At 32.1% G+C, this 123836-nt stretch overlaps 13 protein-coding genes, 1 non-coding gene and 2 pseudogenes across 20 annotated transcripts; 8 read left to right on the top strand and 8 right to left on the bottom strand.

The window, feature by feature from the left end:
* The first annotated feature begins 2360 nt into the window (after positions 1 to 2360).
* LOC107028504 (cellulose synthase-like protein D3) lies at positions 2361 to 8250 on the top strand. Of its 2 annotated transcripts, none has more exons than XM_015229590.2 (4): positions 2361 to 2545; positions 3745 to 4656; positions 5112 to 5919; positions 6252 to 8250. In XM_015229590.2, the coding sequence occupies exons 2-4, from the start codon at positions 3800 to 3802 to the stop codon at positions 8004 to 8006; spliced, it is 3420 nt and encodes a 1139-aa protein (XP_015085076.1). In that variant the 5' UTR covers positions 2361 to 2545; positions 3745 to 3799; the 3' UTR covers positions 8007 to 8250. The 2 variants fall into 2 exon arrangements, with proteins under 2 accessions (XP_015085076.1, XP_015085077.1); XM_015229591.2 differs by lacking the exon at positions 2361 to 2545 and adding an exon at positions 3069 to 3411.
* Positions 8251 to 16115: 7865 nt separating this feature from the next.
* Positions 16116 to 24736, top strand: LOC107027935 (CSC1-like protein At1g32090). Of its 2 annotated transcripts, XM_015228988.2 has the most exons (11): positions 16116 to 16786; positions 17561 to 17713; positions 19198 to 19333; positions 19479 to 19580; positions 19713 to 19832; positions 19998 to 20078; positions 20334 to 20674; positions 21466 to 21711; positions 22655 to 22979; positions 23372 to 23605; positions 23890 to 24736. In XM_015228988.2, exons 1-11 carry the CDS (start codon positions 16473 to 16475, stop codon positions 24283 to 24285), a joined length of 2448 nt encoding a protein of 815 aa, XP_015084474.1. In that variant the 5' UTR covers positions 16116 to 16472; the 3' UTR covers positions 24286 to 24736. The 2 variants fall into 2 exon arrangements, with proteins under 2 accessions (XP_015084474.1, XP_027775216.1); XM_027919415.1 differs by lacking the exons at positions 16116 to 16786; positions 17561 to 17713 and adding an exon at positions 17743 to 19074.
* Positions 24737 to 27170: 2434 nt separating this feature from the next.
* LOC107027934 (4-coumarate--CoA ligase-like 6) lies at positions 27171 to 31746 on the top strand. The gene is made up of 6 exons (XM_015228987.2): positions 27171 to 28482; positions 28953 to 29142; positions 29499 to 29644; positions 29898 to 29965; positions 30829 to 30931; positions 31371 to 31746. Exons 1-6 carry the CDS (start codon positions 27379 to 27381, stop codon positions 31482 to 31484), a joined length of 1725 nt encoding a protein of 574 aa, XP_015084473.1. The 5' UTR covers positions 27171 to 27378; the 3' UTR covers positions 31485 to 31746.
* A 329-nt stretch (positions 31747 to 32075) lies between these two features.
* LOC107027931 (plastidal glycolate/glycerate translocator 1, chloroplastic) lies at positions 32076 to 36392 on the top strand. Its single transcript, XM_015228986.1, has 8 exons — positions 32076 to 32429; positions 32809 to 33124; positions 33777 to 34038; positions 34139 to 34254; positions 34578 to 34687; positions 35082 to 35259; positions 35374 to 35503; positions 35847 to 36392. Exons 1-8 carry the CDS (start codon positions 32151 to 32153, stop codon positions 35995 to 35997), a joined length of 1542 nt encoding a protein of 513 aa, XP_015084472.1. The 5' UTR covers positions 32076 to 32150; the 3' UTR covers positions 35998 to 36392.
* LOC107027933 lies at positions 36264 to 38000 on the bottom strand (annotated as a pseudogene).
* A 150-nt stretch (positions 38001 to 38150) lies between these two features.
* On the bottom strand, positions 38151 to 40469 carry LOC107027930 (premnaspirodiene oxygenase-like). 2 transcript variants are annotated; one of them, XM_027919414.1, is made up of 3 exons: positions 39889 to 39990; positions 39454 to 39793; positions 38151 to 38978 (listed from the first exon to the last, which is right to left on the bottom strand). In XM_027919414.1, exons 1-3 carry the CDS (start codon positions 39891 to 39893, stop codon positions 38358 to 38360), a joined length of 966 nt encoding a protein of 321 aa, XP_027775215.1. In that variant the 5' UTR covers positions 39894 to 39990; the 3' UTR covers positions 38151 to 38357. The 2 variants fall into 2 exon arrangements, with proteins under 2 accessions (XP_027775215.1, XP_015084471.1); XM_015228985.2 differs by having other exon boundaries at positions 39454 to 40469.
* Positions 40470 to 44987: 4518 nt separating this feature from the next.
* Positions 44988 to 46970, bottom strand: LOC107027929 (premnaspirodiene oxygenase-like). Its single transcript, XM_015228984.2, has 2 exons — positions 46054 to 46970; positions 44988 to 45743 (listed from the first exon to the last, which is right to left on the bottom strand). Exons 1-2 carry the CDS (start codon positions 46942 to 46944, stop codon positions 45135 to 45137), a joined length of 1500 nt encoding a protein of 499 aa, XP_015084470.1. The 5' UTR covers positions 46945 to 46970; the 3' UTR covers positions 44988 to 45134.
* A 1136-nt stretch (positions 46971 to 48106) lies between these two features.
* LOC107027841 lies at positions 48107 to 49378 on the bottom strand (annotated as a pseudogene).
* Positions 49379 to 55133: 5755 nt separating this feature from the next.
* Positions 55134 to 58205, top strand: LOC107027372 (protein BASIC PENTACYSTEINE7-like). 2 transcript variants are annotated; one of them, XM_015228548.2, is made up of 2 exons: positions 55134 to 55219; positions 57312 to 58205. In XM_015228548.2, exon 2 carries the CDS (start codon positions 57356 to 57358, stop codon positions 58013 to 58015), a length of 660 nt encoding a protein of 219 aa, XP_015084034.1. In that variant the 5' UTR covers positions 55134 to 55219; positions 57312 to 57355; the 3' UTR covers positions 58016 to 58205. The 2 variants fall into 2 exon arrangements, with proteins under 2 accessions (XP_015084034.1, XP_027775057.1); XM_027919256.1 differs by having other exon boundaries at positions 55164 to 55219; positions 56433 to 58205.
* Positions 58206 to 58334: 129 nt separating this feature from the next.
* On the bottom strand, positions 58335 to 63494 carry LOC107028386 (phosphoribulokinase, chloroplastic). The gene is made up of 5 exons (XM_015229438.2): positions 62821 to 63494; positions 60154 to 60238; positions 59915 to 59999; positions 59446 to 59690; positions 58335 to 58826 (listed from the first exon to the last, which is right to left on the bottom strand). Exons 1-5 carry the CDS (start codon positions 63354 to 63356, stop codon positions 58575 to 58577), a joined length of 1203 nt encoding a protein of 400 aa, XP_015084924.1. The 5' UTR covers positions 63357 to 63494; the 3' UTR covers positions 58335 to 58574.
* A 4059-nt stretch (positions 63495 to 67553) lies between these two features.
* LOC114078486 lies at positions 67554 to 67750 on the top strand. Its single transcript, XR_003580170.1, has one exon. It is a non-coding gene; the product is annotated as a U2 spliceosomal RNA (small nuclear RNA).
* Positions 67751 to 68037: 287 nt separating this feature from the next.
* On the bottom strand, positions 68038 to 75614 carry LOC107029067 (secretory carrier-associated membrane protein 4). Its single transcript, XM_027919219.1, has 13 exons — positions 75549 to 75614; positions 75376 to 75475; positions 73718 to 73831; positions 73572 to 73634; positions 73189 to 73222; positions 72971 to 73093; positions 70966 to 71028; positions 70751 to 70844; positions 70595 to 70640; positions 70433 to 70500; positions 69758 to 69806; positions 69009 to 69074; positions 68038 to 68376 (listed from the first exon to the last, which is right to left on the bottom strand). Exons 2-13 carry the CDS (start codon positions 75433 to 75435, stop codon positions 68344 to 68346), a joined length of 813 nt encoding a protein of 270 aa, XP_027775020.1. The 5' UTR covers positions 75436 to 75475; positions 75549 to 75614; the 3' UTR covers positions 68038 to 68343.
* Positions 75615 to 79938: 4324 nt separating this feature from the next.
* Positions 79939 to 88814, top strand: LOC107028535 (DEAD-box ATP-dependent RNA helicase 5). The gene is made up of 13 exons (XM_015229631.2): positions 79939 to 80537; positions 80626 to 80744; positions 82033 to 82140; positions 82422 to 82502; positions 83370 to 83448; positions 83957 to 84042; positions 84119 to 84175; positions 84374 to 84441; positions 85614 to 85682; positions 86093 to 86186; positions 86764 to 86928; positions 87036 to 87128; positions 88429 to 88814. The coding sequence occupies exons 1-13, from the start codon at positions 79991 to 79993 to the stop codon at positions 88522 to 88524; spliced, it is 1662 nt and encodes a 553-aa protein (XP_015085117.1). The 5' UTR covers positions 79939 to 79990; the 3' UTR covers positions 88525 to 88814.
* Positions 88815 to 89089: 275 nt separating this feature from the next.
* LOC107028533 lies at positions 89090 to 98401 on the bottom strand. 2 transcript variants are annotated; one of them, XM_015229630.2, is made up of 12 exons: positions 98008 to 98401; positions 97818 to 97856; positions 97225 to 97307; positions 95825 to 95928; positions 95387 to 95715; positions 93386 to 93454; positions 92007 to 92089; positions 91203 to 91547; positions 91013 to 91119; positions 90395 to 90552; positions 90014 to 90210; positions 89090 to 89681 (listed from the first exon to the last, which is right to left on the bottom strand). In XM_015229630.2, exons 1-12 carry the CDS (start codon positions 98338 to 98340, stop codon positions 89417 to 89419), a joined length of 2112 nt encoding a protein of 703 aa, XP_015085116.1. In that variant the 5' UTR covers positions 98341 to 98401; the 3' UTR covers positions 89090 to 89416. The 2 variants fall into 2 exon arrangements, with proteins under 2 accessions (XP_015085116.1, XP_027774784.1); XM_027918983.1 differs by lacking the exon at positions 97818 to 97856.
* Positions 98402 to 101786: 3385 nt separating this feature from the next.
* On the top strand, positions 101787 to 104726 carry LOC107026715. The gene is made up of 3 exons (XM_015227789.2): positions 101787 to 102004; positions 102643 to 102828; positions 104331 to 104726. Exons 1-3 carry the CDS (start codon positions 101939 to 101941, stop codon positions 104523 to 104525), a joined length of 447 nt encoding a protein of 148 aa, XP_015083275.1. The 5' UTR covers positions 101787 to 101938; the 3' UTR covers positions 104526 to 104726.
* A 7837-nt stretch (positions 104727 to 112563) lies between these two features.
* Positions 112564 to 120221, bottom strand: LOC107028955 (extra-large guanine nucleotide-binding protein 3). Of its 2 annotated transcripts, XM_015230207.2 has the most exons (9): positions 120028 to 120221; positions 118492 to 119517; positions 118265 to 118402; positions 116496 to 116600; positions 116223 to 116402; positions 114799 to 114949; positions 114172 to 114419; positions 113677 to 113846; positions 112564 to 113411 (listed from the first exon to the last, which is right to left on the bottom strand). In XM_015230207.2, exons 2-9 carry the CDS (start codon positions 119413 to 119415, stop codon positions 112814 to 112816), a joined length of 2514 nt encoding a protein of 837 aa, XP_015085693.1. In that variant the 5' UTR covers positions 119416 to 119517; positions 120028 to 120221; the 3' UTR covers positions 112564 to 112813. The 2 variants fall into 2 exon arrangements, with proteins under 2 accessions (XP_015085693.1, XP_015085692.1); XM_015230206.2 differs by lacking the exon at positions 120028 to 120221 and having other exon boundaries at positions 118492 to 119912.
* Between the last annotated feature and the right edge of the window lie 3615 nt (positions 120222 to 123836).

Genomic DNA, 123836 nt, shown 5'->3' with positions numbered 1-123836 from the left:
TTTTGTATACAAAATTTGGAGTAAGAAGACGATTGATATAGGGAAACTTGGATATGGTAGTTGTTATCATATTAGGTGAATGGTTCACGACACGTATAATATAATATAATATAATATAATATAATATAATATAATATAATATAATATAATATAATATAATATAATATACGCAACAAAGTAAATTTATATTGTTTAATCACTCATTATAGTTATAGTTTGCTATAATTACCATTCGCGATTAACATTATACATTAATTGCGTGAGTTAACTTTAAGTTTGTATAGTTAGTCATGTTTGTATATATATAATTCGTCAGAATATACAAATACATATGTATAACATACAATTATTTAACCTACACAATTCACCTCTCTCCCACTCTCTGCACTTTGTCGCTCGCCTCTCTCCTCCCTTTCCCAATCTCGCTCGCCTCTCTCCTCCCTCTCCCAGTCTCGCTCACCTCTCTCCTCCCTCTCCCACTCTCGCTTGCCATATATCCAAATTACAAATTCGTATGTATAATATACAATTATCTAACCGATATACATATACAATTCACCTTTCTCCCATTCTTTTCCCCTTCTCTCTCGCCTTTCTCCTCTCTCTCTCAGTCTCGCTCGCCTCTCTCCTCCATATAACACGTAGCTACGAATTGTAATTATCAAATTATAATTATGGAGAGTAATTATATTATTTTTAGGTGGTCATAATATGATAGTTTTACAAATATAATATAATATGCTACAATATAGTTGTTATCATTTTTTTGTTAATATTATGAGCTGGAATATACAAAGATGGTGCGCCGGACAATATTTGTTGTTTCCTAAAATAAGGTAAAGCTATGCTTTTGCCCAAACGCGTTATTATTACAATTGTCTTTTTCTTTTTTATTTGAAATTCGAAAATTTGTCGAGCTGAGGAAGGGGTATGTTTTGTAATTATCCCAAACAAGTTGGGATAATGTTGGAAAGAAGATGGACTATAGTTCAACGTTGTCTGCATGAGAACAAGTTTTGCCCGTTACGGTGGGGCCATCACAATAACCATGAACCAGGGATTATCACCTACACCTCAATACCACCACAATAACCTACTCAAACCAATGACAATGAAGAATCGACCTACCAATGTACCCCCCCCACCCTCACCCCACACAGTCCATAAATGTTAAAGAGTACATCCCAAAAACGTTGCGATTCATCGCGTTCCAGTTTCGGATATTATATCAATGTTTTGACATGTCATGTATTAATGTCAAATATATTACTTGTATTTCGATAAATCACCTACATCCTGATTCTTCATGTAAAGTTACATAAGGTGATTTATCCAACCAATATATCGCGTAAAGTAATGTTTTGATATATAAAGTAAAGTGATGTATCCGATTGATACATCTAAAGTAATATCTCGATATGTAAAGTTACGTGATATATACGACTGCTACATCATGTAATGTAACATTCCGGTACATAATGTAAAGTGAAGTATCCAACTGATATTACATAAAGTAATAATATACATGTAGAATGATGTATTCGATCGATACATCGTATAAAATAGAGATTTTTTGTATGTAGGAAATTTTAGAGAATATAAGTAAAATAAGTTATGCATTTTAGGTAATTTTTTCTAAATATATATATTTGCCAATAATTTACACTTTACAGATTGTCTCAGATTTTCAAAATAAATTTTTTCAACCAACTAAACTATTAAGCCAATGTCTAGTTTAAGATTACGATATATAAAGAAAAAGTAACAATATTAAGATAAGATTATGCATGAAATTATTCAGGATAAAATATGAGTGATATTTTTAGCGAATAAGATAAAAGAAACTAGATTGCAATTATTTTTAACGTATGAATTAAATAGAGATAATATACACCCTCAATGAGAAGGTTCAAAACGTTGGATGCAGTAGGCACAAGGAGAGAAAAAGTTAAATAAAAAAATATTATCTTTAACTATTTGCCTACATTTTTTTTAAAAATTATTTATCCATTTTGACAAATTAATAAATGACTTTTGTTATTTATTATATCCTCAGTTAATTATTTTAAGAAGATAAAATTTCTTAAAAATCTATTTTATAATTAATCGGGATAAAATAATAAATTTTTTATATCAATAATTATTTTTTTAATAAATATATCAATTAAAAATAAACAAATAATTAAAAACAAAAAGAAATATGAAAAAGTGATTAGATAAGACATAACACGACTTCAAATTACCTAGGATACGAGATTGTAAAATTATTAAATAGGAAACAAATCACCTGTAGCCGCGTATAAAGCATATTCAGACCGACCCCCTATATTCTCGATTAATTACATTTTAAACCCCTTAAATTCCGTTTTCTTTTTCTCTTTCTCCAAAAAAACAAAATATACACTCTTTCTTCTTCACTTTGTCTTCTTCAGTAAGAAATTCAAACCAGCAAAACAGTAAAAAAGGCAAAAGCTTTCATACCCAAAACTCATCTTCAAATGCACATACTTTCCCTCCTAATAAACTTCATAGTAGAGTTGATAAGGTAAAAAAATTACATAAATCTCACTTTTTTTTTTGGAAATTTTCAACAAACCCCACAAATGGATATTCATTATTCAGATCTCTTACTTTATTTCTAAAAAAATTCATATATACACATTTTATGACCCTTTTGTGTATTTGGGTATCAGGGCTTTTGTGTTTTTTTTAAGCCGGCTGTTGTAAGCTTCAAAAAAAAAAGAGAGCTTTTTTAGGTTAAATTTTGAATCTTTCTTTAGTTGATGTGTATTTTTTTTTTCAAAATTTTGAGGTTAGTAAGTACTAGTAATTAATTATTCATTTTTTTATGTTTTTTTTATGGGGGTGACAGAAGAAAGAGGGAGGAAAATGGGTGTTTGTGTATTCGGTCTTACGTAATAGAGATTTTTAATAGTTTTATTTTACAGCAATTTTGGTTTAATTGGACAATGTAAGACTAAGTCTGAGTTGTAAAAGGGACCCCATGAAAGCTTTGTTAAAGTAGTAATTTGTAGTGTGTATATGTTTGGAAATAGTGTGTGTTTATATTTTATTGATATTATGTTTTGAATATTTCTTTACACGCCTTAAGGAGGCTGATTCTTTTGTTTTTATAAACTTTGTCTTACATATCTATGTTAATTGTCTTATAAGTATTGGGCTACTGGTGAAGGTCTATTGTATCTCTACTTGTGCAAAATTATTAGTATGATTTAGATGTATATAGGGAAGATTTGTATGTGAAGAGAAGGATCTGGTTGTGTTCTTGAACTTGCATTTCTTCCCTTCTGGTTCATTTTCCACCTTGGTTTCTGGGGAGGTGTTTTGGATTTTCCTGTAAATGGTCTAGGAAGGTCTTGATTCTTGGTGGTGTATATCTTCAAGATTTAGGTGATCTTCTCTTCTGTGTTCTTTTTGTTATATTTTGAATTGGTTTGATGCTTTTCACACAAAATCAAGTGTTTTTTGCTGAAAAAGGTGGCTCCTTTAGTGCTTTTTAACTAATAAAGTGAGAGGAGTGGCTTTGGTAAAAGAGAAAGGGTATTTTTTGGTCATGCTTTTGTTTTCTCATTATCAGTATCATTGACATGTTACGAATTTCCAAAGGATATTCATTTCCCTGTTTCAAAAAATATTGTATCTATCCTTTTGCACTATTGTTTTTAGTATTGATCTTTCAACTTAAAGTTAGCTAACTTTCATGTTGCTTTTGTCCTTGTGCAGTTTCAGGTTTTGTTGATCATTAAGTGAACTTTTGTTAGCACAACTTTTATGCAACATGACTTCGAGGTCCTTTAAAGCCTCTGATTCCCAACAGGGCAAGCCTTCTGGTGTTACTTTTGCTAGGAGGACCTCATCGGGTCGGTATGTGAACTTATCGAGGGAATCTCTGGATAGTGAGATTAGCGGCATTGAATTTGCAAACTACACAGTGCATATCCCTCCAACCCCTGATAATCAACCTATGGATCCTTCAATTTCTCAAAAGGTTGAAGAGCAGTATGTGTCAAATTCCTTGTTTACCGGTGGTTATAATAGTGTAACTCGTGCTCACTTGATGGATAAGGTAATTGAATCAGAAACTAACCATCCTCAGATGGCTGGTGCAAAAGGTTCTTCTTGTGCTATACCGGGTTGTGATGGTAAAGTCATGAGTGATGAAAGAGGTGAAGATATTCTTCCTTGTGAGTGTGATTTTAAAATTTGCCGGGATTGTTATGTTGATGCTGTCAAAACTGGTGATGGGATATGTCCTGGTTGTAAAGAGTCTTACAAGAGCACTGATTTGGCTGAGAATGCTGTGGACCCTTCTGGACGACCTCTGACTTTACCTTCAAATGTTAGTATGTCTAAAATGGAAAGGAGGTTGTCGTTGATGCGATCAGGTAATAAATCAGCGATAATAAGAAGTCATTCAGGGTTGATGAGGAGTCAGACAGGGGATTTTGATCACAACAAATGGTTATTTGAGACAAAAGGGACGTATGGCTATGGAAATGCTATATGGCCAAAGGATGGGGGGCTTGGAAATGACAAAGAAGATCATGTTGGTGAGCCTTCTGAACTTATGAACAAGCCTTGGAGGCCGCTTACTCGTAAACTGAAGATACCCGCTGGAGTTATTAGCCCATACCGGTAATTTTTCGTCCCCAACTTCTCTACTTCTTTGAATTCAAAAACAAATTTTGGTGAAATTACACACATCGAAGTGGCTAGTGAAATTACACACATCGAAGTGGCTAGTGAAATTACAAATTAGTTTTAACACAAATGCTTCCTTCTAATCAAAGAAAGATGCTAAAACAGTCATCATAGTTTTTCTTAACTGTAAGTTCTTGTATTATGTAGATGGCTCTCCAAAAACATGTGTAAGTTCTTGCTTAGATATTGTAAGACTACATTACAAGCTTAGCTTCTTGAGTATACCATAGTTAAGAGATGGATTACCAAATCTAACATTTGGTGGATACCATTAAGTAATCATGTCCTTTAGACATTGATCAGTTGCTTAATGCCTACTGCACTTAATTGGTACTATGTTTAATTATATTTGGTTTGAGAACTGTCTTGACGTAACTCCATTTATGCAGGCTCTTGATTCTTATTCGCGTAGTTGTTCTTGGACTATTTCTTCAATGGAGGATTACCAATCCGAACAATGATGCTATATGGTTATGGTATATGTCCATAATCTGTGAGGTTTGGTTTGCAATCTCTTGGCTGCTTGACCAGCTTCCAAAGTTATGCCCCGTTAACCGTGCTACCGATCTTAATGTCTTGAAAGAAAAATTTGAAACACCAACCCCGACCAATCCCACAGGAAAATCTGATCTTCCAGGCATAGACATATTTGTCTCTACTGCAGATCCTGAGAAAGAGCCACCGCTGGTCACTGCAAACACGATTCTATCTATCCTTGCTGCTGATTACCCCGTTGAAAAGCTTTCCTGCTATATTTCTGATGATGGAGGTGCTCTTCTGACATTTGAAGCAATGGCAGAAGCTGCAAGTTTTGCCAACATTTGGGTCCCATTTTGTCGTAAACATAATATTGAACCAAGGAACCCAGAAACCTACTTCAGCTTGAAGAAAGACCCTTACAAGAATAAAGTACGTCAAGATTTTGTTAAGGACCGCAGACGGGTGAAACGTGAATATGATGAATTTAAAGTTCGAATCAATAGCCTCCCTGATTCAATTCGTCGGCGTTCTGATGCCTATAACGCTCGAGAAGAAATCAAGGCTATGAAGCTTCAGCGAGAGGCAGCTGGGGATGATCTTTTGGAACCCATTAAGATAACCAAGGCCACTTGGATGGCAGATGGAACCCACTGGCCTGGTACTTGGATGATTTCTGCTCCCGAGCACTCTAGGGGTGATCACGCAGGAATCATACAGGTACTGATTCTTCAGATTAATCTTGTCTAGTTATTTGTTGCCTTCATCATTATTTATTGATCAGGGCATAAATGTTTGATTCATCAATGATGCATATGATATCATGCTGAATCCACTCCCTTTTTTCTCCTGCCTCCAAGATGAGGAAGAAGAGGAAAGAAACTTATTTTCTTCTCCATTATTAACTCTGTCATTATGGGCTTCTCATTTTGCCAACTGCATGTTTATTTTGCTATTTTATACTCTTGTTCAGCTGATAATAACTTGTATGTTAGATTCTTGAAGTAATAGGATTGGTTTAACATTGTTAGTTTTTCTTATTTTGGTTGCAGGTTATGTTAAAACCCCCAAGTGATGAACCCTTACATGGAACCTCTTCCGATGATGGTCTAATTGATTCAACAGAAGTTGATATTCGTCTCCCCTTGCTGGTGTATGTCTCTCGTGAGAAGCGTCCTGGCTATGATCATAACAAAAAGGCTGGTGCCATGAATGCCTTGGTCAGAGCTTCTGCCATCATGTCTAATGGCCCCTTTATCCTCAACCTTGATTGTGATCACTACATCTACAACTCTGAGGCAATCAGGGAGGGAATGTGCTTTATGATGGACCGCGGTGGAGATAGGATCTGTTATGTTCAGTTTCCTCAACGTTTTGAGGGAATTGATCCTTCTGACCGTTATGCAAACCACAATACTGTCTTCTTTGATGTCAACATGCGTGCCCTTGATGGCCTTCAAGGTCCAATGTATGTTGGGACTGGTTGTCTCTTCCGTAGGACTGCTCTTTATGGTTTCGACCCACCACGAAACAAGGAATACCACCCTGGTTGCTGCAGCTGCTGTTTTGGTCGGCGCAAGAATAATGCCACTGTGTCTTCTGTCTCTGATGACAACAGGGCGCTTAGAATGGGGGATTTTGATGATGAGGAAATGAATCTTGCTTCATTTCCTAAAAGGTTTGGTAACTCAAGTTTCCTCATTGATTCCATTCCAGTTGCAGAATTCCAAGGCAGACCACTTGCCGATCACCCTGCTGTAAAGAATGGACGACCGCCTGGTGCTCTAACTATTCCAAGGGAACTTCTTGATGCCTCCACTGTTGCTGAAGCAATCAGTGTCATTTCGTGCTGGTACGAGGACAAAACTGAATGGGGTAATAGAGTTGGATGGATTTATGGGTCTGTTACTGAAGATGTGGTGACAGGGTATAGGATGCATAATAGAGGTTGGAGATCTATTTACTGTGTGACAAAGAGAGATGCATTCCGTGGCACTGCACCAATCAATCTTACTGACAGGCTTCACCAAGTGCTTCGATGGGCTACTGGTTCTGTTGAAATCTTCTTCTCTCGCAACAATGCTTTTTTGGCTAGTCCTAAGATGAAAATTTTGCAGCGGATTGCCTACCTCAACTGCGGCATCTACCCTTTCACCTCGATTTTCTTAATCGTGTACTGCTTCCTCCCAGCACTTTCACTGTTCTCTGGTCAGTTCATTGTCCAGTCCCTGAATGTCACCTTCCTCACATATCTCCTCGTGATCACATTGACTCTCTGCGCACTCGCAGTTCTTGAGATCAAGTGGTCCGGCATTGCCCTGGAAGAGTGGTGGCGTAATGAGCAGTTTTGGTTAATTGGAGGTACAAGTGCCCATCTTGCTGCTGTGCTTCAGGGGCTTCTAAAAGTGATTGCTGGCATTGAAATTTCATTTACGCTGACATCAAAATCTGCCTCTGATGATGATGATGAATATGCTGATCTCTATATCATCAAATGGACTTCCCTGATGATCCCACCTATTGTTATCATGATGACTAACTTGATCGCGATAGCTGTTGGTGTAAGCCGGACAATATATAGCACAATACCACAATGGAGCCGTTTACTCGGAGGGGTTTTCTTCAGTTTTTGGGTCCTTGCTCATCTCTATCCTTTCGCTAAGGGACTAATGGGAAGACGCGGAAGGACACCAACAATCGTATTTGTCTGGTCAGGACTTATCGCCATCACTATTTCGCTGCTGTGGGTTGCCATTAACCCCCCTGCTGGTGCCAGTGAAATTGGAGGTTCATTCCAGTTCCCTTGATAGTTCCATTATACATTCCATTCAGATTATTCTTTAGTTTTTCTACTTCTTTTTCTTCCCTCTTTGTAACAAAATGTGGACACAAAGGCCTTGAATATTATGTGGATTTTGCCATCACTATTGTCCTTGAATTTTTGTTTTATGGTTCAATGTTCATTAGGAAAATGGCAAAACATACAATTCATTGTTTGTAATCAAAGCCTCAAATAGATATTTAAATAGTAAAATTAGATTCTTTTGATAATGTTTTTATTAACATTCTTGTTTCTTTGTAGCTTTAGTTTTTCTTGCAATTACTTTTTAGTATCTTCACACCAATTTGGTGCATAGTGCATACAATTTGAACAAGTCTATAGTTGCTTTTGCTTATTATATTGTCCTTGAAATGCAGCAAAATGTCAATTCTTTAAGTCATCTGTTGAGTATTTCCAAATTCATAGTCAATTTTTTTGTTTTTCAAACCAACTCCATGACCTCTTCAAAATTTCAAATTAGATTAATAAAGAGGAGTGTCTCATGCACTTTTTGAAGAGCAGAGGCGGAGCTAGGTGGGGGTTCATGGTTCAGACAAATTCAATAGCTTTTCTGTAGACCTTATATTTGTACTAGAAAATTGATTAAATATATATGTATATTAATTTGTGAACCCTTAATGAAATTGATTAACGGTTATTTACGAAATTTAGAATACCAAACTCTTCGCCTCTGTTGAGGAGTACACCATCAATACCGGAGCCATTCTTGTCGAAAGGATGTCAATTCATCGGAAAAATTATAAATGTAGATGGTAAAAAGTAATATTAAATTATACATATACTATATGTTGAATTTCCTTGACTTTTTGTGTGCTTAGTTCTTTGTATTTTGACGCTCTTAATGAAAATCGTGACTCTACAGTCCGCTACTAGATATCATTATTACTCCAAAAAGAAAGAAAAAATTCCAACATGTTAAATATTTTTTACCACTTTGAAATGGATGTAGTAGGTTTAGGTGGTTGAACAAAAAAACTACTAGTCAGCTCAAGACAACCTATAAGCTATATTTACCTTCCATTCTCAAAAGTTGAAAGAATTCACCAAACTTTGAAAGAGTAGACAAACTCACAAACATATATTATGTTTTGGTCAAAAAATATGACCAAGTTTACTGAATTAATTAGGTTTTATAAATATAGTAGATGAATATATGCTCATAGAGACATAGTCCACTTGTCACTAGTTAATTACTATTTGAAATGTAACTATGTTTATAAGCTTGAAAATGACATTTGATCAAAAATACTCCTATAGCTCATTAATGGTATTAAATATTTGTTATTTATGTATAAAAATATTTTATATATCTATATATACAGTATAGTTCACTTTTAGAAAAACTACTTAAATACATAATTTATTTTTACCATATTTTTTAAAATTTTCTATCATTTGAAAAAGTTTCAAAAAGTTTGATCTCTCTTATTCTAGGAAACATCACTCTTAGGTGATGTACCGGGACAAGTATGTCTTGTATCAACAAATGTAATGTATCGGGACAGGTGTGTCTTGTATCGATAAAGGTGATGTATCGGTAAGTGATGTATTCGAAATCCTTAATGTATCGAAACACAATGTATCAGGATGTTAAGTGATGTATCCAAAATCGACGCGGTGTATTGAAACTTGAGTGAAATATTCGAAATCCTTAAATTTTATGGAATTTTTATAATTTAAAAAAGAGTACAAATATAATATAATTAACTCTAAACACTAAAAAATTTATATAATTTTTACCATTTTTTTCTCCTATCTAGATATTCTCCATTTCACTCAAAGTGAACTATGGACCTAGATTATTATATTTTTTTATGAACTTTGCACATTTTTGCTCTTCAAATAGGTTACTTTTAATCTTTTTACTTTGAACAATCGAATTTATGATTAGTGAAGCATAAATTATATAAACACTGAAGTTATGCCTATACATAAACTTATGAAATATTAATTATTATGATACATAAATATAAATTATGTCTTATGAAAAAATTATTTATCATAAAGGCATAAATTAAGGACAAAACACAAAATAGGGAAAAAGTACAAATGGGCTTTTTAAATGAAGTATGTGGGTTGGAATTGGATTAAATTGACCCAACTGAGCCCAAAGTATTAGAAAATGGGAAATTGGTTCAACTTTTTAAATTACTAAAATAGGCCTAATAATATGTTCTTCTTCTTCTTCTTCTTTTTCTTAATTAAAAAATTAACGTACCAAAAACGTGAATCATTTCGAGCATATTATATATCAAAAGACGCAAAACATCGAGAGAATTTCATATCTAGTGATTTTGAGTTGATCAAGATTGAATTTCGTGTATACTTCATGTATAGTCAATGTATATTTCATGTATAGTGAAGATATATTCAGCCTTTTGAATACATATATTATAATGTATAGTTAATGAATAACTCATGTATAAGTATTACTATAATATATAGTTAATGTATACTTTTATGACTTTGGACAAATTATATTATATAGTTCGTATATACTTTTTATAGCTTTTAACTATTTTTAATTTAATAAAAATATGACTTTGTAAACTAATTACTTTATTATATATATTTAAAATTGGCCAGAAAAAAACATTAAATTAACAATAAGGGGTCATTTGGTCGAGTGAACACGTTCCAAGATTAATAGGGATGAGATTATAATAATACTAATTTTAATAATGATTAGACTATTTAGTGAATAATAGTTTTCATAAATATACGACGAGACAATGTTTACATTGCATATTAAATTTATTTCATAAGTTTAGATGTTTAGGAATTATACAACAAATACTATTACTTACATTCTTTTCTATCTTAAAAGTCTAAAAATATTGGACAAATCGATCATAGTTTAAAACATGTAAAAAATTTGGTATAGTAAATTTAAATATGAAACTTTTACGAGTGAAACTTCTATCACACTATATTGATGTTAAAGTATGAAATTCCCTTACAACTAAACCATCTTCATTTTCAATTTTTATGATAAGACTTATTCGAACTTCAGAATATTATAATGGAATTTCAAATGTATAACTCAATGATATTGTCAACAGTAAAATTATACTACTCAATTACAACACAAAACCAATTCCTTGAATGGATTTCCAAACAACCCCTTAAGAAATAGAAGAAAAAAACAGTGCAAAAATTTACTTATCAATACTTCCATTACTAATTCATTATCTTTAAGAAAATTACTGTATTAATCAGCGTCTTGTACAATAAATTTATAAAAAATGTTTTCCAAAAATTGTTTTTAGAAAATAAGTGTTTACTTTGTGTTTTGTTATCAAAAATAGTTTCTATCAATTTTTTTAGATTTAAAATGGATTTATTTCCAATAAAATACAATATTTTCTCTTATTGTAGACCAAACAAACATATCATCCTACCTAGTTGGGGGTGTGAAAGTGGTCCTCTTTTAAAATTTGATGATAGTTGACTTATTACAAAGTATTTTTATCCGTTTTAATTTATTTATTTTAATTTAATCTGATATAAAATATTACGATATATATATAATTCCATAATTTAAATCATAAATATACATAATATATCAAAATATTTTTTGAATCTTGTGATCCGAAGAATGCTACATATGAAATTGATTATAAAATTACTAAATATAAAAACTTATGCCTTTTAAAACAAATTAAAATAAAAAATAAAATAAATAAATTGAAAAAGGAGAATATATTTTTGGCTTTATGCTTTTATGAGAAAGACCCCAACTATCCCCCACCAAAGCAAAAAGTATAATTTTTATATTATTAGAGGAAAGACAAATGTCATAATTGAATCACGCTATGAAATATTAAAGAGATAATATTATCACTTATTATAAGGTCACGAGAGGGCTACTATGAGCTGTTAAATTAAATACTATATATATTGTCATTTTCATTCCCATTCTATGTGGTTTAAATAAAATATTTATTCACATTCAATCTTAAAATAAAAAATAAAATATGTGTAACACTTAATCACAGTTCTAAGTGATAAATATATTTATATCAAACATATATATTTTGCATCCATTTATTTGGCACAAACATTTTTCCGTTCATAATCAATACTTTTCACTCATCAAGAGGTTATTATAAGATTTTCATTGGTAGTGAAAAAGCAAGAACATAGATATGTTTACGAAGCTAAGAGCCACTCATATGATCCAACAAATTCGAATTCTGCTATGATTAAATTTTAGATAACACATACTTATAAAGAGAAAATCGCACTCCAAAATATATAAGCTACTTATTAGGGTTACACTGAATAAATATCTAAGCTACTTATTAGAATTACTTCCAAAATATATAAGCTACTTATTAGGGTTACACTGAATAAATATATAAGCTACTTATTAGGATTACTTTCAAAATATATAAGCTACTTATTAGGGTTACACTGAATAAATACAATCTTACAGTTATAATATATATATATATATATATATATATATATATATATAAATACAATTTTATAGTTATAAAATATATATATATACAAGAATGCACATGATTTTCTTTTGTTTGTGGAATTTGACAATGATAGGAATCATATATTATATTGAAAATATAATAGAAAATGGACCACTAGCATATAGCTTTTAACTAAACTCGTGATTAAAAGTTGTTATTTAGTTGTTAAGGGTTCAGCAGACAAGATTCCCTCAAAAATAAAGTTACTTTCTAATTAGTTGTGATGAAAAATAATTAGGATAGGAAATGTGGGAGAAGATTATCTGATTATGATGTTCATTAACAAGGTGAAATTTAGGCCGTTAATTAATTAAATTATTGATGTACTTTTTGAGAAAAAGGTAAATATATTTTTGAATTATTATAAATGATATGCAGTTACTTTCGTAATATTTTTGGGATATTGACGTCTTTATCATTCAAAAACTTGATCATATATACGTTTTATATGAAAGGAAGACTAAATAGGGACACATTTCATAATTTTTTTAACCAAGCGGCATTTATTAAATATCGAATTAACGGATAATATTACGCCATGTGTTCCTATTTAGTCTTCCGTTAGCTAGCGTTTGACCATATATTTCTAAATATTCTTGACAAGTATTATTTGGGTGAAAATTTGGGTGAAGTTTCACCATGTGTTTGACCATAATATTTGGAAAATATATTTCACTTTTTTAGAAAAATATAATTGTTATTACAAGTCAATTGAATCTTCGTTGCAACAAATAACAAGTAGTGTCCATGACACTAGAACAATGTGGTAGTTTGGAGTGAGTGAATTTAACATAATTCCATACATTATTAAGTAGACAAACCACATGACTTTGTTACCCTGGGCTGATTTTCATCATTTTCATCATCACTTTCATATTCACTGAATATTTCATTACTACTTTGATGTTCACGTGAAAATTATGTAATACAACGCAAACAACTATTATAGAGAGTGTTTTTGTAAAAAATAAAAATTTATTAGTAAAATATTAACTTTTAAAAGATCCCAAATAATGAATTTGGCTCAAATACTAGAAAAAAATAGTAATTAGAAATTTTGAATGTTTGCCAAAATATTTGTCAAATAATCACAAATTGTATGGACAAATGATATTCGCTAAATTTTTCCCTAAATATTATTTGAGAAATCTATGGTCAAATGATCCCTTAGAGTAAAAGACATATATATATGCTATGATTTTGGACAGCACAAAAATTAATGTCCCAAAAATATGACGGATTACCTTTTACAAAGTAGTTTGAGGATACTATTTTACTTTTATCTTTTTGGCATGGCCTATAGGTGGATTAATTATCACTTTCTACAATTCATTTTATTTTTATTTTCCAAAAAAAAAAGTTTTCTACATGTTAATTAAAAACAGGTAGAAACAAAATCGCATGTTCATGAGCTTGTATCCTCTAGATATGACAAATTTATACGTTTTCAGTTTCAAAAAGAATAAATTTTTTTAAATTTATATAACCTATTTCTTTTAGTGGTGATAATTTTTCATGTGGTATGTTTAAGGCCATAAGATTAAATGACAATTTTGTATATTTAACATAACTTTAATTTAATTCTACATGATCAAAAATCTTCTTTATTTTCTTAAACTCCATGTCAAATCAAACTAGATCATTCTTTGTGAAACGAGAAAGTATTTATTATCGAATATTCATATCATTTTGTAATATGAAAATGGCCATAGTAAGATAGCTGCGTTTAATATAACAAGACATTTTTCTTTGATATTTAAAGTCACAAGACTAATAGCTAAAAGTTATAAGAGTACTAGTGTACTACTTTACGAAGAATATTGCCATTCGAAAAAATCACACATTTAAAGTATAGATACGAGACAATTAATTAAATATTAAAACATATTTATTAAAAAAATCTTAAAATATCATTAACTAATTCTTATAATTTGTTTTTATCCTATCACATAAGAGAGATGATCAGGAACTAAAAAAATAAATAAATACCGAAAATCAAACTCACACTTATTGCGTGGAAATTAAGAGTCCCACTGATATTGCTTAGACTATAATATGATGACCAAAACTTTTAGATTTTTATGATTATATTATATCCAAAAAGTATATTTATCAACTTTTTTTTAGTTATTAAGTTTACCTTTGGTACGTGATCACATTTTGTCTTGGTGTACTAGAGGAATTTTGGTACATCACATGTATGACAGAAAACTCTAAACTACTCCACTAAGCATTGATTAACTTAACTAATAATCCATTAATTAAGTAATAAAACAGAAAGATAAAAAATGAAAAGAATTATAAATTAATTATAGAATATAAAACATAAGTAACAACCCAAAATTAAAGTTCCTTAATTTACATTCTTACGTCCAACAAATACTCCATTAAAATATGGATCAATTAATAAATGAAAAACACACTAATATCATTTCAATAATGATATGAAGTGGTTGAAAATTATAACGTTTCATATTTATAATCCAATAAAAATAATAATAAAATCATTCTAGACTATGTTATTATATTCTCTTTTTCTTGTGAACCTAATTGATTTCCAATCCTATCCATTTTATCACTATGGTTGTCTTATACTTATTTACACATATTTTTCTTCTTGTAAAAGTGTATAGAATGGAATTCTTGAAATTCTAATGAGTAGACAAATTTTTCGTTTTTTTAAATTTAAAAATAAAATTCTAAATTATAGAATTTATTTAAAAGTGACACTTTCAATTAAATTCTCTTCATAACATTTAAATTTAAGACTTTTGATTAATAATAAAGCATTCGCATTGCAAGTTGATTTGTCTTTGTGAAGTTTTGAGGATTTTTCAATTGTTCCTTCATAGTGACTTCTGGAATCTGAGCATGTTCTTTTAGAAAAAGAATTAAATAAAGAAAACAACTTTATTAGAAAAAATAAAAAGGTACTTAAAAGAAACAAGAAAAATTAAAAGAAAACTTTTAACATGAGTGCTTAAATGAAGCCAATATTTAGGCGATTAATGTGGGATTTGTAATAATTACAACAGCAAAAATACCCATTTTTCATGTTCCAAAAGTCAATAAACACGAGTAACATGGAAAACTACCAAATTTGATGACTCACCATTTTTTTTTAAAAAAAAACATATTATAGAAGTATAGCATATAATTTATGTTATAATATTTTTTTTTTACTTTTTGTCCAAAAATAGCATATAAGTATAACAAAAAATAGACAAAGTAGCTCATACTGACCGACCATCTCAATTTTGATATCAAATCCAATTATTTATAAAATTAAATAATAGTTCAAATATTTTTAACTTATTAAAATTCATAAATTTTAAATTATTGATCCGTATTGATCAAGTATCGTTTAAAAAATTATATAAATTTACTGTTATATACAGATTTAGTGTATTATTGAAGTCAAAATTTTATTAAATAAATATAAATTAATTAACTTAATTATTTAGTTTTCTTATACTGATAAAATTTTTATTTTTAAATTAATAACTTTAAAGTAAAATCAAAATATAATATTGTCTATCTATTAATTTTATAAAATGACAGATATAAAAAAGGCAACATTCTATTTTAGTATGAACAAAACCAGAAGTTAATTGAGTCAGCAAAAGAACTCATAAGGTCTCTTTTTTCATTTTTCTAGAGTTGCCCAGAATCCCAATACTAAAAAAAAAAAAAGAAGAAAAGAACCATTTTTTTTTGAACCCACAAAGATACAAATCATCATATTGAAAATTGAATTTTTTTTTAAGAAAAAAAGTAGTAGTAGGCCATTCACCATTGCTAATTGATAAAACTCCCATTATATCCATTTTTTTAAAAAAATTTACTTGCTGTTTATATACCAAAATCTTCCTTTTTTAAAGCCAACTTTTGTTTCAGCTTTATACTTGTGTTACTTGTTGTTTTCTCATTGTTTTAAGGTTATGGCAACTCTTAGTGATATTGGGGTTTCAGCAATTATCAATATTCTTGGTGCTTTTGCATTTTTGTTGGCTTTTGCTCTGCTTAGACTTCAGCCAATCAATGACAGGGTTTATTTCCCAAAGTGGTACATTAATGGGAAGAGGAGTGCTCCAAGGCATGTTGGGAATTTTGTGGGGAAGTTTGTTAATCTCAATTTCAAGACTTATCTTACTTTTCTCAACTGGATGCCTCAAGCTATGCAGATGAGTGAAGCTCAAATTATTGAACATGCTGGACTTGATTCTGCTGTTTTTTTGAGGATATATACTCTTGGGTATGGAAAAAAAAGCTATCTTTTCTTGATTTATGTTGTATTGGGATGTTGAAAGTTGTCAACTTTTTGTCTTGTTTTATGTTTTATTGGAATTTTTCTATCTGGGGTGGTGTAAAAATCCAATCTTTGGGGTTAATACCTTTTCAATTGATGAATCCCAATTGTATTTCTGCTGAAAAGTTTCAGAATTTACTTGAGTTGGCTCACCTTTCTTTATAGAGGGGGAGGGGAGCTAATTACATACATATGAAGATAGACTCTGAAATTCTCAATTAGAATTTTTACTTTAGTTTTCCCCAATTCAATTGTGGCCTACTAATTTCTAGTACTTTTAGTGTGGTTTTCAAATGTGTGAACTTTATTTTAGAAAATTTCAAGACTCTTTACCCAAATCAGTAGTCGAAATGAAGTATTCTGACCCTCGTTACGACACATAAATTGCGATAGACGGAGTACTTAATGAGAATCTCTATATGTTGAAGTGGTGTATCCTTTGTAGTTTCCCTGCTCAAGAATTTCTGTGTCAGTTAATTTGTTTGCTTGATTTGCAATTTTTGCCTTATCTGGAGGCTGATCCATCTTTTTTTTTGTAGTTTAGCTAACAAGTTACTATCATATTCGAGCACATAAGATAGTGTAGTCTAGAGTGAACTGAAAAAAAGTGTAAACAGTCTATCAATTCCCAAACTTTCATGCATATAACCTTGTAAGATTCAATTAAAGCTGCTGCTTTAAATTTATCTAATTATATACCCGCATTCTTGTCTTTGACAGCTTGAAGATTTTTTTGCCAACTGCACTTGTGGCACTTCTGGTTCTTATTCCAGTTAATGTGTCAGATGGGATATTGTTTTTCCTCAGCAAAGATTTGGTCGTCAGTGATATTGATAAGCTCTCTATATCCAATATTAAGCCCAAATCCCTGAAGTAAGTCTACCGTATATATATGTTTCTGAGAAATGATGAAAACTAAATTTGCGCTTCTACCATTGCTTACTCTGATTCCTCTCCTTATATTTTGTTATTGGATCTCTGATATCTGCCTTCTGGAAGCTTAGTATTATACAGAGGAAGCTTTACTTATCAGGGAGATTATTGAGGAGCACCAAAAGGATGTTGAAAAAACAAAGGGGCATATATTTTTGGATGTTCCTTAAAAAAGAAATAGTTTTCACAAAGTTCCATCTTTAAGAGCCAAATGTAAATTGTGTGCGCGTTGCTCTTTCAGTGATTTAGAAGGGTGATGCTTTGATTTGTCTTTTAGAAAAGTTGAGCCTCTAACGGGTAGGCTGGCTTGTTTGCTAGTAGAAAGAACCTTGAACTAATGTTGATCCAAGCTAGTGATTTTGGGCATTATGCAAATTTCATTTCATATGTGGTTCCCACTTCTCTGTGTTTTTTGTCATGAAGTTTGTTGTCATAACATCTGCTTCCGAGTTCATCTGCAATTCAACGTTTTCACTTCATCCAACTGCTCAAGTTGATGATCATGTTGACACGTTTGATTTAATATACTGACATACTTAATCGGTTTAGTCAACTGTAGACTGCCTGATTAGTTAATTCCTGGTTTGTAAGGTCAAGAAAACAAGTCTACTGTTTTCATATTGTGGTCCAGTATGACTTATGTGTTAAAGCTGTTTACTTTTAGAATTAGTGCATGGGCTTCTAGCCTTTGGAACATCATTTTGCTGGAATTATGTATTTAACTGGCCAAAAAAGAAAACCTAGATTGCGTGCATATAACATGGTTGGAAGTTTTGTTCTGCCTTAGTTTCTCTTTTTGGACCATGTTTCCACTCGGTCAAGGAATTTGAGAAAGTTGGAGGCTGAGTGGTAGAAGGTCCTTTGAAGTCATTGTCCTTGTAATGGCAGGACTTATTTCAGCAAGAAACTGTCTGCAGACACGAGAAAATATTACTATAGAGATTTCGGAAGGAATCGGTAAAGTTACTGTCATGTGACCAGGAGGTTACGAGTTCGAGTTGTGGAAACAGCCTCCTGCAGAAATGTAGGGTAAGACTGCGGACTTAGATCCTTGTGGTCCGACCCTTCCCTGGACCCTCCGCACAGCGAGAGCTTAATGCACTGGGCTGCCCTATTTCAGTATGGGAGGGTCGATATGGTACTCTTAAACCTGGAGAAACAATGATATAACACTTATTTACTTATTTTGTATCAGCATGCATTTTCTGAGGAAAAATTTATGTTCTGGTAAAGGGTAAAAAATGAAGGAAAATGCTAGTGAGTAGTTGATGTATTGCCAAGAGGACGAAGATATGTACAGGGTAACTTACAAATAGTACTGTAATTTGTCTTGTCCTCTTTTTGTTTGAACTTTCTTGTTCTGTGTATATTCCTGTTGGATCTTATGCTAAAAAGGATCTCAATTGGTTGTTCACATGAATCAGGTTCTTTGTCCACATAGCAATGGAATACTTATTCACGTTTTGGACCTGTTTTATGCTGTACAAGGAATATGGTAGAGTAGCTACGATGAGATTAAAATTTTTGGCTTCACAAGACAGGCATGCCGAACAGTTCACGGTGGGTAAACTTGGGATTGGTTTCCTTGTTCTTAAGTTTTCCTTGTTCTTAAGTTTGATGATCTTTATCCATATGCTGAAGTACCAAATATGAATAGAAAATTTTCTCTCCATTTTACAATGAACCTTTATATCTTGGCTTTCAGGTTCTGGTTAGGAATGTTCCTTATGAATCGAAACGCACAATAACAGATAATGTTGAAAATTTCTTTAAGAAGAACCATCCAGACCACTATCTTTGCCACCAGGTAACATGTCACTCTACAGTGGATAATTTTTGGTCATTTTTGTAGTGAGGTGGTGATTACCTAGTATTTGCTAACTCTTCTTGAGCTGGAATTGCTTACTTCATGTGGTTGCTTTGGTCTTATCTTTATAAGGCTGTCTACAATGCCAACAAGTTTGCCAAACTTGTCAGAAAAAGGGCTAGGCTTCAAAATTGGCTGGACTACTACCAGCTTAAGTTTGAACGAAACCCAGAAAAGAGGCCAATAACAAAGGTACTTTTTAGCTGATAGAACTCAGGAAAAGCGACATTTTTAGCTTGAACTTCTCATGGCACTGCTACTGTTTTTTAAAAAAAGAGAAATTCTCATGCTGTGGTTTTCATCCTTTTTGTACTTCATTAATGTTTTAACAGCATGCCATATCTCCTCTTTCTGCAGAAAGGCTTCCTTGGACTTTGGGGTGAGAGAGTTGATTCCATTGAGTATTACAAACAGCAGCTTAAGGAGTTTGATAGAAGAGTGAGTTTAGTTGCTAGTTTGATTAGCTTATTTGTTGTCCTTGACCAAATGAATATTCTAGTCAGCATCTTAATTATATACTTTTTTTTGGAGTTAAAATTGATGTATTTATTACATTTGTTGCATAAGGTTGTCCTTTTTCTCCCTCCAACAACATATGTCTTTGGAAAGGAGAGGCGCATCTTAAGTCAAGCTTTAATACAGGTTCCTTTTCACTAATTTACTTATCCTTTGTTATTATGTTTCTTTTTCTAGTTGACAATGGAACGTGAAAGCATTCTCAAGGACTCAAAATCTATCATGCCTGCTGCCTTTGTATCGTTTAATTCAAGATGTGGGGCAGCTGTTTGTGCACAAACACAGCAAAGCAAGAACCCAACATTGTGGCTGACTAATTGGGCCCCTGAGCCACGAGATATATATTGGAGAAATCTGTCTATATCTTTTTTTTCTCTCACCCTCCGCAAGCTTTTGATTTCTGTGGCAGTGTTTGCTTTGGTATTCTTTTACATGATTCCTATTGCCTTTGTGCAATCGTTGGCTAATCTGGAAGGTTTAGAAAAGGTTGCACCTTTCCTCAGGCCACTTATTGAATGGTAAGAACATTTTCTCTGCTTTCAAAGAAGAATGCATATTGTCTTTGCTTTGGAACAGAGTAGTATTTCGGTAATCTGGTTCATTCATGCCTTATATGAAAAGTTGATTTAATGAGGAAATATCAGTGTGCAGTGCCACATCGGGTATTAGTGTGTGTTTTAAGTTCGCGACCGTAGTTGTCATGAATATTCATTACTCTGCAATCTGCATTAACTTCATATATGATACTCCTGTTGACTTTGTAAATTTTTTAGCATTTTCCGAACCTTCTCCAGCAAATATTATCTTTCTATTTCAGATTGTCATTGTCCAGATTTTCTCATCAGTTTATCTGCTGGTACTAAGCAACTGTAAAACTTTAGCCAATCAGCTGGTTTGATCTCCTTAAGAAATGCCATCTAAAATGATCTTGGTGTCTGACTGCTGCTTCTTTTGATCTCAGCAGATAGAGTTCAGCTATTGAAGACACAGTAGACTCGATGAATGTCTAAGCAACTTTCTTGAGACTACATTGTGCTTTAATCTACCACTCTATTTTGCTGTGTATTAAGCATCCTAGTTTACGTAGTATAACAGACAAAAAGAGAGGACTTCAGTTATTATCATTAGATTCCCCTTTTAGGTGTCAAAGAGCTTTTTCTTTATTCAGATATGCTTGTTATATATTTTGAGTTCTGACTAAGACCGTTACTTCTATTTCTATTTACATGTATTATAACTCTCTTTCATATCAGCACTCGTTGTATTTAAAGAGTTTCTTGTGAAGCAAAATTTCTCTAAATGCTTGCAGGAAGGTTATCAAGTCATTTCTACAGGGTTTTCTTCCTGGTTTGGCTCTTAAAGTATTCTTGTTTGTTCTTCCTGCCATACTGATGTTTATGTCAAAGATTGAGGGACATGTGGCATTATCAGTGCTTGAGAGGAGAACAGCTGCAAAATACTATTATTTTATGTTGGTCAATGTATTCCTCGGGAGCATAGTAGCAGGGACAGCTTTCCAGCAACTTCATGCATTCCTTCACGAATCAGCTACCCAGTAATCTCTCTCTCTCAAAACCCGTTGGATTACTATATCATTGGGTGATTGTCGTCAACTCACCAGCACCCTTTATGGTTATTTAGGTCCATTCTCATAGTTCAGGAATTATGATGATTGCACTATGTTCATGAGTTCTTGATACATGATAGATCCATTTGCTCTTTCAATGAAAGATGTATGCCTATGCGTGTCGGGACATAGATGCTAACCTCATTCTTTGATAGTGTGATAATCAGTATAAAGCTCATTGAATATAAATCTATGTTATAAAAATTTTCACAATGGTTAAGGGTGAGAAATATGAAACTAGAACATTATTGAATGTTGACCAAGACATGGTCCAAGTGAAAGGAACAACACTAGCTTAGGTTAACACCAACTTTATTGTTATCTTTGGAATGTTCTAAAATTCTTGATTTGCTCTCATTTTCCTTATTTCTTTTACCTCCAATAACCTTGACGATGTGCATCAGAATAGAACAAATGCTGAGTTTGTAATGGAACTCGGGCTATCTTATAGCCAACATCAACATAGCCTTGTGGACCTTATGAATCTTTCCCCTTTTGAAAGAGAATATATGCAACTCAAAGATCATCTATATTGCTTCTCATTTGTTTTTCTGCCCCTTCATGTAATTTGTAGATGGAGATCCGAATTTCGAAAAAAATATATAGATGGAGATCCATCTTAAGTTGCTACCATTTTTCTTCAAAAGTTAAAATACTTAAACTATGTAGAAATGCATTAGCCATTAAACTTGAAGGGTGCAAAGTTATAGAAAAGGCGTATATTTTATTTGTTATTTCGACATAAGGAATAAACAAGTGCTTCTTTACTAGACATAAATAAATATGAAAAAGCAGCACTTTTCTGAGACAGAAGTTCATTTGTTTTTGAGGAAGTTTGGAGTTCTATAGCATTTTGTTTTCTTTCATGCAGGATACCGCGAAATATTGGGGTATCAATACCAATGAAAGCAACTTTCTTTATGACATATATAATGGTTGATGGTTGGGCTGGTATTGCTGGTGAAATTCTCAGATTGAAACCTCTGGTTATTTTTCATCTGAAGAACATGTTCCTTGTGAAAACTGAAAGGGACGTGGAGAGAGCAATGGACCCTGGGAGCATAGATTTTCCCGAGACACTTCCAAGTCTTCAACTATACTTTCTTCTGGGAATAGTATATGCTGTGGTTACTCCAATCCTTCTTCCTTTTATACTGATCTTCTTTGCCTTTGCTTATCTCGTTTACCGTCATCAGGTTAGTCCTTATCCTTTTATTCATTTTCTTTTTAACTTGTCGATTTGTTTATAAATAAACCTTGTTAAAGCACATAGTTGGAAGTAGCTCTTTTTGTATTGAAGCAATTTATAAGAGCAATTCATTGCATCAGTGATCAAACATTGAGTAACCTAATGATTTGTGTGGCATTTTATGGGGAATGTAGTTAGAGTGTTCACAAAAATACGCATGTTACCGGTTTATCATTTTTATGAATGTACTCTGCAGTATTGTGGGAGTCAATTTCCGATACTTGGTGACGGTGTTAAATAGTCCAGTATAGGGAGGAAATAGTATCCTTCTTCAAGAACATAGCTTTATATGGTGTATTCATCATCCATGATTTCTGATTGTTAGTTTGTTTTATACAGGTAATCAATGTGTACAACCAACGTTATGAAAGTTGTGCTGCGTTTTGGCCCCATGTTCATGGGCGCATTATAGCTAGCTTAGTAATATCTCAACTGCTTCTGATGGGTCTGTTGAGCACAAAGAAAGCTGCAAAGTCCACTCCGTTCCTCGTGGTGTTGCCTGTTTTAACCTTAACATTTCATAAGTATTGTAAGAGTCGATTTGAACCTGCATTCAGAAAGTATCCCATTGAGGTAACCTTCACTTGCTAGTCATATATTACGTCTTTCTCAACACATTTCTGGCATATAACACATTCTTCCGTTTCTTCATATTTCTCCGTGATGAATCTTGCAACCACTTCATTTAAAAGCTTTAGCTGACAGAGAGAACACAACTTTTGTTTATTCATTAGAGAGAACTTTGTCTAAAAGCTTAAGCGGATAGAGAGAACATCCACTAGTCTATGTACTTATATCGTCAACAAATAGTAAAGGAACAACATCTCACGTCCTCCTACGTTCATGATCATTTTCAGGAAGCAATGGAAAAGGACTTGCAAGACCGATCTTCTGAATCTGATGCCAACTTGAAAGCATACTTGGCTGATGCATATCTACATCCTATTTTCCACTCATTTGAAGAGATTGAACTGGAGGACGTTAAAATCGACCAAAAGCCTACTCCTCACAGCCCCAGCCCCCCACTGAGTGAACTCAGTTCTCCATCACCAACTCATGATGCCAAAGACCATAAGGAAGTCGAGCCATCTGGGACGTCTCAAACATCTCACAACGTCCAGCACTATGAAGTCGGACAACCAGGGGACTTGTTTCACTATGAATATGAACAAACCAGTCATGTATATCACTATGATTACCAGTCACAGTATCACCACGATTCGCAATATCAACATAGCGGATATCATTATTGAAGCCAGGTTTAATCCTTAGTTTGATTGATGTTTAGCAGCTTAATTGCCTTAACCACCTCACTTAAGACCAGTTTAACATTTTGCTAAACAGGTCATGCCCTTCTAGTTGTAATTTTTTTGTCCACCAGTGTAAATGCATTTTAGTTTCTTTAATTTTCTCACAAGTTTTTTGAGATGTTAATACATCTTCTTTGTTTCTGTGTCGAGCTCGTTGTACCAGGTAGTGCGGGTTACCTCTTTTCTGTGGTTTGTGAGCTATTGCATAGGCATGAGGTTTTATCCTGTGCGCACCCTTTAGGGTAGCAGCTGCGGGTTTTCCTTGTCATAAAAAAAAATACATATTCTTGTTTTCTCTTTGTTTGTTAAGAAGATGAAATCTAGGTGAAGTAGGAAAGTCTTAAGACCTTGTAATGCAGGTGTGAAATATAAAGGTGTATCAGCGGAATTTTAATTTGATGGGTTCAACTTTTAAGGATCTTAGTATTGAATATTATTAAAATTTTTGTACTTATTGATATTATAGTATATGTTGAATTTTTTAGGATACAACATAATACGATTGATGATAATTGAATTAAACACTAATGAATCAAGAATTCTAACTAAAACAAATTATTTTTAACATGAAACGTAATTTTGAATTTATCAGTAATTCAAGATAAAGACTTCAAGACAAATGAGAATGCATAGATAAATTTAAAGGACTAGATTACAAAGCAAGAGGAAATATATCAATAATCGTAAAATTCTAAAAAGAGGAAATTATATAAAAAAATATGCACATATAGTAAGTACATATATATAAAAATAAAGGACACAGATATATTTTCTAAAATAGGCGTTCCTCTCCGTTTCGTTTTAGTTGTTATGTAAAGTTTTTTTTTAAAAGTTAATTCGACTAATTTTCAAATTTAAATTAGATTATATTAATACACTATATAAAAAGAAAATTTTAGATACGGAAAAACTACATCGAAATTACTATAATTTGCATATTTTTCATATCAATATAATGAAAAAATGCATCTTTAAATGTTAGTCAAAATTTATATGTTTGACTATAAAAAAAGGAAATTACGACAATTAAAACGGGATGGAGAAGTACATTCCACCTGTTCTTTTTTAGTTGTCGTATTGCATTTTCGAGAGTCAAGTTGACTAACTTTCAAATTAAATTAGATTACATTATTATGATATTTAAAATAAAAAAATTGGATTATTTTAAATATCTTTTGCTGAAACCATTATTAAACCATATTATTAATTTCTTGTTTATTCATCAAATGCACATAAAAAGGATTTAAAACTCACACATTTTCAAATATATCATTTTGTCATATAAAACATTTTCGTTTGCACCAAACACAGATATAAACCTTCTTTTTTAAAATTAAATAATATATTTCTATTTTTCAACCTAAAATTTAATTTAGAACCAACAATTTTTAATTACGATAAAACTATCAAACTAAAGTTAGATATAATTTGGCTTCATGCACAACACTTGTTCACAAACTCATGTCTAACTTTTCATATCCAACTACATTTTAATTAATGTATTTTCTTTTAAATTTGATTTTTTTTTTCTTAAACCAATTTTATATGTTTTCTTAATTTTTGGTTTAGAAGTCACAAATATTGTGACCAATATAGTATAAATATTAGATTCATAGTCCAATTAAATAAGCGAGTATAATTTTTTACATAAAATAATAATGTTATTATTACCTTATAAATTTATCACATAAAATCAAAAAAGGTGAAGGTTTGTGTAGAAATAGATTCTAAAATTATCTGAATTTTGAGTTTAAGTCCTATTAAAATGTTAATCAAAATTTATATGTTTGATTATAAAAAAAGGAAATTATGACGATTAAACCGGGACGAAGAAATACACTCCATCTGTTCTTATATTAGTTGTCATGTTGCATTTTTCGAGAGTCAATTTGACTAACTATCAAACTAAATTAGATTACATTAATATAATTTTTTAAAATAAAAAAATTAGGTATTTAAAAACTACACAAAAAATACTTTAAGTTGCAATTTATTTTCATATCAATTTAATAAAAAAAATATCTCAAATATTAATCAAAATTTATAACATTTGACCCTTAAAAATAAAACAATGACAACTAAAAAGTAAAAAAAGAGTAATGATTTGTTCCGATTATTTTAATTATATTTTGCTAAAACCATAATTAAACCACATTTTATCAATTTAGAAACTTAAAATTCAAAGATCAGATCAATTGCTTTTTCACTTTATAGTGAATATCCCTACTTATAAATCAATTTTTCTAGATTATTTCTTTTTTATTCATCAAATGCACATAAAAAAGATTTAAAACCCACACATTTTCAAATAATCATTTTCGTTGCACCAAACTTAAATATAAGCCTTTCTTTTTTTTTTCAAATTAAATTATTCTTTCTTATTTTTTCAACCTAAAATTTAATTTAAAATCATCATTTTCTAAATACAACAAAACTGAGAAACCAAAGTTAGATATGACTTGGATTTATACACAATACTTATTCACACACTCATGTCAACTTTTCATATCCAACTGCATTTTCATTAATGTATTTTCTTTTAAATTTGATTTTTTTTTCTTAAACCAATTTTACATATTTTCTTAATTTATTCTTTTAAAAGTCACAAATATTGTGACCAATATACTATACAATATATTAGATTCATAGTCCAATTAAATAAGACACTAATTTTTTTACATAAAATGATAATGTGTTATGAACTTATAAATTTATCACATAAAATCAAAAAAAATAAAGTTTGTATAGAAATAGATTCTAAAATGATAAAAGGTTGTATTAAAAAAGTCATCTTTAAATGAATTTATCGCCATTCAAATTTAATCGGGTGATATGATCGATAGATATTTGGCATCTGTTTTTAATAAGATGGCAAAGACTAATTTTTTGTGTTGCGTCTTGGCAAGTAAAGTACTAATTTTTATTACTTACCAAGATGGCAAAGCCTAGATTTTTCTTTGTTCTATAAATGCAGTGGAGTGGATTTTCTTGATTTGAGTTGATACAACACTAATTAATCCCTGTTTAGGAATCAAAATGGTAACATTCTTGAAAACCCAATTGAGCTCCCATGTCATAGAGGGTGAAGAAAGTGGGAATGGTGAAGTTGAGAAAAACCCTTCTAAAACCCATTCATTACCCTTTTGGTACTGTGCTGAAACAGGTATATACAGCAGTAAGTACCCTTCCATAAAATTGCCAGAAGACCCTTTTCTTGATGTTGTTTCCTTCATTTTTTCTCACAAAAATGGTGGGGTTTCTGCTCTTGTGGACTCAGCTTCTGGCATTTCAATTTCCTATTCAGAGCTTTACCCCTTGGTTAAGTCTATGGCTAGTGGTCTTCAACAAAGGGGTGTTTCACAAGGTGATGTTGTTTTGATTCTACTCCCTAATTCCATTTATTTCCCTGTTATTTTGTTGGGTGTTTTGGCTCTTGGTGCAATTGCAACTACTATGAATCCCTTTAGTAATTTGTTAGAGATAAAGAAGCAAGCCCTTGATTGTTCTGTAACTTTGGCATTCACTTCTAATGATAAAGTTGATCAATTGTCTACATTAGATATTCCAGTTATAGGGGTGCCAGAAATTTTGGTTTCTGGTTCGAATTGTAGTGAAAGTTCTGTTTTTTATGAGCTGATTTCCTGTGATCCTAATTGGGATTCAAGACCTAAAATAAGTCAGCAAGATACAGCGGCAATTCTGTACTCGTCTGGTACTACTGGTGTGGGAAAAGGCGTTATCTTGACTCATGGGAACTTTATAGCCATGGTGGAAACTTTTGTGAGGTTTGAAGCTTCACAATATGAATATTCGAGTTCTGAGAATGTGTATTTGGATGTTACACCAATGTTTCATGTGTATGGGCTTTCTCTCTTTGTGATGGGGTTGTTGTCGTTGGGAACTACCATTGTTGTGATGAGCAAATTTGATGCTGATGAGATGGTGAAAGCTATTGAGAGATACAATGTCACTCATTTTCCCCTAGTCCCACCATTACTAATGGCATTGACTAAAAGAGCAAAGGATGGTGCTTCAAGCAGTATGAAGAGCTTGAAACAGGTTTCATGTGGTGCAGCACCAGTAAACCCAAAATCCATTGAAGACTTTGTTCACACTCTCCCGGATGTTGATTTCATTCAGGTATGCCCCTAAATCATTGACTGTCAATTGGATGCATCTTACCACATATGTCGAAGTAGCTACCATTTTGGAAAGACAAAGTTGCTAGTTAGTATAAAGTAGAAGCACTTCACTTATGTTCTTTGATCTAGTTAAATTCCCTGTTTCGTTTTTGTTCTATTTGATATGGATGAGATCAGATTACTTGCTCTCATATTTTAAAGAACAACATTAGGGAAAAAATCAGTTGGGTTGTATGATGTTTGCTCTAGATATGAGTCTAATTGAAGCTCTTTACCTCAGTTTAACCCTTCAAAAATAAATACTTTCTTCTTATTATTATTCTCTTGGCCTGTGAGTCAATTGGCAATGTAGACGTGTTAGAGTATTGCAGCTTGGAGCATTACTCATCTAAAGAGATGGAAATGGCACAATTATCTGTTTGTTTTGCTTTCACTATTCAGAAAAAGATGTCATAATTTGTTGTCCAGGGATATGGCATGACTGAGTCAACTGCTACTGGAACACGTGGTTACAATACTGAAAAGCTGCATAATTATTCTTCAGTAGGGCTTCTAGCTCCAAACATGCAAGCTAAAGTAGTGGATTGGATCACCGGTTCAACCTTAGCTCCCAACTGCATGGGTGAGCTCTGGCTTTGTGGACCTGGTGTAATGAAAGGTACTTAGTTTCTCTAATGCTACTGTTTCTATTTATCTGAAGATTCTGAAATGCTCTTTATGCTGCTAAATCATCACATAATTTTCTAAGCCGCTAAATTTTGAAAGATTTTTTCTGGTGGATATGCATCATCTTAGATTTCTTAAAAAGATTTTAGGTGAAAAACTGTGAAATTTTTAGCTCTTATAACCATAGTGTATCTCTGATATGTATGATATTGTTTGAGCTAATGCTTAACAAAAGCCGATATGCAAAGTTTTTGCCAAGTGCCTTACCATATATCTTGTTTTGGCTTTACAACTATTTATGCTCTCTAAACAGTAAGTAAAAATTCTGTATTTGGCTTCAATTTCCAGGATACTTGAATAACTTAGAGGCTACTAAGTCTACGATTGATGATAATGGTTATCTCCATACTGGTGATATTGCGTATTTTGATGAAGAAGGATATCTTTATGTCATTGACCGTCTGAAAGAGACTATCAAATACAAGGGATTTCAGGTAGATCTTTCAATTTCTTCTATTGGAGTTCTTGCATATTTTCTGAGATCTAAAACTTGTTATGCTGCTTCTGATATCTTATATTCATAAATATAGATCCGACTTGTAGTTCATCGTTCAATTTTTTCTTGATGCTTCATATGTTTGAGTAGCATCAGAAATTTACCCTGAGTTCCATTATTATTTCAATCATTCTTTTAAATTTTTTGTTGAGTATGATGGATGGATTCTCTTGCTGTGTATATTTTTGCAGATAGCTCCCGCTGATTTAGAATCTGTATTGGTCTCACATCCAGATATCATTGATGCTGCAGTAACAGGGTAAGCTTGACTTGTGCTTCAGATATTGGTGCATACCTGTTAAAAGGAATACATGTAATTTGAATAGAAATTAGTAATTTATCCTCCATGATACCATTTCGATGACACTGAAATTCATTCCTTAGAAGGGACTGCTAAATATGAAAAATTCAAAATAAAGGTGACTCGCTCGGAATAATTGACATCAACCTCTAATGCCTGGTAGAAGCATGAATGGGGGAGAACTATTTTTTTTCAATCACAATCAACTGTTCCTTCATGTGGTTTACCATGGTAGTGAACTTCCTTAAAATAGAATTCACGATATAGTCTTTTGCTGGAGTTACAGAAGAAATTTGATTTCCTGCTGCTTATATCAATTTGGCTCAGAGTATGTCTGGTAGTCCTCACATATTTTTGGTGTCTAGACTGATGTAGTAAGTTATGCTCTCATTACTTTTACCTAGAGCCAGTAGTGTCACTGGTTTAAACAATCATGAAAGATATTGAATCACGGGAACTGTCCAACCATACCAAAAGGAGCTTTCCCTTTACTTATTTCCTTTATGCGGATATAATGAAAACGAATCGGACTGCAAATCTGAGCATGCCCAGATGTTTGGATTTTAAAAACTTCTATTGTATTGGAAGATGTTATCCATTAAGTAGTGGAAATAAGTGCATGATAAAATTTACCGGTCTTTACTCAAAATTTGTGGAAGATATTTAGAGACAATGTCAGTAAAAGTACTCCACGTTGGCTCTTTATCACCAAATTTTCCATGCTGATCTTTGAGTAATTGCATAATATCATTTCTTTCTACCACTTTTAGCATGATCAGGCTTCTAGCTGTCATCCACTTTATTGTTATTCGATTTTTCAGAGCCCGAGATGAGGAAGCTGGAGAAATTCCAGTAGCATTTGTCGTTAAGAGAGACGGGTGTGCAGTTTCCCAAACAGATGTAATCGAATTTGTTTCTAAGCAGGTAATAGTCAGCTTCACTATCTGTTTTTTCGGGTTTCTTTGTGTTATTCCCTTGTTTCATCTGGCAGCGAGTCATTCGTCTCCCTGCTAGTATGACAATTGACAACAACAACAACAACACATATCCAGTATAAATTCCACAAGTGGGGTCTGGGGAGGGTGGTGTGTACCCCTACCTCGTGAAGGTAGTGAGTTTGTTTCCAATAGACCCTCAAAGAGTAAGATAGTAGGAGGGTACTAATTATAATATTGATATGGGAAACTAGACAGCACTCAACTATTTACTTACCTTCTAGCCTAACCTGCGGCCTCCATATCTCCTCCCTGATAGTATGACATAGCTAATTTTATGATTCTCAAGAATACATGTATATGGTGCATCACGAATTCTTGGTATATAGTCGCCTCCATTGCTAATCACTTCATATTCTTCGTAACAGGTTGCACCATTCAAGAGGATTAGAAAAGTTTACTTCAGAGCTTCCGTACCCAGGTCTGCAGCTGGGAAGATTCTTAGAAAGGAGTTAAGGAACTTATTAACTTCCAAATTATAGAGCCTCTTCATCAACTGTTGTGCTCTGAAGCTGCCTAACAAAGTTCGTTAACCGGCAATACACAGAAGAAATCAGTTATAGATTAAGATAACTTTTTTTGTGTTTTCTTATAATAGATGCAAAAACACCAGTTACCTGGTAATATGTACAAATTTTTTATCAACCTTATGATTTTAGCAGCTCTAGTTGCCATCTATAGCTGCTAAAACGTATCGAATAATCCCTTCGTTCAGTATATTGATCTCCTGATATTTTGCTGAAATTGAGAGCAATTTTATTATTTTTTTACCTCTCAAGTGAAAAATTAGAATCTGGCTCCCCACATATTTTGGTAAGCCTTGAAGGAACTTGTAGCTTGTTTGACAAAGTTTTCGGGAAGTCAAAAGTGTTTAATTTTTTTCTAAAAATGTGCTTATATTATTAAAAGTGTTTTTCGAATTGATTAGTAAAAAATGCGAGAAAAAGTACTGTCTTTCAAAAGTTAAATACAGACAAAAGAAGGCAACGAACAAAACTGATTATAGTATTGTTAGAGACAAAGAGTCACTCTTTTATATGTGATGGAGAGAATAAGAATCATCTTTTTCTATTCACATCCACACAAATTTCTTCACTTGCCAGTTCAAAAAATGGACCAACTACATTCTCTTCTTTTCAAGATTCCCCATGGCAACAGCTTCAGCTGTTCCAAGAAGTTTGTTTCTCCCCAATTTCCAATACCCAACAACTCTCTATCAAATAAAGCTCAAATCTTTACAAACCCCACTTAGAATCCTTTCTCAGAAATCCAATTTGAGCTCTAATGTAGTCAATATCAAGAAAAATTTCGTCGAAAATACACAATCCCATGAAAGGGGTGTTAAGAGAATTCACTCTAGTAGAAGACTTATTGTTAGATCCATGGGATCAGACAGTAGTGTTGCATCCACAGGGTTACCAAGCAAGGCAAAAAATTGAATCTTTTTCTCTTTCATATTGTGAAATTTTGTTGAGCTTGTTTTTTCGGGAAAATATTTTTTTTGTTAGGTGCTTTCTAAAAAGTACTTTTGGAGAGTAGTATTTCGTGTTTGACTAATCAATTTGGAAAACAGTTTTGCCTATATTATAGTTTATGGGGGAAAAGATTACTTTTTTAGCTTTTTTTATACCCCTTTCGTGGGAGCTCCCATCGTTTTTGCTTCCTTGGTGACTCGAACTTATTATAACTAAAGTGTTGGAAGTGAGAAGTGCTTAACCTCCTAGCAACTCCCTGAAAAAACAGTTTTTGTTACTATTCAAAGCTTGAGTTTTGATTTTTTTTTTTTTGGTGTTTGTTTTGCTGTAGGTGTTTGGAGTATTGCATTTATTAGTTTCACTTGGAATCATACTGGCTATGGATAAATTGTTAAAGAAAGCATTTGTGGAAGCTGCTATTAAGTTCCCAAGTGCTCTATTTGGAATGTTTTGCACATTTGCTGTTCTAACGATTCTTGACTCCGTTGTTCCTAAGGCTGCAGAAGGATTGATGAACTTTTTTGAGCCTGCACTTTTGTTTATCCAGAGATGGCTTCCATTGTTTTATGTACCTTCTTTGGTTGTTCTCCCTCTTGCCGTCAAGGATGTTCCTGCAGCTTCTGGGGCCAAGATTTGTTTTATACTAGGTACCACATCTTAACTGTACGATAAATCGCCACACTTTTGGTTCTTTTTGCAGAAAGAGCTCTGAATTAAGATCAACTAACTTTAAGTTTGATGCCTATTTAGCTTCTAGAGGCCCTTGTGTTGCTAAATTATAATCACACTTTAAGTCGATGTGAATAAGAAAATGCTATTAGTTACTCATAACTGAATATCTTCCTATGAAATAAACAAAGTTTTTTTTGGACATTGCGCTCAGTAGGACCTGTTTAGAGTCGAACATCTTCCTATTAATTGTACCCAAACATATAGTAAGCTGCTCGACTAGTTATCCTTACAGCTTGTTGAATGGTTGTTACATATTGTTCATAATGGATTGTTGTGATGAATACACTGTTCTGATAGATTCTATTGTTTCTCCTCATTTCGTAATACCACGCACCAGCAATTTGAAGAGTAAGCTTACAGTTATTATAAAAAGGTAGGGTAATTGGTAAAATAAGATTATTAATACTAAGAGAGAGAAAAATAAGGTAACGAGGCAATCAAACCGAATCAGTCTGTCACATATATATGGTTATAAAAAACTGCAGCTTCCTTCCTTTTCTTTTCTCACTTTGAGCAAGTCTCTTTGTTCATGCCAAGAGAGTAACTGGTTTTTTACTTTTTTTGCAGTTGGAGGCTGGTTGGCTTCTCTTTGTGTTGCGGGTTTCACAGCTATATCCGTGAGGAAAATGGTAAAGACTGAGATGATACCTGCTGAGCCCATGGCAAAGCCTTCTCCATTTTCTTCTTTGGAGATGTGGACTTGGAGTGGTATCTTTTTGGCATCATTTGTTGGTGCACTTTACTATCCAACAGCACTGGGAACAAGTGCTAGAACATGCCTACCCTTTCTACTTTCATCTACTGTATTAGGCTACCTAATAGGATCAGGGTATGATTCAGCATGAATAAATCTACTTTTCAGTTTATCGTAGAAACTTTCTTCGTTTTTCTTGTTCATCTGATCTATACATTACTTTTTATATCCTCAGGCTTCCATCGGCTGTAAAGAAGGTTTTCCATCCAATCATCTGTTGTGCAGTCTCTGCAGATCTTGCAGCCATTGCTTTTGGGTACCTTTCTAAGTCTGGACTCGATCCAGTTCTTGGTAAAGATTTTACTTCTATGTTATAATTTATTTACTTTCTTATTCTTACACCATTAACATGAATGTTGACTTGACTATAGCTATATCAACTTAGATTAGCCATTTCAATGGTACATGATGTAGTAGATAAAAAGAAGGTTTAAGGAAGATTTAATGCATAAACGTCAAGCTTCTACATGTATAGTAAGATGTTACAATTTCTGCCCATTTGTTTTCCTGCGTAATACATAAGTATTATGAGCATGAGACGTCAAACATTCTGAACAACATTATTTGTCCATTCAGCTAATCAAATTGTATTATCGCCTTGCTTATTTATTCAGGGGATTATCTTACAAAGGCCGCATCTAATCCTGGAGCTGGGGACATTCTCATGGGATTTTTGGGATCAGTCATCATCTCCTTTGCCTTCTCAATGTTCAAGCAAAGAAAGGTAACTAGAAATGAACTGCAACTAAGGCTGATAACAGGACAGAAATTTAAAGTGACTTCAAACTTATAGAAGAACTTTTATGTTTACCGGTGATTGGTGAGGAAGGATGTATACGGCAACAAAACAAGAAAAAAAAGAGGCAAATTTCAAAGACTTAAAAAATAAAACGAACTGAACAATGACATTCCAAACCTAGCAGTAGATTCATTTTGGAGTTGTTTTGCTTGTCCTTCGCTTTTCTTACAAACATAAAACTTTTTTCTTTTTATCCTTCACCTTCCTGACTTCTTGCAGCCAATGTAAGATGAGTGGTCCTTCAGAGGATTCACTCTCTTTCAGCTTCTCACCTGTTCCTGTCTTTTGCTTATGCTAATTATCTATTTTCTATTCTCAGCTTGTTAAAAGGCATGCTGCTGAGATTTTCACCTCTGTCATTATATCCACGCTATTTTCACTATATTCAACCGCACTCATTGGAAGGCTGATTGGGTTGGAGCCAAATTTGACTATATCGATCCTACCACGATGCATAACTGTGGCACTAGCTCTCAGCATTGTTTCTCTATTTGAAGGTAAGGAACATCTCCTTGATGATCTTGTTCTCTGAAAGCTTGATGAATCATGGATTATCTGGTAATCGAGAGTGAAAAAGATGCTAAAACTCTTCTTGAATGTGTGATATTCAGGTGTGAATTCATCCCTAACAGCAGCTGTCGTTGTACTAACTGGTCTGGTGGGAGCAAATTTTGTTCAGGCTGTGCTGGATAAACTTGGCTTCAATGATCCTATTGCTCGAGGAATTGCAACTGCATCAAGGTACTAGCTATTTTCATTGTGCAGATAGCAATCATTTAGCTTTACAATGAGAGGACAGTTCCTTGTAAGAGTTATATCAAATGCTCCATTTCGAAAGAAAAAAAAAAGAAGAGAATCCATTTCGAAAGAGAATTATATCAAATGCTAGAACTATAAAAATTGGCTTTTTGCAACCTCAGTTTACGATAACAAGTTTTCCTCTTCTAGGATCAACAGTTTGCGTTTAACTGTAAAATTATATTTTAATTAGGTGAAGATCGATTTTTATGTTTGAGAAATTTACATAGAAGAAGACCAAAGCTGTATAATATTGCTCTAATGGCTATCTGTATTTTGTTTTTAGTGCTCATGGGCTCGGAACAGCAGCTTTGTCAGCTAAGGAACCTGAAGCTCTTCCATTCTGCGCTATAGCATATGCCCTGACTGGTATATTTGGCTCTCTTATATGCTCAGTTCCAGCAGTAAGACAGAGCCTACTGGCAATTGTCGGCTGAGCTTGTTCATCTTCACATTCATCTTTCTTCATACCAATTCGATCATTCTGTTGAGATAATGCCAGCACAATCACCCAAGTTAAGTTTCAGAAGGCAACGGGCAACTTGCTGTTTCTTCACTATGTTCAGATTCTAGATGCAAGGTGTTTATAAAGTTAAGTTTCCATTATTTCTCTATCACTCTTGAGGAGCATGATTAGGAACTTTCCTGCATCTAGTTTTAGGTTTACTTAGGATGTGTATAGAGGTACATATCCATAGTTTTCCGTTGTAAGGTTTTTTCCTGTAAATTGAAACGAATTGCTACTTCTTTTATGAAAGTAAGCACAGCTGAATAGCATGAAACTCAAATGTATTTTTGATCTTATAATTCATTATTATATTGTGGAGATCAATTATCAACAGCCTTCCACCATCAGTACTCTTTTGCAATTAGAAGGATGAAATAGGATTTATTACTTCCCTAGGGGATACACTAAAAAAGTTTGAAATGTAACTTTGCGCAGAGTCTGAATAGGCAAGAAAGCATCATAAATCTATGATAACAATATTTTGTGTCAATATTGTGACAAATCATGTGGAATGGCAATCAAGTGAAGATCATTTTATGTAACATTCTGCGATTATATAGAGTTTAAGAAACAAAAGAAGACTTAGCTAACGATTGACTTGTTAAAATGAGATTAGAACCAAATCAACTTACAAGAATGACTGCTTTGATGTTGTCATTTGTCATAGGAAATTGAAGTCCATCATTCTCCATAACTCTGAGTAAAACGTCAATCAAATCTTCACCCTCAAACTCGTTGTTGCCTTTCTCCCCATTTGCTTTATTCTGTTTATGATCATTAATAATATTCTCCAGTATTACATCAAGCTTATGATGCATATTCATCAATCTGTTTCTCTTTCCACTGATTTGATGAAGTAATTTCCATGAAGGAAAGAGATCTACCACATCAAATCCGGCTAACAAATTGTCTCTATCATCCCATACTTTTCCGAAAGCTGATCTACATATAACAGAGCTGATAAGTTGAAGAACCTTTTCAGACATGTTAACCACAACATTTGGCGTGGAATGAATCGATGCAACAAGATTATGAACCTCATCTTGTAGAATTAAGTTAAACGACTTGACCATCTTTGCACTGAGTAGCTCTGAAGCGCGTATTTTTCGCATCTGTTTCCAGTAATCACCATATTCTGCAAATGCAAGCCTTTTTGACGATAAAAGATTATATCAGACGCCACAAGCTCTGGCCTTGCTGCAAAAGAAAGGTCATGAACTTTTAGTACTTGTTTTGCCAAATGAGGAGATGATACAACAACTGCATCTATTTCCCCTAACTTCAGGTGCATTATTGGTCCATATTTTTCGGATAAATTTCTAAGAACATGATGTGGAAGTGCTCCAATAAAGTGATGCAAGCTTCCAATAAGAGGCAATTTCCATGGACCTGGTGGCAATAATCTTTGGTTCATTTCTTTCCATTTTCTAACTACGATAAAGAGAATGGAGAAGAAAAGCAAGATTGGAATTAAGTTAAAATGGAAGTGCAGAATCTCCATATTATCACAATGAGGAAGAACTTCTAGGAATATGTCAAATTTATATTTCATTTGATCAAGATGTTGCTACCAAAATGAACAATTAAAAAGAGATGGAGTTTGTGTGGCCAATTTTTTTTTTTTTGGTTTTCCACCCATTGTAGGTATCTGCATTGGAGCCTGAAACACATAATTTTTCATATTAAGAGCTCGAACCAGAGATTTATATGAAGGAGGAATGAACCAGAGACCTCTAATTAAGGGAGGAGCAGCCTGATCAACTGCACTACAATCTGTCTGGCCAACTTTGCATATATGCAAGTTAGGTAGATTAATAGATATGCCTTAGGTATATTACTGATTAAATAAGTTAGCTGTGCTTTGAAATATTAACATCTATATCTATGGATGGTCCGTGCTGAGCACGGTCCCAACATAGTATATCTATTTTCCACTGATAATCAATTTATTCAACTTATGTGTTTGTATTAGTAAAGATGGATGATCAAGTTAGAAATAAAGTATGTTCATTCAACCTGCAAATTATATGCAATACCACGTCATAGACAAAGAAGACATCAAACGTTGACACAACTCAAAAATTATTATCAAAATTATTGAACATTAACCTTAGTTTAAGTAAATTAAATATGATGACACAGAGAAATGGAGTGCTTGATCTGTCAAACCCGATTTGCCATTAGGGGATTCTTTATTTCTTAGGGGATACGCTTAGACATAATGCAACTTTGCACAGAGTCTGGATAGGAAAAGAAAGCATCATTACACTATGATAATGATATTTTGTGTCAATATTTTGACAAATCATGTGGAATGGCAATCAAGTGAAGATCATTCTTCCTAGTTGCAGATATTCCAAGGGTTTCAGTCATATCCTGATCCTCAGGTTGTTGTCCATAAGGAAGTTTCCAATCGAAGTGATAAAGCAATTGTGCTAGCGGATACACAACATTAGCTAAACCAAAATGCATTCCTGGACACATTCTGCTTCCTGCACCAAACGGAATATACTGAAAATGATTTCCGTTAAAATCCACAGAATTCTTTTCAAATCTCTCTGGCACAAATGTTTCAGGGTCGTCCCAACTTTCAGGATCTCTAGCAATAGCCCAACCGTTAACAACCACTTGAGCGTTAAGAGGAATAGTGTATCCATCAATTTTTGTTTCCTCTCTGCATTGCCTAAGGCCTAAAAGAGGAGATGCAGGATGTAACCGTAGTGTTTCATTGATCACTAACTTCAGATACTTCAACTCTTCGACATCATTGTCATTCAAATCTTTCTTCCCTTTACAGACACGTCTCACTTCTGCCTGTGCTTTAGCCATCACATTCGGGTTCTTCATCAGTTCAGACAACGCCCATTGTATCATTACTGATGAAGTTTCAGTTCCCCCAAAGAACAGGTCCTACAACATTGAAGTTCAGCTATTAATATATGATTTTGCCAAATGATAAAAGAGGTAGCTAGGAACTTAAGAAAACCTTTGTACATCCCATTCTATGTAACATTATGCCACTACAAAAGAACGACTTCCCATTTGTTCTAGCCTTGGTGGACAGAGATACCTAATACCTGTTTCTGGTGACAGGTATCTCATGGAATCAGTCGAGGTGTGTGTAAGCTGACCCAGACACCACGGTTATAAAAAATAAAGATAGATATACGAACAAGTAAATGAAAGATGGTAAGATTTTTACATGTTTCTTAATATGTACCTGTCCGGATAACAGAAACAGCTGTTATATCAAACTGTTAAAACATGAATATGTGAATGATTTTAAGATTAAGAAACTTTTATCTATTTTCATTCGTGTTAGTTTATGTGGCACAATAAGTGTAAAAATGAGCAAGACTCTAAAGGAAGATAGAACGAAACTTACTAGAATGACTGCTTTGATGTTGTCATTTGTGAATGGAAATCGAAGTTCACCATTCTTCATAACTCTGAGTAAAGCGTCAATCAAATCTTCACCACCAAACTCACTGTGGCCCTTCTCCTCATTTGGTTGATTCTCTTTATGTTCATGAATAATTTTCTCCAATATTACATCAATCTTCTTATGCATACTCCTCAATCTGCTTCTCGTTCCACTAATTTCGTGAAGTAATGTCCAAGAAGGAAAGAAATCAGCCACATCAAATCCGCCTAATAAGGCTAGTACTTCCCTCATGATCATCAACAAATAATCCCTATCATCCCATACTTTTCCGAAAGCAGATCTACATATAACAGAGCTAGTAAGTCTAAGAACCTTTTCAGACATATTAACCACAACATTTGGCGTAGAACGAATAGATGCAACAAGATCATGAACCTCATCTTGTCGAATTAAACTAAACGACTTGACCATCTTTGCACTAAGTAACTCTGAAATGCATATTTTGCGCATTTGTTTCCAGTAATCACCATATTTTGCAAATACAATGTCTTTTTGACGATAAAAGACTATTTCAGATGCTATAAGCTCTGGCCTTGCTGCAAAAGAAAGGTCATGAACTTTTAGTACTTGTTTTGCCATATGAGGAGACGATACGACGACTGCATCAATTTCCCCTAACTTCAGGTGCATTATAGGTCCATATTTTTTGGATAAATTTCTAAGAACATGATGTGGAAGTGCTCCAATAAGGTGATGTATGCTTCCAATAATAGGAAATTTCCATGGACCTGGTGGCAATCTTTGTTTACTTTTTTTCGATTTTCGAACGAAAATAACTAAAAGGAGGAAAAAGAAAAGCAAGAATATTGAAACAGAATGCAGAATCTCCATATTTCTATACTGAGCAGGAACTCAACAAAAGTTGTATAAATTTGTTAGCTGAATAAATAAGTTTGAACCATCATATCCCAGATTTTTTATTGCTCATATTTGTTGTCAAAATCACATAACAGTTTCCAAAACAGTTAAATTTTAAAAAAGACAACTTAATAGCTCATTTACGAATCTTTCACGATTTTGCAAGCTCAAATAAGTGTTTTTTTTTTTACATTAGATCTACTAATCACATCATGCAACATTTGACAATTCTCTCATGATTTGATAATTTTCTCACAAATTCTTCACAATTTTAAGAACTCAAGTAAACCTTTTAAACACTGCCCACTAAAAAAAAGTTTTGGTTATTTTATTTATATTTTTTAATTATACTAGTTCCACACACGTGCGTTGCACGTGTTCCCCAAGCTAAATTGCATGAAGTTGTTGTAACGATGTGTTTGTATGACCTCTTTGATATTAAAGATGAAGAAACCACAAATATTGTGAAATAAAAATAATTATATGTTAAATGGTGCGTATATTTTGATTTAGTAATTTGCTGATAGAATAAAAATAGATCAACAAAAAAATAATTACAAATTAAAATAATTAATTAAGAAAAATATATAGAAAACTTTCACATATATAAGAAAATATTAGGCAAAATAGAAGGCATACCACTATATAAGAAAACTCACATTTATAAGAAAACTTTCAAATTTTCTTTTCAAGAAAATCAAAAAAGTCTTTCTTTTGTAATGGAAGATATATGTACGTTTTTGTTGTAAAGACGGTTTAACTTAACTAAGAGAAAAGTAATTAATTAAATTGGACAATTTGAACTTAAACTTCATATTAGAATTAAAATGAATTAAATGAAAGAAAATGAAGGATAGGAATCAAAGTCTCAAACATCTTTACATATTTCACCTGTAGCTAGAGACTTTTAGTAGATGAATATGGTCAATATATTAAATTAAGTGTATTTAATTATTAAGTAACCCTTCAATTTCTTCAAATTTTATAATTTCAAAGAGTGTTATACTCTATACAAATTTATAGGATAATTCTAGTAATCTAACCTTAACTTTGTTGCTTCACACTTTTAATAGAACTAATAATTCTATTTTTGCTGTAAAGTTTGTAAAATAAAATAGTAAATCAAGAAAAAGTACTTTAAAAGCTATACAACTTATGTGGTTATCAAAGCAAGAACAATTATCAACCATGCAAAGACTTAAATCATAAAACTCAAAGTCTTATTGTGTACAATAATATTTTATTTGTAGTTATTTATTTATCAAATAGGAAAGAAAATAGAAATTTTTTAATGGTAAATAAAAGAACACCTCTAAAGAATCAACAAAAATATTATAAAATGAAGCTAAAATTAACAATGTGAAAGAAAAAAGTAGTAACAATGTGAAAGAAAAAGAGATGACAACTTTCTTTATTCTCTTCCAATTATTCAAAATCTCTTCGATAGGATATAATTGAGGGACTCAAAGGATTGTCATGAATATGTCATTAACCCATTTCATGGATGAAAGGTGAAAGTAACAAGTATATTATTATGAACATCAACAAATGTATAATATCTTCATTTCTAATATAATAACACAAAATAAAAATTCCACTTGAACACATAGAAGAGAAATCTTAGCAGATCTTAGTTAATCTACAATAAAATTATCAAACAAATATTAAGATACAATAAATGAAGAGAAGTAGCTATCATCAAAACTAAGACAATATATATCATGACATAATTTACAGATCGGAAAATTAGTGAAGCACACAATGGTATTTATAGCCAAGATATATAAAAACTCAAAAGTCAAGTTAGAAAAAGATCATTAAAATATCATTAAATCTCTTTATTAAAGAAGTGAAAGGACACTTTATATTTTATTCTTTAAAAATGGTTAGATTTCCAAAACTATTAAAATCCAAATTTGTAGTTATTCTTTAAAGTTAAAACGTATGACTATAAGTATTCAACATATGTACTAATACACATAAAAGAATATGAAGAACCAATTTTGAAACTGTTAAAACATTTATTGTATGGTAGTCAATATGATACTTAGCATTTATTTAAACATATGTTTACATCTTTTTTTTACACAAATTATTAAAGAAGTATTTTCTTTATGTAAAGATAAAAATGTTTAATTAATTATATTAGATGAATTTAATTAAATATTTTATAGCCTTTTCATTAAATGTAGGGATAAAATGGTAATTCAACTTTTATGTTTTGAGCTTCATGCTTATAATAATACTAGTTCCACACACGTGCGTTGCACGTGTTCCCCAAGCTAAATTGCATGAAGTTGTTGTAACGATGTGTTTGTATGACCTCTTTGATATTAAAGATGAAGAAACCACAAATATTGTGAAATAAAAATAATTATATGTTAAATGGTGCGTATATTTTGATTTAGTAATTTGCTGATAGAATAAAAATAGATCAACAAAAAAATAATTACAAATTAAAATAATTAATTAAGAAAAATATATAGAAAACTTTCACATATATAAGAAAATATTAGGCAAAATAGAAGGCATACCACTATATAAGAAAACTCACATTTATAAGAAAACTTTCAAATTTTCTTTTCAAGAAAATCAAAAAAGTCTTTCTTTTGTAATGGAAGATATATGTACGTTTTTGTTGTAAAGACGGTTTAACTTAACTAAGAGAAAAGTAATTAATTAAATTGGACAATTTGAACTTAAACTTCATATTAGAATTAAAATGAATTAAATGAAAGAAAATGAAGGATAGGAATCAAAGTCTCAAACATCTTTACATATTTCACCAGTAGCTAGAGACTTTTAGTAGATGAATATGGTCAATATATTAAATTAAGTGTATTTAATTATTAAGTAACCCTTCAATTTCTTCAAATTTTATAATTTCAAAGAGTGTTATACTCTATACAAATTTATAGGATAATTCTAGTAATCTAACCTTAACTTTGTTGCTTCACACTTTTAATAGAACTAATAATTCTATTTTTACTATAAAGTTTGTAAAATAAAATAGTAAATCAAGAAAAAGTACTTTAAAAGCTATACAACTTATGTGGTTATCAAAGCAAGAACAATTATCAACCATGCAAAGACTTAAATCATAAAACTCAAAGTCTTATTGTGTACAATAATATTTTATTTGTAGTTATTAATTTATCAAATAGGAAAGAAAATAGAAATTTTTTAATGGTAAATAAAAGAACACCTCTAAAGAATCAACAAAAATATTATAAAATGAAGCTAAAATTAACAATGTGAAAGAAAAAAGTAGTAACAATGTGAAAGAAAAAGAGATGACAACTTTCTTTATTCTCTTCCAATTATTCAAAATCTCTTCGATAGGATATAATTGAGGGACTCAAAGGATTGTCATGAATATGTCATTAACCCATTTCGTGGATGAAAGGTGAAAGTAACAAGTATATTATTATGAACATCAACAAATGTATAATATCTTTATTTCTAATATAATAACACAAAATAAAAATTCCACTTGAACACATAATAGAGAAATCTTAGTTAATCTACAATAAAATTATCAAATAAATATTAAGATACAATAAATGAAGAGAAGTAGCTATCATCAAAACTAAGACAATATATATCATGACATAATTTACAGATCGGAAAATTAGTGAAGCACACAGGGGTATTTATAGCCAAGATATATAAAAACTCAAAAGTCAAGTTAGAAAAAGATCATTAAAATATCATTAAATCTCTTTATTAAAGAAGTGAAAGGACACTTTATATTTTATTCTTTAAAAATGGTTAGATTTCCAAAACTATTAAAATCCAAATTTGTAGTTATTCTTTAAAGTTAAAACGTATGACTATAAGTATTCAACATATGTACTAATACACATAAAAAGAATATGAAGAACCAATTTTGAAACTGTTAAAACATTTATTGTATGGTAGTCAATATGATACTTAGCATTTATTTAAACATATGTTTACATCTTTTTTTTACACAAATTATTAAAGAAGTATTTTCTTTATGTAAAGATAAAAATGTTTAATTAATTATATTAGATGAATTTAATTAAATATTTTATAGCCTTTTCATTAAATGTAGGGATAAAATGATAATTCAACTTTTATGTTTTGAGCTTCATGCTTATAATAATATATGATAAGCCACAATAATTTAGCAAACATCACAGTCGGCAGGTCCACGTATAAAGGGGTTGATGGATGATGACTCAGTTGTCAATTTTTGAGCAATTATTACAAGATTTTAAAGAAATATTAGTCTAGCATAATATATAAATGAGTCTTTTAATTTTAATTTTTATATTTTTAATTTTAAATATGCATTACTAGATATTTGAATTTGTATAAAGTTAAAGCAATAAATATATGTCTTATATGTGGCATCTCACATAAATTGTCCTATACTATATGTGTATCTATCGATTTGTGAAGTGTTTGAAAAACATAAATATCGAAATTCCATAGAGAACTGTCATATTACTCATATCTTTTATCAATATATAATTTGGCAATCTCAATGAACAAATGAGGAGATAATCAATATATATTCATGAAAAATGCTTGGATTTGGTGTCAACATCACATTAACAGTATTTCTGTATAATTCCAACCAAGATCAATTATGTACTTTGAAAGATAAAATAGGATTTATTACTTTCTTAGGGGATACATATAAACTTAGAAAGATTGAAATACAACTTTACATAGAGTCTGAATAAGAAAGTAGGCATCATTAAACTATATATATATATATAATAATGACATTTTTAATCATATGAAATGGCAATCAAGTTAAGATCATTCTTCCTAGTTGCAGATATTCCAAGTGTTTCAGTCATATCCAGATCCTCAGGTTGTTGTCCATAAGGAAGTTTCCAATCGAAGTGATAAAGCAACTGTGCTAGCGGATACACAACGTTAGCTAAACCAAAATGCATTCCTGGACACATCCTGCTTCCTGCACCAAACGGAATATATTGAAAATGATTTCCATTAAAATCCACAGAATTCTTTTCAAATCTCTCTGGCACAAATGTTTCAGGGTCGTCCCAACTTTCAGGATCTCTTGCAATAGCCCAACCGTTAACAACCACTTGAGCGTTAAGAGGAATAGTGTATCCATCAATTTTTGTTTCCTCTCTGCATTGCCTAAGGCCTAAAAGAGGAGATGCAGGGTGCAACCGTAGTGTTTCATTGATCACTAACTTCAGATACTTCAACTCTTCGACATCATTGTCATTCAAATCTTTCTTCCCTTTACAGACACGTCTCACTTCTGCCTGTGCTTTGGCCATCACTTTTGGGTTCTTCATCAGTTCAGACAACGCCCATTGTATTATTACTGATGAAGTTTCAGTTCCCCCAAAAAACAGGTCCTACAACATTGAAGTACAGCTATTAATATATGTTTTTTGACAAATGATAGTCAGAGTTATCTAGTACCTGTTTCTGGTAGCGTACAAGCTGACCTACACACCACAATTATTAAAAAGAAAGATAGATATACCAAAACTTAAACGAAAGATGATAAGATTTCCAACATGTTTCTTAATATGTTCCTCTCCTGATAACAATTAACAGGAAAAATAACAGTTCAAACATGAGCATTCACTCATTTTTCATCCGTTTTAGTTTATGTGACACGATAAATGAATGGTTATTTTGATGAGATAGAACCAAACTTACTAGAACAACTGCCTTGACGCTGTCGTTTGTAATTGGAAATTGAAGTTCACCATTCTCCATAACTCTGAGTAAAACGTCAATCAAATCTTCACCCCCAAACTCACTATTTCCCTCTTTTCCATTTGCTCGATTCTCTTTATGTTCATGAATTATTTTCTCTAAAATTACATCAATCTTCTGATGTAAACTCTTCAATCTGTTTCTCATTCCACCAATTCCATGAAGTAATGTCCAAGAAGGAAATAAATCAGCGACATCAAATCCGCCTGATAAGGATAGTACCTCCCTCATCAACATCAACAAATTATCTCTATCATCCCATACTTTACCGAAAGCTGATCTACATATAACAGAGCTAGTAAGTCTAAGAATCTTTTCAGATATATTAACCACAACATTTGGCGTAGAACGAATAGATGCAACAAGATCATGAACCTCATCTTGTCTAATTAAACTAAACGACTTGACCATCTTTGCACTAAGTAACTCTGAAATGCATATTTTACGCATTTGTTTCCAGTAATCACCGTATTTTGCAAATACAATGTCGTTTTGATTATAAAAGACTATATCAGATGACATAAGCTCTGGCCTTGCTGCAAAACAAAGGTCATGAACTTTTAATACTTGTTTTGCCATATGTGCAGACGATACAACGACTGTATCTATTTCCCCCAACTTCAGGTGCATTATAGGTCCATATTTTTTCGATAAATTTCTAAGAACATGATGTGGAAGTACTCCAATAAGGTGATGCATGCTTCCAATAACAGGCAATTTCCATGGACCTGGTGGCAATTTTTGGTTACTTTTTTTCGATTTTCGAACGAAAATAACTAACAGGAGGAAAAAGGAAAACAACAATGAAACAGAATTGAAATGAATCTCCATTTTTTAACACTGAGGAGGAATGCAAGGAAAAAAATTGTTGGTTAAATAGATAAAAGGGGTTTGGCCTTCACGTGAAATGACCATGTAGTCAAGTCACATGGATAGTGTTCGTCTTCCTTTTCACGTGAAAGGTTATTCTCTTCCGTTACTTTTTAAAAATATATATATATATATAATTGAATTTAAAATTAAATATGTAGAAAAATTAAATAATTTGTCTACAACAAAAGGTAATTAAAAACAAAATACTAAATTCTCTAACATATTTACTAAAATTATTTGTTTATAACATTTATTTTATTTAGCAAGGAGCTTATCCACTCCATCCGACTAGTTCTGAGTTTGAATTTCGAGCAATTCACTATCATATCAAAATTATAATTCTCCAATCAACTTCATTAAACATTTGAATGGATCTGTGTAAACTTTGGTTGACATGAGTATAGAAGTCATTTTATACTGTTGGATAACAAGTCATCCCTTTTCTACTTTGATATGTTGAAAACTCGTGTGGTTAGGAGTTCCAGATGATTAAATAAATAAAGATTTTATCATGACTACAATTTTAAAGAGACGCCAAAGCGAAAAACAAGCTATGTGGTTTAATAGATATGCTTTGTAGATTAAATAAGTTAACTGTCACATTACTCATATCTTTTATCAATATATTTAGGCAATTCCAATGAACAAATGAGGAGATCATCAATCTATATTCATGAAAGTTGTTGTATAATTCCAACCAAGATCGATTATGCACTTCGAAAGATTGATATACAACTTAGGGCCCGTTTGGATGGGCTTAATAAAAGCAGCTTTAAAAAAGTACTTTTGAAAGTGCTGAAACTTATTTTTAAAATAAGCAGTTATGCGTTTGGATAAAAAAGCTGACGTTGCTATGCCAAACGTGAAAAGGGAAAAATAGAAGAAAGAGATGTTAGGGTTATGTGGGTAATTTGGAGATTGTATAAAAATATTAAGGGCAAAAAGATAAAAATGTGGTCAACTTAAAACAGCTTATAAGCTAAAAAAAAAAAACACCCCTACCCCAGCTTTTAACTTTTGGCTTAAAATAAGTTCTTTTTAATTTAAAATAAGTTATTCTGAGTATTGCCAAACAGCTAAATAAGTCAATAACCAGCTTTTAAGTCAGTTTGACCAGCTTTTAAGCTGAGCCAAACAGGCTCTTAGCATAGAGTCTGAATAGGAAATTAAGCATCATTATACTATGATAATGACATTTTAAATAATGTGAAATCGCAATCAAGTGAAGATCATTCTTCCTAGTCGCAGATATTCCAAGTGTTTCAGTCATATCCAGATCCTCGGGTCGTTGTCCATAAGGAAGTTTCCAATCGAAGTGATAAAGCAACTGTGCTAGCGGATACACAACGTTAGCTAAACCAAAATGCATTCCTGGACACATCCTGCTTCCTGCACCAAACGGAATATATTGAAAATGATTTTCCATTAAAATCCACAGAATTCTTTTCAAATCTCTCTGGCATAAATGTTTCAGGGTCGTCCCAACTTTCAGGATCTCTTGCAATAACCCAACCGTTACATCCACTTGAGAATTAAGAGGAATAGTGTATCCATCAATTTCTGTTTCCTCTCTGCAGGGTGCAATCGTAGTGTTTCATTGATCACTAACTTCAAAAACTTCAACTCTTCGACATCATTGTCATTCAAATCTCTCTCTCACTTGTGTCTGTGCTTTGGCCATCATATTCGGGTTCTTCATCAGTTCAGATAACGCCCATTGTAATATTACTGATGAAGTTTCAGTTCCTTCGAGAAAAAGGTCCTACAACATTGAAGTTCATCTATTAATATATATGATTTTGACAAATGATGGAACTAACAATAAGTGTACACATGAACACGACTCTAAATGAATGATAGTTTTGATGAATATAGAACCAAACTTACTAGAACAATTGCCTTGACGCTGTCATTTGTGATTGGAAATCGAAGTTCACCATTCTTTTCCATAACTCTAAGTAAAACGTCAATCAAATCCTCAACCCCAAACTCACTGTTTCTCGATTCTCTTTATGTTCATGAATTATTTTCTCCAATATTACATCAAACTTCTTATGCATACGCTTCAATCTGCTTTTCATTCCACCAATTCCGTGAAGTAATGTCCGAGAAGGAAATAAATCAGCGACATCAAATCCGCCTGATAAGGCTAATACCTCCCTCATCAACATCAACAAATTACTTTATCATCACATACTTTTCCAAGAGCTGATCTACATATAACAGAGGTAGTAACTCTAAGAACCTTTTCAGACACATTAACCACAACATTTGGATCATGAACCTCATCTTGTCGAATTAAACTAAATGACTTGACCATCTTTGCACTAAGTAACTCTGAAATGCATATTTTACGCATTTGTTTCCAGTAATCACCATATCTTGCAAATACAATGTTTTATTATTTTATTTTTAAGAAAATATAATTAAATTCAAAAATAATAATATTAATATTTTTTTAAAATCAATAAAATATAGAAAAATGAAATAATAAAACTATAAGAACAAGAAAATACTAAGATCACAAACTATTTATTAAAATTAAAATTAATAAATTATATATATTTGATATATTTCTTTTCTTCTTTTTAATTTTCTTCTACTCATTTATAACTTTATCCATTTATTTTTCTTTATTCCTTTATTTTTCTCCCTTTTCAATTTTCTTCTCCTTCCTTTGATTTTTGCGTCTTTTGATTTTATTTTCAGTTTCTTTATTTCCTCTCCCTTCTTTTCTCTTTTCTCCTTTTTTGGGGATAATTTTCTAAAGATTTTCATTTTTCAACATAAAGATTTTTAAAAATTATTTTTTTCTGTTCAATTTGTAAAACCAGTCATAATATATTAGCTCCACACACATATATGGGTAAATTAGTGCATACTTGGTACTCCATATGTCTCATATGTGGTATTCTTTCCGTATTCATTCGTCCAAAAAAAAAGTTTATCTTATTACACTTGGAAATAATTTAACTTAAAATTTATCTTTTATCCTTAATGAAATGATTTTCAATCATACAAATTTTTAATATAAAAATTATTTCAAATTTCAAAAGAAATTCTTTTTTTAAAATATTTCATCAAATTAAATGATATCACATAATATAAAACGGAGAAAATATATAATAGGTAAGTTGTTGTGGTGCAGTGGTTATCATGTTAGTCTTTAACACACTAAACGTCCCCAGTTTGATCCTGGGCAATAACACTACTTTTCTTATTTTTTAGTAATACATAAGTCTATAATCTATGGACAAATAAAACTGAATAAATAAGGGTTACAAAGCCAATAAAAATGTCATAATAATTATGTCATTTGGAAAAAAGGTTATGTGTTTTCTTTTTTTGTTTTTGATGGTATAAGCCACAATTATTTAACAAGCAGGTCCACATCATAAATGTATTGATGACTCAGTTGTCAATTTCATGGCAAGTAGTAGAAAATTTTAATGAGATAATATGTTTTTAGTTTGGCATATATCATAATATATATGCCCTAAATTATTTTTGATCTTTAGACTTTAAAGAGTGTTAGATTTGTTGTTTTTGAAAAATTAATGATTAGATTTTGTTCTTGTATGATATTTTTAATTAGAGTTTATTTAAAATAAATATAGGTGTTGATGATTCATATATTAGATTATTAATGATATACGAAGAATAAGTTATTTTAAGGTCAAAATAAGTTTCGCAAAAATACTTAAAGTTCAGGAAAAAAAAATAGTTAAACTTCAGTCATATATGCCTTAGACATATGTGTGCCTTAAGTTGATAAAATATCTAAAGTTTGCTTGCCTTCGAATTAGGATTGGACATAAAATATCTAAAATCAAATTATTAAATTGAATCAAAATTTTTGATAATTAGATATTTGATAATTTGGTATTTGATATGATATTCATAAGAAAAATTTTAGAATTAAGGTATTCGAATTGGGATTAGTATTTAATATTAGTATTATTGTTATTCGATTGTTATTTTTTGAACTCCAAAATATTTACTCAATAAAGGTCATGTTTCAATATATCTATTATCTATTAGTATAAGTCCAAAGAAAAAGTTAAATAATAAGCATAAACACAATCCAAATACATACGTTTTTTAGTTGTACCAATTTTATTTTTCTAGATTTTTTTTTACTTGTTAATCGTCTATTATCGTATCTCCGCATAAAAAATAAAAATAATTGGAGAGATTATATTAATTTTGTAATGCAATCATCTATAGCTTCAATACAGTATTATCGAATATCGTCTCAAATCGAAGTTAAATTTATCGTTTATTAAATTATCGAATTGAAATTAAAAAATTTAATATTTGATATCTACTTTTAATTATTAATTATTGAATTATTAATTCAAAATTTGAAAAATCCGAATTAAATACTAACACCTACCGCTACTTCAAATTGCCCAAAAGTTAGGTTTTGGAAAGTTAAAATTAATTATTTTTAAAATTAGAAGTATTATAAAACTTTTTTAAAAAAAATCATTATTAATCTTTAGGGATAAAATACATGAGTATAGAAAATCGAAAATAGTTAAAGTGTAAATTAATAAGAAAATCATTTTTATTTATATTGTTTTTTCTACAAAACATAAACAAGAAAATGGACAAATAATATGAATTATGAAGAAGTGACAAGTTTTTATTCTTTAATTCATATCAAGTGAATTATTCATATATTTTTCATAACTCAAAATAGATAATTATAAAGTTCAAAAAATTATCAAAAAGAAAATTATATTTGCCTTTTATTTAGTAAAATTATCAAGCGCTTACATTTTTTTTAAAAAATAATATTAAAAATAATAATCTATAATTTGGATGAGAGGTATTGACATAATGTTGGGATTTGGGACTTTGCCATGACTTTTGTCCTCCACTTTGATGACAACTCTGATCTCTAACCCCTCGTTCGGATGGTTATCGTTTAGTTTAAATATAATATTTATTTTAATGATTATATAATTTTTATTATATTATATTATTTAAATTAATAATTAATTAATAATGAAAAGATTTATGTTATGTACTGATTAATTTGATATTACTTTATTATCTTAATATTTTTATTTTATTTTTATTTATTATTTAATAATTATATTTTATTTTTTACTTTACTTTATTTTTTTCTCTTTCTCATTTAAATTATGTGACTTTATATAAAAAGGATAAATAATATAATTTATTCAAATATAATAATTCATAAATAATAAAATATCATATGATAAAACACAATATCATACAATATCTCAAATATGCTCCTAAATTATTCGAAAAGGTCTAGATATACCTTCCGTGTAAAGTTTGGTTCACTCATGCCCTAACCATCCAACTTTTGGTCCAAATATGCCCTTATGGGCATTAATTGTTATGTTGGAAATATCCAACTCATTTTTAATTTCTTTAAATGCCACATGGATTTGCCATGTCATTTTGACCTTACCACATGACATTTATATGAAAATGAAAAGATATTCGGACTCATAAACAACTAATTCTACCCATAAATCAACCTCCTTTTAAATAAATTATCCGACGATTTTCAACAATTTTATTTAATTTTTTCGATAAATTCCGAAAATGAGTAATTAATTAATAAAAAATACGAAAAAATATAAAATTAACGCCAAAAATTCACAAATAATTATAGTAACCTTAAATTCAATTTAAACACTTTTTTAAAAAATTAGTTTTTTTTCGATAAATCATGAAAATGAGTAATTGATTAATAAAAAAATATATGAAAGAAATATAAAATTAACGCCAAAAATTAAAAAATAAATAAAGTAACCTTAAATTCAACAATTTCAAAAAAAATTTAATTTTGAATTTTTTCGGCAAACCCAAAAATGAGTTTATTAACAAAAAATATGAAAAGATTGAAAATTACGCAAAAAATTCACAAATAAAAAATAGGAAAATATGAAAAAAATATAAAATAATTTTTTTTTTGAAATTATTGAATTTAAGGTACTATTTTCTTTTGTGAATTTTGATGTAAATTTTTTGTTATGATTTCATATTTTTCCCCTTTTTATTAATAAATTACTCATTTTCGGGATTTGTCGAAAAAAATAAAAAATTAAAACAAATTGTAGAATGAAATGTTACTATATTTATTTGTGAACTTTTGGCGTTAATTTATATTATTTTCATGCTTTTCATATTTTTTATTAATCAATTACTCATTTTCGAGATTTACCGAAAAATAAAAAGTTTTAAAAAAATATTGAAATGTTAGATTTAAGGTTACTATATTTATTTGTGAATTTTTGGCGTTAATTTCATATTATTATTTTTTCATATTTTTCCTATTTTTTATTAATTAATTACTCATTTTCGAAATTTATCGAAAAAATAAAAATTAAATAAAATCATTGAAAATCGATCGGATAATTTATTTAAAAGGGGGTTGATTTATGGGTCGGATTAGGTGTTTATGAGTCCGGATATCTTTCCATTTTCATATAAATGTCATGTGGTAAGGTCAAAATGACATGACAATTCAATGGAATGAAAAATGAGTTGGATATGTGCAACATGACAACTAACGCCCATAAAGGCATATTTGAACCAAAAATTGAACGACGAAGGCATGAGTGAACCAAACTTTAAACGGAGAATATATCTAAACCTTTTTAAATAGTTTAGGGACATATTTGACCTTTTTCACTATTATCATATATTATTATAAGCATGAAGCTCAAAACTTAAAAGTTGAATTACCATTTTGCCCCTCTAATAAATTAAAACTTATATAATTTATATATATATAATCTTCTTATTCTCATTACATAATCTTGACCTTTCAAATTTCTAACATAAATGTAAATAAAAATAAAAATGAGTAATTATCAAGAAATTAAAGTAGATTCATGTATCTTTAAAATTAAATTTCATCTCTATCTTTTTTATATTTATTTTAACAATAATTCATGTGACTTTTCATGTTTCCATAATTTTGTTCTATAAATTTAACTTTTTCAAGAAGAACTTTTATTTACTACTCCTACAATTCTTGTATGTAGGAATTCTAAACATGTGAAATAATGTCACAATTTGAGGTGAAAGTTGTGAGATTCCCTTATGCAGTCACGAGAATAGATGAGAATTCAATTACTGAAGCATCGGAGCTTGATGTGTTAGTTTTATACTTATTTGTAGTAAGAATTATAATAAGACTTTTTTGTCTCTCTTCATATAGTTGAATTCTTGTTTTATTAGCAAGTTGCTCTAAATTCATATTTGTATTTTGTATGCTCAAATGTTCAGTTTCACTATAGAGACAAACAAAATGAAATGCCTAATTATCTTGCTCATGTGTACCTTTTTTTTTTCTTTTCTCCGTACTTATAATTTTTACATATACATTAATTTTCATCTTTAAGAATGAATGTGATAAAATAGGATGTTTACTCTTTTCTTTTCTTTTTATGGAAAAAAAGGTGAAACATATAATATTAGATTAATGGTGGATAAGTTATGTATGACAGAATTAAATTTTATATAAAAATAGTAGTTATTCATAAATATCCTGATTTTTAAAATATAAATGATAAAACTTTTTACATCTTAGTTTTAAATATTTATAGTTAACTGATTAGTTTAAAGTGTTTATGGATGAAAATTTAATACAATACTTAAAACACATTCATTAAAAAAGTTAAAAGGTTTTGTTTTCCTTCCCTCAAAGTTAATCTTACACTATCTAGCATTATTCTACCAATAAAACGGAACTATCAAGAAATTTAATTTAGATAGTTGTTATTTTTCCTTTTAGCTTTGCAAACTTATTTTTTGAATTACAAACAAAGTTTATTTTATTAATTTCTCATATTATTATCTCGATGCATTCACTTGGAGGTCAGAAAATTGAAATGTCACAATTAGTAGTAAAACAAAGTAAAAAATCTCAATTAGACATATTTTATTATTTAGTAGTATTATCTGTTAAGAAATAATCATATATTATTATAAGCATGAAGCTCAAAACTTAAAAGTTGAATTACCATTTTGCCCCTCTAATAAATTAAAACTTATATAATTTATATATATATAATCTTCTTATTCTCATGGATTACACGCGCAAAACGCGTGCACGGAAACTAGTAAAATAATACGTAACAACAGTCTAAACAAGTTATATATAACAAAGCAAAGAAGAAAAAAAAGAAGAGAAGAAACCCCATTAGAGCTTTATATCTCTTGCTCCAACTCTGTGGCCGCTGTAAGTGTTCTTCGTTTCATAAATTTTTGTTTATCTGATTTATTGGTAATTTATAATATAATATATACAAGTGTGGAATTTGGTGTTTATGCTTTAAAAAAGGAATGATTTTTTTGTTTGTTCTCTCTTTCACTTTTTGTTTTTCATTTTTGGTGGGATTCTGTATTTTTGGAATTTTTGCATGTTACTTCAAAAAGATCCGTCTGGGTTCAACCCTAGAACGACAACAACAGCCTTTAGCTCTCGATTGGTCATAAATTTTGAAGTTGAAATTTGATAATTGGAAAATTTGAGTTTCATAGTTGTGATTTTGGAATTTAAAGTTGTGTTTGGACATGTATTTTACTTTGAAATGTTTTTGAAGTTTCGTAAGTGGAAGTCCCAAAAACTGGTTTAAGCCTGTTCTTGGGCACTTGAAAACATTTGAAGATCAAATTTCATAAATATTTGAAGATAAATTTTCAAAATCTAATCTAAAATTTATGTTTTAATGCTAACTAGACTATGGAAATAATGGGCTCGCCACCTCTTCCACTTAAATATGAAGCTTAATTCGTGCATGACGTAATGTTGGAACTTGAGACTAGTCACAACTCACAAGTTCATCAATGCTCATACAATGTAGTGGAGTAGTGTTTCAAAAAAAAAAACCATATATAGTTGAAATCCTACACAAATAGCCGATCATCCATATATTTCGATGGCAATTATATATGAAATGCTATGTAAGATTTTTCTTGTTAGGTTTCTTACCGGTGTCTGGTGCTCCCTTGGGTCCCACCTGATCGGGATCCATACCGAGAAGTCCCACTTTGGGAATTGAGGTATAAGGCTCCCTACTAAAAGTGACTGACTCCATTCTCATTGCTCTAACACGAGACCTCTAGTTAAGGATGAATGAGACACTTACCACCCCACCATAATCTTGGGGTAGGATTTTCATTGTATAAGGAATACTAGTTTTTGATTTTGAAAAATGAGGATATATCCGTGATTGAGTAAATTAATAAATTGTACTGAAATGATCGAAACACAAATGAAAAATTAGAAATGATACAAAATTTGATGTCTGTGTATGTCTCATGGTATAAGGATAAAGTACTTGATTTTGAAATACATGAAGTGTATTATCAGTGTCATATTATAGGTGTAGTTAGTATAATTTACTCAAATGTTAACAATTCGATGGGGCTATAACATATCTGCAAAACAGTATTGGCTTGGATGGAACTATGCCTGTGTACGTGTTTGATATTTGGATTACACCTACCGCAGTCACTTGCATTCGAGGATTTTGCTTCTGATGTCAGTTTCCAAGCTATAATATAGTTACTGGTATTTCTGTTTGTTGGAGCTCATTCTTTTGGATGCTTGAAACAAAAAAGAACGATACTTTTATCAGTTTTCCCTTGAAAACTTGTTGGGAATATGCTTCGCTACTATATTTCAGCAATTGCTGAATAACTTTGACTTGTAATGCTTTCAACGTGTGCAATCGCTAACGTGTAAATGCTTTTCCCCTGGTTATGCATCTCGGTTATTGAACAGTTTTTGCCTTGCATTGGTTAGGAATTAGGATAATCATGTTTCCATTTGTAAATTAATGTGGCTGATTTCAGTAATCTCATGCTGAAACCATCTTAGTTACTGAAATTCTCACATGAATTGGCAAGTTTTACGCCGGCTGCCAGCCTACCACAACTCCCTCCCTTTTTCTGGGCTGGGGAATGACTATGTAAGCATGCTCACACAGGTGGAGTTTCATACTTGTTCGAAGACTTACTAGTCATATTTATTTCACTTTGTATGATGAATTGATAATATAATATGAGCTTAAATGAAGAATGTGGCTCGTCGCACAGGGCTTGCCTAGTGCGGTTTGCCTCTTCGATGTGGTTCGTAGGCTAATACTGTTCAAGTGTCGGGGTTACCCTGTGAGCACACAAAGGGGCCAGGCTGCGGGTTCTCTTGTCATCGAAAAAAAAAAGAAAAAAGAATGTGAATTTCATATAGTTGTACCCAACTTGTTTGGGACTAAAGCATTATTGTTGTTGTTGTTGTACCGAAATTCTCACAAAGTACATATTTGCAGGACTGGCTCAAACAAAGATAGTATCTCCTCCCATAAGATACCAAATGGCATCTCAAGTTAACCACAAAGAAGAGACATTTGATTCTCATTTTCCATGGATTCATCGAGATAATTTCCCCCCAGCAACACAATTTGGATCCAAATCAAAACCTTGTGCTGCTGTTCCTATTCGTTCTGTTGCTCCGACAGGTGAACAAAATGTGGATGTCAAGTTCAAGGCGAAATCACAGAAGATGAAGAAAAACAAGAAAACATCTATGAATGGAATTCGTGAAACTGTATCGGAACTTTTGAAAGAGAAACGGTTTGAAAATAAGTCTTCTGCCTCTAAAAAACCTAAAGGAGAAGCTAAATGTAGAGAAGCCACTGTAACAAAGAATCCGAGTTCAGTTTACGGTCGAGCTAGTGCTGATTTTTCTGGCCTGCCACAGCCGTTTTGTTCCTGTACAGGTGTTTCTAGACGGTGCTACAAATGTGGAGGTGGGTGGCAATCATCATGCTGTACCACCTCCTTATCTGAGTATCCGCTCCCATTCAATCCCTCAAAGCCTGGGAATCGTAAGGCTGGGAGAAAAATGTCTAATGGAGCATATAATAAGCTTCTGTGTACACTTGCAACTGAAGGTCATGATCTTTCTAATCCAGTTGACCTGAAGGACCATTGGGCAAAACATGGTAGTAATAAGTTTATTACTCTCAAGTGAACACGAGGAAAATTGACTCAATGTGTATTATGTATATATTATTTTGCCCTCCAACTGTTGCTTCCACCGGTAAGCATTAAAGAAACCTTGAGTAGTAGGTTGTTAATATGTTGAACTTAGTACTTATAAATTCTGGTAATACCATGCTTCTCCGTATTAGTCTTTGGATGCTTCCTTCGTTCTAACAAAAGTATGGCATTCTGAGACACTCATTTTGCATGAAATATTGTGTTTACGAGTATCAGATTTTCTGAGTTTCGTGGTGGTTTCAATCTCAATTATTGTTCTGTTGTTTACACCCGAGTAGTTGTGCAGAAACTGTTTGGAATTGAAATTCATTTCACCATTTTATTGTCCATGTTACAACTCTCAACACATTTCCAGCTACAAATAAATACATAACAAAGTGTATTTTCTCATTTATGGGGAATTATCTACCATGAAACTGAGACATGAAAGTGGAGAAAAGAAGTCGGCAAATAAAATTTAGGGAAGAAGGGAAACAACTAGGTACAACAGATGATTCTGGGGCGTAGCTGTTAATATAGTTTGGCAAAGTTTAGGCCTTTGCAGCTGCGACTGGAGCTCCAGCTCTGCTGGCAACGATTTGCTCGTAGAGGTCTCTGATCTTCAGACCGACAATGGTCTGGAAAAAACCTGTTCCATTGTTGCTGCCAGGGAAGTCTGCATGCTTCAACATTTGTTGAGTAACTTCACCATAGAATTTGCTGGAGAGGTTGCTCAAATGGCTCTCCACGTAGATGAGTTCATCTAGTCTGTCAAATTGGCCATCCATCTCCAAGACAGATACCTGCAAGTACGAAGAAAGACAGATGGTGAAATCAGGCATGATTTTTGGAAGAATAGCTGAGCAATGGTACAAACCCGCTATCTGAGTTAGCCAGGTATTTTCTAGCATGTTGTCTTTAAAGAACTGTGACATATCATCGAGAGATATCGAAAGAAGCTTTAATATTCTTTTAGTGTTTATTTACCATTTGTGTTAGCTTGCTTGCTCACATTCTTGGTCCCAAACCCGAACAAAGGATGGTAGGTAAACTGGATTGAAGTTTTTCTGCCTAGTCAATTTAAGATGAATCCTCACATACAAAGCTTAATTTTCTAGCCTGACTAGTAATCAGCAACTAATGTCCTGCCAATTGAGTTCCACGGGTTGAGTCTAGACAGGTGGACTAGATTACCATCTGATGCACCCTGTTGATCTAACCTAAGTTCAGCTTATTTCTATGTTTGTATTGCTGAGACACCATAAAGGCCAACCATATGTACCTAGGGAGCTTCAGCTCATTCAAATCAGGATAGAACGAGCACCTACGATTATGGGGAATGGAATGTTGACCACAAGGCGAGAGAGTCGATTGATTAGTATGATCAAGTTTTGGCAGGTAGAGAAAGAATGCAACCTATACCTCATTGCCAAAGTAGGTGTCAGGGCCATAGGTGAATTTGATGCCAGGGTAAGAACAAGTCAACTTCCTGCCACAAGGAATCCATGAGATTGTCGATCCTTCATCGAACAGGTAAACTGGATTGAAGTTCTTCACTCCTTCCTTCATTATCAATCTCACTCTCAAAACTTTGCCTTCATTGTCATCTGGGATTAGCTGAGTTGGGAGCACTTCAATGACTGCATCTGCATATTGCTTTTGTGGATCTGCACCAAAAAAACAATTTTTTTGCCACTTAACTAATCGTATTCATCAATCATGTATGATATTAACTATCTGTGTTGTTCAGACTCTCCAAATATGTTATCGCACTCATGTTAGATCCTCCAAAAGTATGCATTTTTGGAGGATCTGACACACATCGTGCGGTTTTTTTAAATGAAAAGTGGAGCAACAGAGCTAATTGTTATTTCAAGGGCAAGTAGTTCACCAATGTAAGCATCAAAATCTGGTTTCCTAGCTTCAATACTGGCCTTAATGCTCTCAAGGCTGTGTCCTCTTTCAGCCATATCCCTCTGCATTTTTCAAAAAAGAAGCGATATCATGCATATTTCGTTCGAGTCATAAGTTCTATGTATTAACAACGTAAAAGATATTTACATAATCAGGTCACTTGTACGCGTCGTTATACGTAAATTGTCTAACATGTTAAATTGTAGTGATAGTTACCTGGATCTTCCAAGCAAACTTGACCTCATTGCTGATATCCAAGTAGATACTGAAGTCCAAGAGGTCTCTCACACGCTCATCATACCTTTATACCATAGAAAATGAAGAATAAATATCAGATTTTACTACATTATGATATTACTAAGATTATTAATACATGCATTAGAATGATTATAAACGCAATAGTCCCTAAAAGTATACGTCAAAGAATGCACGTACGTGGACATTTCTAAAACTATCACTTTTTTTTAAAAAAAAAAAAGCTATACAATATATGTTATTTTTAACACACTAAAATACAGTAAATAATGTTAGCATAATTGATCGCTACATTACAAATCTCACTATTCGAAACTTCTATCTCATTAGATATTCGTATTTTTCTCCCATCTCTATTTTGGCAGTAAATACATTTTATTCATCATTATTCTTATACACGTATATATGGTGTTTAAAGGTGCTGCTACTGATTTTCTATCTAATTTTTGCAGCAGAAATAGATATTATTTTGGAGACTTAAATTCTAATTAAGTTTAAGGAAAATGTCATAAAGTTTCTCACCGGTAAAATGTGTAACTCCATAAGTGGTTATTTTACATTAAAACGGGCCAACAAGGGGTCTCATCATCACCATTTTTAGATCAAAAGTACACATACTTTTTTATCAAATTATTAATCGAAGATATTTTTCATTAACGATTTTGTTTGGACCTTTTAAAAATATTATTATATTTATATCAAATTTTCTAAAAGAATCATAATTTTTAGAGAATCTAAGACACAAACTTGTCAATATTCTTATAGATCCCAAGTAATACATGTCAAAAGAAGAGAATCCCCTACACCGTTCTCATTTTTTTCATTTTTCCCTTTTGTAGGGAAGTAAATTATAAAGTATATTTCGCTACACAAACGACAAGAAAAAAATAAAGAATCTTAATATACGGAGAAACCAAAGTTTTCTTTCAATGTGTCACCTCTCTTGCATGTGTCTTGTTTTAACATTAGAAGAACATCATTGCATTTCTTCAAAAATTTATTAATAACATACTCATCGCAAGTAGCGAAGTCAAAAATTTTAATGAGGGGTTCAAAATTTTAAAAGTAAACATACGAACTATTGGGAGGGGTTCGACATGTATTATACATATCTAAAAAATAATTTTAATCATGTGTTAATAGTAATAATATTTCGCTGAGGGGATTATACACTGCCTCCGTCTAGGGGTGTACAAAATCGAACCAAAAATCAAATCAAACTGCAAATCGAGTCAAACCGAAAACAACTGACTAGTGATTTGGTTTGATGTTGGAAAAAAAAACCCGACTATATTTGGGTTAGTTTGGTTTCGACTAAAAAAAAAACCCGAGACCAAACCAACCCGACATTATATATATAATTTTAGAAATTTTATTTTATACCTAAAAATACTTACTTTGATATATTTTTTAAATATCACTTATATTTTTTTTATAGTTTTTATATTTTAATATAATTATTTTATGTTTGGAAATTAGAATTCTTAATGATCTAATAAGATTATAGTCTATACATGTTGGTAATTATAATAAAATTTAAATAAAAATCAAATTAATACTAATGCAAAAAAAAATAATCAATTTAACACTAAGGATTGACAATAATATTGAATATTTGTCTTTTAGTTTTACATAGATTTAGACAATTAAAATACATGATCTAATTTTACTTTCTTTTAATATTTAGTCATGTAACTAATACTTACTAAACTTATTTTAGCACAATTTAGTACTTTAAATTATGATCAATTTCATTATGACTTATTAATTTGCAATATTTGTTTTACGCGATTTTATTATTATTATTATTTTGGATATTTTAGTGTCATTAATTATATCATATTCTTTGTTATTTTCTTGAGAAATAAATTAGATAGTTGCATTTTGGTAGGACTAAATAAATATTTGAAATACAAGTAAATTATATGTTTTTATGAATTCATAATCAAAAAATCCCAAAAATCTCAAAGAAAACCCGAAGTTGAAAAATCCAAATTTTATTGATTTAATTTGGTTTATAAATTTAGAAACCCGACACAAATGATTTGATTTGATATTTGAAAAACTCAAACCAACCCGATCATGTACACTCCTATCTCCGCCCATGACTCACATTTATATAAATCTTTGTATATAATAAGTGGAAGAATAACCCATCAAATAAGTTAAGTAATCATTTTTTATCCATTTCATATAACACATTTTCATTTTTAGTCTACTTTTAAATAAAATAAAACTTATATTATTACCAAAAAAAATTAATTTAGCTTTAATACTTCATTTTATCCCTACCAAGATATGATTTCACAACCACATAAATGTACACCACATATTTTAGATAAGAAATTTCAAAAAAATCTATATTTTTTTTCTTTAAACACATTCTAACAAAATTCAATAACTTTTCACTCAAATTCTATAATGATATTTTTAAAAAAAATAAAAAAAGCTCTATACATTTCAAAATTCAACATCGACTCTACAATCAAACACTCTCACATAAATTGAGGCTAAAAGTTGTGAGATACTGTCAGTGCATATAAATTAAACGGACAAATTGAGACTAAAAGTTATGAGATACTGTCAGTGTATATAAGTCAAAGGAAGGGGCGTAGGGAGTAGACTTACATGGGGTGTAATCCTTCAATGACAAGAATCTTTGGAGGCTTAATCACCTCAGGAGGATCAAGAAGGCCACTAACATGATTATAAATAGGTTTATCAACAGGAACCCCATCTTTAATAGCTTTAACTTGTTGATACATAAGATCAAAATCATTAGCTCTTGGATCAAGAGCAGTTACCCCTTTTTCTTTTCTACCAGTTCTGTCAAGTGAATGATAATCATCAAGACAAATAACAGTAGTCATGTCTGATATCAATGTGTTTGAATCTGGATTTCCACCTTTTGGTGGTTCAGCAGCGCCACCAAAAACACTGGTTAATCGTCTCATAAATGTACTTTTACCACAACCAGAATCAGCTGCCAAACCAATTACAACTGTTTTTTCACCATCAGAGGAAGCAGAGCATGTCATCTTTCTTGGTCTTTTTGTTAAGAAAATTACTTGTTTCTGGTGAAATCTTAAGTGGGGTTTCGATGGAGTTGAAATTGAACAAGATGAATTCAGTGATTGAGCAGTGTACACTGTACAAACTGCCATTTTTTTTTTTTTGCCCCTCTCTCTGTTTCTTGAGAGGTTTTTGAGATAGAATTATGGAGGAAGCTCTTTTATTTTTTATTTTTGTGCTCACTGACTTACTGATAGATTAATGAATGGGCATTTTTTTAAAAATTTATTTTGGTTTTTAGGATATTTTGGAAAAAAAAATATGTGAGGCTTAGAATTTTTTGTAAGAAGTTAAAGGCTATGGTGATGGCTGTTTTGTTTGGATAGTGAAGTGTGTTGATTTGGATTTCTGTGACTACCCTTGGCTTTGAGGAGGTAGTATTAAACCGCTCGAACTCTCTTAAAATGTTTGTTATATTTGATCGAATCTTTTAAGAGTAATATATTAATTTTGAAAAATTTAATATACATATGTAAATATTTTTGAAGAGTCAGAGCAATGGAGTTTTACGTAAATATAGCAAGTAGGATTCATTAGTTTACTTTCAGTGAATTACATGATGATGCAGTGACGAAACTAAAATTTTGACAATGGGGTTGTAAAATTTGAAAAGGTAAACATCTAAACTAATTGAAGGAGGTTCACATTTACTGTATATACATAAAAGTTAATTTTAACCATGTATAAATTATAGTATATTTATACATGTTGATGTATTTGTGTTGAATCTCTTTAAAGTAGTATATTAATTTTTGAGAATTTTAACACATCTGTCACCATTTTTGAAAAATCGAGTTAGGAATTTTTAGTTGGTATACGCTGATATACATGAATTATACGTTAGACAGCAGGTTGTAGGATTCATTATTTTACTTTTTTTTCTAGCTGGTATACACTGATATACATGAATTATACGTCTAACGACTGCTTTTAGTTCAACTATTTTAGATAATTATTTTAAGGCTAAGAATAAAGAGGAGATGGTTTGTAATTTTAAATTTTTGTTTAGGGGTATAATGGTCATTTTAACCTTGTACTACCCTACCCCACCCCCACCCCTCCCCACCCCACACTCCACATACACTATTGAATAAGAAAATTTATTATTTTTCTTGAATTTATTTATTTATTTTTCTGTTAGTATGGATTGAAGATGATGTTTGTGATAGATAAAGGGATGGAGAAAAGGTTTGGTGGTGATTTATTTCAGTTTGGATATTTCATAGGACACGTGGCAGAAGGATAATGGCATAAAAGAAGATAGAGAATGTGTAATCCATAATTCAAACAATTTTGGATACTACTTTTGCTTTGGAATATTGTTCACTTGATATTTTTGTACCTTATGGAAAGTTAATTGGGAAGATTTTAGGTGTTCAGGTCGGTGAATAAGTTATTTCGAGATTTTTAGATTTTAGGTGTTTTGATCGGTGAATAAGTTATTTCGAAATTTTTCTAAGGTTTTAGATTATAATGTATAATTATTTGATAAATTTGTTTAACTAAAATTGAAATATATGAATTTTATGAAGTATATTATATACTATGTAATATTTATTCAATTTGCACTAGATAATTGAATTTGAAGAAGGCAACTTTTATATTGGTATTTTATAAAATATATAATAATAATAATAATAGTATACATAATTTTGAAATTGCTAATCTGAATTAAAAGTCCAACCAAGTATAAGATAAATGATTTAGATTTTTATTGTAAATTCCATTATAAGAATTAAGTTGTGACAACTTTTAATTTTAAAAATGGAACAGTAGCAATTTTTTCTTTGACTAGAAAATTACTCAAGTGCAAAACAATTTTTTTTTTAAAAAAACAAAAACAAAAAAAGGAGCTACACTACTTAAGGATTACAAAGTTTGATATAAGGCTAAACTTAGCTCATAATAAGTATTTATAGCTTACTTAATTAGAAATTACTTGGCAATACAATAAATCTTATTAATCGCGATGTCAAATAAAAAAATTTCAGCCTAAAATTAATTTAATATAATGTGCTATATTTTTTCAAATCAAATTATGTGCACTCCAATTTGCAACTATTATTACTCTCAATTTAGTAGAGTTTGGAGCTTAAAGGGTATAAAATATTGACAAAAATTCTAAAACGGTATCTAAAATTTTATATTAACCAAAACGGTAAAATCGCTGGAACAACAGCGATTTACTCCAACGGAAAAAGCAATTTGTTTTTAAAAAAATTCAAATCGCTACCTTGGCAGCGATTTTCAAATTTTTTAAAAAAAATTAAAAAATCGCTGCCTAGACAGCAATTTCCATTTAAAAAAAAGAAATTTTTTTAAAATTGAAAATCACTGCCTAGGCAGCGATTTTCAAAAAAAAAAATTTAAAAAAAAATCTTTTTTTTTTAAATGGAAATTGTTGCCTAGGCAGCGATTTTCTAAAAAAAAATTTTTAAAAAAATTTGAAAATCGCTGCCAAGGTAGCGATTTGAATTTTTTTTAAAAACAAATCACATTTCGCAAAATCGCTGCAGTAGTAGCGATTTTGCTTTTTTCGGTGGAGTAAATCGCTGTTGTTCCAGCAATTTTGCCGTTTCAGTTAATATAAAATTTTAGATACCATTTTGAAATTTTTGTTAATATTTTATACCCTTAAGGTTCTGGACTCCAACTTAGTATGAGTTCATTCTCAGTTCAAATTTAAATAATTGCATAAAAAACTAGGCCTAAAACACTATTATTTGTATATTAGAAAACATTAAATACAACAAATAAAACTTAAAGTATGATATAAAGTAATTCAAACTAACTAAACTTTTGTTAATTGATTTAAGTATGCTGCAGCATTAATTTAAGAACCATCCTTTAATTTTGACGTTCTTTTTAAGTGTGATAAAATACAAGAAATTTCACTACTAAAAGAAAGAGAAAATAATTCATGAAATAAGAAAATAAAAGGGGGAAAAGGAATTTTCTATTTCCAAGAATTAATTACGTATTTATTTTTAAATTCATTATATTCATCATTCTAAATTTATATGATCTTAGTTACGTCCTATTTTAGCAAGTTTGGTATTTGGTTAAGATTAAGGATTCCAAACATATCCATTCCTACATCTGAAAAAGATTCTTATTTGCATACAAATGACAAAATGAGTTAATATATAGTACAGACGATCTGGTGTATAAAGCATCTCGTGTTAATAGAGATTCAGGAAAGAATCGCACTTTAAAGGATGTGGTGTAGACAGTCTATCCAAATGTAAGTAAGAATATTATATAGTGATAGTTTCCACAGTACAAACTTATATGACCTATAGATCATGAGGTTAGTTTATTGCTACTCCAAGACTCTCGTCACTTTGGCGGAATTAATAAATGAACAAAAATATTGAAACTTCCTTGCATTGCTCCCTTTAATTTATTTGCTTAGATCATTTGCTACTATGATTCATGAATTATTTATACCTATTTTAATTTTTCTCGTAGTTGTATGTGATTTGAAGTGTTGGATTTGTTTCTTTTGTGGGATAAGTTTCTAATCTTAAATTAGTTATTTACTCGAAACTTTTTTGCATACATGGTCTAATGTAGGTACTAACGATACTTGAGTTTGCTAAGTGGTTGGAGTTTGTTGTTGTTAAGAGTATCGTGTAATCTATTTTCTCCTCAACAAAACTATATTTTATATGTTATTTTCTTATAGACGTATGATTGTATCAGCTTTTTCAGACTTGTGTTTTATTCGTAGATGTTTTTAAACTAGTATCACCAGATCGTGAGGTTATTTTTGAATTTGATTCTAAATACAGAAGCATTCCTAGAGAATTGCACATCTTGAATGTCAAGTTATTTAATTGTTCTATTGTTTGTTTTATGGTAGTCCAGCCAATATTGAACACATTATTTATGCAAGTTGTTTATATGATTCAGAAGCAAAGGCAACGGGATTACGTTTACAAAACTACAAGTACCACATCAGAATGAGAGCAAATGCGTAGGCAGCTGAAAGCTGTGTGAAATTAGGTCTAAGTTAGGCTTAACATCTAATTTCACATGGTATCAGAGCAGGGTTCATCTTATCTAATGTTGGGGCTTCCAAAATTAAAAATTGTCCACGCACCAGATGCTAAGCATTGGGCGTGAGGTGGGGTGTTAAAGAATGATAAGTCCCACATCGGTGGTTAATGAGATGGGTGGACTTGGGCAATCCTCCTCCCTTTGGCTAGCTTTTGGGGTATAAGTTAGGCCTAATACCTAATTCAATAAGCTGCTACATAAATCAATTTTCATTTTCATAATAAAGCATACCTTTTTCGACTTTTTGACTAAGATCAAGTGTAGTATCTGTTCTTATCAGTTTAATATCTGATATGTAGGCCATTGGTTCACACGATATTAACTTAATTTTTTAAAAGATCAAGTCCATTAAGGTAGCTTGCTACCTGGGCTCTTGCGAGTCGCCCATGTGTTCGCACTATTGCACGGGCCTGGCGCACCCCACCAAATCTAGTCCTAAGAAGATCGAATACAGCTACTCCAATATACATTTATTCAGCAACCTATATGCTTTCATATGCCTGAAGCTTCTGGTTGCCAAATTCCAATTCAAGGATACCATGAAACGCAGTAGTATTATTTAGAAGAACCCAATCAATACTTGCTTGTAGTGTAGCAAAGAAAAAATAATAGTAGTCTCTTTCTTTATGTTAACTAGGTTTTATTTTTTTGTAGTTATTGTCTTGTTATGTTTCTGGGAGTCTCAATTGGATATGGCTATTAGTGGACAAATTTTGAAAAACACCATCACTCAGAAACCGAATGGGTGTTTTTGATTTCAAAATGAATCCCAGTGAAGGCACTATATAATAGGTACAGTAATGTAGTAGTCTAATGATCAAAGGTCAAACTGTGATTACATACAAAAATGACAATGAAACGAATATGTTTTGAACGAAGCAACGATAACTCTGAAACCTAGAAAACATGCAACTATATCACGCAAGTCATTACTCAGCCAAACTGATGATGAAGGCATATGTTTAGCTTCCTTCCTCTGGAAAAGAATTGTTTTGTTGATACGTTCAAACAGGTGCATCACTTGTGCCCTCGGAAATACATGTACACTTTCTGCAATGATATAACAGAAGAAAACATCACAAGATGAAAGTAAACATTTAGTAGTATAGAACAGCTTGTTATCAGGCATAGAAAAGTCTAATTACCTAACACAACTAAATTCAACCTTAGGTTCTGAATATCCCTACAAAATGATACAACCCCAACTCTCTCCCCCCACAAAGCGACTTCCAAAATTGACTCTTCTGTTAGTATATTTACTGTTCAAAAGTTGTACATGCTCCAAAACAAAAACTACTTGAATGTCCATATCTGGTTGAAAACCTAGCAAATTGTCTACCTTCTTTCTGTGATAAAAGGAAAACCTGGCAAATCATCAAAAAGGACTAGAGATGCATTTTTCTTGATATTTAAGAGAAACCAGATGATACCCCTCTCCTCCAAGGCTACCCCCTCACACAGCAAGCAAGAGCTTAAATATGAATTGATGTACGATTTCTTTTTTTCCCTTGATAGATTTCACTTTTAGGCCACATACACATGAAGCTCAAGCCGCAAGGCAAAGATGAGCAAAACACAGCAGATACCAGAACACTAGGTGGAGCATTGCCCCAGTTGATCTTCATAAAATTGATTTATTAATGAACCTGACATGAAGAATCGCAATACAGTAAAAACCTCACCTGCAGCACCCACAAGCTAAGCAAAACTTCCAAGCAGAAGAAACCAAATCCAATCAAATAAAATATCTGCAAAAAAAGAAGAAAAGGACAACACAAGAATATATATTAAGAAGATAAAAGATCAAACATCCTGATAAGCTATTACAAGCATTTACTCTCAATTTTTATTGGGAATTCCAATTATCTAAGAGAGCTTTTGATGCAGTAACTCAGTTTAAAAACTAGCTGCAATATGCAATCAGAATATCAAATGAAATTGAGTTATTGTTCAAGAAAATGAGACTACAAAAAAGTTTTTGATCTGCTAAATCAGTTAACAAACTAACTGCAATATGAAATGAGAAAAATAAAATGAAATTTAAGTTTTTGTTCAAGTAAACAGTAAAGACAGTGCTGAGTACACAAGTTAAATCAAATTCAATCTGCTAATAATGAGAAACTGAGAGTTTTTCCCCTTTTACCTTTTTAACAATAATACTTGGAAGGGAAGTATCTACTATCAAGCATTATGGTCATTTGGCAGGGTGTATTAGGTAGAATAATGCTGGTATAAAATTTTAATACAATGTTTGATTGCAAATCTCATCTATGTACAACTAGTACCAGTATTACTTGTACACCCTATTAGTACTGTAATTAAACATAGTAAACAATGGCATTCAAGTTATTGTTTTCAAAGGGATGTGTCAAAGAATTTGTTATTTTTTTTTCCTCTCATTAAAATAAGAGCAAATAATTAAACAACTTACCCCAACCAACACATGGTCAGAGAAGACATCAATTGCTGCAAGGATACCCCTGGAATGAAGTAAAAAGGAAGCACAATAATTAGTGAAGAAGAATATAAAAGAAACAATGACAATCCAAGGGAAAGTGGAAAACCCTTGATAACAATCACCGCATTTAACAGCATCAATATTTCATTGCTCTTATTCATGCTCATGAAGAGCATTTCTCACCATTCAAGATTCATATCATACACAGATTTAATTTAAAAACATTATAGAGTACAACCAGACCTTTAACTGGTCGATTTCTTTTTGAACTGTTTCCATATCAATATGGTACAAATATCCTTATCAAAAAAATCAATATGGTACAACCACAGGAAAATCGATGCACCAACAAGGGAAGCAGTAATCCGTTGGTCACAAAACTAAACCATGTTTTTTTGTGGTGTGCAACACCAAGGGGTTTTTGGGATCTTCAACTCTTCTATCATCACACTATGAACCAAATCATTTGCAGAAACAAGGGCAAGAAGGCAACAAGGGCATTTAAAGCATATTTTCACCTAAAAGGTGTATCCATATAGACTAGCAAATTCTACTAAGCTAAAACAGCCTGCCAGAAGTAGCAGCTTATACAGAATACTGAACTCTATAATGCGCGGTTAATGGACTAAAAATTGCAGCAGAGCTTACGTTAAGGATTTTCCTTGAAATACAATGGGAGGAGCAATAGCAGCAAGTATGCAAAATCCAATGTGGAACTGCACATACAAATAACAAGAAAACAAAATACTCAAAAACAACTCCTGGCATAAAATAGACAGCATCTTTATCACTTCTGTCAGCAAAACGAACCAAGTAGAACATGAAAAACCATCCAAACTTCAATGCACTGTCGGTCCTGCAAATCCAAACAATCTGTTATGTGGAAATCAAGAACGAAAAGAAACAACTGAAGGGATTTTAAAAAGGTGAAAAGGGGATGAAATTAAGAGAAACAACACTACATACCTCATTGCGTTATACAGAGGCCTGTACCACAAAATGTACGAAAGGGGACATCCCATTAAAGCATATATTACAGCCAGGAAAAAGATTTTAACACCTAGAGAAGGCAAGAACTAGATGATGTTAGATATATTGAACTTGAATTTACTTTTAGATCTTTACGCCAATAAAAAGGAATGCCACATGAGCTGCCGCAGAAAAGAGAGAATAAAGCTCACCGCCACCCTTAATCCAACAGATAGTCACGGCAAGAACATTGAACGCCAGACAAAAAACAATACCTGTAAAAAGATTTTGGAGCAAACCCAAAGAGGTTATGAAATAGAAAGATTCATATAACACTCAAAGAAAGAGTAAGAAGATAATACAAGATTCATAGAGCCCTTGAAAGAAGGAGTAACATTTGTGAGAGAGAGGGCAACTGTTGAACAAGTATTATAGCCCATAAAGAAGATAGTCATCTATCCCAGTTTATTCTTTTACACGACAGCTATAAACCCTGTCGTTTTAACAAAAGAAAAATCTACTACTAGTTTCCCTCCATCCTATAAAAATTACTCACATCTCAACCTAAAATGTTACTCACATGGATGAAGTTGTCAAACGGCTTGCTCTTGGGTTCCATATCAATTGGGTCTTGTTACTTTTAATAAAGAAACAGTATTGCTGAATTTCAATCAAAACATTGGATAATTGTAACTTCAGAGCTGAACTACTATAGAAGTTTGAAAACACAAACTCAAAACTTGCAGCTACTAATTTTATGCTGCTTGGATCCCAAAAAGATGTATAAGCAGAAAGGCTAAAGTCGTTTGACCCTAATAACGAACGACAGCAGCATTAAACATAGAAATATGTTTCTCTCATACACAATTTTTTAAATCAGTAAGCAAAATTTCATCAATGTAAAGCCTGACATGTACAACAATAGATCATCCAAGTCACAAAAATAAAAGATGGGATAACCTTTATACAAGAGTTACTCCTTGAATGAGTGAATGAATACCATTATTCTAGTTCTCTTATTCATTATGTTCTCCGTGGATTCTGAAAATGAGGTTTGCAAAACAAAGGGGAACTACAATGTACCTTATCGGAAAAATCAAAAGAAATAAATGAAGGAATAAATTCGGGAAAAGGGGAACATAGAAGTGAAATGTAGCTTTCCAAGAAAACCAAAATCTATCACCTTAACTTCTGTGTCCTTCACAACAATGGTTGCCTTTATTGAATAATACTCTAGTATCTGTATTTCTATAAGCTAAAGAAGATCACTTCATTGGTCACCCCATGATTAATTAGATATAATCATCTATGAATATATTGGCAATTTGTCAAGGTGAAACACAAAAATGTAGTTTGACGAAGGATGAAAGCAACTGGTTATTAACTTATGTCTTAAAATACCAGCTCAATATAGTAAGAGACATTCGATAGCATCAAACTAATAACTATGTGCAATGAAGCTCTCTCTGTATGAGTTTACTTTCACAGAAATAACATTCAGCTATCAGTTCAACAGATAAATTAAGGGTTGCACTTCCCATCTACTAGGGACATAGGGGTCTTAATTTCTGTCAAACACCTCAATGAATCAAGATTCATTCAATTATATTGGTTCTTGTTTCGACAAACAGTAGGCAGAAACAGAGGGAGAGGAATTTCTTCTCTTGCCAGAAACTTGAGCTGAGAAGCAGGTTTTCCCCTCTGCCGGTTTGTGACCCTATATTAGTCTGTTCCAAGAGCCAATTCATTTCTACATATGGAGACAGTATAACTTAAACTTTCCATTTTATCCTAATGACAAGCTTTTACAGCCACACAAATGTTATGTATGGCATGTTTAAAACCTGGCACGTCTTTAAAACCTGGCACATCTTCCTTTCTTTTTTAATCTCCCCAATTAAAGAGGGTTACATAAAATGAAACAGAGTGAGTAGCATATCTCATGTATTACATCTTTTAAGCAAAATCCAGACAAAAAAGCAGAGAAACTGATGCACACTGCACATATTGAGCCCAGAAAAGTAAAGAAACTATGAAGAGTTTCATGCAAAACTCCAACATTTTGCACTCGTAAAGTACACTCAAATCATAAACAAATGGTAAACTTGTAGGTACTTGATGAAAGCAGAAACTAGAGAAAATTTAGCAGACAATTGTTTTTGATATTCAAAGAAACATTCTTCTTTTAAAGAAAACAAAACAGAAGTGAGATGCTACCTAACCAGCTTGCAAAAGCCAAATACTGCAGCCGCTGAGAATGAGCTGGTATTTCATTTGCTATATCATGATGAATAATTGGAAAGAAGGGCGGCCAATTCCTATCATCAGTTGGCACACCAGCTGAATTGAATCATAGAAACGCATTATCTCAGCATGCTAAAGAGAAAATAAGACGATTTAATAACAATCTGAAACTAGCTTAAGTCATTTCTTACCACCAGCAACAGCATCTTCTCTTCGTTTAATATCCTGTTAAACCGGCACTTAATGAGAATCATGCATAAGCCTCAAACTGATTTGAAGCAAATATAAACTAGAATAAACTACAGATCAAGGAACTCATAACAACACATTTAGCTAAAAAGTAACATTTTGAGAAGCATTCACAAGCCTCGAACTGAATTGAGAAAAATAATAGACTAAAAATACACTACAGGAGGTTGTCGTAAATAGTTTAGCCAAAAAACTAGGAACATAACTATTCAAAAATTTGAACCCTTGCAGCAATAGATGATCAGAAATCAACAAAAAAAAAATATAATTCGCAGTAATGCACATAGCAAACAACAAATTTTAAATAAAAAGAAAAAGAACCAACTCTTTCTCTCCTTTTCAGATCTGCTTCCCAGGTTGCTAATTCTTTTTGCTTCTTGTTGGAGCCCTAAAACACAATTGAGAAGAACATATTCAGAACACACAATGTTCTTTACAAGACTGCAAACAAAAGCATATCAACTTCATTACATTCATCGAATCCAATGGAACGTCATCAGTTGCATCATGTTTTTGTCCAAAACCAAGAGTACTAGCAATCATTTGAGGGAAGCGTGACTTCGAAGCAGGAGCGGAGCCACCTTTCTGCAAGAAAATACAGATGATACAAGTGAGGAGGATCTTGCACATTCAGAGCATTCAAAGTAAATAAAGCATAAGAAGTTATAATTTAATTTTAATGTAAAATAAATTCTGCATTACGAGAAAGTGATTGTGAGATCTTGCACATTCAGAGCATTCAAAGTAAATAAAGCATAAGAAGTTATAATTGTAATTTTAATGTAAAAATATATTCTGCTTTACGAGAAAGTGATTGCGAGTTAAACACACATACACTGTAATAATTCGAGAACTGAAGCATGCCCGTTTTGGCACTAACAACACTCACAACCTTAAAAGATTAAGGAAATTCATATAATCTCTATGGAAGAACAAATAGTGGGTTTCGATGGTTCTAGGTATTTTCAGGCCCTATGAGATAGATGGATGATTGTGGATCCAAATAAGGAGGTAAGAAAGAGTCTGCTGAAGGATATGGAAGCCATGTCCCAACAGGGCAGGGCAGCAAGTAACATTTGATAAAGAGAACCATTTATGCCACTCACCAGTACGGGCTATAAAATATGTTCTAGTTAATGCAAGTACCTCTCTTAAACACTATCGGGTATTAATGCTTGTCTAATGTCCACTTACTGACTTGGTATTTTTCCATATGGAGTGTTGCAAGACATGCAACTGTAAAAAAGTTGTAGCTTTCTCACTTAACTCGAAACATCTCACAGATACCTTCTTGTCAATATATATACACACACATATCATACGTCACTTGTCAGCAGCATAATAGCTAACTATTACGCAAAACTGGTTTCTTCGTTTCAAGTGGAGGCAAACAAAAACAGACTGATTTCCATTGCTTGTTTTTCTTCTTATAAATTTTAAATGTTTAGACTCCATCTATTTTTTCAATAACTAGGAAAAGCAGGGTTAATTTTATTGTCATTATTTTCGTAAACCTCCATTTTCCCTTAAACGCATGAAAAAATAGCATATGTATACCTAAAAATAAAACAAACCAACCTTAAACAAAACATCTTTCATTTAAGAGTCCTCATCATAAATCAGTAAGGACCAGTAACTTCACACCAAAGGCCATATGCCCATATCCAAGCAAATTACAACCATTTTAAATTAAACGGGATGAAGATCAATCCCCAGGCTCGACTCTCAAGCCAACCTTTCAAGTTAAGCTTCTAATTTAGTTCATACAGGCTAATTTATCTTAAAATTCATATAAAATCAGCTAGATTTATGTATTAATCTCAATAAAATGCTGTATAACTTCACCACGCCGACAAGTCAATCTTAAACACCACAATGTACCCAAAAAATTAGGCAAAATCTAAACTCCTTAATAAACTTCCACCATCCAAGTACGCAGATCTAGATCAAATCAAACAATTCAATTCCAAATACCACCACAAAACATCCGATAAAAAATCAGAAAAAAAAACATTGAAAAATGATAATGTTATACGAATAAAGTTAACAACAGCCTAGATCTAAGGAAAGCATCAAATTAATATATTAAAAAAAACGTAAAAAAAGAGCATCGAGAGAAAGGCGGTTACTGAAAAAGGATTGACTTCAGGCTCCTCTTCATCAAACGGATTCGGATCGTTTCCTCTCATTTTCTCTTCTTCTTCTTCTTCAACTATTCCAAATTTGAATCTGCAGAGAATTTTTCAGATATGAAAAGTGAAAAATTTCAGCAAAAAATTATTCAATTTGAAGAAATACATACAAAAAGCAAAGGTGACTGAAGTTCTACTCCTGTGTGCTTGCTGGTGACGCGGGATACCGAATCGAGAGTTGAATTTACATATTTGCCCATCAGGAGGTTGTGTAATCACCAGCGAATGCCACTTGTAAAGCGGTTGAGTTTTGTTCGAGTGTATCCTCGGTGTATATTAATGAGTGTTGTACTTGTCGTCTCAGGACGACACGTGGATGTGTAGTTGCGTGGCGAGTATTAATTGGATGAGATGGGGGCTTTTTGGTTATCGTTGTGTATACTGTATTCTATGGTGTCAAATTACGAGTTTATCCCTTTACCGAATGGTTGGTCCTTTTGTCTCCAATGGATATAATTGGGACGAGAATTTTAAGGTGCAATTTTTGGTAGAAAAATAGAGTAACTCAAAAATAAAATCATTAAATAATTAATTAAGATAAATAAAAAGTTAATAATGCGATTATATTTAATTAATTGTTATGTAATACGAGGTTTTTAATTATTACATGACGAAACTTAATAGTGCATACGATACAATAAAATTTAAAATATCAATTAAAATAATATTATATTTAAACTAATAATATATTACAATTGGTAATAACTTAACAAGATATATATGGAGGTCCTAATTGTTCATTTTATCTATTTTTTTTCTTTCTATTGTTTGCTTTTTTGAAGGACGCACATTGGAAATAGTGATAAACTTTCAAAAGAAGCAATAGAGTCTAGGTTTTCCAGTTAAGAAAAAAAACACGTAGTATATATAGTAAAGATTAGTGACCTAACGAAGATTAGTGATATACTAGTCATTCCCAAGAGAAAAAGCTATATGTATCTTGAATAATAATTTAAGGAGATAATGCGACTGATGATGACGTCATATACTATTTTAAAATTAATGGGTGAAACGAAGGCTCGTCTTTGGAGATACAATAGGAAGTGATTGTTAGACAAATTTTTTAACTTTTGTATTTTAGTCTAACAATTGTCCTTGTTGTGGGGACAACGTTTTTAGTCGTTTGACAACTTCAGTAGTTGTCCAATAACTTCAGTAGTAAAGATATTATTAGTTTAATCCTTTTATGAATACTGAAAGTAAAAAAAATAAAGAAAAAGTAAAAGGGTCTTCTTGTCCCTTTTCTTTTTAAAAAAAAATTGAAAACCTATAAGACACTTTTAGGTTATTTTTTCAAGTTGGGGAGGTGGGAAAAGAAAATTACTAATGTAAAAGATTCAATTGAAAAAAATATATAGGTAATTTATAAAATAGATAAATCACTATAAATAAATATCTTGACAAATTCAATAATAAAATTTATAAAAATCAAAATAATAAAATTACTGATCCAAAATATAAAAAATGTCACTAATCATCATTTTTGTATATAAAATGAGTTGTACAATTAATATTAAAGTAATCATAACGAATATATAATGAAGAACAAAATTCATCTGTTAGATTGAAAACTTGATGAACATACATGATTAATTAAGTCTCAACCTCAATAAATTGTGCTTCCTCTAATTTTAGGATTACCACTTATTCTCTACACAATTTCATTACTGACGGATATGATAACCTAGAATTAAAGTAAACTGATAAAGAATTAGTTAATGGTTTTAATTTATGTTAATGTGTTTTGCTTAAATATATTCTTTTATGATCTTGAAATGTATTTGTAGGGGTGGGCATAAACACTGAAAAATTGAAACACCGAATAGAATCAATTTTTTTTTTATATTTCAGTGTTAACATTCATTGGTGATGACCTAGTAATCAATTTGCCTTGATAACAAGCAACACATGAAAATTCATCACATGTAAGGATCTTCTGGTTCTTTAATGGATGTTCATTTGAATTTTCAATGATTCGTCTCATCATTATTAATCCAGGATGACCCATTCGATCATGCCAAAGCACAAAAGTCTTCAAGTCAGTAAAATTCTGATTTACGATAGAATGTGCTTCAACTGTACTTATTTTTGCATAATACAAGCAGAAGATAAAGTTGATAATTTCTCCAACACATATTTCTGGTTTGAAACAATCTTGGTAATGCCAAGGTATTCAACATTCATTTCATTTATTGGCTCAATATGATATCCATTTCGGCAAATATCTTTAAATTAACAACTTTCTTGGGGATTTAGAAGAGAACAATGCATTCATCTTATATAACAAATTTTGTCCCCTTAGGCATGAATATAATAGCTCTTTCGGAGCCTTCTATTAAGTTTAAATTACCAGAAATTGTAGTAACATTCCCTTTTCTTCTAAGCAAGTAAGAGAATTCATATTTGAATATGGCATACGTTGTTCCACTATCAATTACACAAATATTTTTATGATTGATCATTGATCCAAAAAAAGTTTGGTGTATATCCATATTTTCTTCAAAAACAGACATAAACAAAGTAAAATATAACTATTAAACATGACTAATATATTTACAATGATTAGAAAAACACAAACATACCAACTAATACAAACAAATAGAAAAGAAAAATTATCTAGATTATTGCGGAATCGTCACTGATCATTTTTCCTTCAGGGAATACAAAGAAATCAATTACATCCAGATGCATAGCTCAACATTTTGCTTCTGTATTATTATTATTCATCTTATGCATTGGCTTAACATTAACTTCAGAGATAAAGTTTGCTTCTGGATTACTATCTCCCATTTTCAAGGATGCATGATAGAGCTGAACCAGACGTTTAGATGGTTGGCAAGTTGCGACCAATGCCCAATTCCTCCACATCTATGACATACACTTTTTGAATTTTTCTTTTGTATTACTTCTTGGCTCCATTCCTTTTATACTGTTGGTCATTTTAGCTCAAGACGACCATCATGATTATAATTTATTTTACGACTACGACCACGACCATGATCGGAGCCACTACCATGATAGGAGCCTCAACCTCTTCCTCGTTGGTGATAATTTGCCTAATTCACTTCAGGGAGTGACATATAACCAACAAGTCGATTTTCATGATTTTTATCAAAAAAGTCGTTATATCGTTCAACATTAAGAAGATGTGAAAGTATTTCAACATATTTTTTAAAATTCATTCCTCGATATTGCTGCTGCAGGAGCGTACTCGAGGTAGGAATTGTGGAGTATGTATTAAACTACTCATGACACGCATGTGGTAGAATGACAAACTTCAGATGGTCATATCTATCTTTTAAATTTTTCCACAATACAAAGGACTCTTTTATAGTGAGATATTGCATCTTTAACCCCTCGTCAAGATGGTGACGGAGAAATATCATTGCTTTTGCACGTTCTTGACTGGATGCCTGATTATTTTATTTGATGGCTCCTACCATATCCATTGCATCCAAGTGGATTTCAGCATTTAGTGTCCAGGATGAGTATTCTTTGCCCGATATATGCAAGGCAACAAATTCAAGTTTAGAAATATTAGACATTTTTTTAAAAAATAAATAAAATTCTTATCATTTTTACCTACTGAAAGTAGCATAACTTGACAAAATTTCGTGCTGATAATGTATTATAAAATAAGTAGCTAACAAACTAATATTGATAAACTAAATTAAGAACAAAAACAAACAAAGAGGCAGTATAATAACGTATGCCAAACTTTTTCTCTTATTTACATTTAAATAAAAATATACTACCTATTTATACTAATGAAAATATGAAACTTGGCCACAATTTGCCAAATATTAATGGTGTACATACATATTTGCCTTACAAGTGACTTACACGTGGCAACGGTAAAATTACCTTACAACATTAAAAGTGACTTACATGTGAAAATGACCATTGTTTTACGACAATTTGAAGGATATAACATGTAATTTGCATAATAAAAATATAAATTAATATATATTGAAAAATAATTACTGATTTTAGCGATACTTTTTGTTTATTATTATTTATAGCAATGCTTTGTTAAATATATAATATGTATTAAAAAAGTAAATTATGTATGCAATATATATGAATTATGATTGTTTTATGAAATATATCATGTTTGTTTGGTAAAATTTTGTCATATTGTATTATAAGTGTATTAAAATATGTGATAAATGTATTATTCATCATTAAAATTTGTATCATATATGAATAATAAATTGTTCTTGTAATAGTATTAAACTTGTATTATAAATGAATTAAAAGTGATCAAGTGAAAAAAATATTATTGCTATAAATAATAAATATTTTATTATTATAATATATTTACGTAAGTTTTCAATAAAAATAGTGAAGTAGGACCATAACTGTTAACCTATATACACCAAAGGATCATAATGAAAACTAAAAGGACCATTTTGATTATTTTCTCATTGTTATTTCACTAAAACAGAGGTTAATTTGGGAAATTTGGTAATAGCGAACTTCTATAAATACAACATCCATTTGTTTCCTTAAACCTTAGGGTTTTGCGATTTCGCCATTGATTTGAGCAGCCATGGTAGCAAAACAGTTAGATGACGAACCACAAACCCTCAACTATGAATCCAAATCCCACAAGAAACAGAAGAGAAAGCTTGAAGACGCTGAGGTTGAAGAAGTTGTTGTAGAATCCAAAAAAGAGAAAAAAAAGAAGAAGAAACAGAAGCAGAAGCAAGAAGAAGATGGGTCCAATGGGAACACTGAAACTCTTGATGGGTCGAATGGAAATACTGAAATATTTGATGGGTCAGCTGAGTTATCGGAAAAGAAGAAGTCGAAGAAGGAGAAGAAGAGTAAGGTAAAGGAAGGGAATTTGGATGATGGGTCGGATGTTACTGTTGTTAATGGGGAGGTTAATGAAAGTAGTACAAATGTGGTGGTTACGGGTAAGGGTGCTAATGAGTTAAAGTACAAAGCTTTAGAGAAGTTTGTGGATGCAGGGCTTCCAAGTGAGGTGTTGGAATGTTGTAAGAATTTTGAGAAACCATCACCAATTCAATCACATTCATGGCCTTTTCTTTTAGATGGGCGTGATTTCATTGGGATAGCTAGAACTGGATCAGGTATAACATTTGAATTGAGTTCTTTTTAGTGCGGTAGTAGGCTATGGTTTATGGATTTTTCAGTTAAATTATATTTTTGTTTGATCAGGTAAGACATTGGCTTTTGGTATTCCGGCTATTATGCACATCACGAGTAAGCGGAAGAGTAAGAAGTCTAAGAATCCTGTTTGCCTTGTGCTTTCACCTACAAGGGAGTTAGCTCAACAAGTATGTTCTTCAAATCTACACCTGGACTGTTTAAAGTTGTTTGCTTTCTTGCATTATTGGTATTTTACTGATTCTGTTGTGTGAGTTTGATTTCACTTGAAGTAATGCTTCACTTAAATAGCGTTGTCACTCATCAAAGCTTGAACTTTGTAGTTCTTTTTCAAATTTAGCATGGTAAAGGGCAAATGAATGTGTTATTTCTTGTTTTCGATCCTTGAGTAGACTAGTAATCGTTTTCTGTGGCATCATGGTTATATACTTTGAAGGGAATGATAGGAAACTAAACGTTTGGAGTGTATGTCCTGACCATCTTTCTTTCCAAAATAAAGTTTTTCTATCACCACTTACTATAATGTGAATGTGTTCTTAGAATATATTCAATAAGTTTCTAATATATTCAGTTTCCAATTGTGTACGAATCCATTTGTGTTCACGTGTTCCAAGAATTTTCCCTCTTATACTTCTCTATATAATCACATTTGTCCAGTGCCTCCTCCTCATTGCAAAGTCTTCATAGCCAGTTCAGGAGGAGAATGTTCCGTGGCCTTATATTATTGACTTCCAAGCCTCCTTGCTTCTTACTGGTGATCACTGTTCCCCACATAACCTAAATGGAAGACTTCTTAGTTGTTTCCGTGCCACTGAATATTCCTGTTTAATTTGTTGCTTCTTTTATGCATCTTGTTAGGTATTGAAATAGAGACATAGTTTAAGTAGGGGTGCATCCAAAACACTAATGATTAGAACCTCCATCCCAAGTACAAGTACATTTGTTGGTCTCTTGTCTCACTTTTCAGTCATTCCTTCCTAGTATTCTCTGTGATTGACATCCATACAGTATACCTAAATATTTAGTTGGTAATAGTCCCACATTGCATCCTAGTAAATCTTCCTACTGTCGGATATTGAGAACCTTGTCTGTGTCTCTTAGCGTAATTTATGTTTACACCTGATATTTATTGCTTCAAAGAGCAATAGAAAAGTAAGAAAACTATATCTGAAGACAGTTTTATTGCTTTTCTATTGCTCTAACTTCTAAGAGCAGGGGATAATCCATCTGGTCCCAATTACCAAGATACATTCTTATACTGTGCATAATAAATTGTAGAAGGCTAATTTATGTGAGTTTTAGTTCTAGATGTCTTGTAGTATCTTCCCAGAGTGTCTTTCAACTCATGCCTTATGCTTTCTTTTATTAAATCAATATGAATGTTTTGCCTTGTGTTCTCAAATACAAAATGCCAATGCATATTTTATGCTTTATTGATAACTTTCTCTTTTATAATAGATATCAGATGTTCTCTGTGAGGCTGGGAAGCCTACTGGTGTGCAGTCAGTTTGTCTATATGGCGGAGTTGATAAGCACCATCAAAAGGCTTCTCTTAGATCTGGCGTGGTAAGATTCTTTGATTTTACTCTTTTTGAATTTTTTATTGCAATGAGTTCTTGAATGATGATTTTTTCTAAGATTCTTTTATATTTACTCGTTCTGAATTTATTATTGCAATGAGTCTTGGATGATGATTTTTTCAGTATCATATAATTAATATCTAAGTTAATTTAAGGTCTTATGGTTGCTTGCTTTCTTAGACTTATTAATGGATGTTACACGTGCTTCACACATGTCATACTTGAAGTTTTCTTGTCGGCACCTCAGATCATATCCTCTGCTTGCAGGATATTGTTATTGGAACCCCTGGTCGTTTGCAAGATCTGATGGAAATGGGAGCTTGCAATTTAAAAGAGGTTTCTTTTGTGGTGAGTGCTTTTATGGCCTTCATTTATGTTTGGACTTTCAGGATCTTTAATGAAGTCTGAATAAGCATGATGTCATGGAAGTTTATTTGGTAAACTAGTGTAGATAGTTTGGATGCTTTTGTTCTGCATATGTGGTCATCTAATTTGTGCAAGTACTTTTTGATTTTATTTTATTATTAAGTTTAGGAGTAGTATTTTCCCTTTTGTTTTTTCGGGTAATCTCAAGTTGTTGAACATGAACTTTGTGAGGTATTTAAAATGTAGGTCTTGTTTGATATACAGACTGAAAATATGCCTGATGATCACCTTTTGTCGTTAACATTCTGTTTAGCATCTTTGTACTATTACTTGACTGTTTGCGGAGTTTATCTTTAGGGTTACTTGAATGTCTTGGTAGTTGATACTAGAAATTTTAAATATGTACATATTTCTGTAGCTTAGCTGTTGTAGAACTTACAAACGATATGCTTCTCATGGCCCAAAGCTTTGCCATTTTTATTCTGGATCATCATAAACTGAACCAATTTCCTTTATTTTCAGCTTATTCAGAGACAAAGTGGCACTTGAATAAGAGCCTTCAAATTAGCTCCATGTAATAAATGTTTCAAAGTTACCATGATAGGGTGACTACTGTCATGTGACAGAAGAAAGCATATAGATTGTATTATCCTTCATTTTTTGTTATGTGATCAGAAATTAAGAAATAGAACTGTTTCTATTTATCTTGATTCAATGACATGTTCATGAGATAACTTCTTAAATATGATTTGATTTTTCCCCCTATGTAGTATGAACTTAATATAAATGTGGTACACATCAACTGTCATGCTCCTTTACCTTTGACTGATGTTACTAATATTGCTACAGGTGCTAGATGAAGCTGATCGCATGCTTGATTTAGGTTTTGAACCAGCGGTCCGTGCCATATTAAGCCAAACATGCTCTGGTATGAATATTGCTCTCTACATTTGGTTCCATCACTTGAATTCTTAAAGCTGGAGCTTTGATGGACATCTCATTATATAGACTTAGCCTGCTTAGTTTCTTTTTCTTTTTAATGAAATGTTTGGATCTGAATGTCTTTCATAGCTTATTGTATTATCTCCAAGTGCCATTTTTTTCCCTCAGTAAAAATATATATGTCCCAATGAGACATTTTGTAGTTTCATTTTCGATCCATTTTGAAAATAAGTACATCCATATGTAAAGTTTGTGCTTGTTTCATTTTTTCAGTATATACGTAATACCAAAAAAGTATTTTTTTTTTAAAAAGTTGAATATTGTAAATATTTCAATTTTCAAGTCTTGTAGTGTTTTGGTTCATATCCTCATCCTCCCACATTATGGTAGGACTTTGTTACTTGTTTTTTGCACTTCATATATAGCTAGATGAAGTTTAAATTGTGTACATGCATTTTTTGTGTCCACCATTCAAGTTCCATTAAATTGTGCAGTTCGGCAGATGGTTATGTTCAGTGCTACATGGCCTCCGGAAGTTCATCAATTAGCTCAAGAGTTCATGGATCCCAATCCAATCAAGGTCTCATTTACCATTCAGAATATATTCTCAAATTTGTTTTGGTTTCTTTCCTGGATTAAAACTGAAGTCTGTTCAGGTAGTTGTAGGTTCAGAAGATTTGGCTGCCAACCACGATGTCATGCAAATTGTTGAGGTAAACTGCGTTATAGAAATTCTAAGGACATGTGAGATGCATTTTTCTTTCCAACTCTTTTATATTGTTGCCTCCCTTCTAGCCAATAGATCAATAGAGAGCCAAAACTAAAATTCAAAGAGCAAATAGGAGAAGACTTACAAGTTCATCTCCATTTCTTCCTACTGAATTACCCGTCCATTTCCTTTTACATCGTAGGTCTTGGAAGATCGAGCACGGGATGAGCGTTTACAATGTTTGCTGGAAAAATACCACAAGTCTAGAAGGTATCTTAACAGAAATTTCTGCCAACACATTTTTAATATCATATGTCTCTAAAGCCTGCGTTCGTTGTCTCTTGCTGACATCCATAAATCTTCTTATATTATAGTATATGAATAATGATATTCATGTATTAGGTCTTTGTGTGTGGTTTTAATATCCTGGTTGCTTACCTGTGTACAAAGTAGGTTTGTAATTCTCTTGTACTTGTAGGAATTGAATGGATTGCTTTCTTCCTGTTAAGTCAACTAGAACAGTTCTCTTTATTTTAAAATCACTCTTAAGTGACTTAAGTGCAAAGAGACTAGACCAGCACCGCCTTTGTGCCTGTGTTCAATATTTACTTGCCTTTCTCATAAAAAGTCTGAAAATGATTATCTGCCCATGTGTGGATGCTAATTTCTATTGGTGCCTAATGTTGTCTAAACAAAGTCCTCTGGTGCCCCCCTATGTTTATTTAGATGGTTGACCAGGTGAGGGGTAGGCTAAAAGTAGTGGTTCTATTTTTCTACCAGGAGGTAGTATGTTTATCGAACCATGGGGCATTGGGGAAGTGCATTCTCTCTCTCTCTCTCTCTGTCACACGCGCACACACACACACACTCTATCATCTCCTCTTCCTTTTTTCTTTTCAAAAATCATATTGTGGATGAGTTCATTGTACTTCCTCAGCGGATTTCCGTTGTTGTATCATTCTTCTTTAATTCCTTATCCATTGTCTAGCACAGTTGTTCTTCGTAGCAATGGTTTTAGACATTCCTCAATCATCAGTTATTGGGGATAGTGTTTGCATTATTTGTGTCCTGTTTGGCGTTTAACCTTGTTATTTATTTTTTTGGACTCTTTATAATGGATGCTTACAAGAGGTTGCAAACTTTGAACAGGAATAGAGTATTGGTTTTTGTTTTATACAAGAAGGAAGCATCTCNGGTTTCCCATCTTTAGTCGTTGAGCTGGAAGATTGGTAGATTTCATCCTTACAGCTCATGAACTACAGGAAACATTACATAACCATGATTCAGCAAGGCCGTTCTTCGTAGCAATGGTTTTAGACATTCCTCAATCATCAGTTATTGGGGATAGTGTTTGCATTATTTGTATTGGCGTTTAACCTTGGTATTTGATTTTTTGGACTCTTTATAATGGATGCTTACAAGAGGTTGCAAACTTTGAACAGGAATAGAGTATTGGTTTTTGTTTTATACAAGAAGGAAGCATCTCGTGTAGAAATGATGCTACAGAAAAGGTAATTCTATTGCTCTTCTGTTTAGTTGTGAAACATTAGATTCCTATGTCTAGCTTCTAATTACTTGCTGATAATAGTATAATACATGTTCCAACTAATTTGACCCTGGCAACATTGGTACATGTAGTATGCACCATGCTCATTGTATTGTGTATCATATCTGGTTTACATTTTGTGATGTTTAAAGTGTCTTTGCCTCAGGGGTTGGAAAGTTGTCTCTATTAGTGGTGACAAGCAACAACATTCTCGTACTAAGGCCCTGTCACTCTGATATAGGGATATATAATTGAAGAAGAAAAATATCCGATTTTATTGACAGCNCATTGGTACATGTAGTATGCACCATGCTCATTGTATTGTGTATCATATCTGGTTTACATTTTGTAATGTTTAAAGTGTCTTTGCCTCAGGGGTTGGAAAGTTGTCTCTATTAGTGGTGACAAGCAACAACATGCTCGTACTAAGGCCCTGTCACTCTTCAAGGATGGAAGCTGTCCTCTACTGGTACACACTGTTTTCCTATTATCATCTTTGTTTCCACGTTATTTGATAGGTAGAACTAACAGGATAGAATCTCAAGAAGATGCAAACCATGAAGGCCAACTAATCAAGTATATAAGAACCAAAGAAAATGTGCTTTTAGTAAAGAAGAACCTCAGATGCGTTTTTATACTCTTGACTAAAACCACTGATATTGCTATATTTTTGGTTTTGTTTTATCATATAATAATTTACATCAGTTTATTCTTTGACTAAAACCTGATCTGTATTGTTGGAGTTCTGATTTCTAGCCAATCCTCTTCCGTCCAAGAATAATAGGATGCTTACTCTTTTTTCCCCATTAAAATGTTTTGCAAGATTTTGCTTCTTTGGTTCTTCCTCATTCCTGCAAGATCTAATTCCCGAACTTTCCATGACTTCTATTTGTGTTGCTCTGGTGCTGGCTGGGAATTGTGTTGTGACTTCCGGTTGAATTTGGATCGACTGTTCATGAATGATCTTGCTGTGTTTGCTCATTTTTCTTGCGTGCGTGTTCAAACATGCTAAAGCCTCATTAACATAATTGTTTATGCTTCTGCAGATAGCTACTGATGTAGCTGCTCGAGGGCTTGATATACCTGATGTTGAAGTTGTGATAAATTATAGTTTCCCTTTGACAACAGAGGATTATGTTCATAGAATTGGAAGAACTGGAAGGGCTGGTAAAAAAGGTGTAGCTCATACATTCTTCACTAAGGATAACAAGGTACTGTTTGGCTGATCTTTAGGATAGAGATCTCACTTTTATTTTTCTTGTACTATTGTGTCAGTGCTTTGCTAGTTTGATTCTTACATCGAGCCTGTCTATCACAGGGACTTTCTGGGGAGTTGATAAATGTCCTCAGAGAAGCTGGACAGACTGTTCCAGCTGCCCTTCTTAACTTTGGAACCCATGTAAAGAAAAAGGTAAGCTTTCTATTTGCATATTGGCTATTGCGTATGATTTGAAATGCAAATGTATTAGAGGGTGTTCGGATTGGCTTAAAAGTTGGTCAAACCTACTTTTAAGTCAGTTTTTGACTTCTGGAAGTATTTGACAAAAATAATAATAACTTAAAATAAGTCAAAAAATGGCTTAAAATAAGTTAGAAAGTGTTTGGCAAGGTTAAAATAACTTAAAAACCTTATTTTTTGTCTTAAAAATCATTTCAGTTTTGATTTTTTATTTTTGACTTAAAACTACTTTTTTTTAAGCCAATCCAAAAAGGATTTTATAGATTTCCTAAATTTCAGTATCTCATTTTGGAAGAAATTATTGTTCCTCACACAACTGACACAAGGATTTGCCTAGTTCTTGATATCCTAGTAGCTGTATTTGTCTTTACATGTCATGCTTGCATTGCAAGTAGAATCTAGTCAAAAAAGAAGGATCTTATGTGGCTTGGCCCAAACTAAGAAACAAAGTATCATGTCGTGTTATCTTCTTGGCAGGAAGCCCATAATGTTATTATCAGCTGCTTGTGCATAGTCTTAACAACATAGTATCTATAAATAGGGGTGTCAAATGAACGGTTCAAAATGAGTTGTTAGTAAATGTGAACTGCCCAAAATTTACATTGGCTGAAATGAGTTGGGCAGCAATGGGCTATAAACCATCTCCATTAACCCGTACAAAAGTAACTTGGGCTGAAAGGGACTAAACAAATCTTGACCCAATTCCCCCATTTCTTACCATGTTCTTACTCTATTTGTTCATGTACCTGACAAAATTTGTCTTTATTTATGGCCATTTGGCTAATATATAACGTATCGAAATATAATATTTTTTTTTGTTTTAAAAACACTTTTGACAAGATTCCTCATTGATCAATTTAACACCTACATATCAACCCAATGATTGGATAGACCGAATTAGGAGGGTCAAAATCGCCGAGTTTATAAATGGGCTGGTGAAAATTGAGTGAGACCGAGCCTAAGGAGTTGCGTTTTCCTGGTATAATTTTGCAACCTAATTACAATAACAATTTGGATATCCACAAGATGGTGAAGCAACAATGTATTATTACATAAGTTATACTTTGTGATCGCGTATTTTCTTGCTGGCACAATTTGTTTGATTGAGACTGATGAATAGATCTACACATGCCTTCCTGTTAGTAATTGTCAACTGTTGAATCTTGTTTCTCCACCCTTCCCTTACTACCGCATTGCTAGTTTTCTGTCGCTGCACATGTCCTTTGTTACATTGTTGAGTTGCAATTTACAGGAGTCCAAGCTCTATGGTGCTCATTTTAGAGAAATTGATGCAAATGCTCCAAAGGCCACCAAAATAAAATTTGGCGATTCTGATAATGAAGATTGAGAAAACGAATATCAATGGTGCCAGTTTGTCATTGAGTTGTAGCAGCAGTGTAGCACAACTCCTTTGAATTGGTTCCAAGCTTCACCATCCTGACACTAAAGAATCATTTGGCGGATACACGCAGTAGTGGATCGTTGTGAGAAGAGTGCAAGAGATGATGTCCCACAGCTATCTGCTCATGTACGCCAACAGATGTCTAAATTTATTGCACTGTAGTGTTTCGAATCTTACTATTCTTTTATGTAATTCGTTTCATTACCAGAATACAAATGTTAACTCTTAAAGAGTAATGCCGACTGATTGTCAATTTTTGTGTTATAGTTTATTGCACCTTACAATTGCTGGAGATGGGATTCTGTACTATAAGTTTAGTATTAACTTCTGTCCTACACTCAAAAAAGTGGAGAAGCAAGCAAAGATGATACCATTTAAGACTTGCTTGCTTAGGGTTGTAAGTAGATTCAAAAAGTTCACAAATGTACTTTTCATCTTTGCATTGGACAGTATGAACGCGATCTATAAACTGCCAGTCCTAGGAAAAAAATTGCATCCTGCAATGTCCTTGTAAGACCCCATGGGAAAACTACTTCATCTCTGAAGCTCTAACATTATATATTTAAGGCAATTGCTAACATTATTCTTCAGCCAATGACATACATTAGAAATATATATATACAGAAAAACCGATACAACTACCCAACACCTTAAACATGAGGGTGATCGGTAATGCAACTTTTACTGACAACCAATTCGAAGGGGATCTCAGCACAGAAGCTGCAACGTTGCTCCACGCCCATTCCTGTCACAGTATCATCATAACTCAATAGCTCCATGGGCGGTTTTCTTCAAGCATGTATGCACTTCTCGGAACAGCAAAGTTTTCATGCTTCTTTCATTGGTTGCTACCTCCAAGAAACGTGAACACTCTTCTTCTCAACACCTGAGCTAAATCTACGATTTCAGATTCCCTAATCTGCCGAGACATACTGACATCCTGCCAAAAGAATGTGCGCTTACTGGATAATCTGTTTGTTACATCAACAGTCAAAGTGGCCTTCTCTCGACTGTTTGTTAATGCACGCAGAGCGTGGCTGGAGTACTTTGGATGTGAAACTAGTCTATTCAAGAGTATGAGTACCTCTCGAATCAGCAAAGTCCTGGCAAATGAGACATAGAAAAGATTGAGAAAATGAAATTTCAATACAATCAAATTGAAAAATTACTTCGAAAATGCAAAGGTCCTTTCAGAAGATCTAAAAAAACAAAGCTAATAATGAGAAACTCCATGAATTAAGGAGGACTCAAACTCAAGGTGGTGAACAAGTGGGTTGTCAAACTAAAAAGTAAAAAAAGAAAGCATTGTGATGTTCAGCTTTAGATAATCATTGTGTACTTCACCGCATGGAAACTCAAATAAACTAACTCCATTTCATGCATATATTTGGAAGACTGAAATAAACCTCAAACACATTTAAGTGCCCAAAGATACCTCTCTTTGAATACTTCTGGCTGCTGAGCAGTATCCGATTCTTCTAGATCCAAATCGCATACTAAGCTTTGCAAAATAATTGCTGGGAAATCTTTTCCTTTTGGAAGCCCATAATTTAATAGAATTTCAACACCACATTTTCCGGATGATGCGAAGAAAGCTAGCAAAATAATAGTGTGCTTCCGAAGCTGTAGTTCCTGAATAATTAGAGAATCAAGAGTAACAAACAGCAGGAAGGGGTCAATTCCGTTCTTGATAAATTCAAGACAAAATCCATGTTAAATACGCTAGCAGTGTTCAGAGGAGTTTAGAGAGAGAATGAAAATGCGAAATGAGAAAAGGTGAGAAGATATGCCAATTGAAGTTAAATACTAGGCTTACCTCGGCATTACTTCCAGTGCAGGCGATACACTCAGCCAAACTCTCAAAGATCACACTGATTACGGAAAAAGTTGAACTCTCATTGGAATTGATGTCAACCATTCCACTGCCATCTCCCTCCATGAAACAGCTGCAGAATGAGGCCATTACTCTTGGACCTTTATTGAATAGTATAGTCAGGTAAACCATTACACAAAGCAAAAACAAACTGCTAGTGATTTTGAGATGGATTAATTCCTCAGAAATAACCTTTATATCTTCATCAGATTATATCTTACAATTAGCAGCAATCTACTACAACTACCACTGTGGTGCATGAGTAAAATACAGTAAAATATAATGAAGTATTCTTCCTTAATAATAAACTTGGAGAAAATGCATCAATCTTTAACTTGGATCAGAAAGAATATATTGGCTTATTCTCCATAAGATAGTAGAGACACTGTAGGAAGAGAAAATATGATATAAATAATAAGACACGGTAGTTCAAGTAGTAAAAGCTACATATTGAACATTGAGGTGCAGTAAGCAAGTTCAAGAACAAACTTCCAGGAGCCAGATAACATCAAATTGATATATGAACATGTGCCCAACACGTGACCAAACATATGTGCTTACAATTCAGTAGCATATGAAGAAGATGCACAGTTTTCTTCTTTACATGCAAGCGGGCTCCCTTCTTCAATAATTTTACAATACTTTGGAATAGAATATCTGTTCCGTACCTATATAAAAGAGGAAATAGCATAAGCATATTACAGAGCTCTAAAAATATTCGCAAACAAATAAGAGAAGGATATGAACTTACTTGTCCCTCTCCAAATAGGCATTACTTCTTGCAACAATCAGATTCATGACTGAAACTGCTTCAAGTCTTATATGTTCTAAGTCATGAATCATGACAATTTCGCACATTAATTCAAACAGAGGAACGTAGTTGAAAGAAGATGATATCAAACAGCTAGATCCATAATTGATGAATCCTATTCTGGTGCAAGTTTCAAGAGTATTCACTCTCAGGCCATCAGTGTGGTCTTGATCAAATATTTTCTCAGCATGGACATGCGGCAGTCCTCTATTTCCAAGATATCCATATTCATACAGTTCTGACGCATTATTCCAACAAACAGGTCCGTCAACAACAATATTGTCCCTGATAGAGTACACTGGAAAGATCAAATCAAAGCACATAAAATATTCCTGGATCAGATGATAGAGACAATCTTTTCTCCTTTTTCCTTTCCTTTATTTATTTGTCTTAACCTTTTAAGGTTACGGAAACATCATTTACCCCAATAAGGAAATAGACAACTAGCACTAGTAAGAGAACAGAAAAACGCTTGAAGATCTATCTTGAAATGTGAAGAATCAGAAGACTGGAGAGACTTGTTTGCATGATAATCAGTGGATTCTAACTTTTGCTTCTGTTTTCTAATTGAGCTTCCTTATGAATCCAGACAAATGCAAGCTTCTTACACAAAGGGAATGGTTAAACAGTTGTCAAACAGTTAAATCAAATCATTCTTCTGCATTGATGCTAAAAGAATCCATGACAATATCTCAGAAACAGAATAGAGAAAGAAGAGCATGCATTTGAGTAAGTAATATATACCTTTTACCAAATTTTCTTTCCATATTGAAAGTGAAACTCAAAACCTCTTGCAGTATATGCAAAGCCCTATGAATAATAGAAACCTGTATGGAATGAATAGTGTTATGAAGCTAGTGACAAGAAACTTCTATGGAATGATATAAATATGAAGCCTTTATGAATTCCCTTTTACTTCAACATAACATACAGTCATTCAAAAGAACTATATAGCCGACCCCAACATGATTGGAATTGAGACATAGTTGTTGTAATCCTTCAAAGAAATTATAAAAAAAAAAAAAAAAAAAAAAAAACTTAGTAATTGATGCATACTTATATTTATAAATATATATCCTTTACTCTTAGAAGTTTTGTTGTTTGCATAGTTTTCTGCTCCTTGGCCAATCAGCCACCTCCCATCCGACTCTGATTTCCGTAATACTCTCTTGCTCTTGCCACAGGTCACTTGTTGAGTGGAAATTTTGGGTAGGATTTGAACCTCAATTCTAGATTATCAAGTTATAACTTATTTATGGAAGGTGGGGGTGAGGATCTTCATGGTGGGTGGGATCTCACTAGTGAATCAAAAATTGGATGTACAATGGATCTCACCCAAATCACCCTATCTATCCTCCTGTGGAGGTGAGAGTTCTGTCAGTATGTATAAGTCGCGTAGAGAGAAGGTGCATAACGAAGATTAGAATCTAAGTGGTAGAACAAAGAAGGTGAACTCCAATGGACCAGTTTGCCAATTGATGCAAACCGGTATAATAGGTGTGCGAAGCATATTCCAATGCAAAAAGTGGTCCCAACAAGGATGTACTTATCTTTCACCTGAAAGAAGAGAAGCAAATAGGCATAGTACCAGAAAGTATGAATTTGGAGTTTATCCTCAATCAAGAGCTACTTGAAAGTCAAGATAGATTTCACACACCTAGTACGTTAAGGATCGCGTCTCGTACTATTAAGATTTTCAGAAATATTCACAGAGCTTTCAAAAATTAAACGAAGATTTTTCACTTTTTAAGTTCATTAGGAAATTGTGTATACTGAAAAACTATTTTTCAAATAATTGCTAGAACTGTTGGCCTACCAGCTTTCTTTCTCCTTTTCTTTTCAGGAATATGAGATGGATACAGCTTTGCAGGACTGAAAACTTTTTTCGTTGAGAATGGTAACAGTATCATACATCATCAGCACAAAGATATACTCGAACCCAAATTTACCATTCAAAAAGGAATATCGTTGCTCTGATTACAAAAGTCTGCACTATTAACCTGGACATTTTACTGAGATAAATGGATATTGCCATTAAAAAGTTTTACACGTGTAGAAATGTAAATTCCACATTAACAACTAAAGCAGAAGGAAATGATAAATATCAAAGCTTACAATCGCACATTTTTAAGACTGCAAAGACCAACCAACGCTTCTAACAAATCTTCGAATCTCACCATTTCATCATTAATCTACAAGATACAAGACCACAAATTATGAGAGTCAACCCTACTAAGAGTCTAAGACAAAATAAGGTAAATAAGCTACGCATAGTATTTGCAAAATAAAGAAACGTGGTGCAGATCAAGTGTAGGAAAAGCCTTTTTAATGAAATAAAGGTACTAGGAAAAAACATTATTTATCTCATTTTATTGTAATTTTGTTGGAATTTTCACCAAGTGGGAGAAAAATAGAACATAATGGAAGCAAAAGATCCATATAGGCGAGACTTAATAGTGAGGTTTAAGGTTTAGTCAGTACACTTACATTAGGGTCCAATTTTTACTAGGAGTTTGTTTAGAGATTGTATGTCAGTTCAAAATGCAAAAAAAAATCTAATGTTAGAGAACCTTAAACTATTGAATATTGGAAGTTTGGAATCACACGAGTTCAAGTGGAGCAAAATGGGTAGTGAAGATTCACATAGTTTGCCCCAACTGGTGTCGTATAAAAGCATAGTCACAAGAAGCAAAAGATCCATATAAAGAATAGCAACAAGTAATGATTAAGGTTTAATCAGGTTGGTACTCTTGTATATAGTAAGTCTTCGGTTGTTAAGAAATTTGTCAGTAGAAAATGGAAATACCCACTAATTAAGAGAACACCAATTTATAAAAAAATGTAAATGGATCCAAATTAAGTAAAATGGATAGCGAGGATTCACATAGCCAAACCCAACTAGTTAGGGATTGAACCATACTTGTTATTGTTACTGATATTTTATACCTACATTATGAGAATAATACTCACTTCAAATGTTGATTGGTACTCTTTCCATTATTTCCCCATTATAAAGGAATTTATAAGAAGTTATTATGCAAGATTCCAAGAAAGAAAACTAAAATAATTAAATATAAAAGAAAGAACAAATTTTATATTTGACTAATCAAGTTACTATTTAACAAAAAAAATAACTTGTTTGTTAATCTTAGGAACTCAAATATGTTAAGCTAGTGAATTCAAAACTAACCAAAGTCACACTTAAAATGCAATATGGAATGGTAAATAATTTAAATTGTCACTACAATCAGAATTGGTAAAATACAACTCATCCAGGTTAAATTTGCAATGTAAACATTTCAACTCATTTATACTTTTGTATTGATGTATTAGAGAAACACTTGATAGAAAGCATTATTAATAATTATAAGCATATCAGACCTTCAAAAGTAGGAAGCTTTATGTTACTATGTTAGAATATTTTTTAAGATTTTAGGATAAGGTACTATTTAGTTCATAATAAAAATGATAATTTTGTGCTAAATGTATGAGCATTTTTGATAGTTTTTAGAACTTATGGGTTTAAGTCATGTTTCATTTTATTTTATATTTTAAAAAGGTGAAACATCTTTCCAAAAACTATGAGCCAAATACATTTTGAAACTTCAATCCAAACTTCACCCAAATCTGGTTTACCAAAAATATTTGGCAATCTAGGGCCAACACTAGCTTAAGAGAACAATTGTTTTGGTCAGCCCACTAATGTTTGCATTGGGGTAGGATGCTTACATCACACCCTTTGGGTTCGGCTCTTCCCCCCACCCTGCTAACGTGGGAGACTTTGTGCACTGGGCTGCCCCTTTTTTTAAGAGGGCAACTGCCTTTAGTTTAAATGCATGACCAAAGCAAGTGCCAAGCAAACTATGAGAAAAAGGGTTCAAGCAAGTCAAAATAGGAAAATCTTAAATTCCAGTCCCTTAACTTCCTTTTTCGTGGTTGAGTTGAAAGTAAATAGTGAATGAGTAACAAATATAAGGAATACCAATTCATATAAAAGAAAAATCCGAAACATTGAGAGAGATCTATCATCTGGTTAATGATTGTTAGCATGTACATCTAGAGAAACAAGAACCTGAAGGTGAAGTGTAGTCAAAGTGAAAAAAGATATCACTTAATGGATATACCTTGGTCAATACAGAGAAAAGATGAGACACTTTTGCACTCTCACCAGAATGAGTATACTGCAGATTATCCTTCAAAGAAATCTTTGACTCCACATTTGTCCTTGAGGGCAAACTCGTGTTTAGGTATCCAGAAAGGACACGGAAATCAACTTCACATGTCGCGTACAACTTTGAAATGAGAAGCCTTCCTAATCTTTGGCCACAAGACGAGCTCCATGCATCCAACAACTTGTTTCGAAGGCAAAAAGTATCAGATAAATTGTTTTCAGCTGATAAACTGGTATCAGGTCTTTCAGTCTGGATCCCAACATCCTTAGAGGATATTGTACCTATGATTCAGCATGCAAGGAAGAATGTATGAGCAGATCATGAAAGAACTTATTTTCAGGAACCATGACATATAATTGATTTTAATTCCACATGTCAGTTTGAACTAACCAATTTTTGTGCTAGAGCCAATATGCTCATTCATAGAGCGTGTGTTTTGGAATTCGGGGGATTTTATTTGGTCTCCTTGGATGTTGATACCCGAATCTATACTACTGTAAACACAGACGAGACCAAAAAGCATGAGATTGACCTCATTTGCAGTGCAAGCAAATCATGACAGTTAAAACCTAATCATTCTCATTCCAGAATAACAAGGATAAAAGTCAAATTAAATGGATAAGGAAACTAGCAATCAAATATATATAACTCATATAAAGCATATTAGCAAATATAAGAATTTTTCCAATGTTATGACTCCTTCAACTTTTACACACTACAAGAAGCAACCTTCACTAAAATTCTTCTATTTCCCTTTTAGTGTTCAACTGGGAAGTTTAAAGTTTCACCAAAAAACATGAGAAAGAACATGATATTGCATCATAAAGTTCCTCCCTAAGCACACAATATATGCATTTTTTTCCCTAAAATTTCAAAAGGATCAGCACAGTTGCAAAAGGTTTGGCACTCTGTCAACTACAGTAGAATGACACATGTGACCATGGTTTGTTACAAAGAAATTTTTTTGTACCAATTTTGATTCATAGGAACCTTAGAGAATGATATTACTAACTCTGATAAAAAAAATTTGATATCTTTTCTTCCAAAACCTTCTTAAAAGGAAATTTAAAACATTTTACATTCTATTCTTCAAGATTTATTGTGCCCCTGATGCATATATTTCCTTGTACTTCATCTCTTAGCATCTTTGTTGTTGAATTATAATTTGGAGATAATATGTAAATCTCCACCCTCTGAAATATATCCATGCATTACACTTCTTTGTCATGTACCACGCCAATGTGGTAAAATGATTGGAATAATGCCACAATGAAAAGAGGTTCTTTGCCGGACGAAAAGGGAGAAGAAATGACAAATTTTCATTTTATGAAATTGTAGAAGTTATTGAAACTAAACTTCTTATATAGTTTGTATTCACCTCCATTTAGATACTATCTCAATCGTGCATATTAACTATAGGTATAATCAAACTATCAAAGTGAAATAGGAACAACAAAAAATATAATATAACTTGCAACAAAAATGAGACTAAAAGGATAGAGCAATAACATTATGAATAATATAGGCTAAGGAGTAGTTATATGATTTTGCATGCACATTGACAGAGGGAAGAAAAGGAATCTTATGAAGATTAGATTATTAAAAAATGTCTGGTTATTGCTTGTCGGATCAGGCTATCTCCTTATTATCTTATGTGGTACACGCCTTAATCAAGAATAATTGTGGTCAACTTTTATTATGCATAAGCTATAGTATATCCTAGAAGAAGAACACCATAACCAAACTTTCCTGCAACTACTTGTCAAACACAAATTCCACTAGGCACTTACAGGCTCACAATCTTTGGAGGAGTAACCTTGAGTCTCTTCTCTTTCTTATCTCTTCCCTTTCTGAGCTTAATGCACTCTTGCTCCTGAAGCGGTGCAAAAGATCATTATCTAGTAGGAAATTTTCATCAGAAATATATTGAAGACAACTTATGTCATAAAACAACTATACTACGTCTTCAGCATCTACTCAATGTCGATGTCATGCACATAAAGATTATCCATCAAGGTAAACCAGTGTAAAGAACGCTAACTGATAAGTCAAGTGAGATGAATCAGACATAATCCAAACGGAACCAGCTAAACAAATAGTACAACACAATGTGGGTGCTTAAAATTAAAAAGTTCCTTCAATGAGGTCATGCACTCAAGTTCAAGATTTTAGTGTTGCGTGAATCTGTTTGCTAACCTCCATAACATGTAAAAGCAACTGCAATTAAATTACTGATTAAAATCAACTCAAACAGCTACCTAATACCCTAATGCCTCTACAATCATATAGAAACCTTAGAAAAACATTTAAATTCCCGAACTCGAAAAATTCAAATTTTATACAGTATACACGAGAGGATTGATGGGTAGGGTATATGACGTACCAAACGATTCCGCTCCTCTGAAATTCTATCAAGCTCCCTCTGCAATTAAAAAAAAATAGCCTAATCCATTCAAAGAACATTCTATATAATGGGAGGGTAAAAGTAGTCTACTGCCCAGCCAATTGATCAGAGAATGACTACTTCATTTATCAACATTACTATTAATTACATACTAGTAGCATTTTCTAACCTTCAAACTATCAATCTCTTCTTCTTTGGCATTGTGGGACCCGCCAGCAGGGAGATAGGAGCGGGCAGCGGCAGCAGAGAAAACGTCGACATCGGGTAACTGATTGAAACCTTTAGGCACTTCTGGAACTCTCTGAGACAAGTCCCGCGGAGGCGAATAGCTAACCTCGACGTACGACACCGCCGGATATGATTGCTGCAGCAGCGGCGGCGGCGGTAGTGGCGGAGGTGGAAGGGATTTCTGAGTGGCGATGGACAAGGCTTGCTCTTCAGCTTGAACAAGTTGGTCGACGAAATCTGCGTCCCATTCTTCGTCGAAACCCTCGTCCGCCATTGCTGTAAAGGTTTCTCTTTTTTTTTTTTCAGTTTATATTTTTCATCTGCTCGATTTCTCCATTTTCGCGCGCTTTGCCCCTTTTGTCAGGGTATTATTCGAAAAGAGACAGTAATTTAAGTGATATGTCAAAATGCTCCCAATAGTTTTTGGTATTTCCATTTTCTTCCCCAAATGTTTCTTTTAGGTCATTTGTAGCCCATTAGATTTTTATTTGCTAAAAATGTTTTATTTAAAATACGTGAGCCGTGAGGTGTTTGATCAAATTTTTGGACTTAGATGCTCTTCCTCTTACTCTTCGTACCAGTGTTCTACTTCTGTAAATTTATACCCTTTTTGAAAATTAATGTTTTTGATTTTAATATTCTTCATTAATTACGTTCGATTTACAACCATTTTTATTGAATATCTTTTGTTTCTTCTCGTCATCAAGGATATTTTTATATCACTAATTGATTGACAACCATTTTACTTGTATAAAAAATTTTAAATGTTGGATGTTAGTTAAACTAATATGGTGACACTTGTTTAAGGTATTACGGTTATCGAGAAAACTTGATAAAGAACTTTAGACAATATTCTTTATAAAAGGAATAATTTAAAGGTTGTAGATGATATAACTTGGCCAATAATTTATATAACTTATCCTGATTTAAAGGAAATATATGGCTTGAAGAAGGTGTTAAATTTAAAGTTAAAAATGTGTTTATTCTAATGTTTTGAGCTACTTACCATGACAGTATCAAACATATTTTAAGTGTAAAGTTAAATATTAATGTTTAAGATGTTGTGAATAATAAGGTCCTCATGTTAATAGTCGATTTTGTCTGGTATTGGTTTGGGTCTAGTTAATTATTTGTGTTTATGAATTATGTGTCCTAAGATGGTGTTGGTTTGAATTTAGTCGGTCATCATGTGCGAAAAGAGAGATATTGATACTAAATTTGGATTGTGAATTGTATATAAATGATCTTGATCCGTTTAAAAAAAATACATAAACTTAAGAACTTATCACATAAACAATGTAACTTTTAATTTATTTTAAACGTTGATTTCGAGGAGAAAATTCTTAAGCCTATATAACTTTCTCTTCGATCTTCGTATTAAAAGATACAATTTTCCTTTTTTCGATAATAAACAAAACATACATTAATTCTTTATATCTTCTGTGAGAATATACTGGAAAAAAAAATTAAGTTTATGATTAGGACATTGTTTTGATAAAGTCAACTTTGGAAAATTACTTTAATAATGAGTTCAACTTTTTTTCATTAAAATAAAAAAGATATACAATTCATTATTTGGCAGCTCATAAAAATGTTTTCCTTTAACAATTACAGTATTCAACTTTAATTCTAACGACTTTCGTAGGTCAAAGTCAACTACATATAACAATCATCATTAGTTATAGTTATGTATTTTTTAATAGACTGATTCACTTGAAAAAATAAAAACAAAAACAATTATAACCATATATTATAAAACGTAGTATTTTTAATTATATCGTGTAAAATCGTATATATTATATTCATACAATAGGATAGGATATGCATTCGATTTTTTAATTTGATTTTATACGGTTTAAATTTATTGATTTTTGATTTTGTAAAAATAGAACCCACTTCAAATTTAAAGGTTTTTGGTTTTGTAAATATGTAACTCAATTGGACTTATCGATTTTTGATTTAGTTTGATTTTCCTCTATTCGATTTGATTATTCGATTATGTCAATAATTAATAACATTGATAATATTAAAACCCGTAAATGTACTTTACAATATCCAAACAAGAACATTATGTACATAATAATCAATATCATGTTTTTATTTGTGGAAATATCGAGGGAAATTTGCAAGCCTTATTTAGTGTGTATTGGTAATTCCACTTTTATCAATAGCACACAAATTATATATGAGACGTAAATCATAGTACAATGAGCTCGACTATACATATCTTCCTTCATAATTATATTGTATTAACGCATCTATCATTAATGTAATGTTATATTACTTATTAATATAGGGGCTTTAAAAAAAAAGGCAATACCTAAAATATATTTTTAAAATCTCAAGGTGAAATTTGAATTTTTCAAAATAATTTAACCAACTTCTTATCTTGTGTTTAAAATATTAATATCTAAATGTTGATTATTTCAGATTTTGTAATTTTTTATGATGTTGATGTACAACTTAACATCAACAAGTATTACATAATTATATTCATTAAAGTTAGAATAAATAAAAATTAATAATCTAATATTTTTAATTTTCACTAAATTTTATATTTAAAATCTTCAAAATTCTCAATCTAACTCTCAATAACCCCACATCCACTGTGATACAGTGAAGAAGACAGCCACATGTCATTTAAAAAAAGAAAAATATTTAAATATGTCATCGACTTTTGAGAAAATATTTATTTATGATATTTTAATTAGAACATAATAATATGAATAAATGTTCTCTCAAACGAAAATAACATAAATGAACTAAATTTTTAAGGAATGACATATATGAGTTTCTTTTCAAAGTTTGATAACACGTTCGACCCTTTTTCTTTTTAAAAAAGGATAAAGACACAAGTATCACTAGATTATTATTCGATTCAAAGCTGATGTTGAAGAGTACAAATTGACTTCCGACCTCTTGTGATTGTGAATTCAATGAATAAACGAATGAAATCAAAAAATAATTCAACTGACTTGATTTAAAATCTCAGATGCACATTGATTAATTTAAGTCCTATTACCCCTATACAAGACTAAACTATAAACGTATCTGAATCAATTGTTTTTAGTAAGCAACTTCTCCCTTCCCTATCGGTTCACCTCTAAGTATAACATCGCAATGATCTTTTAAACACCTCTCAAATCTAATGAAATAATTTACATCAATTAATACGATAAAATCAACAATATATATCAAATAATTATAATCGAATGTAGAATTCATATATCCGTCGCCAGTATAATTATGAACACACTCACATGGCACTTACGTCTAATTTAAGTAGTTTGCTTCCCCTCCAACCAATTGGATATTTTAATTTAGTTTCTTGTCTAATCAATGAATCTTGACAAACCGTCCCTTTGTGTTTATTGGCAACTTTCAATTTCTATCACTTTCAACTACCAAATAAATACTATATTATATATTTCCTCCATCCAATTTCATTTTTTCTCCAATTTGTTTCGTCCTACTTTTTCTAAAAATTTATAATTTTAAGTAATTTTTTAATTTCAATTTTCGGTAAAGTATTATAAGAATGAAAATCATTTTGATAGCTTTTATATCGGAATAAAATAAAAATAGCAAATTGCAAGTGGAGTGCTGAATTTTTGATAACATTTCAGATTTAGTTCGATTTTAATATGAATATCAGAATGGGATGAATTTAAAAAAAATATTAATGAAATTTAAATTATTTAAAATTAAAATCGAATCTAGACAAAACCATCAATGCAAGCTAACTTATCATCTCCTTTTCTTGGTTTCTCTCACTATATTTCTAGAAAGAGAAGCTGAATTTTTGTGTCAAATAATAAGATCAGAAGACACCCTTTTGGGTGAATTTTTGTTCTGATAGTAAAGAGACTAATATGGTGGGAATTTTTTCTAGATTTTCTGTTAGCAGAACTGGGCATCGTAGAGCTCAAAGTGCACTTGTAAGTTTTTTTTTTTTTGAGTTTTTTTGGTAAATTCTTTAACTAATATGTAAATTGGATTGTTTTTCGATCTAGGTATCAATATTTTCTTCTTTAATTATGTTAATTTGATAATTATATGAGTTATTTGATCCTTTTCATTTGAAAAGATTGTTGCTTTAGATCGACTGATCACACACAAGGAATAGTTATTGGGTTTAGATTGTTAATGGGTTAATCTTTTGTGTTGGTATGAATTTGGTTTAAGAATTTTGTAAATTTAGGTTCTTTTTAGATTTTTGGAGTGTGGGATTGACTAGTTCATGGTGTGTAGCCTGTAGGTGAGTCTAAATTTGAGTTTGATTATGGAGATTTTGCTGCTGACATGTTTGTGTTAGTGTTCTTAACTGTTAAAATCAACTATACCGACTTTTTCTTACGTCCAGATTGATTTTACTGTGTAAGTAAATGTATTTGAGCTCTACCCCGCGAAGGTAGAGGTAAGGTTTGTGTTAATCTTGCTCTCCCTAGACCCCACTTGTGGTATTACACTGGGTATGCTGTTGTTGTAAGTAATTGTATAAAAGCATACTTTTTTCACTTGAAACTATAGTATCTGGTTTTATTTATAGTGATTTCTGTACTATATGAAAATGCAGGATGAAACAGAAGTGTTGCCCCCTAATACAGAGACAATAGGTGCTGTTACTTTAGCTGGAGCTTCCTCTATCAACCCTCATGGTATTGAAATTGCAGTTGAGTTCAAACCAGTTGAACACCCGACTGAGCCTCTACATAATGATCGGCCAATTCTATGTCCATTACCAGAACCTTCAATATTGAATGTAAGTTTGCTTTTTATTCTGCATCATGAAGTTGTGTTAGATACGCCAGTATGCTGTTATTTTTCCTATCAAACATGTTTGTTTGAATGCCGTTATTGTGTTAGATGTCTATGCAAGTACAATAATGGCATTTCGCAACTGAGTGAACACTTTCTATATGAGTTGCAGTTAACTATATTGCATTAATATAGAGAGATACGAGGACTGGTGAAAAAATCAGTTCTTGATATTGCTAGTTTCTTTATAGCTGCAGGCTGTTGACCTATTTCTAGCTTTCAGAAATTATTTGATTAATTGACTTTTATTGGTTCTTAGTATCTTTGCTCCAAGACTCCACTGTCCAGAAATTAAGAATTTTCTTAGCTTCGACTTGTAAGACATGAATCAACCATCATAATTTGTAGGTTTTCCAAAAGTAAATAGGATTGTTTGTGATTGGTTATATAATTCTGTTTATTGGTCTTAACTGTCAAATACTTCCTATAGAATGAATGCTTCACACACTTTTGCCTTTTCGATGGGGGGTTTAAATGACAGAAGAAGAAATTAAGAAATCTAAGAATGGAAAAGCAAGGAAAGAGATGTTCTCAACTTCTTTGCACCTCTTTTCTGCCTTCTATTCCTATCATTTCATTGATTTTTCTTCTTATGTCCATCTAAACAAAACAAACTGATACTCAAACAACCTAACAATTGTTTTATCAGATCTTGTCTTGAATTGTTTTCTCTTGTTTTTTCTTTTTAATTTTTTCCCCGTACAGAACATTGTAACCAGTTTTTGTATCATTAAACATCTATAGACTATCTGCTTTTTTATATTCTGTGCCTTGTTAGATAGATGTGATGTGAGTACATTCTTTTATGCTCATCACATAGAGTCATAAAGTTTTGATTTTTGTTATTAAGATGCTAAATTGAATAATTCTTCTTTGCCTTCTGTAATATGTCGGCTTTTGAGTTGGTTAGCATTATATCATGAGTGATAGAATATGTATGCCAATGGAGCTTGTCATTGTTTTAAAGGAAAGGTTATATCCCTGATGAGAATTACAATCTCAAAAGGGAAGCCTTCCTTGATTATTCCTTTCTGCATTTATGAATAAGAAAAAAAAACGGTTTGCTGCAATTGCTGAACAAAAGGCTATACTTTTCTTGTGTCTGTACACAAATGACTTGAGAGTTGACAAGAGTCATAAGACATGATAGAGTTTGGTGGTTAAGGGTTATGTGGTTGGAAAATCTAATGCCAGTTACTATCTATCTGCTTCGCTTGTTTTCTTCACCTGCTGGTTATATAAGGTGTCTAAGTTCAACTGTTGGATATAGTGGTATGGTTTGTCAAAACCAACAAAGCATTTGCCTATCCCATTTGAGAGAATAGTGGATTACTTTACATTGCTCAAGAAATAATAGGGTCACTTGGTCTCCCAGCTCCTATTTATACCTGTTTATCTACTTCTTTGGACTGCTGACTGGGAATGTATGTATTTTGTCACTCACAGGATGGGAGAATATGGAAAGAGCGAGTGTCTGCAGTGCGAAGAAGGGCTGATATTCCTGTTGTGCAGGAAGGAACAACTGCAGCGCCTGAGTCTGCTGGAACAAAACCTAGACCATCGATGAATCGGGTTATTCTTCCGTCAATAAGTGCACCTGAACACAGTATCCTCAAACTACTGGAGGAATCTGGAATTTAGCTGATGCATTGCTGAACCTGTCTCAGAGTACATTTGTTATACCAGATAAACCTGATGAAATTTCATATTTTACTTCTTTCCAAGTTTCTCTTCTTGCTTTCGATGAAATGTTTGTAATTCTATTTTTATAGGAAACTTCACACATTTTGAGTGTAAATATTTCTTTTCACACTGATTGAAATATAGTTTCCAATTGCTCCACCATGGTTTTCATTAGCTGATTGTATCTTCTAGGTGTGTTATATAATGATACCATCTGTGATAACTTTACTCAAAAGACATGCCAAGGAAGTTATGTGATTTATGGTATTACCTGTAGTTGTTCATGCACTCACATGAAGTATGAATTTCTTTTAGGTATACAATGGATAACTAGGTTAGTAAATTTTGATAGGATGTGATTTTTGAAACTTTTGAACTCCATTATTTATAGCTGAAGGGCACTGAAATGACTCTACATTGAGTAAAATGTAAATCCAGTGAAAGGAATGTTGAAAACCTTAGATATCAATTTGAGGTCAAATAGAGATTAGGCATGTGAATTCATAGATATCAAACTGATCGATATATTTGCAACCCTTTTAAATTCTTCTCCATTTGCACTAGTATGAGTTCGAAGTTGTGCACGTGTTTTGATGAAATGGCATAGAATGTTCTTTCATTCTGCATTTTCACTCAAAAGGCAAAGCTGTGGTTCTGTAGAAGGAGTACTGTAGAGTTCTTCAATATGGAGTTGATCTACATATCTTCATTCTAAACTATCTTTTTCAGTGTAGGCTAAATAGCATCTGATGGTATATTGTGGAAAAATAAAGCACTAGTACCCAAGGGTGAATGAAACATGATAGCCATTAAGGTCAATGGTAGGTGATGAAAACTATGGAGATCAGGGTTAAGAAAAAGCTAGATGAATTTTTCCATCTAAGCCTTGGTTGGTAGATTCAACCGATAGATGTGTGGGTGGGAGGTAAGAAACACTATAGAATAACATGGTCAGTTAAAATTCATATCGTCAATCCCAACTTGTTAGGTATTGAGGCATAACTTCATATTATCCTTTCCTTCAACAAGTAGGGGGGGAGGGGTATTCATTGACTTTCTTTTGGCATGTTTGATTTGAAAGTTTCATCTTTGAATACAGAAGTTGATTAGCAAAGTCAATTCCTTCTACTGAGAGAAACCATGTGCTGGTATGATTTGTTTGTCAAGAATAGTGGGTCTTGCTTGTCACATTAGCAACATTAAGCTAGGATTTTACAGCCTAGCTTAATCTGGAGATGGTCATTTTCTTGGTGAGACAGACAAGGTAAACTGACAGCAAGGTTAGTAAAAGTAGTGGTTATATTTCCTCATTAGGAAAAAAGTGAAGGAGGCCCTGTATGAGCTGTATCTAATGAGCTGACATTGAAAGCATGATCAAAAAGTAAATAAAGGGGGAGGGGATGAAAGATCTTTTTCATTGATCAAAATATATACATGCATTTTTACACTATGATGTATTGTTTCTTTCATAACTGTCTGGTTCTTGACGGGCCAGAGTTATTCGGTACTTGTGCTAGTGGGAGGTGGCAGGGTACCTGTGATATTGTAGAGATATGCACAAACTGGAGCGGACACCACCATTATAAGAGAAAGACACACCGCGTGATTCTTCCACCAGTTCTTAAGAGCTTATAGGTGACTTAGAAATTTAGAAGAGCTAAACAGGCAATTTGGGAACATCAAATGGATGCTTAGCTTTGGGATTTACAAGGTATTTTCGAGGTCCACGAAAGCTCCCATGATTCATCCATGACCTCCATTGCCATCTTTGATGCATATCGTGGACACGGCTAGCGCCAAGTTCCCCATGACCAAGTCCTATATCAGTTGAATGAACTGATGCAGAAGAGCTGAAAATGAAGACAAGAAGAAGAAGGTAGCAAAAAGGCTTAAACTGCAGGACCATTATGTTGTGTTTTTTGTAACTGATATGCATTTCTTGGATAATTGGGGCTTCTTATAGAGTTAAAAAAGTGTTACTTTTTTCTTTCATTAAATAAATATGTCACAAGAAATATTCTTTTGCATCACACAATAAAGTCACAAACTGAACACTGATTGCTTGTGTTAATTAGAGCCTGTGATTATTGGTGTTTTGTTTTATTGTAGAGGGTCATGTCTCTCTACTTGTGTTGTCATCATCATTCTGTTGGTGGATTTGTGTTACTGAAATGAATGCATTTAGGATTAAATCATGACTTTTGAGTGGACAATTGTCACTTTCTTATTTCTTTAAAGAGTTATACTTCTATGCCCCGATAAAATACGAAAATTTTTACGAGGGTAATTTTAATATAGATACTTTTAGACAGTTTAATCATTTTTAAAATTAATACTAATAGTATTGTACTTGGTACTAAACAGACATTATTAGTGATGAAAAAGGTGAAGACAAAAAAAAATTATTTCTACCAACCATGTGAAGGTTAGAATCCCAGCATGGACGAGGAAATTTGGAATCAAGTTCCTTTAGGTATGATTGGACATGGTATGGTATTGAAAATTTCGATTCAGTAATAATTTTGACTTTGAAAAATATTATATCGTAATCATATACTAAATTAATTAAATATGATTTAAAATATTTAATTTCTTGAAATTTTACGATATGATAAATTGATAATCATAGTTTATTCGAAATGCTGTCGACTTCTGTGACCCCTTTCATTGTCCTCTACATTTTGTTGACTTTTTCTTCTTGTTGTTGTTGCATCCAAACAAACACTTGCAATTTAACTGTTGGTTGATGTTTTGTTTCTCAAATTATTGATTTTTATCCTCATATTTTTATGTTGTGCTGTTTTTTTCCCCAAATATAATACATAAACTTGTTATTTGATTTGCTCACAACATTAAGATCTATTTGTGCACGTCCAAAATAGGAGGACATCGATACCAGTTGAGACAAAGTTAAAATGCGTTTTAATGAATGTATCATACCTTCTTTTAATCTTTCTTGTATGAGAGTTGATGTTTTAGTGAAAGTTCTTGAATTCGAGTCTTGACAAATTTGTGTCACGTTAGTATTGAGTGTTCACGAAATATACTAGTTGAAGTGTTTAGTTGTCAGATAAAGCCAAATTTGAATAATTATTTATATAATATCCTTTGCTTCAAAAAGAAGGGGGAATAATCCATTTGCTTCCACTTTTAGCATGCCTATATGAAGAAGCTTATCTCTCAAACACACGAGATATAAATTAGTATTGTTGACTACTATACTTTGAGATAAACCATGTGGTATTATAATAATATTTTTTAAACAATGATGAGTATTCTTGGTACATGAGCACCCTAATTAGCCTAATTAGATATAAATTATATTAAGTGATAATTATCTTGGTGATTTTTTCCTATCTGTCTAAATTTTGATTCGTCATTGAACTATAACATATTTTTTCAAGACTAACATACAATTTGATGATTTCTATTTTCGTGGATCCAATTGTGCTAGCAGAAGGTAGAAAGTACTCGATAAAATAATTGAAATACGTGCTAGCTTGAATCAAATATTACTATTTTACAAATAACTAACTAAAATAAGATGAGATCGACCATATGAAAACATAGTCTTCATATAAGATATGAACCTACATTTATTTAAATATACTTCTAACTCTATAAAAACATGATGTTTAACTATAAAAAGGCTAAAACTAACATCAAGATTCAAGATTGAGAAGAACTAAAGGGGCAATTCTGGTATATCGAATCGATGATTAATCGTAGGATTAACAAGGTGTTTTCGAGGCCCTCTGTTGCTTCCATGATTCATCCATGGCTCCTTTTTCCACCTTTGATGGACTCCATGAACATGTCTTATGCCATGTTTACTATGAACAAAAGTTGATGCATGAACTGCTGAACTTAGAAAAATGAAGACAAGAATAAGAAGCAAAGTGCAAAAAGGTCTCAACTTGAATACCATTTTGTGTTGTGTTTTTTTTAGATTGAATTCTTGTGTGAGTTAAAGGGTTCTTTTTTATAGAGGAAAAAAAGGGGTGTCTTTACTTCACTTAGAAGTCACTTTTTTATTTCACAGGTTTCACTCTATGTATTGATTACTTTTTGTTGGACCACGAGTATTGTCTCATTAATTTTCGTTTTTGATGTAGCACTCGTGTCGAATTTTGTAAATATATATATATATATATATATATTTGACATTTTTGAAGAGTTCGAATAAGACATAGAAGTAGTTTTTTTCTTCTTTTTTATTCCTTGTCCATAATTGTTGTAGTAGTTGTTTGGTTATTGCTTTTGTTGGTCATGATTTACTTGTGTTGTTATCATCATTCTGTTGGTGAAGTTTATCTGCTAAATGAATGCATTTATTAATTGTGACACTCAAGTGGATAGCTATCTCTTACAATTATTACTCCTTCTATGATCTATGATATTTTGTATGGAAGTATTTGATTGATTGCATAATTTTAAAATTTGAAAAAAGATTTTAATACGTAAGTCAGTTTATGTGATATTATCTTGTAGGTTCAATGTTTATTGACTTTTTTTAAGTTAGTGTCACGTAGGTCGAAAAGGAGTAGAAAAATTACTTATAAAATAAGTTCAGAAAGGTAATAGACCTTAGTATAGTATAAATTTGTCTCTGAGATTTCGAGCACAAATTGAGAAAGTATTTGTGCATTTTCCCTTTATTATACATACATAGTTGATATAAAGAGTTACATATGGTAAAGAAATTTTATATTTCAAAGAGACTTATAAATAATTTTTTATGATACTATTGATGATGTATAATTTAATTAAACTCGTTAAATATATACAAAAGTACCAAAAGTATGTTAGATGAATGATGACAAAAGTTTATTTTACCTATCTTTTAAAATTATTTTATAATGACTATGTGTCACTTAAAATAACAATAATGTAGTATAATATTTGGTGATGGAGCAACTTATATAGTCAAAATCAAGAGAGGTGAACATCCACTAAGCTTAAGTGGTGGATTAGTCATTTCACAATCAATAACCTTATCAGATCCACTAATAAGCTTTTAGCCTTTTATATAGCTTGTTTAGATGGTTGGTAAATTCATGGTTATATAATGATAATAGATAAATAATTTGGCGTAATTTTTCATGTTGTTTTACTATCTAATACTCATATTTTATCCTTTACTATAAGATGTCGAATCATATCATATATTACTAAAAGCATGAACAAAAAAGTTGAAAGTTGAATTACAGTTTTATCTTTTTTATAAATTAATTTGTTATAAAATATTTATATATTTGATTGTATAAATTTAATTAAATGTTAATGACTTTTAGACTTCCGAAGGTTAATTCCTAATTAAATATCTAATCTATTAATATTTATCATCTATAATCTATATGTATACAATAATTATAATTTTTTAAAGAAAAAATCTTTTCCTAAATTTCTTACTTTTCCTCTTCTTATTACTTTTTCCTTAACCCTTCTCATGATAATATGATTGATGTGGATAAAATATTATCCTTTACGATAAATAACGAAATATAATAATTTAAAGGGTGCAAATCTACAAAATGGAGACGTACATTGATAATGTCCTTTTTATTATTATTAAAGAATGACTCTAGCTTCACAAATTTAAATTCATTGATGTTTAATTACATGATAAGAACTTTAGTTGTTCTTTTACATGATTTGCTAATTTTAATTTCTTTTTCATATTCTTCATTTATTTATTATTATTTTCTAATTGCTTATTTAACTTTTATACTCTTAATATTCATAACTCTCATCTTTTCATATTCATAACCTCCAAATATTTAAACTAAAACTTTAAGATATCTTTTGATATTCCTTCTATTCTATTTATATAAATTCAACTTCTTTATCTCATGAAATTCCTACCAAGATTATTAGACTATTATTTTTATTCTATAGTAAAAGTAGATGATGAAGACTGTTAAATTTTGATATGATATGAAAGGAGTCGATAAGAACTCAGAGAGTTATGTACTAATTTTGTACTTATTTTTTTACCTATATGTACATCAATCTTATAAGAATAATGTCTATATTGTAGTTTTTTCTTAAATATTCTGTTTCTTTTTGTCTTTTTTTCTTTCTGTTAGACTTCTTAATTTAATTTTCTATGAATGTTTTATTGTCGTAAGTCTTTATTTTTATTTTTTAATTGTTACATTTTATTATTCATTACAATTTACATATATATTTCCATGAAATTTTAGTCATTCTAACGTATATATAAAAATTCACATGAAACACACGTGCGAAGCACGTCCTCAGAAACTAGTATTATTATAAGTGGAAAGATTTTAAGTTCAAAGTTAAATTATAAAAATGCCCTTCACTAATTTTTAAATTAAAATTTTTTTTACTAATTCTTAAAATTAAATCAATAATGATAATTAAACTAGACCTGATACATGATTAGATGTTATAACTTATCATTTTCCATTTCTTAATGAATTTGATTGTTAAAACTTTTTAGCTTCTACCATTAAACACATTCATGCACAAACCTTTCATGTACTTAATTTCTCCCTTTATAAATTGGATAAAAAATATTAATCCATCACACTTTGTCTTTCATCATCTAATAGTTCTTATGTGAGGAGTATTTTTTTATTGGTCACTATTTTTTCTTATTGATTTGTTTCATTTTTTATTTTCATGGTTGTTGGAGAAACACATAATCTAATAGTTCTTGTAATATTTTTTTATTGGTTACTATTTTTCTTATTGGTTTGTGCCCTTCATTATTTTTTTTATTTTAATGATTGTTGGAGTATCTATATCTTAAGAAACTTCAGCCTTGAGGCTTAGTTCTAGCCTTACAAGTTGCTCATCATTTCCCAAAAAAATTGTTGATATTTAAGTTCTAGGCAGAAAGTAAACACTAAAAAAAGTTTATTTTATATGCACAAAAACACATATAGGAGTACATCAGACAATATGTTGAACAATTTTATATCTTGGGACTGTATAAATTATAACAGTAACAGAGGTCAAACGTGCAAGGCACGTTTCCAGAACTAGTATTATATAATGACCAAAAAAATAGAATGCCTAATATCATATAATGACCAAAAAAATAGAATTTATCTCAATGTTATTTTCATCAAAACCAATATAATATCATATACACAAAAAACTATGAAATAAAACAGGCCAAATACATAAATAGATCCCTAAATTTGTTGAGTTTTTTCCCTCAGGTACCTCAACTACGTCATTTTTCTATTGATCATTGAACCACACATAATTTGTTCCTTTAAACACTGTTGGTTGATTTTGATCGGCTTTTCTATTGTAAATGCCTTCAATTGTGTTCGAATTGTAATAATTTTGATTAAATGAATGAAGACAAACCGTGTTAGTCTCATTTATTTTCTAATGTGTTCAAATGACTTAAGTAAAAACAATTATTCTCGAATATTTTCACTATCAATTGGACTAATGAGTTGTGGAACAACATATGTATCCTCTATTAATACCACTCACAAATCTGGTTCCACATCAGACAACGGTGTTTGTTTAAACGGAACAAATTATGGGGGTTTAATGTTTCAATAGGAAAATGACGTAGTTGAGATACCTGAGGAAAAAAACCCAACAAGTTTAGGGATCTGCTTATGTATTTGGCCAATAAAACAACTAGGAGACTTGAAAAGTTTGTGTTTTTTTCTCTCTTTGTTGTGTACTAGCATGAATAGAGCTACCTTACTATGAGAGTCGATCAACACTCCTTCGTTAAAAAATTACGGTTAAATTTTCTATTGTGTAAGGGCATATTTTACGCGACTAAGTAATGATAGAGTCAAACTATTAACGAGAGGCAAGTGTTGTAAATTCTACATATTCGAAGGATTGATAAGGTGTAAATAATATGTTTGACTACTTTTTGGTGAAAATCTTAGTTCCGTCACTATACTAATAGGTATATCAAGATAAATTAAGATGTGTTTCTCTACACGCTGTGATATAAAATACTAAAATTTACAACAGAAAGATGAGATAGAATGCAAAATAAGTACCTATTCTCAACCTTGTATTGCCATTCAAAATCTCTTTTGAGGAGCATCAGAACATACAATATATGGCACAAAACTCCAGATATTCACTTGAAACAACACCATTATCTCTGTAAAAACCACGAAAACGCGATGGCGAAAAAATGTAAGTACAAACTTATTTCCATATTACATTCCTCTCTCCCTCTCTCTCTGTGTCCTAATCTACACTATCAACATGTCTTTTAAGTTATTTCACTCCTGTCGGAAGAAAGGAGACGAGCTAATATCGGTTGTACTGTAAAATGAATCTTCTGCTCCAACGTTGTAGGTCTCTTCTTTTTCCTCGTCCCACTTCGCGACCTCCCTTATATACTTGAATGCTTCATCAACAGTTATTCGTTCCCTAGCCCGAGCTTGCCACACAAATAGCTTTCTACTTGTGAGGGAAGCATAGAGGCCTTTGAACTTCATTGCAACATAGTAATACGCTTGGTGAGCTAGTGACTGGCTATTGGTGTGAGGTCTCAATGGACTGAAATCAGTGAACCATTCACAAGCGCCCAATGGCACACGGTTGACCTTTTCCTCGAACAGGTCATACTTGTTCAATACTAAAACAAATGGGGTCTCTTTGAAACAAGGATGCCTGATCATTGTTTCGAAAAGTTCCCTGTTATGCATCATCTTGTTCTGAAGTAGTGCACCGCTACCATTTTCCTCTGGAGCAACCCACATCTGATCATAATCACTAAGGGAAACACAGAATACTACGACACGGACATCTTCAAACATCTCTACCCATTTGCATCCTTCATTCATTCCTTTGGCATTTAGTCGAATTAGCTGATACCTGTACGAAAGGAATAAAAAGCATAATTACCAAAATCATTCATAACTTGTACAAGTACACTCATATTATATCGAAGAGGCTGTACTCTATAAAAATATTTCAATTCTAGTTCTGAAGCTGATTAGTGCTGTGGTCTATGTCCCTAAACTCTTATAGACTATTAGACAGGTAAATGTATGTATCGTCGTTGCATTTATCAAAAAAACTACTGGATAGTAGCTTCATGGACAACAAATACAAATATCATAGTAGAGAGAATGGCTACCTGGTGAGAGGGGGAGGAGCTTCCAGATTGTCTCCATAGGTTTCAGACATTGGGCTACGATCATCCAATTGGAACTCCATAAAGGCCAACCCATTACCTTGCGTAACTCCTTCTGCATACAGAATGTCTTGCTCCGAAGGTTCATACTCATTGCTTGATACCTCCACAGCCTAAAAAGAGACAGTCAAATATCCATTTTTACCTTCCACAATGATAAGCAAAATCAACTCATTCAAGAAAGTGTAATTAAGAATAAAGAGAAGTGGGGCTACATATCAACTGTAGTGCCTTGGGGAATGATCTCTATGATCGTGGAAAGGAAGGACGTTCTAGCAGTCAACATTAGAATGTCTATGAAGGTACATCGGCACTCACCCCAAAAGTAATAAGAAAATTACTAAAAAGATCAGGGAACAAATAACTACAAACTTATTTATCAAAAGAATAGGTTAATATATTGGATAGGTTGGTTAAAATGAGTCATATGCAAAATACCTTGCTCAAGAAGTAATCCGCCACATCTGGAAGAAAATGAAGCTCATTTCTTCTCTTGTATGTTTCCTGTATAGCAGGATCCTTCCAGACCTCTTCAACCAATGGAGCATATTCACGTGTTGCTGCAGGGAAGAAAGCATCCAAATCACCGGTGGCTATAATATCCAGTAGCCAATCAGAGAAATGCTTCAACCTTTGATTTAAGGTATAGATACACTTGCTGTCTTCCGGAGATTCTGTGTTACAATCTATAAAAATTGAGATCAGTTAGTAAAGTGCAGCCACTTGGTCCTTTGTCCATGCCATTGCCAGCTGCCAATAGTGGACAATGAAAAACAAACATACGCCCCAGTTTACAGAAGGATATCTTAAACCTTACGAAATTGGTATGCAGTATATAATTTCCACATCTCTTCTTCTGCAATGCAGTTATGAGGGGGTAATAGCTCCACTTTTGGCACAATTTGCCACATGTGGAAATGGAGTTAAAAGGTATGGGGGAGGATGGAGCGGAGCAAAGCCTGCAAGTCTAGCTAATAACTGCCAGTCTAACGCAACTAGTGAAACTCTTTGTTTATTAGCACAGCACCTTTCTATTAATGCTTTAAGTATATATTTTAAATTTACCTTCCACAGTTTTTCTTGCTAAAGCCTCCTCCTCAAAGCGCTCCCTTCCATCAAGAAGAATGCTCAGATACTTGTAAATATTGCTTTGAATCATCAACTTGATGTCTTGAATTTCTTCAGAGGTAAACGTGTTTCCATACAAAAATTTTGCCTACACAATAAGGTTATAAGCAGAAGCAAATGAGTACACACACTAATGATAGACAGCAAGGAACACCAAAAAACACTTAAATGATAAAGAAAGGCATTATACCGCAAACCTTTTATTTCACTTTCAGAATGCAATAATAAATTATACCACAGAGCTGGAAGGGAGCAAAGGATAAAACAACGGAGGAGGAGAAAAGGGAATACTGAATAGCACTACAGAAACATGCAAATACATGATCAACCTCTCAATACATTGTCAATAAACCTGACACTCCTTCCCTTCACATTAAGCAAGCATTTCTGCTTTCCACTAACCTTAAGAAAAGTCTTTTTAACTACAATCTGCAAGAAAAGATAAGATTCTTTTATGCTACATCCAAATTTTCATGTATCCCACTTTTATACTTCTCAGTTCTCAGTAAAGCCTCTTCAATCCAATATTTTCTCAATTATCTGTCCTGTTCAAACATATAAAAAAATAAAGAAGACTTTTCAATTTTATGGTCCTAAATCAAATTTATGTCAAATGTGTCAATCTTGTTGCCTTAAACATGCCACGTGGTCAGTGGAAAGTTGAAATTAAAGTGTTGCCACAAAAAGAAAGGGATCATTCTTTTTGAAAAGGAGGGGTATTACAAAAAGCAAATTATATGGTAAACACTACCTCCACCTTACCGAAACCCCTTACCTAGGAGATGAATAATGGTTTTCCTACTGAGCTCCATTATGGACTCAAACAAAGGTTGGAGGAGGAGAACCTTTACCACTATGATCTCTTTCCTGTCAAAACTCATTTTACAATTTATCCCATTTAAATTTATGACTAATAAATGGTTCCATTTGTACCTCGTTTATGATGGCTAATATCAATGGTGAAATTTAACCAGAATACTAGAGATACCAATGTTCTTGTCGTTACAGTAAGTCATCTAATCTGATTTATAAGCAAAATAACTCAGCCCCACTGTATCAACCAATCAATTAACCAAGCCTCAACTTCCAAACTGAGTGGGGAATTGGGCTGCAATAACATGCTAGAAAAATTTCTGGCAGCAAACGAAATATGTGGATGCTAGCAGATTCAAGTCCATAGAACAAATGAACCGGCAACTTAGCAAGCTATACTACAGAGATCTGAAAACATTTAATGTACGCAGAGCGAAGATAAAATCTTAGAGATTTGACCTATATATAGAAAGAAGCTCGAGTTCAATAATAATCAAGAAAATATAACCCTTTTTTCCTGAAAAAGGAATGCTGCATAAGGCCAATACCTGTTTGAAAATAGTGCTTGTTCCAGAACCTTCAAGCCCTAGTAAAAGTAGCTTTTGAACCCTTTTCTGCTCCAAGTAATTTGGAACAGTAGTATAATTGCTAGGCTCGTCTCTCTGTCCATAGGGTTGACCATGTGGTACAGGCAAGGAAAACAGAGAGCAAACAAACCTTGTTGTCGCCTGCATGTGAATATAAATTATTAGATATAAAATCAAAAACTTTGTTGACTGATATAGTTGAAACCATACCACACATTCAATTCAATGTGCTACCTTTTCCCATATGTTACCCCGAATGTTGTTTTGTCCTTCTTCCTCGTAACGACCATCATCATATACCCAAAAGTGAGTGTCACGAGGGCATTGCACTTTTGCAAACTGAAAAGAAACTTATGTCAGGACTCATTGTACATAAAAGGATGAGGAAACAAATAAGCATGCACAGAGTTTCATTCTAGGAAGAACATCATTTGAAGAAAGGCCAATCAAAGGGCCTTAAGTTGAATGTTGTAACAACGTATCAGCTAGTCTGGATCAGCTGTAACATCGACACTGGATCATCTTGAATTGGGTATCACTGAAATCTCTGGAACCAATGAAGTCCATGTGTGCTAGACAGGTTTGATCGAAACTGCCAGCACCAGGCTTAGAAGAGTTGATTGAGAACTGGTCTATAAGAACATGGAAAGAATATTACTATCTTCTCAATAGGTGGTTGTTACCATTGTTTCAAACAGTGGTAAATTAGGTTGTTCCATTGGTTTTTCTACATATATGGTGCATGGAGCTTTTCTGTGAGGTAACTACACTCTGGAGGTACTTCTTTTAGATTCTGAGCTCAATAATGACAAACCTGGCTGATTGATTATGTTGCAGTGATTGACAAGGTTAATTTTGGAAAGTTCCAGATGTTTAACATGATTCACCGGGATACTTGAGATTCTACTATTTTAGCCAAAAAAAAAAAAAGATGAAGTTCAAGGGAACAATAGAAGTGCTTGAAAAAGGGTAAAGGTCAGCTGGACCCATTTCTTTCCTTTTGTGAGAAGGTACAACGAAAATCTGTTAGATCCAAAATTGTAGATTGTAATATGACAATCAGTCAAATAACTAGCTCGGACAGTTAAAAGCAAAATACAAATTTAAAGATGTCAAAGCTACTTAATGCACTAGCTCTAGAAAATGACAACTAAATTCTACCATACAAGGCAAAAAATGTTACTTTTCACGACCATCTAAGATGAAAGGAAAGACACTTGAAGCTATAAATGATTTATGGATATACATTATTAATTTTTAGTTTTAGTGAAATCTTACTATGTTTGACAGCTTAGAAGGAAAGAGAAGAAACAAATGAATGGAGAAATAACAGATTGAGAAAGTGTATAGATTGGGTGAACGGAAGTTGTAAAAATTATGGCATCTCCATATGCAAAAAAATAAGGAGAAGAATTGGGAGGTATGATTCACCACTTTCAACCAGCAAAATTCATCCCATGAACAGATAAAAAGGAAAGAATCTAAGATCTATAAATGATTATATGCATAGATGTTATTAATATCTACCATCGGTGAAATTCCTGTTTGGTATGTGAGATGGGATAAGCAAGGATATCCTATCGGGTTATTTTACCGCACCAATGGAATTACTTGGGATAGTCATCCCACCATTTTGGTGCAAATGGTGGGCTAAAACAATCATGGAATTAGCTAATACCTCAAACCAAACATTAGACAAAGATAATACCAATTTTTCTCCCAGGATTATTATCCTTACCTACGTACCAAACAACGACTGATTGGAGGGACGGGATAAAACACATAATTGGTCATAAATAGGGAAAGAAAGTTAATCCAGCTTCATTGCTGGGTGATGTAAAAAAGAGACAAAATGTATAGAAGCTATCATGAACACATAACAACAGGTTAGTAAATAGAAGGTGGCCTTTAAAATGTGGATAACAACAATTCTAGAATTGAATATATTGTCATACATATTGTTTAGGCATACCCACAATTAATTGTAAAAAAAAAGAACAAACCTTCAGCACTCGGAGTTCACGTCTTGTTATCTCTCGGCCATTAATGTAAACCTGAGTACTTCCATTGCTAGCATGAGCACTAAGTTTTCCCGTAAAATTTAGGTTTGAACTGACAACTCTGTCTGGTTTTTCTCCTTCCTGTTAAATGATCGAAACTATATTAGCATCTTCTTTCTAACATAAGAAATAAATAACAGAACTTGATTTAACTCAACACAAAAGATTACCTTTCCCCATAGTCCAGATTCCTTATCATACCAATACCTCCCAGGCTTCAACTTCCTAGGAGGTAAAAGGCACCCAAAGAGTTCTGCCATCTCATCTGGCTTTAAAGGAAATCCGTTCACAATCAGCTGTTCTGGGCGGAGCTGATTAGCAGCACATTCTCTTTCTGCTTTCATTATCTGCTTGACTTCCAAAGGACTAAGCAAACGCGATAAGACTCTAGAATTTTTACCAAGTTTGGACCTCTTTGACTCATCAATTGGCTGGCTAATGCAACTCACACATTTCCGCCCTTCAGGCATCGAACCCATTGCTCTAAGCACACAATTGCTACAATACTTTGCGTCACAAACCAAGCAAGACTCTTTACTTTCCCACTTCCCTTTTCCACACCTATGACAGACTCTTGACTTCTTATTCTTCTTTCTTTCCTTAGAAACTCCAACATATTCAGGAAAGACTTGATTCTCAATTTCCCCCGTTACTCTTTCAGATCTATCAACAAAGGTGACTACTGGGGCTCTTCTCCCCTGGTGATTCAGCACTGAACCCGGGGACGCTGACGGAGAACCTGAAGAAGAATCAGGGTTCTGCAAGACAGACACTTGAGACTCAGAACTATAAGATACCCTTGGACTATGACTAGGGGAACTTGTTACTCCAGCAATACGAGATACCGGCAATGGAATAGGTTCGATAACCGGGGCAACACCATTACTCAATGATCTTCTTGATTCTGAAAGAGGTTCTGCTATTGGAATTGCACTAGAATTCACATCAAGAGGCTCTACTTTAGGAACCTCATATGACAACAAAGGACCAGTATACTCCATTGCTATTGAATATTCGATATTTTCCCCATCCCCTCCCTGAGGAAGCATTCTTTTCACCATCTCCTTCCAATGCTCTCCATCTTTTTTCTCCATATCTCTCAACCCCCCAAAAAATTCAATCTTTTCCTGTTTTTCTACTCAGTTGCAGCCTCAATTTCACTACTTACAATTCTTGATACTGCAAAAACCATCCATCTGGTAAACAAAAAAACTTCTTAGCATAAACAAAAAACTTATAGACAGCTAAAAAAGTCAATCACTCTACAAATAAAAACAAAGATTTGTCCTTTTCAGCAAAGACCCTCAATTTGGAAAGATTCAATTAACTCAACTGATCAAACCTTTGAAATCCTAAACTTCAAGAATCTTAAGCACAAAGTTTTCAACCCAAACAACTACACATAGAAAGAAAAAAAAACAAAGTTGGCAGCTTTGAAGGTTGAAATGTTCCAAAATTTAGTCAAACATAAACAAAGATATTCCTAACTTCCCAACCATTAAATACTTGGAGACATTTCAACTTTCAATAAAAACACACAGAGATAAAACTAATGTTAAAAAAAAAGGGTCTTTTGTAGATATGTCAAGAAAAGAGTTCTTAATATAAGAAAGACAAAAGTTTTAAACTTTGATACATAACACACACAAAAAAAAAAAAAAGGAGAAAAGCAAAAAGAAAGAAAAAGGGGTTGAATTTTTGTATACCTTTAAGAAAGTGACAAGCAATGCTGAGAACATGAATCTGAGTTATAAGGGTAAAAGATAGTTATAAAAATTTGAGTTCACTTTTTTTAAGCTCCCAAGCTCTCTGTAAAAAGTAAAAGTTAAAAAAATAAAACCATAAAAGAGTAATCTTTTGGGGAATCTACCCTTTTGTAGAAGAAGAAGAAGAAGGTGCTAAAAGATATATTCATATATATACACAATAATACATGTACAATGTAAAAGCTGTATTCTTTTGAGAGAGAGAGAGTTTGTACTATTATGTAATCAGATAATGTGCTGGAGGGTGGGTGGGTAAGTGGGGTCCATATGAAGGTGTACATGGTTGGGAGATATTTTTTAATATATTTTTCATGAAGGGTAGTTTTGGAATAACGTAAAGTTATCTTTATCTGATCTATAGGTCACGTATTAGGACACGTAAAAACAATTATTTATAATAGAATAGATTGTTTACATCATACCTCTTGAAATGGGATTCGTTCTTGGATTCTACTAACACTGATTATTTTGTGGTTAAAACTGCTTATTTTATATGATATTTAGCTATGTTAAATTTATGTCGAAACAATAATAGTATTTTATGAAATAGATTTAAACGAGATAAAATATATGATAATCTTAAACATGTCTCGGAGATAAAAGATGCTTGTGTCAAAATATGTAGTACTACATTAAAAAGTAAAATTTCTTTACTAATAAAAATAATTTAACCACTCCAAAGAATTATAATAGAGGCGCGTGATTCACGCGTTATCTGAAGCGAGTGGGAGTTTGGTGAGTAGTAAGACGTAAAGTAAGATTTTCATTTGCAAGTGGCAAAGATATCTTAATCTGAACCACACCATCATATTAGCGCGTGTCAAACACACTCTTTAATTCAAAGTACGACTTGGGACTTATTCGGTGTGGGACCCATATGCTGAGTTGGCATTATGTCAACGCTGTACCCATGTCTGCTCTCAATTTATTTATTTATTTATTTATTATGTTTTTCATTTCGTATTCGGATATCACACTGTAACTCTGACTAAATTCTAGTAATTCATTGTGAAGATCATTGGATGGTAACGTTCTCAACGTAATTTTTTTCATACTCAAAATTTAAATTTAAAATTATTCATTAAGAATGAAACGATTTCACCACTACATAATTTATGTTATTATTTTATTTTTTCTAATCCAACATGAAGATGTTTGTTGACTAGGATTTTGTTTCTTTTGGACATTGTGCTAGGTTAAGTTTTTAATGTAAAAATATGTTTGGAATTTGTGACTTTAAAATCTAAATTCATGAGGTATGATCAATAAATAGAATTTCTTTTCCTAGTAAAAATATTTAAGTTTGTGTTAATAATATAAAAAAGTTCTCAATAAGAATATCTCTCAATAATAATATTAAATCCTAACTATAACTATATCATACGAATTTATTTGGTTTAACATGTTTACTCATCATTGATGCTCCTAAAGAAGAAGAAGAAGAAGAAGAAATTTGTGTGTTAATATTGTTTAACCTAAAATTTGATTGTTAGGTCCCGTAATAGAATTTATAAAATAGGGTCCGAGGAATATGAGATTCAAAACATTCATGATTTAGATGTAAACAAGTCGAATGATTTATCCCTCGGTCTATTAGTGAACCATCTCTTCAGGGATTGTGAAAGATGTTCTACTAGTAATTCAAAGCTATAAACTGAATAATTAGTTACAATTTGTGTTGTTAATTTAAACACATTGTTTGTTTTGATTTTGACTAATTTATTAGATCATATCATAAAGTTGATAGTTAGTTAATAATGAAAATTCTCATTTTGTGACCAATCGATTCGTGTGATCGTAGCATTATCTTTTTTTTTCCGTCCACTTATTATTTAAAATAACCTTATATAAACTTTTCCCTACATTTCTTTAGTAGTTACTCATATTTTGTATCCTACCTTTTTTTTATAGGTTTATTCTTCAAAATATTAATATGTAATATCATACAAAGACGCAAAATGATATAACTAGTCCAAAATAATATATTATAATACAATATAATATATTATGAAATAATACGTAACACTTTCGATGAGTATATAATATATTACGAAATAATACATAAAAATCTTCCAAGGAGTGAGCTTGTGTCCTAAGTGAAAGAAACTTACCCGCACAGGGTGTTTACACAAAAATCCATTATTATGTTATTTAATGAAGTAAAACACGTGTTAATTAATTAAAATTGAGTAAAATGAGCTGTAAATTTAAATATGTGGCGTGCGTATATTAGATCAATATAAACACCCGATACGAATAAATTTCACCCGTCCCTCCCTGAGTTGTAAAAGAAAACTTACATGCTAGGTCAAATGGGAATTGTCGATAATAAGGGAGAAAATTGATTACTATTTTTTTTTAAAAGAAAAATATATAAATTAATAAAATCTTGCTATTTAAGGGGTATGTACCATTATTGACAAAATCAACAACTATAGAAGTAGTAAATAATTAGGAAAACAGAGTGTAACAAGTGTGCAAATACTAGGAAATAAAAGTGCAGCATCATATTATATTTATCTATAAATAAGTGCATTAATTATTTATTCCAGTTAGATTAGGCAACAATAACTATCTCAATAATTATTTAGTACCTCTTTATTTCTCCACTTATAGACACTTCAATCCTAATCAATATGCTAATTGCTAATTAATGTTCTTATTCAACAATAAAAAAAGGTACCTATTTACTCATCTATGTTTGATTTGGCACAGTTCTTAAAAATCAATAAAGAAAAGAGTAACTTTTAAATATTTGAGAATGAATAGAAGTATTAAATAATAACACGATAAAATAGATTAAAAAAAGGAGTAAATTATCTATTAATTTTTAAGTTAAGAAGTAAAATCATGCAATTGTTTTTACTTTATTTATATCTCATTATATAACATTATTCATTAAAGGAAAAAGAGTCGAAAATATATTTAAATTTTGATTGAAATTGTTGTTACGATATCAAACTTTGGAAATGATATTTCACCCGTGCACTATTTAATAGTGTATTTTAAAGGAATATATGTGTCAGATGGACATAAAAAAAATACATAATTATAAATAGTAATATGTCCACGCGGACACATACACTACAACAAAAATAACTTTTAGCGGCACTAAATATTAACACTAATAAAGAGTGTTAACGTCTTTACCGACATTAGTTAAGTGACATTAGAACTAATGTCGCTAAAGACTTTAGGGACATATGTAAAGAGTGACAATTGCCGCTAAAAATTTATATTTAGTGGCAATTAAGAATTAAATGTTGCTAATGATCATTTTTGTTGTAGTAATATATACCTTTAAAATATACTATTAAATAGGTCAGAGGGTAAAAAATACACTACTAAATTATGATTCTCCATAAAGTTTGATATCATAACAACACTTTCGACCAAAATCAGAGTATTTTTCAGACCATTTTCCCTACATTTAAATATATATTATATGTGTTATCACATCTCAATTATTATATTTGTAGTCTTTAAGAATAATAATTAAGAATAAAATGAGAAAAATAATTAAATCTTAAACTTCTAAAATAAAAAAAATTATATAGAAATTAAGATCGATGATCAAAAGGGAAAAAATCAACCTATATGATTAAATTGGTTCTAACTTCCAATCTACCCAAATTAACTCTCTAAGAATCATGTCTTTGATGTATATGATATATAAACAACATAATAAGAAAAATAAAAGTTTTGTCAATTTTGATTTGAACTAATATATATATATATATATATATATA

Source organism: Solanum pennellii, chromosome 8, assembly GCF_001406875.1.
Source record: "Solanum pennellii chromosome 8, SPENNV200".
Taxonomy (NCBI): domain Eukaryota; kingdom Viridiplantae; phylum Streptophyta; class Magnoliopsida; order Solanales; family Solanaceae; genus Solanum; species Solanum pennellii.
The sequence above is the reverse complement of the archived record's forward strand: the minus strand, read 5'-3'. Positions and strand labels throughout refer to the sequence as shown.

Coding starts and splice junctions, on each gene's coding strand:
- LOC107028504 (XM_015229590.2), top strand. CDS start 3,800: ATGACTTCGAGGTCCTTTAAAGCCTCTGATTCCCAACAGGGCAAGCCT. Junction 4,657..5,111: donor GGAGTTATTAGCCCATACCG/GTAATTTTTCGT, acceptor CCATTTATGCAG/GCTCTTGATTCTTATTCGCG. Junction 5,920..6,251: donor ATCACGCAGGAATCATACAG/GTACTGATTCTT, acceptor TTTTGGTTGCAG/GTTATGTTAAAACCCCCAAG.
- LOC107027935 (XM_015228988.2), top strand. CDS start 16,473: ATGGCAACTCTTAGTGATATTGGGGTTTCAGCAATTATCAATATTCTT. Junction 19,334..19,478: donor GGCATGCCGAACAGTTCACG/GTGGGTAAACTT, acceptor CTTGGCTTTCAG/GTTCTGGTTAGGAATGTTCC. Junction 21,712..22,654: donor CTTCACGAATCAGCTACCCA/GTAATCTCTCTC, acceptor TCTTTCATGCAG/GATACCGCGAAATATTGGGG.
- LOC107027934 (XM_015228987.2), top strand. CDS start 27,379: ATGGTAACATTCTTGAAAACCCAATTGAGCTCCCATGTCATAGAGGGT. Junction 29,645..29,897: donor TCAAATACAAGGGATTTCAG/GTAGATCTTTCA, acceptor ATATTTTTGCAG/ATAGCTCCCGCTGATTTAGA. Junction 29,966..30,828: donor ATTGATGCTGCAGTAACAGG/GTAAGCTTGACT, acceptor TCGATTTTTCAG/AGCCCGAGATGAGGAAGCTG.
- LOC107027931 (XM_015228986.1), top strand. CDS start 32,151: ATGGCAACAGCTTCAGCTGTTCCAAGAAGTTTGTTTCTCCCCAATTTC. Junction 32,430..32,808: donor CCACAGGGTTACCAAGCAAG/GCAAAAAATTGA, acceptor GTTTTGCTGTAG/GTGTTTGGAGTATTGCATTT. Junction 35,260..35,373: donor CATTGTTTCTCTATTTGAAG/GTAAGGAACATC, acceptor TGTGATATTCAG/GTGTGAATTCATCCCTAACA.
- LOC107027930 (XM_015228985.2), bottom strand. CDS start 40,344: ATGGAGATTCTGCATTCTGTTTCAATATTCTTGCTTTTCTTTTTCCTC. Junction 38,979..39,453: donor ACATCAAAGCAGTCATTCTA/GTAAGTTTCGTT, acceptor TCAATGTTGTAG/GACCTGTTCTTTGGGGGAAC.
- LOC107027929 (XM_015228984.2), bottom strand. CDS start 46,944: ATGGAGATTCATTTCAATTCTGTTTCATTGTTGTTTTCCTTTTTCCTC. Junction 45,744..46,053: donor GCGTCAAGGCAGTTGTTCTA/GTAAGTTTGGTT, acceptor TCAATGTTGTAG/GACCTGTTTTTTGGGGGAAC.
- LOC107027372 (XM_015228548.2), top strand. CDS start 57,356: ATGGCATCTCAAGTTAACCACAAAGAAGAGACATTTGATTCTCATTTT.
- LOC107028386 (XM_015229438.2), bottom strand. CDS start 63,356: ATGGCAGTTTGTACAGTGTACACTGCTCAATCACTGAATTCATCTTGT. Junction 60,239..62,820: donor ATTGAAGGATTACACCCCAT/GTAAGTCTACTC, acceptor TATGGTATAAAG/GTATGATGAGCGTGTGAGAG. Junction 58,827..59,445: donor ACACCTACTTTGGCAATGAG/GTATAGGTTGCA, acceptor TCGTACTTGCAG/GTATCTGTCTTGGAGATGGA.
- LOC107029067 (XM_027919219.1), bottom strand. CDS start 75,435: ATGAGAGGAAACGATCCGAATCCGTTTGATGAAGAGGAGCCTGAAGTC. Junction 70,641..70,750: donor CCTCTGTATAACGCAATGAG/GTATGTAGTGTT, acceptor TTGGATTTGCAG/GACCGACAGTGCATTGAAGT. Junction 70,501..70,594: donor GGTTTTTCATGTTCTACTTG/GTTCGTTTTGCT, acceptor TTGTATGTGCAG/TTCCACATTGGATTTTGCAT.
- LOC107028535 (XM_015229631.2), top strand. CDS start 79,991: ATGGTAGCAAAACAGTTAGATGACGAACCACAAACCCTCAACTATGAA. Junction 83,449..83,956: donor ATTAAGCCAAACATGCTCTG/GTATGAATATTG, acceptor TAAATTGTGCAG/TTCGGCAGATGGTTATGTTC. Junction 87,129..88,428: donor GAACCCATGTAAAGAAAAAG/GTAAGCTTTCTA, acceptor TGCAATTTACAG/GAGTCCAAGCTCTATGGTGC.
- LOC107028533 (XM_015229630.2), bottom strand. CDS start 98,340: ATGGCGGACGAGGGTTTCGACGAAGAATGGGACGCAGATTTCGTCGAC. Junction 93,455..95,386: donor TTTTCTCTGTATTGACCAAG/GTATATCCATTA, acceptor TGTATCTTGTAG/ATTAATGATGAAATGGTGAG. Junction 90,211..90,394: donor GCACTGGAAGTAATGCCGAG/GTAAGCCTAGTA, acceptor CTAATTATTCAG/GAACTACAGCTTCGGAAGCA.
- LOC107026715 (XM_015227789.2), top strand. CDS start 101,939: ATGGTGGGAATTTTTTCTAGATTTTCTGTTAGCAGAACTGGGCATCGT. Junction 102,005..102,642: donor GTAGAGCTCAAAGTGCACTT/GTAAGTTTTTTT, acceptor ATGAAAATGCAG/GATGAAACAGAAGTGTTGCC. Junction 102,829..104,330: donor CAGAACCTTCAATATTGAAT/GTAAGTTTGCTT, acceptor TGTCACTCACAG/GATGGGAGAATATGGAAAGA.
- LOC107028955 (XM_015230207.2), bottom strand. CDS start 119,415: ATGGAGAAAAAAGATGGAGAGCATTGGAAGGAGATGGTGAAAAGAATG. Junction 116,601..118,264: donor GTGAACTCCGAGTGCTGAAG/GTTTGTTCTTTT, acceptor GTTTCTTTTCAG/TTTGCAAAAGTGCAATGCCC. Junction 116,403..116,495: donor GGGGTAACATATGGGAAAAG/GTAGCACATTGA, acceptor ATTCACATGCAG/GCGACAACAAGGTTTGTTTG.